At 42.0% G+C, this 144,179-nt stretch overlaps 1 protein-coding gene across 1 annotated transcript; it reads right to left on the bottom strand.

The window, feature by feature from the left end:
- Positions 1-38,658: 38,658 nt before the first annotated feature.
- Positions 38,659-112,683, bottom strand: FAM53A (family with sequence similarity 53 member A). The gene is made up of 5 exons (XM_037386786.1): positions 112,592-112,683; positions 90,232-90,479; positions 83,392-83,446; positions 77,881-78,683; positions 38,659-39,840 (listed from the first exon to the last, which is right to left on the bottom strand). Exons 2-5 carry the CDS (start codon positions 90,379-90,381, stop codon positions 39,517-39,519), a joined length of 1,332 nt encoding a protein of 443 aa, XP_037242683.1. The 5' UTR covers positions 90,382-90,479; positions 112,592-112,683; the 3' UTR covers positions 38,659-39,516.
- Positions 112,684-144,179: the final 31,496 nt, after the last annotated feature.

Below are 144,179 nucleotides of genomic sequence, written 5' to 3'. Positions count from 1 at the left end.
CTATGCTTGTAGCACCTCCCTATGCGTATCAGAGTTAAGCTGTATCTATGAATAGTCCTTTTGAACAGTATTTTACAGAACTCTATGTGCACTTAAAGTTAAGAATGTCTCTAAATAACTTTGCTAGCTGGAAGCTTGAAACAAAAATTTGGCACAATTTGCTTAAAGTTGAGGAGTAGGTCTCTACAATAAATAGAGAAAACTTCTGTTACAGTCCAGCTCATGGCTAGGAGTTCATTTTCCTTTTGATCCTTTTGGGTTGATGTAGGAATTCACTGCACATCTTAGATCCAAGTGAATATCAATTCCTTCAGTATTCCCTAATTAAGGGAAAATCCTGTAAAAAAAACCCCAAACAATGATGACAGGCTCTTTGAGGGCTTCTTTTTCATGTTTCCTACCTGAGCAGACATCAGTACAGACCTGCACCAGAATTACTGAGTGCAAACAAACTTGCACATGAAGCACTGTCCAAGTTTCCTTTCACAGATATTGGTGAGACTTTCCCTGGTATTTTCTTTCCAGCAGCACAAACTCTAGATATCAGAACTACTCACTTTTTTCAGGTATTAAAGTAGGTTGAAGAAAAAAAATATTACTATCTTGACCTTTAAAAAATACATTTTAAAAAAACCCAACACTTTAGATTTGAAAAACAGAAGGAGACCATCTCTATACTTAGTTACTATAAAGAATTTAACGTAGCAGTGCTTATTCATTTTTAAAAATTCATCTGAATTTTGCAAGGGAAAATCTCAGGGTACTCATTTAATATCTTTAATTCTAAAAGAAACTGATCAAAACCTGCTCCAAATTATTTTATATTTGGACCTGACACTTCGGGTTAGTCCATTGCAAATCTGTAAAATTCAGATCTATCCCAAAACTGGTCCATAGCTGGAGGGATCAAAGCCAAATTCAATACCATTTCCAGGTCGCTCAGTGCTATGCAAGTTCAGCTTTTTGGAAATTCTTCACTTCTTCTCGAATTATTACCACTACCAAGTATCTGTTTCAAGGTACATTCTATCACAGGGAAAGTGAGAGGAAGAGTCCCTTTTTCACAGAGGTTTTATGGATATACCACATTGCTGGCCTTCTTGCCAAAGATGTGTATATTGATTTCCTATGAGGAATGGCATGCTGTTAGTAGATGGGATCACTGACATGAGCGACTCACTCCCTTGCAAACTGTTGTCTTCCTTGTCTCCCTTTTGCAAAAAGCTCTCCTCTTATTGATAAAACTCTGTAGGCAAATGGGCATTTCTTCTCTTGTTTTATCCTCAGTTCACCTGCCTGGACTTGAGCTTGCCCAAGTGCTGCTGAAAGGCATAGGATAACATCATCACATTTTTGCATGGAGAAAGAAGATGCCATGAGGACATACAATGGAAGGTCCCTTAGCCAAAGCTATCCAAAGGTCTGGACCAACTATTTAAAGGATTTATTTTATCTACATTCTCCTTGCAGGACAGCTGAAGGTAACTGGGACTGTTGACATTCTCAAACTCCCTGCTGTGAGAAATGGGCACATCCCCAGTGCTCAGCTCAGCCAACTTGCCCTGCAGGCACCTCCGTCCCTGCCCCTGACTCCATGGATCCTCCGGCTGCCCTCATCCTCCTCCTCTTCCCCTCTTTGGCACTGCTCTGAAACCCCCACGGGTCATACAGTGGGCAATGAGATTAAGACCAGGATTTGTAAAGATGATGCCTTTTCAGACAGCTTAATAGGCCAGATGCTCAGCTGAGGATCAGGCCATCTGTCCACTCAAGCCCCACCTGTACCAAACAGGTTATTGCTAGCAGAACTGTTAAGAGAAAGAGGGAGACAATTCGGGACCGCAAACCCAAAACCCAGCTACATGGGGACATAGAAGGACATCCTGACACTAAGCACATGGAAGAGAAAATGAGAGATGATGCTAATGGCTGATACAGGCACTAGTAAGATGGAGGCAATCCCATCTGCATGCACAGCAAAGGGCTTCTTTGCTCTTTCAGCAGATATAAAGGAGCCCAAGAGTCAGCAAAAAATGTAATTATACTAACTTTAAAATCCTTTGCACTGCCGGAGTAATGTGAACTGAGCCCCCCTATAAATGAGTCAGGCCCAGTCTCCAAAGCCAGCTGCTCCTTTAGTGCAGTGATCTGTCTCTATACTTGCTGATAAGCAGACTATGCCCCGTGACTTATAATAAAAGGGAAAGATGGTCCCTGAACAAATCCAGAGAAGATGTATTGATTTGCAAATAGTTTAAAAGAATATTCAAGGGTCATGAGCTGACCCTTTTTCAGCTCTGACATTTTATATCAGGGAGGATCCTATTGAGATGGGAATTCATATCCTAGACATTGTTTTGTCTTGTTTCATAAATAAGTTGAATAGCTTAATTGATTGACACCCACTGCACTTTCCCAGCTTCCTCAGGCTCAAAAGTACACTGCTGTTTTCTGCCATAAATAATATGAACTTTCAATCAGCCGCCAGGCACAAAAAGGAATGAAAATTCTTCATACAATAGCTGCAATCTGGCATACGAGGCACTGCAGGTCTAAAAAGGAGAGCAGTATTTGATATCCCCAGGTATTCATTTTCTTCCTGTGGCAGCAATAGCATTTTCCTACCCAAATGGCCTAAACCCTAAAGAAGAAACACCCAGGGGCTCCTGCAGGGAGGAAAACCAGTTTGCCACAGCATTTATATGTGTCCAGGAGTTGGGAAACTGGTTTACAACCCTGTGAACACAGCATGGGGAAGGACAGGCTGGACCAACAAATCCAGTCCCTTAGAGGTGCCGGTAGAAGCATCTGTTCATCCCTCCTGGACTCTGATCCAACTCCATCTACATCCGAGTGATATTATTTGCCCCTAAGCTCCCCATTTATCCCCCAGTCTCACTCCTCTGATGGCTACAAACCTCCTCGTAATTTCCAGTCTATGCTTATTTGTGATTAATTGAGATCAATCTGTTCTCATAACAGGTTTACTCTTTTACTTAAATAGCTCTTTTTTCCCTGGATATTTAGCCCTTAATGGATTTAGTGTTCATTTCTGCTTCTCAGCCCTGGTTTCACTAAGGGAAACAAGTAAGCCATAGATTTGAATCTCTTCTTTTTAAGACAATTTAACAGGCTTGTCAGCAATTCTAGTGACTTTTGGTGAGCTTTTGGGTAAGCTCATAGCCCACACTTTAAAAAAATGGGTGAAAAAATTAGTTTGAGAGGGTTGAGGACTTCCTTTTGAGGAAGAAAGGCTTGGATCTAAGCACTTACCTTTACTTGTTCAGGTTGGAAAACATTAGCTTCTAACTTCCCTGCACTTAATTTCCTCACCTATAAAACAGAAAAGACAATACAGACCTCAAAGGGGAGTAATTAAGGTTTCTAAAATGCTCCAAGATCTTCAAGTGAAAGGTTGAATTCTAAATGCGAAGCTCTTTAGTCTGTTGTTCTTTACTTGGTACCTCTTAAGGACTGCAAACCCTGGAGAGATCGTACTGAGGCAGGCTAAAGCCAAGGAAAGGCTTCTCCATTGATTACAGTGGGAAACTTTTATGTAAAAAATTACATAAAGGGTAACAGTTATCTGTTGCTAATACAGAGCAATAAAAACCGGGAGAGAAAGCATGCTGACTGAAACTATTGCAAGACCGATTGCTAAGATGAGTAGTTTCTCTTTAGAAGCAGCAGCAAAGAGTTAAATCTATTTTTCTTGGTTTGCTTCAGAAGAAAACTCTCCAAGGATGACCACCATATGCATCCTCATCTGTAATTAATAAATGTTTGGAAGGACACTTTCCCACTCAACATATGAAATTATAGATGATCCCTTAATTCCCCAGACATTTGCAAGCCTTGTCTTGTCAGAATTGAATTTACTACAGCTGATTACCCTGAGAATGCACTGACCTTCTTAGCTCCTGCTGTGGTCTTTATTTTTTCCATGGCAGATAATATGGGGACCAGAAACTGGGGACTTGGTAGTAGGGATTATGTGATACTAATGAGACAAAGCTTATTGTTGATGTTAACTGTTATTACCACTAAAAAAAGTGCACAACTCCAGACAGATGGACTTCACTTTGTTATACCAGGAGGGAGCGAATGCATTTTGACAGTAGCAGCATCTATTTAAAATCTGGATCACATCTGGTGCCTCTCTAAAGCAGACCATATCTGATCAATCAGAATTATGGCTCTTCAGTCTCCAGACGAGTTAGAAGAAATTCATTATCTGTTTTGAAGCCTGCTTCTCTTTCATCTATTAAAAAAATGAAATAAGATTCATTGTCACTGGATCCATTTAGCTACTGAAAGAAAAAAAAAAAAAAGGACAGTAATTAAACTAACTAGCAGGCTCCACATCTGAAGACATGATTAATTCTTTGAAACACTGCGCATGTAGGTACTTGGCTCACACTAGGCTTCAGTCAACAGTTTCTTAGCTAATGAAATAGATAGCCTAGGACTTATCTTCATTTCTGGTTATTTCATAAACTCTTGGAAACACTCACATGAATTTCTTCAGACTCTGTCAGAGGTCAATATTTGTTTTTCAGACACATTTAGCCCCTGTGCTGGGCATGGTGCTTGGGAGCTACCACCTTGCGGACAGCAATGTCCCCATGGGGCCTCCTACTCCTGAGGATGTCCCTGTTCTCCCATGTATCCCCTTCTGGACCAGCAGGTTTGAGAGCTGAAAGTTGACACTGTAATGCTGGGAATTCTTCTATGTGAGGTTTACTGAACCCAAAAAGATGGTGAGAGCCTGGGCTTATGAGTACTTAAAAGCAGAATGCAAAAGGATGTGTCCTGTTCTGGATCACTTGAATTTCTTAATATGATTATTCTGTTTACAGAGTTTTCTCTTGCCTTTGTTGATGAGCACAGAAGTCATATCAGCTATGACTTAGTCTCTTAAGTTCTTGTCACTGTTTCCATCTTTACCATGTGCTTCCTTTGAGGTCTGCAAGAACACAGTTCAGAAAGAAGCTTTCTGAAAGCAATCAATTTTTTTAATTTCCCTGATTCACAACTCTTAAAAGAAAACTTATAAGGCATTTTATGAGTTATAACTAAAGCTGGTGAGAGAACAAAATGGTATTTTGGGGATGGGGAAACACAGAATTTAGATTCAGAACTATATCCTTTGAAGAACAATTTAAAATGCTCATAAATATTTGTGAAATATTTCTCAAAATTCATTGTCAAATTGCCATTTTTTATTTGTGCTAATAAAACCCAGAGAAAACATATACTTTCATGATGGGGGTGGCGGCAGTGACCGTAACCTTCCAGAGGAGCATCAGGTGTGCAAAGGAGACCAAAGCTGGCATTAATTTCTTCTGTACAAGTGATGGCTCAGAAGCAAATGATTTTGACTGATAATGGATCATGTTCATATGGGTAAAGTACAAAATGAGGTTATAATAGGTGCCTGCCCCAAAATGCTAAACCATGCTCAAAATTAGGTGGGGCAGCTTCAAAGACATTATCTACCATGGGTTCAGGAACATCATAGGAAACTTGATTCTGGATGACATATATCAAAATCTCCTGCTAGCAGTACTAACTTCTCTGGAATTTCTACAAATAATGGATGACAATTTTCTAAAGAAGAAGTAAAAGTTAATGGCAGCTAAGGTGGAAGTGATTATGTTTGATTGCTGTCTAAGCCAGTTAAAAACACATGGTATTTCAAGACAGACAGTTTCACAAAGCTGAAAAAAAAAAAAAGTCCTTTCTTACAAGCCAGCTGTAAGAAAGGACTGAGGACTAAGTGTAATGCCTGCAATGAATAGTTTAAAATTATTTAGCTAGATGTAAAAAGAGCCACGTAACAACAAAAAAACCAAACCAAAACTGTAAGAAAGCATGGTTCAAAAAACAATCTAGGATAGAAAAGGATGCAAAATGAGCAATAATAAAGATGAATGGATGGACGTTTAGAAGACAGATGTTGTAAACACTGAAAATACATACTGAAGCTATATAAAATTAATAAGGAAGAAAAGGGATGCAAGGAAATACATATGGCTGAAGAAAAAGACAGTAAGAAGCACATGTTGAGTCCACTGGGACCAAAAATAAACCTACCAATACTATAAGCCCATGAGTAGTAAGAGCATTGGAATAGCCAGTAATAATGCAGAACGTCAGAAATGTTTAACAAATACATCCATTCCTTGTCCAGGAGAAAACCATTGTGTTCATATCATAAGGAAAGGATTAATATTTTCCACTTTAGCCATAATCAAAACTGAGGTAAAACACCCACTACTGAAGTAACTTTTTAATAATAGTACAACCAGATACCTTGCACCAGGATTACTAAAAGAGCAGGTTAGGAAGCAACTCTGAACGCTGATTTTAGTAACTCAGGTCCAGAAGTGGTAGAAACTTGAAAGAAAGCAAAATTATGGCAATGTTTGGATACAGTAAAGGAAATGATCAAATAAGTATAAGTCTGTCAAGCCTGACACTTAACTGAAGTAGTAATAACAGAAAATTTGACACATGATTTAACTGCTAAAGAATTCAAGAAGGTACTCTAATAACATTTTGAAAGAATTTATGGAAAACAGAGCTAAAAGTTGCTAATATAATCACTGTGAAAGACAGAGACAAATAGGACCTGTTGCTTTCACTTGTTCTAATCTCCAGAAAAGATGCAAAATATCCCCTTTATCCCCTAGGTAAGAAATACTTGGGGGTTAGGAAAATGTGACACAAAATTCAGACTTGCATTCCTTGAAAAAGCATCTGTTACCAAACTTAGAAGGATGGAGGAGATCCTAATCAGGGCTGGTACAATTTGATATATTTTTTTTTATTGAAAATAACCAGCTGTGATCTGTAAATTTTTTAGTCATGGTGATGCAGTAATAATTTTTTGTTAGTATCATAATTTAGCAATCATATAAAGCTTTGAAGCAGTGTGATCCAGAATAGTTGCAGAAGCCCAAAGCTGATATGCGATGCACTTGTCCCCTCTATTTTTACATACACTTCAGTAATCAACCTCCAATATAAAGAAATAAAGTATTTGTGAAAGAAGTAGAAAAGAAACAGTCAACATATCTAATTTCTACCCAAGTCAGAAACACACATGAAGCATGGTCTCTGCAAATAACTGAGATACTCTTTTTTAAAATCTGTCATTCGTCTGCTGAAATAAGGCACATCAAATTCCTTGAGGTGAAGAGACAAATTCCCTTTTTGTCCTGAACTTTCTGAAATAGTCCCAGCACATGCTCACCACTCCCAGATGGAACATGCAACAGCAGGTTACTGAGTTCAGGGAATGACTGGTGTTCATGTTGCCAGTTTCTTTATGCAGTTATTTCTGCATTTTCAAATGGCCCTTTTACCATATGGAGACGAAACTCCCTCTCAATCTCCAAATCATCACACCTGCTTTAAAATTTTCTGTGATTTGAGGGGTGGGACTGAAATTCCAGATTAGGACACAGGAGCATAGCAAGGTGTCCAAATTCCCGCTGCAGTCAGTGGAAACGTAGTCAATGCAGTCAGTCAGATTTGGAGAACTATTTGTCTGAAGGAGACACTCACTTTGATTAGCAGATTAAATCCCACACAAACCGCTTTAACATCTCATTTTTCAAAGAAATGTATCCGATGTTCTGCAGCAGGAAAACAGATCTTTCTTTTCCAAAGAAATATTTCATTATACGTTTCTCTCTGTAAAAAAAATTCTCCGCAGGACCATGCAGAAGGCATTGCTTACTGCTTTAAAGCAAATGTTCTTTCAAAGACTCCATTGTTCCTCAGCTTTTTGGAAACTTCTCTGCTTCACAGCTCTGTCCTCTTAATGCATGACGTCTGAAGGGTCCCCAGAAGCTACCCCCAGATTTTTGCAAACACCATGCCTGTTTTCCAGAATGAGTACAAACCAAAGCCTTGCAATGATTTGTCTCTGCTTTTTGTTCTTTTTGAAAATGTATTCTTCTTCACTTCTGGATGTGCCTGTTGACTCTTTCGAAGGAAGGAAAATGACAGCATTCTCCCAAATGCTGTGTATGCCCTTCCAGCTCCAGCTGGGAAAAAAACACTGTATCAGAGCCAGGCCTGCAGGGGATGCAAATTCCTTGTACCAAGATTGTCCTCACCAGACAGCCAAGCTAGAGCCATCTCAGTCTTGCAGCAGAGACCTAAGGAATGACAAGCAATTTTGCTCAGGTCACACTAAACTGTAACCTTCGGTGTGAACTCCCCTGCTTGCAGGAACAGAGTGGGAGGTGCGTGGCATGGGAACACCTAAGGTATGAAGACACATTTGCATCACATCTCTGATAATGAAGATATGCTGCCAAGCGACTGTTTATAGGTACCCAGTTATCACATCATGATTTGCAATATTCCAGAATATAATACAAAAAAAGACCCCAAAGTGAGACAACACTCTGCAACACCACCTCTGATGATAGAAACATATTTTCCACACCTGCAGACTTCACACCCAAACTAATGTCTGTTTAATAAACACTAGGGAGAGAACAAAATACTGACTCTGGAGTTTCATCAACAATTAGAGAAAACCTGTTAGTGTGTCAACAATCAGCTATTTCTGCTTGATGACCGTCACGCATGCTGGATGAGATGTGTTTCTCAATTGTTCTAATTCGGGACAAGGGCATGATACAGGTGTATACTAATTTCAGAAAGCAATCAGATAGCCTGACTTATGGATTGTATTAAAAGGAATCTCATGGTGGAACTCAGACACAAAATTATCTTGTTTGTACATATGGTATAAGCACATTTTCATCCCACTTTGAGTTTGGATTTTAAAGCTAATTACATTTAGTTAGACAAGATGAGGAGATTTTTAAGTGCGTTGACAGTCTTTCTGCCTTGCAAGTTATGCCAATTGCTAATTATTAGCACTTTATAATCTTCTGATCTTCACCCCTGACATCTTTCTTTGAAGCATTTTAATTCAGATTCTTCAGGTATTCTTCAGATCCCTACGTAATCTTCCCATTTGAACATCATTCACTCACCTTCCACACATGCCAAGAGTTACATTCCTTGTTGACTGACTTAGCAATACAGCTTTGCAAGATCCTAAGATGCTTGTCATCACAATGTTTGATAATGCAAATACTCCCTGGAAGAATAAAGAAAGTACTTGGGTTTTTTTCTCACCAAAATATCGTATTCTAATTTTTTTCAAAAAAACCTTACTAAACCCCAAATTTAAACAGGTTTTATGGCTTTTATAAAAAGGAAACAAAACTCAAATATATTAAAGAAAGACACTGAGCTGGACCAAGAGCGCAACAAAGCATTATAGTCCTAATTCCTAAACCCAAGTAAAAATTCATGATCTTGGCAGGAGTCAAGCTGAATTTCAGTAACCTGAGAACTTTAATAAACATGGTCCAAGCCCTTCAACGGTTAAATCAGCCTAAAAAAGAGAAGCCCCTTCCCTGGGGTCCTCACTGGAGCACCGTCTGCCACCAGTGGAGGACATGTCCTGCTCAGTCCCAGCACTACTGGGAGGTGCTCTCCCTTTCAAAGCCAGCCAAATCCATTTGCGTCACACATACTGCCTGCCCAGGACCATCCCTTTTCTGTGCCTGTGCCCATTTGGCAAGCCCCCCAGCCCTTCCCCCAGTCCATGCTCCTATCACCTCAGTCTGCACACACACAGATTGCAGCCTGAGCACCATTTTGGCACTTCAAATACACAACACCTGTTTTGAAGGTTAACAGATAGTGACAAGTATAACCACAGTCTCTGCTGAGGTTTTAGCCTGCCAGTCAGCCAATTACGCTATTATTTTCAATAGTTTTTTCTCCCCACACATATACCCCTTCACTTTGCAAGGCAGCTCCATAGGCAGCTGCAACATGCTCCATTTTGGAAAGACGGTTGGCTTTTCTGTCTCCTTCCTGGTGGCCAACAGCTCTCAATGCTATTCCTTGCCATGCCAAGGCACTGGACCGTGATGCCGCTCCTTGACAGGTGCATGGCACAAGGATGTTCCAGTAGCTTTGTCCACCTTATGTTCATCAGTGCCACCACACAAGTTGAGCTTACCTCTGGAGCTCCATCCCCACGTTTCACCTCTCTCTGAAGTCCATGGCCAAGAAGAGTCATGAGCTGCCTCGGTCATGGGTGCACACTGCAGGACTGGGATTGGAGCTGGGGTCACTACCAGGGCAGGAGGGGGAGGCTCATACATCCTTGTCTAAATGTTCCCACGACCAGGAAGTTCCTCCTAATCTCAGTGCAGTGCAGGGGGCTCTCCTTTGTCAATGACTGTACTTTGACAGACGTCTTCTCCCCAGGCAGCCCGGGCTAGTCTCTTCTGCAGTGAGGAGGATAGAGAAAAGGGCCTTAAGATGTGAGTGTAGCAACACCCCCAGCTCCCCCCAAGCCCTACAATACACAATCTACTGGCATTCAGGCCTACAGCCTCAGCAGGGACACTGTGCCTGGCCACTGCAGTGTGTAGAAAAACACAGGCCTAAACATTCGTACTTTCAGCATTAGGCTTCCAAAAACTTCTGCCTAGAAGCTTCTCTAGATTTTTCAGTACACTATTTTGATTTTATCTTAGTACAGAAAGTAGAGACCAAGCTTTCTCTTTCCATTGCTGGAAAAGGGTCCAAAGATATCTGCAGCACTAAGAGCATTCAAAGTCCATCTCTATTACAGATCCTGCTGACCTAAGCTGAACAGCATGGACGCTGAGAGAGGGTTCTTTCTTCAGGGTACATAACACACTCTGCAATTGAATTCTGAGGACAGAAAACAAACGTTGAGCCTGGTGGATGTAATCTGGGCAGGGGGGAAAAGCTAGGTTGTTGCTTCATGAAACAGGAGCACTCAACTTTTTGAAAAGACTTCCCCCCCCACCCCAATTAAGCTGAAAAAAAAAGGCAGCTGTAAATACTCATTTAAGGGGTCATTAACTCTGCTGCCCAAAATAAAGCAAACATAGCAGCATTGTAAAGAGCTGTGATGAGCTGTCAGAGTCTGCAGCACTCCTCCCCAGTCAAATCCATTGCTCATTTCCACTGGAGCCAGCATGCGATTTCTGTAGGGCTACACAAAGTGTATAGCCCTGTCCCTGTTCCAGTGATGGGGGACGCCAACCATGTTAAGCAGGTTCACAGCACCAGAAAGCAGTGACAGAGACAGTGCTGGCATCTTTGTGGTGGAAAGTCAGAGGCTCAAGATGCAACAGGAAGACATAACATCGTTGGTGTTTATGATGTGTCAGAATAAGAAAATGCACAGGGCTATTTCCTTTGGGGTGGGAAGGATGGATAGAGCATAAGGTTTTCCTCCCTGCTGGCTTCCCAACTGCCTAGCAGGACCTGTAAATGAGCATGGCACTCTCCTAGTTTGAGGGAAAAAAATATCTTTTCCCCTATAACTTTCTGGCAAAATATTGGTTTGGGGGAATCCACAATTTCCTTACAGAGTGCAAGCTGATGGCAGCACAGTTTCCAGTGGGCTCCCGTACTTGTTCTGAGTTAACAAAGTTCACAGACCTGTGAGGAGGAGGTAGTCAGGGGGGACCGGGGGTTGCCAGATGCCAAAATCTTATGCCAATGTCCCCTGTGACCTAAAGATGTACTAGGGCAGCTTGAATGCATCATATCCCAGAAGAAAAATTGTGGGGCTTGGCATGGGGGGGTTGAGCCTAGAAGTGGTGTTGAGATGATGAACAGCTGGCAATAACAAGCCCAGATATCACATGCCCCTTGCAGGGAGAAGGCTGGGAGAGAGCAAGGAAAGAAGAAAGACTGGACCAGCTCCTGTGCATCACAAAGTGGTACCTGGAGGTACTGGCTTCATGAGATGGAAGATCAGCCGAAGATGTATATCCCACCTTGACCATAGAGTGGGAGAAGGGTCACAGCACATACCCAAGAATGCAGGTGATGGTGGTCTGACAAAGAGGTTCACACCAATTCATGGTCCACCTACTCCTGGTGTGGGAGTGTGGGACTGAGACCCCTCCACATGCTGGAGCACTTTCACATAAAAGCTGTTGTGGATGCTGAGAAACCAGAATGGCTCAGCAAAACAGTCCACGGAAGGGAACAGGTTATTTAAAATTTGTTTGCCCAGGCTATACACCAGCAATGTTGTTTGGAGGCCAACAAACCTACTGAGGGAGCAGTATGAGATGAGGATTTAGATGCCAAGTTCTCAAGAGGCTTTTCCAAACACAACACTGCTGCTAAATTTAAACAAAATCTGTTCCTGTCCATTCTGCATGCCATCCTCTTCTCTGTCACAGAAGGCAACCTGAACCTGATACACCCTCCAGACATGTATTTATTTATTTATTTGCTGCCTGATCACCTGGTGACCACTCATCCCTCTAGAACATCCCATGGCATCAGGGACAGCTGGGGTGCCAAGGGCAACCAGCCACCACTGTATGGGAAAGGACAGAAAAATGCAATAAAGCTGCTGATGTGGTGCACCCAGAGTCCCCAGGAAGCATAAGGATCTGCATGTTGTCCAGCTCTCCTGTAACACAGAGCAACGTACCTTCACTAAAAATAAGGGTTGCATTTGAACCAAAGCTGTTCCTAAAGGGAGGCTGACTTCACAAATTCAATTTTTTTCTGAAAGCAGATCACCTTGGCAAATGCTTTTCCTTTCTCTGAGAGAGGGGAGGTGGAGGAAACGCCTGCTCAGAGCTCTTGTGTCCTCAGCTGCACGACAGGTCAGTAAAGAGCAATGAAACACCCCATCAACCGAGCCTGTGCTGTTAAATTCAAACCAGCAATGCCACACGACTTTTACCCATATCATATAATCAAATAAAACTGAAATTTCCATTCCTTTTCAACTGCAGTAATGCTGTTGGAATGACGTGTAGGGTAACACCGGGAAAGTTACTGCTGTAAAGTAAGCACCTGGGGTTTAGTTTGCATACCACATGGATTGGGGGTTATTATCCATTTAACATATTTCTTTTGTCATATATTAGAAGCAGAGCTTTTGAGCAACAATATATTTGCATACTACTTGTAACCAACACTGTTAGTTAAAACATTCTGTGGTATATTGCTAACAGGATACCAGAAAAGCCTGAACCAGGAACACCACCATTACCAAAAAAACAGAGGGCATGTCCTCAGGAGAAGGAAAAGACAAAACACCTATATTCCACACTGGCATCCAAAAGTTTCCCATTCATCAAAGCCAAAATATTGTCATGATCACAGCATTTTTGAATTAAATCCAAGATAGGTGGGTGGGAAAATGCCAGGAGCACTTATTTTTTTTCAAAAATTTCTGAAAGGAAATAATAATTTATAAACCCTTTCTCACTGGGAAATAAAAAAAAAAAACAAACAAACAAAACAATTAGAAAAGGAAAAAAAAAAAGAAAAAGGAAAAAACCCACAACAGCCAATTCTAGCTACGTATGACCCTGCCAAACAGTTTTTGTAATTACTACCCCAGGAAAGACCTGGGCTATAACTTGGGTTTCCCAGTGTTTAATTAATTAAAGCAATACATAACAATAGTAAAGAATTTGTTGGTTTTGCCATGGCCTGACCTGGAAACTGTGGCCAAACTACCAGGACTTTCTTGTGTCTGGTCCTGTGTTGCTGGGTTTTGTTGATTTTTTTTTTTTAAGTAACCCCATACAGACTGCATGTGCTCTCTAAACAAAGCCAAGGTTGTGAGCACCCAATGTCACAGAGCACAATCCCCCTGATGTGCCTAACAGCTCCCAAACACACATCTGTCCCACTCCTTCCCCCATGGATTACTCCATCCCAGGACTCATCCGTTTTAGCTGGTTACATTTTAAAATACAGAAGAGAGGAAATGTCATTCCTCATTTGTTTTCTTTAGTGTCTAGTTAGCCTCATAAACAACAAGGGGGGTGGGGTGGGGGTGGTAGGGGAGGGATTTTAAAAAAACTCCTCCTGCATGGTATTTGAGATTTGAAAATGGGAAGGTGAGATAGATTCTTTGGCACTACACAGGCAAGTGGGCAGAGTAATTGCTCTGATAGCTGGACCCAACCTTCTGCATTTCTGCTTAGCAGGTTAATGCTGAACCACTCTTTGCGAACCTGCAAATGATCTACAAAAGCTACACAAGGCACATGACTGAAGCTTTTACTCAGGAATAATCTGGAAGAAGGCTCAGATTTCTGATTCAATATCTGGTTTTGCCACAGAGGTTAAATGATTTCTGTCATATAGACATGGAGACAGCTCTGCTTATGATAACTTATCAACAGGGTAGCAGAGAGAGGCAAATGCATTATTAGCCTCTCAGTCCCTGTGTAAGAAAATGTGGATAGATTTCTGGGTGGTTGCTCAAGCCCAGACACCAGCTTGACCACATGTGTTTGGGGCACTAGATAAATAAAGCCACCTACATCACTTACAAATAACAGACAACAGTGAGCAACAGGGAGAACCTCCTCGAGCCTTCAGGAGAAGGTCATAGCTGAGCTAAGTGCAGAGACCGGTTCCCTGACATGTGGCTGAGAGCACACCAAATCACTGTGTCATTCCCCATCACCAGGAAAGCTCGGTCCATCTCTGGTGACCACAGCACACAAGCTGACCCCAGGACAGAAGGCAATGGAGGGAGAGAATCCTCTTTCTTGACTCATCCATACATAGCACTTCGTGTCTTGAGCACCACAGAGCAACAGTGTGGGAGACACCAGCCTTGTACTGAGGCAGAGCATCTTCCTCAGTCCTCAGCCATGACTCTGCAGCTGGCCATGCCAGGCCTGCCCATCGCCATCCACCACAAGGACATCATGTATGTGTTCATTTTAAATCTAGAGAGGTGATCCACTCCTCTGCGACTGTGCAGATAACTGACGCTTAGCCAATTAGATTGATCTGAGTGTCCTAAATGGGATGTAGTCAGCATTTAAGTAGATCATTGACAAAAATAGAAAATCAGAAGAGCCTGGGAGCTATTTTGGTCTAGCCTTTGACTGTAAATGGTGTGGCTGATAGCTGAGACCATTGGCTCCATTACAAGTAAAAGCCCCATTTAGAGTAAACAGATGAACTGAGTCAAAGAGACCAGCTTCTTTTTTTACATTTTGGTAAGTTTTTTTTCCTATGAGAAATACCCTTAACACGATCTACATTGCCTTATCCCAAGGTCCCTTACAAGGGAAACAATTAACCTCTACTGTCCCAAAATACCTTCTCTCTTTCATGTGTATCCCATTATTGCTGTACACAAATGTTTTCAGATGATGCCTTTTGATTCATAACACTGATATTCATATATGAAAATGCAGCCCATATCTTCTAGCAATATCAGAGGACTTCGTTTCCAGTAGATAAGACTGCTGCGCTAAACCATATTTTGGAATGCAATATCCAGCCTTTGATCTCTGACTGGCTTAATATTTGCCTCCCACTATAGCATTTGAGTAATGTTAATGGTCTTTTTTTTTTCCAACCAACACCTGTGAGAGGGAGGGAAGTAGTATTATCACTGTTTTATAGAGGATCACTGTTAGCAGAAACAAATTAAGGTCAAGGTTATCTGAAACATTATCAGAAATAGTTCTTCTGGGTCCTACTGAAGGTATTGGAAAAGGTAAGAAAGTTGGTCAAAATTGTTCTTGGAAGCTAAACTTCCCCTGACAGTAGAAGAATGCTTAATCTAGAAAAAAAACACACCATCACAAATCCCAGTGGGTGAAAGCTGAAATAAAGCACTGAAATAGAAAGTATTTTTCTCAGCTGTGAGGATAACCTTACCATGATCTCCCAAAAGTGGGGTCCTTCAGTCCTTCACTCAAGAGTAGATGCCTTTTTCAAGCTCATTTGGAAGCTATGAGCTTGATGCAAAATGATATCTTATGGTCTGAATCATGCAGGAGGTCAAACTGAAAGATCATCATAAGTCCTTCCAGCGTTAAAGTCTATGACAGATTAGTGTCTTTCATATGGATAGTTCTTGCTCTGAGCAGATGCTGAGTTATTTCAGCATTTAAGTGTTTTGCTGCTGGCTTTGATAGGATTCACTGCTCTTACCCTGCTGCCTTCCAGCTTTTTATCTTCAAGAGAATGCCCTGCTGGTAAGGGCTGACACGAGCTTTGTTTTCCAGTAACCATTTTATTATAATAAGCACTGGATCCAAAAAAGGACTGACAACCCAAGATAAGAGAGTGGCAGAGTATCAATTTACAGCTTCTTTCTCAAGACAGGCACATCCCAGAAACACCAACTGTACACATGGAGGAAATGTTTGAAAAACACTTCCTGTGCTGTTTTGTTCACATTGCTCCAACATGCCAAGGATTCTCAAGTATACCAGCCTGAAAAATTTCCAAACAATACCTGGGATGCCAGAATTGTGCTTTAGTGGATGACATCTCCTAATATGTCACCTTGGACTGAGGTCCCATGAGGAAAAACCTGCTATTAAAGTCCAGCCTAATTGCAAAATCATGGAATAATTTAGATTGGAAAGAGACCTCTGGAGATCACTACTCTAACCCCTGCTCAAAATAGGGTCACTGTCAGAGCTGTCTGCTCTAGTTTTGAGTATCTTCAAGGATGGAGAGTCCCCAGACTCAAACTACTGGCAGAAAAGCAATAAATAATGGAACCAAACTTTTCCTGCTAGCAGTAGAGGCTAGAGCAAGTGACAGAAATAAAGGGTAGCGGAAGAGGTTCCCAAGTTGTAGGCCAGGAGGCTCAGACCTGAAGTTTTGGGACTTGTAACTGGAGAGGGGGTAGAAACTCTACCCTTGGAAGTTTTCAAGAGGTGGCCAGACAAAGGCTGAGGTGGCCTGACTTCCCATCAGCAACAGCCCTGCTTTGAACAGGAGGTTGGACTAGATACCTCTGGAAGTCCCTTTCAACCAGCGTGTCTATGAATCTGTAAGCAAATAGGTCCATGGTTCAATCAATCAATGGAAGCCAACACAGCTTTTGTAAACTCATACCTCAAAAATCTCTTAGCTATTTCTGAAGGATTGACAGACATCAGAGTCAGAGTAGTTTGGTTGATTCGCTGCACTTGGGTTTCAAAAAACACTGACACCTGGTAAAGGCTCTAGAGAAATTATTGTCATGGGTTATCATAAACTCATATCAGATAAAAACATGGGAAGTTTAAAGTAAGCATAAATAATGATATGTATGCACGCATACATGCGTGTGTGTACATATGTGCATATATTTTTGTATATATGCACATTCTCATGTATGTAATAAAAGAGTTCCTGGGAAGTCTCCCAACACCTTGTAACTTGTGCTGGAATTTCAGCTGTTTAGTGTACAGTGATCTGGAAAGAGGAAGAGCGATGACATGACCAATGATCAAGTGCTAAAAGTTATCCAGCATTTTCAGATCTAAGCCTGAACGTAAGTGTGGGACGATCTCATGACACTGAGTAACCAGGCAATGAAACCACAGTTAAAAAGTCAGTGTCAATAAGCACAGATTAATGTAAGGGGGAGAAATCATACTAGCCATACAAAGGAAAAGGACTGAAGTAATTGTGAATAATTGTCTGAAAATTCCAGGTCAGTAGCTTTGAAAAAGAGAGTGAGAGTATTTATCAGAAAAGGGCAGAGAACAAAATAAAAAGTCCATTGCTATTGCACACGCTCAAATATTGGCAACTTTGGACAGCCCTGGTCAGTATTTCTCAATAGCAGAACCACAAAAGGTAACGTGGAAGGCAATGCTGATCTGAGACCTGGAGTGGCATTTTTATGCCAAGTGACTGCATCAACTCTTCAGCTTGAAAAGAGCTGATGGAGGGGTGGGTCCCTAGATGCAATGACACCAGAAACAGGCTGCTCCATCTGTAGGTTTAATTTCCCCCAGCCTTGGCTTAGCTTCCTTGCAAAAAGCACAACTATACACAATTCATACCAGTGCACCCAGATGTTACCCATAATGTGTGCAGAGGACAGGCCAATTAGCAGCCTGAGGCCATTTAGGTATTTCATTCTGGGATGGCCAGATTACATATATGTGACAAGGTCTACAGAAACCCCTCATTTCAGTCTGCAGAGGTAGACTAAGAGAAGGAAGGAAAGCAAGCAAGAGACAGACCTCTGACTCACAGGTGCTCGGGTGCGATAAGAATAAATGAGAAACGGTTCAAAACACGCTGCATCTTTCACACCCACAAGCCTCATGATGGGACTGTAACAACCATGTAGTTTTGAGTGGCGTCAGGAACAGCAGGGATTCCAGTTCAATGCTGCTACTATTTACTTAAAAATAGTATCAGTGGGTGGAAACGCCTATTTCCAGTTTTGTAAGGGAATAAATCACTCTAGAAGTCTCCGCTCCCTCCAGAAATATCAGTGTCAGGGGACATGACACATTCAACAGCCTGGAGGACAAGGTCTGGGCACCAAGAGCAGTGGTCAGGACACTGTATTGCATGGGCCAAACTGGGGCTGGTGCACAAAATGTAACTGTCCTTTTACTGTTCCCAAGTAATGAGCCCAGTGAAAGAAAAGCAGTCTGCCCCCTTAGATCGAAAAGAGCTTTCTCCAGGTCTGGGCCACACGTTGCCATAAGAGGCAGGGACCTGAACTGCCAGACATTTTGTGACAGCTGAACATATTTGCATTTGGTGGGTAGTCCTTTCTAGAAAAGCTTTCCTACCAATTGCTAAATACTCTGGAAGATTTATGACGTAGGACATTAAGAACTAAGATGCTAAAACGGTCAAGTTAGTAGCTCCTACCCATACTCAAGCTCAGCTTTCCCGACACTATATACAGTCCCTTGAGCTCTTGGTACAGTGAGCATCATCCAAATCCATTTGGGCTCCTCCTCCTGGTATAATCAATGTGTAAGTCACAGACCGGAGCTTCTTGGCAGTAGTATTTTGACTTAAGCATCTTACAGAACACTAAGAGACCATTACAGAGTCCTGCAAAACCAGGCAATGCTACTTTTGAGTTTCAGTTTTGCCTGACAGGTTTCACGAACCTAAACTCAACCCCACAAAGCTTTGCAAACAGAGAGTGTGACAGGAAAGTTGGCCAGCACCCAAGCCCATCCTGACAGGGGAAACTGGCTCAGCTGTTTCTGAAAACACCTACTCAGTTCACCCATGCACTGAGCAGTTTTACAAGTTAGTCATTAACCACCTCACCCCCACTGAGGCACACACAATGTATAATAACCTCATGATGTGGGTCTCCACACTCAAGTGCTTTGCAGATGTATAATGGATCCAAACTCTCACACACCCCTTTGGGGTCTTGAGGAGGAGTGGAAGGAAGGAGTCTTGGAAGGAAACTCCCATGATGGTTTCAATGGTACTCTGGTTGCCAAAAAGGTGTCGGGATCCTCTGTGGGTGCAGCCCCAAGTGATGAAGGTGAGTTACAGAAAGTCAGCTGAGGCATTACGGAACTTGAAAACAGCTGCTAGAAGCTGCATTGTGCAGTACTGCTCACTGGCAGGAGCTTACCCAGTATGTGAGAAACGAGAGTTCCTCCTCCACCTGGAAAAGACTCAAATCACCAGGTTGATTGGAATGTGACTTAAATACAGGGGTACTGGCACTGCTGGATCAAGGCATGTCCTGTTGAAGTTGGCCTGACAGGTAGCCACACAGGAAAGACTTATGGGGCTAGAAAGATGCCTGGTAGAGAGGAATGAGACCTGGTAATTCAGGCATTCAGCAGAGACCTGGCTCCTATTTCTTGCTCCAGTTGGGTATTCTTTATCACTAGATCATGCCTCCTGTCTCCAGGACAAACTCTGCATCGCACTACTCATTTCCTCATCTGTTCGTATTTTCAGTGGCCTGTTAAGTCTCAAAGAAGGGCCAGGAATAGAACACACAGAAGAGGACCAGCCTCTTTTATTTGATTTTGAAGAGATCTACTCAGAGAGAGCTGCTTTCTCCATGAAGCCCCTGGCCCACTGCCCCCTCAGAGCAAGACAAGCCTTGTCAGCACAAGGGATGATTTTCCGACTGCCTTCTGGCACTCAGGGATGCTGCCAGCAAGCATGGAGGTAGGGCTATAGTGAAAAGCTGGAAGGAAAATTTGATAAATAAAAGGTTTCCCTCCCCTTCACAACAGTGACATTACGGAAGGAAACAAAACAAAAAGTGACACAGGGCTGAGATAACGCCCTGCACACTGTCTAACCCTCTGGTAGGGTTCCCTCTGCTCTTCCAGGATGGAAAGCCTGGGAAAGAGAGGATGCCTCAGCTGCAGAGCCCAAGGTCCTTGTCCCTTGTTTAGGACCCTTCACCCCTAATTAATTCCTGATAAACTTGCCATGGGGTTTAAACATGAGCATCGTGGTAGCACCCCTGTACCCTGAAGCCCTCTTCCAGGCAGTGGCTGTGGTTGCATCTGGTTTCCTCCCTTACACACAGTAATTTTGCCAAGTGCATCAGCTGCAATCAGGGAGCGGGTCCGGTAGGCGGCATTTCCTCAGCTGGGAAGAGGGACTGGCCATGGCTGTGCCGCAAGGTGCCTCAGGCCTTGCTGAAGGCCACAGGCCTCACTGCCTGCTGCAGGCCTCACCGAGGGCTGCAGGCCTCGCTGTGTGCCACAGGCCTCACTGAGGATTGCAGGCCTCAGTGGGGACTGCCACACGCTCTGGAAGGAAGTAAGTTTTACTTCCATCTGGCAGCTCTCAGTGTAACTAATCAAATGATGCCTTATCAGTTTTAAGACAAAAGGGGAAGGGAAGAACAAAAGATCAGAGCAGGACTGATCTCTGTCTTGTCGGACTCCCCAGGGCTCTTTCCTGTTTATGAAAAGTTTGCTGAGGGCTACAGAGGAGCCTCAAGTACAACCTCTGCTCCAGACAGCCTCGAGCACTCAAGAGGAGGAAATGACTCCAGACTTGGCAAAGTGAGGCCCGTCTTTGCCTGCATGTCCTGCTACTCACTGGAAAGTAGAAAGCAAAACGTCTCAGAGGAGGTATGTGGAGCACCGCTTTTTGTCACGACCCTCAAAGTGAAGGCAAATGCACACTGAAAATGTGTCACTGAGAAGGATGCAGGTAACATCCTAGTCTGGTGGAGTTGGGAATGCCGTGGAGCCAACAGCATACCTGGGAATGAGGCTGTTTTGCCATGCGATCACACAGGGTCTCTCATGAACTGACTCAATGGGAACAAAGTTCTCATACTTCAAGGTTGCTGAGTTTGCTTGTTGTGCTCATGTGTGAGCACTTTTAGCCTACAGACCTCAAGTGTTCTGCCAAATAGTTATGGGAAGACTTTCCCCTGTCCAAATTGCGTTTGCAAGCAGGTAGCATTTGCTGTGGCATTCGCAGAGCTCTTGCTCCTGCAGTAAAGGCATGTGTGTAGGGTTCTGGGTTTAGATGTTTTTTTAATAGAAGCCAAACCTTGGTTTGCAAACACAAGAGCTACTCTGCCCTCAAAACTGGCAAATCTGCTCATGATGGCTTGGCTTATGAGCACAAGTGCAGACTTTGGAACATGCACAGGGATCTGGCGGCTCTGCAAGGAGGTCCACACGTTAAGCAAACCACTTGCCAGTGATGTCTCCCCACCCTCCCCTCCAGGCCTGGCACAGTGAAGCCCTTTGGGGAATGTAGTCCCCCCTCTCATTCAGCACAGAGGATGCCAGCCCAACCAGCCATCAAGATCCACATCCTTGCCTGGCCAGCCACATTGCCCCATGCAAGCCACGAGGCTCAAGTAATACTCACCCCCTCAGGCTGGATTGTAGGCCCCCATGAAGTAAGGGGCCACAGCACCACCTTCCAGCAAGGAACCCCTCTTGGGGCAGCTCTGCCATCTCCTATGACTGTAAATCCACACACTGGGCAAAGCCAGTGGGGAAACAGCCCCAACTCTCATCAGTGCCCTAGTGAAGACCTATCTGGGCTGCCCACCTGGAAGGTAAAAGCCAAGAGCCTCTGGAGAGGAGAGGACCTGGCTACCAAACCTTAACATCCTTCCTCCCGCTCTCAGGGTATGGGAAGAAATCTGAGAGAAGGTACAAAGCTGCTCCTTCTCTGCAGGGGCAGCTCAGGATTTGATCCACGAATGACGCTGCAAAGGACAATGAACTTGTGCACCAGCGTTCTTGACAGGAATCTTATGGTGATGAATCTATCAAATATCAAATAGCTTGGGTGGGGAGGAAAAGGTAAAAAAAAATACTTTGCTGAAAGGGAACAGAAATAGGCCATGGCACAGATCTCAACTCCCTGCTTACCGGCAAAGCTGCTGCTGCATGAGCTTGGAGAGTTGAGACCCTGAGGACTAGCCTGTGCCTCACTCCCACAGCTTCAGCAACAACTGACACCTATGAGAGAAGCAAAGGCTTTTCCCCAGGCGAAGCTGAAGGACCCTTATGCTGCCCAGGACCCTTCGCTTCAAAATGACCAGCTAAAACATGCTCATTGCCGTGTCCGCAAAAGGCCCTTCTGAGGCCCCTAGTGTAAAAGGTGAACCCACAAAACACCTCCGTGGTACAACAAGGAGTGCATAGGCGAGCAAGTACAGTTCAAAGGCACTCTGTTGACCAGCGACACAATGTTCTCCTCCTGACTGCCAGCCATGCAATTGCAGTCTGTGGTCTGAAACTCCCTCCCAGGTCCATCAGCAGCACGTGGTCTCAGTGCAGTGCCCCTTGGGCTGTAGCTGTGGCTCAGGGAGGCTGTGGTCCTCCAGCACCCTGCCATGTCTGCTGGCACAGGGATACCCTGGCTGTCGGGAAAGAAAGGAGGCAGCTCAGCTTTCCAATTCCCAGATGAGTCTCCAAGGCAGGCAGTAAACAACCCACAGCAAACAGCAAATGGAACCAGAGAGACAGTAGAGCAACAGAGCCATTTTCAGATGTCTGGAATATTTCGCAAGCCAGGGATGATTTAAGTGGACTTGGCCCCAGGTTTGCATGTAGGCAAGGCCTTTGTTGGCCAAAACCTAGCATATCCTACAAAGCTAAGAGAAGGAATCAGAGGAGATCCTGCAGGGTGCAGGTGTTGTGTGCCCTAAGCATCCTGCAGAGGTAGGAGCCCACCCTTGCTGGCACCACTGGTACACAAAGGTGCTAATCAAAATGGGACAGAGTTATAGTTGCAGTGCATGAAAAACATCCTTACCCTACTCTGCTTTTCAGGCTATTTAATTCCTCATGTAATTTAACCTCTTCCCCAGCCCTGGGAGTCCAGGGGTTGTTGCCTTGCAGGGTTCTTCCCTCCCACATCCCCCCCATCATCAGGTCCCGCTCTGGCCAGAGGAGCAGCCTCCAGAGCAGCTGTGTGCAGCAGGGGACCTCCTGGTCCCCACACAGGCAGCGAGACTCTCCTGCCACAGCTGGACTCATGCCACCCAGCTCCAGGGAGGTGAGACTCTCAGCCACAGAAGGGCGGTTGTTCTCCAAGGCAAAGTCCCACTGAGGGCAGGTCAGTGCCAAGGGACACTCTTGAGCTGGGATGACACGTCCCACATGGGCAGTGGCCTTCACCCCTGCCAATACACTACAGGTGGCCACAGCAACTGCAAGCTGTCCTGAAACTGGAGCCTTTACATCTAGTTAGATAACAGATATGGTCCATTAGTTTGGCACGCAGACAGGCCGCTGTGCCAAAAAGCCCATCTCTACTCAAAAGGGACACTATTAACAGTAACTCAAGAGGATGCAACAGAAGAAAATAAACAACAGTTGAGGCAGTTGGTGTAATTGGCCAGCAGACGAAAATAAATTTATGCCAGCTTGTGAATACGGCTGCTGAGCATGATTCAGTGAGTAAATCGTGTGGCACAGAACACAAGGCAGGCAGGAATAAAATTAAGTAAGAGACAAAGGCCAGGCTGCCTCTTGGAAAATATCACCCCTCCAACCACCCAGTTTTTCCCATTTCTGACTGTTTGACTCACATGTGTCCCCTGACATCATTAATGTATGGGTTTCCTAGCCATCCATAATGTTTTTCAGGAGGGACATATGCCTGTGCCACTGCTAAAACAAATACCCAAACCCTGCAAACCTCAAGAAGAATTAAAAAAAAAGAAAACGTTCAGCAGAAAATCCCAACCATTTCAAGTGCTCTTTGAGCACCATACATGAATAACAAAGAGTGAGCCTGCCATTTATTCCTTTGCGGATCACTTTAAAGATCCACTTTTGTTCTGTGCTTTTTAGAGCGGCTAGAGTCCAATGGACAAAAATTCCATTCCCAGGAGCACACAAGAAAGAACCGGGAGCCCTGGGCTGCACATTTCACCTTTACTTTTTTGATTCTATACTATAAATGTTCGGCATGGTCTTAATACACTGAGCCAGTGTTTTCCTTTATGCAGTGGGGCTGACAGCTTGGAAACTGGGATTCTGCAAGCAGGAAAGGAAGATGGAAGCTACAGATGATGTGAATCACCTATAGAAAAAGAGACCTTAGCCAGGGTGGGTGGGACCCTACCAAACATGAACCACAACCTCTGCTTTGCAGATGCTGCTTCTGGATCTTAGAGGCAGCAGAGAGAATATCTCAACTTTTTGCTTCCTGATGTGGACGCTCGTAAGGCAATTTAGACACCTGCTCATCTCTGGTTTAGCTGCAAACCACTTGCTTTTATCAGCTCACTCTATGAAACACCGACCTACTTTTTTTGGCCAGGAAGATGCAGTTCTTGCTCACACAAACATGGTTTCAAAGGCAGTGGAGCCCTGATACTCATGTCCTCTCCCACCCTCACAGAGACTTCCCAGCTTGTTGCCAGCTCAAGACAATCCTTTGCAGAGATCTGGGGGTCTCCCTTGCTACAGAGAAAACACTGAACAAGCAACAGCTGGTTTTCTTGCCTTTTTCCTCAGACCACTGGGCTGCTTGTTTCCCCTCTCAAATCCTGATTTATTCACTCATTTTTTTTCAAAACAGTCAACTAAATCACAGTGAAAAGCAATGAGGACACTATAAACTCTGCAGAAGATGTTACCACAGCTATCCTACAATTCCCTCTGTCTTTGCTTTGACTACCTTGTTCTCCTGAGCCATATAGGAAGATACTGCCTTTCAGCAAAATATAGACATGAAAAGTCTCGAGGGCTATGCCTCAGATAACAAAGACACTAGCATTTCCTTGTCAATTATAACTCTAAGAACTAGAAGTTTTCCTTTATTTAGTTATAGAATAAATATTTGGGCCAGATTTTCAAAGATTAGTTCAAATCCCATTTAGCTACAGCAAATAAATGGCCTGGTTTTTCCTCAGAACTTAGAAGCTCTTTGAAAAATCAGGTCATGAAAGTGACAGCGGGAGCTGCTGAAGACAGAGACCTTCTACCAAACCTTGCCCCAAACAGCTTCCTGTGCTGACAGAGTCACTCCTCTTTACTCCTCCCCGGAGCTTGGAAAGTAACCTCACAGTGGTAGCATCAGACAGCTGGAGGAGGTAGGGGCTACTGAAGTTAGTGTTGTTAGCTATAGCTGGCATAATTAAGCAGATACATTTTCATGCTCTGGTAGGATGCACAGATTCACTGAGACTGAGGCCAGGAGGATCCACAGCAGGCATTTAGCCTGGCCTCGTATGTCCAGTACAGAAACCATTTCCTTCTCTGAATATGACAAATGCATCCTTAGTGTGACCACAAAGCCTCCAAAACATAAGGCATTTTAGGGTAAGGTTAACTAATTAACAATAAATTTTGTTTCATGCACATTTGAAACCACAACGTACCTTTAGGAAAGCTGTTTGTGGGCATGTGTGGTTGTGCGCAGACACGTGTCTGTGTCACCTGATGCTGAGGAGACTGTAATGCATATCTTTGTACCTGCAAAACCAGTGATCCAAAGTCCTCCAGCTGCCTTGCAAATATCAATTGGCAACTCACATCCTGGGGACATGGGTAAATATCAACTCCCCTGTTTTACAGACAGGTCAACTGTTGCATAACCTCAGTTGATGTCATTCAGAAACTAAAACCAAAAGGTCATTTTCTCTTTTAAGGACTATATCCCTTTCCCTGCATTGTGTAACATTATTTCATGTCATGAAACCATTTTTCCCAGTATTTTACATTTGTGTCTATCCTAAATTCTGCTGACTTCCACGCTTGTCTGTTCTGCAACCAGAGATAAGTGTTCTGCTTATTTATTGGAGATCTCCCTACAGGCTTTCATCACATGTTGGAGTCTCCAGCAACTCCGATCCCTACGGAGCACCACCAAGCTCCATGCGCAGGTACTGGAATGGACTGTTTGGACCCAAACCTTGAGCAGATGTCACTGGGTCAAGCTGTGAACCACACACTCAAATGTCTAATGACTGTCCAGACACATGTGAAACCCAGAAATCTTACATCAAGCCAGAGTGGAAGGCCTGTCTGCCAAAGTAACAACTGGCAAATCTAAGCCATTGCTTGAGGTCGTTTTCAGCATTTGGTACACAACTTCCCCCTTTATTTGGAGAAATGCCATTGATCAGAGGATTTTTAATTCCCCAGACCTCCCTGGGGTGGTGGGTGTATTAAACCACACCTCCTAAAGGAGAGAAAAGGTGTGATGTCAGGACAGACTGTTACTGTAGTGACACAAACGTACAGGCACATATCTCAGCTGTGGAGCAATTTCAGCTCTTATTGTTGGGACCTTCTGCTACTGCTTCATTATTAAAGCATGCAGTGCCAGCCAGCCTTAGAATAATGTTGTTTGCAGCAGGTGTAGCTCCAGGTTTTGTATCTCCAAGTTCATATTTTTTGTTTGCTTTTCTCTTGTTGGCCAAAACTCTAGTAGAGCTCTGCTCGGGGTGACAACACCAAGTTACAAAGGCTGGGTAGATAAGGAGCAGGAAATTAGTTTCTCTAATGTATATAAATTCAGCATCAAGATATCAGGGTCAAGCAGAAAATGAGATTTCTTTCCCCATCTTTTTTTTTTTTTTTTTTTACAGGATGAAACAAGAGTGCTATCCTTGTCACAACCGCAACGCAGCTGGTGACAAGTGGTGCTATAAGCTGTTACTTAACTCTCCTCCTGTCACTTCTCCAGTGTCCCACAGAGGATGTCCCAGGCAAAAGAGCTACCTTTGACAAGACTATGGCAAAACATGTAGCCCAGGAAGATCACCATGGGAGCAGCCAGAATCCAGTTTTGGCACCAGGTCTAGGAGAGCCATGGTCTGCCATAATCCAGCCACCCACCTCCTTCCTTGCCTTGTTCCTCTTGGACCTGGGACAAGGCAGACCTCACGTTGCCTCTGCCCCCACATTGCACAAGATATCCTTTAAACTAACTAGTTAAGATACCCTGCAATCTTTACAAACTCATCTTCTCAGTGTTCATTGTAGAAGTTCCATGTTCATCCCACCACAGTGGTGAGGCATGCATTTTGACCTATATCTACCAATGCAATAGCTATGCTGGTGCTTGAGGCTAAAATAACATCTTCTGGGCAAGTTACCTTAAGCTTCAAACTGACTCCTCTTCCATGAGGACAACATGATGTGTTTGTCCCAGATCTTCCTCCTAACCCAGTGATGTCAGAGGACTTGCCTTAGGAACCATCACAGTTCAGCACAAGTTGGAAAGATGAAGCATTAATACCACTTACCAAAGGTGCCCTCCCTGCCCAGCAGCAGTTGAAATCATGCAGAACCTTCAAGGTTCGCCAAAGGACCATTTTACTCTTCGACCTGCCCTTAAACTTTTTTCTTTCTCTCTTTGTAGCATAGAAGGGGAAACACTAGCCTAGCTGATGGAAAACTTTGTTTCATGGAGTAAAAGCTGGCAATGCTGAGGAGAAACATAAGCTTGAGAAGGAACCATGCTCAAACGAGTGCCCTATTGTGAGATAAGTTTTTCTTTGAGTGACGAATCAACATAATAATCCATCTGTAACACTAGATGCGTCTGCCTGTACTACAGCAAAGGACCATCTGCCCATCTGCATATATGTTCAAAATGCTGCTGGGACAACCATGATGATCTCCTAATGAAAGGTACTCAGCAATTAGTACTTAAGTGAAATCGTGCCCGGGTGGTTCTAAGCCCTCATTTGTCCTTCCCACTCCAATGCAACAAGTGTCTGTAAGTTTTTCTCTTTGTTTTTATTCCAGCAATTTCTTTTTAAAGCTGTTGGGGAGGGTTGAACGTGCTCCGATTCCTGCAACAGCAGGAGCCAAGTCAAGTTGTAATCAACATATGTCCGGTGTAAGCTGTACGGACGTGAATTAGAGGGGCAAACTGCTCATCGTTTCCAAAATACCCACCTGCTCAGGGGCCAGGCTGCAGCAAAGCCATCCACTACGTGGCTCCATCTGTCTGATAAACAGGCTGCAGATTTGCTGAAAGCCGAATCATTTTGCCTCTGTTTACTTCCTTTCTTTCCCTCTCTTCTCCCTCCCTCTTCTAATTGGAGCTTGTTTAAAAGGTGCAGACACCCACAAAAACAACGCAGCACAATGAGACCAGCGCTGACATTCGTTAAACCGCTTCAACTGAAATCTGTGCCTGGCTGGGACTGAGCAGGCATAAAGGAGACAGACCTTGTCAGTCTCCAGCCAGAGCGGGAAAATCAAAAAGAAATTAACCAGGCCACAAAAGCATGCAGAAAATCCATTTGGGACGCATTGTATTACAGTTATAGAATGTAGCTGCAACCAAGATGCAAAGGGTGCTTCAGCACGGGTCCTGCTCAGAAAACCAGGCGAAGGGACATGCCTGATGTTAAAAGCCCTGAGGACCAGCTCTCCAGCACCATGCAGCAGAGGACAAATGCAGGAGGGAGACCACAGCATCCTTGTGTCCACCCCCAGCTCCACCACAGGCTCTCTCATCACTTTTAAGGTACAGTCCCACTGATTAGATCAAGCACAGGACTTGAGCACAGACCCCAGAGCATACAAGAAAGTAGTGGAAATTGCATGTATTGGTATTGTAGTGTCTAAGCAGGTATAATCAGGAAAGCACAGCTTCTCGGAGGAAGTCTTCCCTTGCTGTCCACAGCCCAGAATCATCCTGGTAGTCCCATTGTTGATAAAATAAGGATATTTCTATCCTTGCTGCAAAAAATTATGGCCAGGTGGTTGAATTGCTCCCAGCCTAGAAAGCACAGACTGCTGCATGAAGTGCCTAGGCTAGGACATATTAGGGTCATGAATCTACTTCATCTAATCACTTCACCTCATTAGGGAAATGCTGGATTTCTCCACTAATCAGTCCTCCCATTTCACTTACAAAAGAAAGAAAAAAATGTGAGAACTAATTGTGATTCTAAATCCATTTTACTAAAAACATTCAACAACCTACCAGACAGTAAAGACATCCTGGAAAGGCACATTATTTTCCCAGTAGCCTGGACTATCTCCATAGGAATCAGTTACATTTTTAGAAGGACTACTTGCAAAATGCATTTAAATTAGACAGTAAAAGCTATTTGCAAGAATTAACATCAATAGAAGCATCGATTTTCTGGTGAGAGAATGAGACATGGAGAATGAGTCAGGTTTCAAACACCTGACAAGTCAAAAAGGGTCTTTCTCGGGAAAACATCTCCTCCCTGCAGATGACAATGAAATTTTTCTTCATGCTTTGAAACCACCCCATTGGTTTCTCCCCAGCCAGGCATAGAGAGGATCTGAAAGATGCATCAGGTTACTTAAGCATTTAGGACAGGAAAACTATGGAAGAATAATGTTCAACACCTGAAAGCGTTGCTACATGCAGACAGTACTGCTGCCAAGTACAGTAAAATCTTCTGTGGGTTGCTCCACTCAAACCTGGTTCAGCATCTTGAAGGGTAGCTCTCTTCCATTCATTTTATCCATGATCTGCTGTCTTCCTTTGGCTTTGAAAATCCACCTATGAACCCACCCATCCAAGACAACCTTCCTGCCCCAAAAACATCTCACCATGACGACCAGCTTTCTGCCAGCCCTCAATGAACCCCCGCTGCCTGTCAGTGCCTCCTGATTCCCCCTGCTCTGAACAAGGCAGTTAAACATTCAAGAGCCCAACAATTTCATGACTAGTTGCAGTTCAAAGCCTGCAGGGGTGGATTTCAACACTGCCTGCAGCCCCAGCCCCTGAAACAGTGCTCAGCCTTCAGCCAGATGAATTGCCAATCATATTTTTCCAGCCCCGCTCCCAGCACTGCCCAGAAGGAGGATGCAGGGAATCCATGTGGCATGGCCAGGCTACACAGAGGGCAGAGCATCCCTGCATCCCATCCTTCAGCCACCCACAGCCCTAAGTACTGGGGTTTTGATGGCACTAGAGACACATGGTGTGCTTTCCAGGAACAGCTTTTACAGGCGTCATGTGTTTTGCAACCACACAGGTGTGATGGCAAGGTGAGAGGTGCCGGTGCAGTGCATCCACCCACAGCACGCAGCTCTGGGGAGCTTTTGCCATTGGCTTCAAAGGGGAGCGCTCCTGGGCACCAGTGCATGTTAGGCAAAGGGTAAGAAACTCAGCTGGTATCTCCACAGCAACTGACAGGGAACCAGCAAGCCCACAGCAGGGCCAGAGCTCAGCAGATGGGTTTAAAGGGAGACCAGCATGATCTGGGTGCGGTGCTGCTCTTGCAGGCACCTGTGCCAGCATGCAGCGCTCTTGCACAGTCTCCTGCCACAGCACCATATGCTCCTCCATGCTCCCTGATTTCATGGGGGTCACTCCTGCTGCCCTCTTGCCTCTCAGCCCTGCGTGGCTGAGAAAGCTCTAGGAACAGGTAAGGAGGAGGGAAGGCGCAGATGTCCTTCACAAAAGGTCTACAGGGCATCCCAACCCTGTTTCAGCCTAGCCCATGGTCATCAGTCCCTGCCCCAGGGATGCTGTAGGATGCCAGACTGCAGCTCTGCCACAGCCCTTCCCATCACAGGCACTGTGGAGCCATGGCAGACACGCAGACTGATGTCCCAGCCCCATGGAGATGCCCAGTTCCCAGGGCTGCCCCACTCCCTGGCTGGGGCGCCCAGTCCTCGCTCCCAGACATGCATCTCCAGATCTGAGACCCCATTTCATAGCCCAGCAGCGGGATGCAGCAGCCCCATGCTGGAAACCCCTACGCCTCCCATAGGAGCTGGGCCGAAGCCAGCCAGCATTGGCTGCATCACAACCCACCCAGTTCTCACCCAAAGTGCGAACCTGGAGCTTTCCACCCCCTTGCAGAACAAATCTGACACCCGGGCAATAAGGACGGGCGGGTCCACCACCCCACAGACCCCAGTACATTGTTGGAGAGATGAAAATGAGGGCAACAACACTGGGCTAGCCAGCCCGCTGTGGCAGAGCCAGGCTGCTTGTTGAAAGATCACCCTTTTTTATACCTCTGTGACCAGTTTCAGACAAAAACCTTCATCACTGCACCAAAGAGATGGGGGTATAGGGGAGGAGGAGCAGGGCCATGGGCAGGGGGAGTTACCCAGACTGCTTTACAAAGGCCATTTGCGCAGACCTTGGGGTTCCGAATTCCCCCACTCGCTCCTTAAACAACTTGGAGCTTTCGTGCATGCCTCATTGTGGGGCTGAAGGTAAAGTTTCAGCTGGCGAAAGGCAAACCCCATCCCGAAGCATCACTGGTGCACTCAACGGCCCAGCTAACGAGCAAGCCCATGTTACAAAGCCCAGCTTACAGCTTCGGCTGGTGGCCCAGCTGCCTTCCTGTGCCTCCCCTTCATTTGCATAACTATCCATAAGGGGAGCAGGGCAGCCCTGCAGCCGAACAGCTGGCCATTCGCAAAATGGATTATATCACCCTTTTGTCCCCACGTCTGGCTTGCGCCACTTGCATATTCAAGCTTTTCCCCCCCACCCAGGCATCTCCTGTGCTGGGGAGCCGCAGCAGCACTTGAGATACTCCCAGCTCAGCCCTTTTCCACCAATTCAGTTTGTTCGGGTATACAAATTGCCAGGTGAAGAAAATGAAAGCAGATAACTGGGGCAGAGCCCTTAGTTCGAGGGAGGTTGAAAGGAGGATGTGGAAATGAGGTTGAGGTTAGATGTTACCATTTGCAAGTGGATTTAGGAACAGGTGTAACTTTGAATAGCAGAGTGTGTGAAATTGCAGCATTAGACAAATTAACTAGCAAAAAACTCCCAAACGTTTAGGAGTTACTCTTTTCTTGTCTGAGAGCTCTAGGGTCACTCCTCCCATTCTAAGCTGCTCTTACTATGCAAGATACACACATCTTCAGGAGTTCAAGATCTAGATAGCTTTGTGTATGCACAAACAAGACTCACAGCCCCAGTCCTTTCCCGGTTATGGGCTAAAATCATACTCTTTTCCTGAAAAGCAATAGTTTTAGGAAACTTTTCTTGGTGAGAACTCAAGAGACTGGTACCTAAAGACTATCCCAGCCATTCCCACTAGCTGTGACTAAAGTAGACTGATAGAAATGCCTTCCCTTAGCAGGAATATGTGTTTCAGACAATAAAAAAAAAAAAAGGGGGGGGGGGGGGGAAGCGTGCCAGGGTAGGACAACTTGCATTTGCTACAGTTCTGACATTGTGCCACAAGCCTTTTGGTTTAAATAATAATCTCCCATACGGTATTTTTTTTCTGTTCAAATTTTCCTCTTTGCTGTTTTTCTCATTTTCTCATTGGCCCTATATAGACTCCAATATAACGACATCTGAAAGCAGAACGCTTACATTAGACTAGTCAGACACACTCACCTTGCCCTACATGAGAAGAGCCTCAAGATCAGGTCACCCAACATTTTCCATCACAAGATCCTGATTTTAGACTTGTTTCCAATGACTTAAAGATGTTCAGGCTGAAATTCTTCCATGTCAGGTATTTGCTTTGGGTTGATTCCTTCCATTTGTTAAAAAAAAAAAAAAAGCTAAATTGGTTCAACATTCTTCATACAAAGATAAGGGAGAAAAAAATCTATGCTTTGCTCAATTAAAAACCAAACAAACCACCAACTACCTAGCTAAGGAGCCTCAGCATCTACAGGGACTTTGTCAGGGTTACCATGATCATCACAAAGCTAGTGTCACAAACCAGTGTTTGTGATTCCTATAAAACTTCATCCAATTTTGACCTTGCTTTAGGGTCTAGAAAAACACACCAGTTTGTAAAGTCTTATTCAACCTTTGAGACTTGAGCATCTCAGCTCTTTAGAGAGTCCCAGCTCCCTGCTGCTGCCCAGGTAGCCCACACACCATCCAAACCCTTCCAACAAACCAGCTCTGGACATGATTTTCCAGAGAGGAGGATGGATGTAACTGAGCAGTGGGGAGAGAACAGCTTGATGGGGATGGGGAGGCATTAGGGATACTAATGGGTCGGAGGGGGAAAACAGAACTAAATCATCTTCTAATAGCCAGACTTAAAAAGTCCAGAGTAAAAGCCACGCTCCCCAGGCATGGACGTTGCTTTCTTGGTAAGTAAAAAGCTATGAAGACATCTGCAAAACACACATCTCATTTCCCCTCTGATGGATCCACATTATCAGACAATAAACAAAGTAGTAGGCTGTTAGCTTGCATAGTGAATGACTTCATTGTGGGTCTTAAAATCATGACAATGCTGATGACCAAATCTGGAGAATTAGAATATTTTCCTATCTTTTTCAGTGGAGAAGCTGTCACACATTTTCAAAACTGCGTGTTAGGGGGCGATGGAAATAGCTAAGTCCCTCAGAATTAGGGAACAGCAGATGTAAGGTGGCCCACAGACTCATAATTTGCTCTTGTGCACCTTTCTGCATTATGCAAGATTCTTCATTCATGTAATAGCATCCTCCATCTTCCACGGGAACACATCTCATTCAGTGCACGGGAAGAGCTGTTGGGAGGATAAAGCAGGGTCACACAGCAAAATCAGGTCGTTGTATGCTAGACTGACGCATCACTAGCTGCAAAAAAGCAAAAGCTGTGTGCAGACAGTACAGGGACATCCTCCGTCTCTTTTTTGCGAGATCTCCCTCTTCCTCTGCATGAGAATTGCAAGAGAATGGAGTATCTGCTTCCCTGAGATGTGAGCAGCCCCGTATTCTGTTAAGTAATCCCACTGCTGCCACACACATCTCAAGTAAGGGCCACAGCACTGACCTTTCCCTTGCTGTAGCTACCAAGCCACGAGGCACAGCCCTGACACTTCCAGAAACCCATTCAGACAGTGTCTCAAACCCTCACCTGACACAGAGTAGCTGTAAGATATAGCAAAGAAGAGCAAAGAAAAAAAAAAAAAAAAAAAAAAAGAGAAGGCAGCTGGGGCAGTTGAACATCACCCCAGTCCATAGCTGAGTGCTCTGGGAATAATGTTCTCACTCTACGCTGCTGCAGGAAGGAGTTCAGCCAAGTCTGTTTTGAAAAGTGGGACACAAATTTTAAGTACTCAACAGAATAGCCCTCACTTTCAATTCACATCATCACTCACATCAGACAAGCTTACCTGAATCAGGACACCACAACTCTTTGTCCAAACTGAGACATCATAAAAAATTTAATCTTATGGTTTGGGTTTTAAAGAGTTTAAGAAGTGAAATACTTCTCTAAGGAAGTTTTAAACTCGTCTCCCCAGAGTTGTGCAATACTTCCCCGTCTCAAACCACTTGTGGCATAGATCTCAGAGTCATTTTACAACAGCAAAACCCCATAAAAGCAGTACTGCTGGATGGGGCCAAGAAGCTGCAGATAGTGAAAGCACCCTCATTCTCCCCTAGTAAACACCAGCTTTCAGTATACCAACGACTATTGTGCTGACCAGATGGTGGTGGGAGCAGTAACTTGGATGATGTTAATTACACACGAACTCCAAAACAACTGATGTCAAAACTCACTTTGAAAACACACCAGAATGGGCTGCTGAGCATATGGCAGCAACGCTCCTCTAGAACTGCATTTTGTGTGCATTAAACAAGGTGTAAGCTCCACCAAGGGGTCCAAGGACAAGCAGGCGTAGCAGCAGGGTCCCAGATCCAGGCTATTTGATGCTTGTCCCTTTACAATGCTGAGCAAAAGGTACAGAGACATGGTGGAAGTGGCAGCCCACAGGTCCCGGACCAGGTCCTTTGCAGGGTGAGCACATGCAACACGTGCCACAAATGCAGCCAGCTCGCCTCTTTTAAAGACAAGGCCTTGAAGGAAACATCCCAGGTGACCTGCTGAGCAGCAGTGGATGATTTCTAATGAGAGGATGAGTCCTGCTGTGAAAGCTTACTATGCAAGCACACAGATCTATACTCCAGTACTTTTAAAAATCAACACCGTATAGTTTGCAAAATAAATACAGTGAACAGATGGAGGAAAATTATTCCGACACCTGCCAACCACCACCAAGGACTTTCCAACAAATCCATGTGTTTTCAGAGGTTCTGCCGAGGCTAGCTTTACACCAACAGGTAATCAGCATCTTTACCTGCAATTTGAAAGTAAACGTAAATTCACTAGGCACCATCTCACCAGAACGGATGGATGTGGATACAGATAAATACGTACTTACGCCTTTCAGAAAGGTGACTTAGCCCAGGCTTAAACGTAGGGGCCTATATTGTAGCAAGTGTGGACTCTGAATAGGATCGATAGATTACAGGTTGAACCACGCACTGGGAGCTCCTTGCTCTGCTCCAAAGTGCTTTCCCTGCCAGATTATATTCCACACTCCTTCCTCCAGCAGTTACTTACCTTGTAACTTTTAGGCTTGCTTGGAGACCCAAGTCGCACAGACCCAAAGGAAAATAGGACGGGAAAGGACTGTGCAAAGTCAGCCAGCCTTTTCCCCTGCCCCAAAGCAAGCCGAAATGTAGCTATTGCTCCCGACAGATGCTTGCTCTTAACAGACTTCCATTTGTGGACAAGCTACTACCATCTCCCCGCACATCTGTTCAGTGATTTCCTATCCTTACTTTTTTACATTTGACCTTAGAAGAAACTATCACTTCTCCTAACCGCAATTTAAGCCAAGTCTGCCACAGGATTTCAGACTCAGTTCTTTCAGTGGATCCTCACCAAGTGCATTTTCCCACATTTTCAAGATTTCAGTCATACCGCTCCCCACTGCACACTCTGGTCCAAACTGCAGCATCTCAAGCCGCATGCTTACGGGTGCTCCTGTGCCGCACAGGATCATACTGAGTCTCACCAAACACATCACCCTTTGTGAACCTTAGCCTGAAGTTTGCTCTTCTACCACCAGGCAGGACAAACTACCAGATTCCTTAGCTGAAATAATACTAACTAGCTGGCACCTCTGAATTTGCGCAGTTGTTTAACCCAATCTAAATTTAGCGCTTTGCTGAAAAGGATCTTGTCTTTCCTCACCATCTCCTCTGTGTCACAACCATTTCTACAAGTTCCCAAGACTAATTTGAATTCTAATGCTATCTTATCTTTCACATCTGTCCAGCTTCCTGTTGACTGCAAATTTAATGTGCATACTACTTCTTGCTAATAAAAGTGAAAGAAGTGACCTAGAGCAACTCCCACAACCCCGTGCAACAGTCTTCCATTCTGACACTGTGTGCAAGACGGAAGGAAACCACTCCCAGAGCAGAGCTGCTTACAGCCTAGCTCAGCCCACTTCCAAATACAATTCAATCTCTGAAACCATGCTTTCCCTTTTTGCAAACCACATTCTGTATTTGCCCAACAGCCACGATGGATTTTATCCTATAATCAAATGCAACAAAAGAGCCAAATTAATCAAGATTTCTTTCAGAGTAGGACTTCAGATCTTGTAGGGGATGCAAAGCCAAAGCCTGCCCCAGCTGAAGTTAAGTTTTAACCAGTAATTTCTTTTACTTTTGGTTCTCATAAGGGGATTACATTAGCATCTGTAGACAAAGTACACAGATTCCTTTCAGCAGATTTCTTCATTTGCCAGTGTTACTGCACAGCTGTTCAACTAATTCTCCTGTCACCCACTAGTAAGAGTCTAAAGTAGATAATTACAACTTCCTACTTTCATGAAACTTGCTCTTCAGTATCTAAACCGACTCCTTTCTGTTTCCACAAAAGGGCTATTTAGAGTTTTTAATAGCTGGCTAACCAGGAGACCAAGTCCTGTGTTACCGTAACCAAATGTATCTGTACCTTCAGTCAGGAAACCCCTCCTACCCTAAGCATCTGGGTGGGAACATGACTGACTATGACTGAAAACAGCACACCTACAAAGGGTAAGCGGAGAACCTAAATACCTTTAAGGCTACAGAAGTCAATTCACTGAGATCACAGCTAGGCTATTTCAGAGCTAGGACAAATATCACCTGGTCTTCTACTCTTGCCTTTGCTCTACCCTCATCTTTTCAACAGCTTCAGTTCTTGGTTGCGCTCCCCCCCGAACAAAACACATGTTACCTCAGAGGGCATGAATAAAAGGAGGTATCTTCTTTTAGGAGGAGCTTGCCTTCCTTGGGGGAAGAAGAGCCACATTAGCCATCTCATTCCATGCCACTACACTTTTAACTAGAGTGCTGTCAAATAGGTAAATTAGCTTCTAAGTGATCCCAGTTGTACTATTGGCCTTTGCTACAATCCAGCATTAAAGCTGATTCAATTTTACTTACCTCTACTGCTCAATTAAGAAGAATATACAAAGAGAAGTGGGGAGTTCTGTAACTAGTAATTGCAGCCCAGGAGGGAGCTGGGTTATTCCATTACCCACAATGACTGATCACCACACTATAATGCATTTCCCCATCTACTCACAAGGGGAACTGGCTGTACCTCACTACTTCTTGAATTAACTGTTTCTTGAAGGAGCAGCAAGAATAGCAATCCTCATAAGATTATTTCAAAAAGCTTGGTGGATGTGTATGCCACCATCTGTACGCTCCACGCTACACCTGAGCAAGTACCTGTGAGGTGAGATGCACACTGTTAGCAGGAGCTTCTAAAGGACCTGAAGTCTTTGCTCCAACAGCAAATCCTTTATTTACTAATCTAGAAAAAGGAGAATAATTTTTGTCAGTGAGCAGCTTTGCTTTCTCCTACACAGTATATACTAACATATCAAGAATGCAGCAAGTCTTTGCAGTGTTCTTGCACCTTACTACACACCTATACCAGTATTAGTGTCACAGATCATTGCCACTCATAGTTGTATATGCAGCAGGAGTCACAAAAGCAAGAAAATAAAAGTTTAGAGCTTCTTACTGGCTACCCAAACTTTTAAGGTTATGTATAGATACTGAGTTATGTAAGCTGGTTCAGTAATTAAAGGCCAATTCTCTTTATGATCAAAGGCTGACCCTAATCACAAGGCTGGAGCCTGTGTCATACCTTGCCACAGCCTTTGTCATATGCCTCAAGATACTTATTTCCTATTTTAATCACATTCCATTAGTTGACTTAATATGTTACTGTATTTTGGTTTTATGGCACAAGCTACAGTAGGAGTTGGCTCATTTAAGACTAACCCGATGCACTGAAATGCCATAAACTAAGCTTCCCCATTTCTATTCAATTTAAAACCACTTGGAGATTAATTTCCCCCTTACTCAGGAAAATCCTTATTGTAGCAGAACTAACAAAATAATTATGTGTTGCAATAGTCTGCAATGAATACAGTTTTACATTTCAGATGACTACATCATATGTAATCACTGAGACAGACTTTTGGGATCCGACACGAGTTATTCCCCAGCTCCTGAGACTAACTTGATGTCACTTTTAGATGACCAGAAATCTGCCCTTGCCCTCCACACCATTCTGCAAGTACCCTATTACAGAATCTGCTACAGAAGACAATTTCCACTAGTAAAATTCATAAGCAGACAAAAGTGCAAAGCAAAATGTCATTTTATTTAATTCAAGGACTATTTTCCTTCTAGTATTGCTGAAGGGATGACCTCCTGGGGAACTGATCATTACGAAGTCCCTGTCTAAAAGTTCAAGTGCTCTTGTACATTCTTCTGAACCACAGAAAACATAATGACCAAGTAGGTGGGCAGCTACTTGCAGTTTTATCCCACCTAGATTAGCATTGCTTCAGGCTAGAAAACAATTCAAGTAGTAAAATAATGGAAAATGTTAACCTTTAAGGTCACTACCATATTTTGATCAAAAAGTCCTGAATGTATGAAAAGAACATTTGTACATGTTATGAAGGTTTTTTAACCAGACACTGTTGAAGATGGCAGTTAAGTATTTTGGACCAGTTGTCAACCAGGTATTTAAGAGTACTATCTGAAGGTTTATTACCAATTTCATTATGCAATTCACTTTTCACATTAAGCTCTTTAACAAAAGCAACATATACCCGCACCAGAATCACTGTAGACAGATTTAGTTTTATAGAATGCCCTTCTGAAAATTCATTTCAAAATAGAGATGCTTTTTCTCCAGAACTGTAAAAGCCATAAAAATGCAAAATATCTGTTAGGAAATTTTTAATCAAAATTATTCCTTAATGTTCAAAATAACATTTAACCTCCTACTTTTTTGTTGTCATCCACATATTGATCAATAGACTAAACAGGTAACAATGGTTCACGTTTTTCCCCCACCTGAAACATTTCTTCTAACACAGGCCCAACATAGGCAATACAGAGATTCAGGGACATGGATTATGCATGGCAAAGGTAATCCTCTATCATTTTAATTTAGAACAACTCTTATTCTAGCACACAACTTTGAGTCTCAGTTGTTTTCAATCTGCTCTAGGTCCAAGTCCCCACAGTCTAGAGGAAAGATGCCTTCTTCGGTGCTCTCACAATCACTTGTGTCCTCATCGCTTTCACATACTGCAGCTGCTTTCTTATAATCCCTTGTTTTGATGCTACCTTGGCATGACCCATGATGCCTTACTTCATCCAGCTGTTCTTTCATTGGACTGGAACCGGGGGTGATGATGTTCATAAGATCATTTGAGTCACATGGGGATGACACAATTGTCTTCATTTGTGTGTCATCATCATCATCTTCATAGTCAAGGGAGCAAAGACTTTTGGAATTTTTTAAAGTCTGCAATTAAAAAAGAGAAACATGAGTACATTAACCATGACTGTACAGGAGGAGCAGAATAAATTCCTTAAATTCTTGAATGGATTGAGAGTACGTACTCAAAATCAGAGTGCCTCATGTTTAGAGTAATCCTGGAAACAACAAGGGGCACAGAAAAAGGAAGAATGCTATTTACTTCCTACACAATCTAGTTTTGCACAGGTATTTTGCCTATGTAGATCCCCACTAGTGAGAAAAACTACCAGTCCCCTTTTTTATGTAGAAAGATCCAAACCCCTAGCTTTACTTAACTATGTGAGAAGCTACAGATGTCCAGTTTGATGTATTGGCTTTCGCAAATCCAGAGCATAACATTTGGTAACATCAGCATTTAGGTCAGACAGCTGCACTGCAGCCTAGTCAACAATTAATTTCTCAAAGTTCCCAAGCGTGCAGACAATGAGCCCTTCGGCATCACCTCAGCAAGAAGCTGCAACTGGCACATTCAGGTAACATCAGAACAGGAGAAAACCAAGCTTCTACCGGAAGCATCTTGCTCCAAAGTCAGCTTAGTTTGCCTTACATTTGAGTACTGTTTGAACAAGGGCTCAGAAGTTTGAGCAATTCTGTTTAAATGAGAAGTGTATTAAAAACAGGGGCACTCACCTTTATTTAGACCAAGGAGAAAGAAAAGAAAACCTCAGTAAATGTGCTACCTCTGTTCCCCAGATAAAGGAATGAAATGCCTTGGCTGCTCATGTAAAGGATCCTTGACTAGAATCCAGAAACAGCATTTAAGAAAGAACAGAACTATACAGACAGTTGAACTTTGATTATAACAAGTAAGAAACTTCTAAATTCTACGTCTCACAAGCACACAGCGAGAGGAGGGTGAAATAGTCAGGGTTCCTCTCAGAGGTGGTAAGAGCCAGAAGAATAAAGTCGTGCTAGCTTTCAGTATCTTACGTACATCCACAGGGAACTTTCACACCCATTTTCAGCTTCCTCTCCCAGTCTGTAATTTCTTAAGTATTCCATATTTGTTGATTCGGAGGAAACAGGAACACCGTAACATTCCCAGTTATGCTCTATTCCAGAGGCTTCACCACTGCACATCAGCAGCCACATGAGCAGCTCACTAGTATCTTTGGGTGTTTTTTAAACCAAACTTCACAAATTCAGAAAAAATTTGAATTAGACAGCCTTACTTTTATGCAACTGGATGAAGGAGAGGAGAGTGTGGAAACCTCACTGACATGAAGTGATCTGCCTGACCCCTTAGGGTGTTATATATGGAACATCTTGCAGACAAACCCACTGCCACATACAGTTCCTTGGATATCCCTACATCCAATCTGCAGAGGAAGTTGGAGGGAAAGCTTGGGTAAAGGTAAAAAGCAAAAGACTCTAGTTCTGGAGTTCAGCTGCAGCACAGCAAGGCTGAGGAGCAAACAGCAGTACTGCTATGAGATGGTGGCTGACCATTGTCATCTCTTCACAGGTTAGACACTGCAGCAGCATCCCCCAAGCCTGCACCACACAAAGACACTCAGTGCAACACTCTTCACTACTGGTCGGAAGTTTGTTATACCTGTACTACACACAGCCCTTCTCTTGTTCAACTTTCGTATCTTATGTTTTATATTATATGATTAATTAACAAGTTATAGGTTTCAAGCCAGACAGATCTATAAGAGATAATCTAGTTTGCCTGGACAGACACGAACAAGAATGGATTTATGTAACGCCAAGACCTGCATCACAGGATCAGCCTTCGGGGGGGCGCAGGGGGGGGCGCGGGGGGGGGGCATGTGTGTGTGGCAGGGAAAGACTGTTGACCATAGTTCTGCAGGAGGGATTCACCAAAGCCTTTGTTAGATATTGTTAAAACCCACATCCAATTTTGCTTGGGACTAGCACCAACAAAACCGATAACCTTGCATGAACAAGTAGACTTCTACTTCTGAAATTCACTCCCCCATGAAAACAGTTTTGGTATAAAATACATTCCTGTTTTCAAAACATTTCTGTACAGCTCACCACTTATTCAAGTACAAACATTTGAGCTCTCTTTTATGACTAAGAGGTGTGAATTTCTCTTATATTTACTTAAAAGCAAAACAGTATACTTTTGAAGTGTTAAAGGATATTTTAATCCCAATTCTATCTCATAGCTTTGAAAAAGAACACACTTCCCATTGTGTATCTCCATATAGGGGGCAATATTTTCAGTTCTTTAAATCTTACAGTAAGTTCTGGGAAGAAAAGGGATCAAATAAAGGAAAGCTTTGAAAGTTCTGCTTTTAGTGTTTTAGAAAGGAATTCCTGAGTTTCCCTTCAAAATATCTTTTATTCAATTTACTGCTAGAAATTAATCCAACCACACAGCTGTCTTTCTAGAAGGTTTGTGTACATAAATGGAAAATTGCCTGTTAGCTGTACTGTGCTGAAACCACTTGAATGGGAACTTTTAGCTGGTTTCAACACAACAGCAAGTGCATTCAACTGGTTCTTTGTTCACCCACTTGTCACAACCTCACCAAACTAAAAATAGGTGGATTTATTATCTCACAGCACAATCCCACTTCTTTCACAAAGCAAAAGGTAGAAATTGCAATGCATTCAAGCCCTCTGAACTGCAGCTTTACATGTTACACTGGTACAGTACCACACCTTTCAAGCACAATTGTGCTCAGTGGGGAGCCTGCGAGTACTTGCTCAATGGTCCTCATTTTATAAAGGATGCTGGACTAAACAAGACAAAAGAGTCCACAGTTGGCAATGGATAGAACTCAATCAGCTAAAAGTATTCTTTTGTGCGATGAAAAAAAGAAAAAAGAAACTCAGAGTTTTAAAAGAAATGAGGCGATAAAATGTCTGAATATTAAGAAAAAAACCCACAACTTTGTACCGAAAACAATGGTGGGGAAGGAAATAAAAGAAATCTCTCTAGACCCTCACCATACAAAGCAAACAAGAAAGGGCCAGAGTAGCTTGAAAGGAAGCTAATGTCTGTACTCTTTACTAAACCTCTAGTTCAGAAACCCATAATACATCACTTTCCAAATATAAAAAGCAATAAAAAGGTTGTTTTTGTTTTAGCAACAAAACTAGAGCATTTGCTACAGTAGTCAAGGGGAAAATAAGTCATTTATGTGCATGAAAACCTAGTGTAAAATAGGAGCAGCAGTTCTCATGCTTCTTCCCCATGCCCCCATCACACACCAAGTCCACCCATTTTCTCCCTCAGTTTTGAATGGGGGTGGAAGATACAGCTGCTCTGAAGAGGTGCAGCTGCAGCAGCTGGCACAAAGCAAGGAACAGAGGAAGCCTGAAACCACCAGAAGCCCTAAGTTCATCCTACTGCTTCTCAGCACTACTCATCACAACATGATGAGCTGCCCCGTGAAGCCATAGGTTTAGGAAGAGAGGGAAATCAGACTAATTAGACTAGTTATCTGGCTTGCTTTCTGTCCCATCCTGAGACTTTTGCCTATGACTGCACAACACAGGAGATTCTCCTTTAAGAGGTACTGTTGACTGTGAAGGTCTCTACCAGTGATATGAAAGCTGTGGGTGATGCAGTGGTCCTCATGAGGAGGAGATCCTGCAACTTCCTGGAACATCAGCAACCAGTCTAAGCATAAAACACTGAAGAGGCAGCCTGAGCGCGGAGCAACACACAGCTTTTCCCATCGCTTCCCTGTACCTAGGCAGTCAATGGAGACAGGGAAGAAGCAAGTTAGAGGCACTGCATTTCTCCCTTTTAAGGGCTTCACAGGTCCTTATTTCACTTCCTGGACTTAATGTTTCTTATGGTTTGGTTCAAAACCAAATGCCTCTACTGATGGTATCTTACACCACAGTTAAGTTTTAGATCAGAAGCACCAAGTACAGCATGATGAATTCTTATCTCAGACGCTAACCAGTCCCCAAAGAGGTTACAGTTTAGCTTCAGCAATAAAGTCCATCCATGGTACAAATCCATTACATTGAAGGAACTTTATTTAATGAAGCTAAGAGGGAGACCTAAGGAAGGACTTTAAGTTGTAAGAATGAACTGTCACAAAAGGCTGGTCCTAAGGAGCTCAGTGAATCACATTTGAAAACTGCCTTCTGAACATGCCAACACATGACTGACAGATAATGAGAACAGTGTCCCTCCCTATAAACTGAATTTTCACTTCACACATCTGATTACTTCCATTAATACCACTACCTGTGACAGTTCAAGTTAGAGACATGTACAGTGTTTATTATAAATCATTACAAGTATCAGCTGGTTGTACAGATTTAAAAACATCCCATGCCTCATCCCTGTGTCGTCTACTACACGTAAGTGAAAAACAGTAAGAAAAATGCCATGCTTATATAACAAACTATTAGCCTATCTGTGGAGTAAAGCTCTTGACAACTGGATTGACTTTTCTGTCTTGAAATGCACTGAGCATTTTGTGAACACTTCCACATTCACAGATACCCTTAGCTTTAAGAAGCTTGCAGTTGAGAGGAAACAGGAGGAAAACAAGTGTTCTTCATAGTGTTACATGCTTGAAGCTTGCTAATACACTCTTAAAAGTTAAAAAACAAAGTTAACTGGGAAAGAATTTCTCCCTGCTCAAATGAGAAATCAAAGGTGTAGAAACACATTAAGTTTTGTAATTCAAGTGTCTAAAAAAAATACTTCAGGTCAAAAACCATTTCAGATTTTTAAACTATACATCTGAAATAAATCAAAAGCCTTTTTTTTCTTGCATTGAGCTACAAGCCAAGTAGTTACAAAAACATTTCTGTTTATGTATTTCGTGGAAACAATCAAATCCCTAGAAAATTCCTGACACCTTCATGGGCAAAATCTAATCTCTGATCAAACTCACTCTGGGAATAAAAAATGCTGTTTACTTTTCACAGCTCTGCAGTTATCCCTCATTTTCCTGGAAATTCGACATGTATTTTTATATTCAAAAAGGCAACGTTCATTTCATCATCTATAACTAGGAAGTAGAAAAAACATGGAATACTGGACATGAATGAGAAAGAACAAAGAACCTCTACTATTTTGCCATTTAATTAGACTCTTAATTGTAATAACCATTCCTTACATCAGAGATTAAATTACTGCTGCAATTCTTGTAGTCAAATAAGGTAAAGCCAAAAACCTAGTTAAAAATCTATCCAAGCTGACATGCAGCGATATGGCTATGACTTGAAATGAAAGTTGTTCAGTGCTTTGTCTCTGCTGTATCTTCAAAGGTTATTTTAATTTTTTAGATGTAGGTGCCCAGGAAGAGAAGTAAACCGACATCAGCTCATTTCACATCAGATGCTAAACAGCATCATGAAGTAACAGGCTTTCATCTTGCACTAGCCAGACTGTTCTAGATTTAAGCATGCAGTTTTCTGGTGTAGTCTGCCATGAAAGTTGATCTATTTATTGACCTAGATTTTTTACACTTACATTCTAATTTGTGCCACAGTATCCTTATAAGTTTTGATTATGAGAACCTGTGATTTAATATGGCTTATTTAGTGCTATTAGTTAGAAAATACTATGGTTTAATGAAATAGAAGTATTCAAGTGAAATGCTGAATCTATCTAATTATACTCACATACGCAAGAATGCAAGGCTCTTCATCACACGAGATAACTGACAGAAGCCACTGGAATAGTTAAAGCATATAAATGAGAAAAACAAAATGCACAAAGACTGGGGGGGTGCTGGGGGTTCAGTTCTCTGCCTGAGCACCACTGCAGTCCACACACACTGGTCACCCACACCGGTGGGGAGATTTTGGTAACTCATGCACTGCAGTCTTCAGACCTTCAATAGCCTACTTGTTTTAGCTAGGAAACTTCACAAGATTCAATTAAAATGGATCCAATTAAAATGATCCTTATCACACCAAGTTCCAAACAGCCACATGTGGAGTCCCAGGCATGGCAGATCCCAAATACAGCAGGGATTATTACTACCACCACAGATTAAGTTCAACCTGAACACCTGCTTCCCCCTGCCCCAAATTCAGACATAAAAATTAATCATAATAGGCACTCCACATACGAAATTAAATTTCCACACAAGCTAAATACCCTCTCTACATCTTGGCCTTGTAGTGGTTTGCAAAGATCTAAAACAACTGAGAAGAAAACCCACAGGCCCCCTCAGCACAATTATCTCACTTCATGTGCTTAGCCTGCACATGCTCAATTAAGTTCCAACATTATGTAACAGAAGAAACTAAGGAATTTAAGCAAATTAAAGAAAAGTTTGTCAGTCTAAAAGGTGTTCAAACTGAATTCAAGCAGACAAAACACTACTGCCGTTTTTCATTCCTTCCTTCCTAAATTACTTTTTGGTCAGATAAGGGCAGTTTAGTGCAGGAAACACAGATGCTGGGGCTTAGCAGCTTCTACAAGTCCAGGCCCATTCATCACAGGAATTAACTTTTTTCTTTGTTTTTAAAGACAAAATGGAAGCTAAGTGAGTTAACACAGTACTCCATGTAATACAGTGAAGAATATGCTTCACCACCAATACTAACATAAAGAGGGTGAACATACATGGCAATTTTCCCCTTATATAAAACCCAGGCCAACATCAAACTGCATTTTTAAAAGTTTACAGTATGGAATTTTAATTAAGATGTTGGCATCTTACATTTTCTAATTCAGTAGATCTGTGAACTACAACCTTTTACTTTTCCTGTTTGAGTATAAATCATGCAAGCTTTTTATTATAAGAATGTGGAATTATATTCTACAAACACCAGGCCTACCTATTTCACCTGCATGTAATTAAGTAGGAAAAGTTTCAGCTATTCTTAGTACCAGCCCAGCAAGCATAAATACCTACAGATGCTATGAATTATTCCATTAACTACAAAAGAGGCTCACACAGTAGATTTAACTGTTCTGAACTGGCTGATAATCAATATCATGTCAAACAAAGTGGAACATAATGACATTTGCTTTGTTCAGCTGAATAATACAGTACAAGACTTTGGCCAGGGAGAAAGAAGATTAAGCCAAACAAGACAACTAATAGATACAGCTGCAGTGTTTGTCTGAAATGCACTGATGCATTAGAACAGAGGTTTCCTCAAAGGGAGAGCAGCACCACAGGAAAGACTCAAAAGGGCACAGAGATAGCAGGAAGAGTGGCCTGGAAGATGGGTTCTAGCTCTGCTATTGCTTAGGCAGCAGCTGCAGTTTGGGGTTTCTTGCAGGACCGAAGCAATTGCTCTGCCTTAAGGGAAAAAAATATCTTTGCACGTCATCTAGTTATTTTCCTACACCCTGCTTGACCCTAAGCACATCTTTAATATGGATAGTGGATTTATCCACCTTATGGATGAACTGAAGAGCTGGACAGTATGGAACTGGGCATTTACTGTGCTTGAAATGCACAAGCTCAAGAGCTTCAGTCTGGCAAATTCACATCAGCCAACTACACTGACAGTGTGATGAACAAACAGCTGCACCATTTGTGTTCATACAGGGGTGATGAACACACCTGGTTTTGCAGTAGAAGGGCACAGAGGAAAACAATGTAAGCATGTGCTCCCTCCCAACAGAAATGATTCATGTTTTGCCAGAGTTGTTCCACCTTCCCCAATTCAAGACCTTCTTTTTACTTTTCCTTTCAGGAAAGAAACACAGGCTCCAGAAACAAGAAACAAAGTGCATATTACCATCTTCACCAATAACACAAATATTTTACTGAGATTTAATTTAAATAGTATCTAATTCATACAGATTTTAGAAAGATGCATCTAGTTTTCTGCATTTTACACCGGGAAATATGGAAACACACATCATTAACATGAGCCACACATCCCTTCATAGGCATACACTAACATGTTTCAGCTGCAGAACAAGAAACTGTTTAACAAGACATTATTGCTTGCAGTATCATCTCAGCATTCAGGATCCAAAATGAAAGACCACCCTGGGTAGCCAAAGCCTTCTAATGCGTTATTCCTCTGACAGAGGAATTAACAGACTTGCACACTACAATCAGCTCTGAAAAAACAAACAAAAAAGTTACCTCCAAACCTAGGAGTTTTACTAGGTTTCTAACTAGATGCATTCAGACAAGAAGAGGAAAAAGCTGTAGCTGTGCTTCCACAAAAGTCCTAATAATCAGTCACATTTTGAAGTTTACTTTACCATGCCAAACTGTTCTCAAGTAACAGGGTTTAAGTTGACCGACTATGCACCAGAGCAACACAGGACAGAATCTGACCCTTATGCCTTCAAAACATGACCATATTGGCTTCATTTCCTGCCACTTACGTGTCATCTATTTTTATAGGGAGCTTCTATTCCTGAGCAGCTTAGCCAGGGTCTTATTCCTTCATGACTTTGCTATGAGCTGCAAACAATTACTTTCACAACTGAATCACATATGCACTGACTTTTGCAGAGTACACCCATGTACCAACTTCTCTTAAAAATCTAGCATGTTCAGTTTTTAATCCTCATGGCAAATACGTTGAAATGATGGGTCAAATTTATAAGAAATTAGAGAAGTAAACTCCAAATCCTGATTCTAAGGCTGCCCTCATTAGTTACTGACAGATGTCAACCTCACCTATGTTATTGGGTTATGCTGGCACTCCATCATAACTAACATTTTAAGGGATTCTATAATTGGGCCATAAAGTTTACCTCTGCCAGGGAAGGGGGCTGGGAGAGTAAGGGAAACACTACCTCAGCTTGGGAACAGCTCCCCCTTCTTCAGACCAATTTTCCACTACAGAAATACTTGTCCAAAACAAAGCCATAAGATCTTGTTATACAAGTGCACCCAGGCACGCATGGGTATATACACACGCAGACAAAGCACAAGTGCTGTTATCAATCTTTTGCTCAACTCAATACAAAAATCACAACAATAAGTTCTTGTGGGAGCATTAACTCAAACTGTAGGTGGACTCTTGCCCCTAATTACTTCCAGAGACATATGAAGTTGAACACAACACATTTGTTTAGAAAGAACAGAATTAGCACTATTCACCTTCAATGATACATGTAATGCATTTTTCTAGCTTAGGATCTGATTTTGGACCATTCTGAACATTTCTGAAGCTGTCGCTCAGGAAATGGCAAGCCTGCTACATACTTTTAATACTGAGTCAACTTGTGCTAAAGCTTCTGTGTGATAAACACAATTTGGACAAGTTTGTTTATTGGTCAAAATACCAAAGCTGACAATGCTTCAGCAGTTGATGCTCAATATGCTTTAAAAAAGTTAAGTCAGGAAACAACTGACTTATGTGGCCCTCTATCCTTCACATGCACTGAAAAAACAACAATGCATGTTTTAAAATACATCATAGATTTATATAGCAGAAGAGAAGCAAAGCATACACAACTTCTGTGTAAGACAGGATCAACATTCAAAATCCCAAAGCATTATGGTAACACTACAACTGGACCATACAGTTAAGCTAACTTCAGTTTTCTTCTCTCTTGTAATATTTCATAATAAAATCAGTTTGCAACATTCAGATGGCTATATGTTCAAGTAGTACACATTGTTTTCAAGACTCAAGTTTGTTTATACTACCACAGCTTGCAAGCTTCCTAGCATACTATAAAAGCCTTTTAAGTTTTAGTCACATAGTTACTACTATAATGAAAACTGAAGTCAGGAAAGCTGTCAGAAGTCTCATTTATTTAAAATTCAGTTTCTGGTAATACTCAATTTTTATTGCAGAAGCACGTATCAGCAGCAGCACATAAAGAACTGAGTACTGTCAAGCTATTTAATTTTCTACAGCTAACCTTAAAACTAAACCATCACCTCCCAGATCACTTACGCAGAAAATATCTGCTTATGACTGTACTCTGTTAAAAGTCACACCTAACAACTTTTAAAAACTCCACACAAACTTCTCTTCAGTTTGTATATACTTGAAAAAAAGCATATAAACAAGTCTGTATTTCCCATCCTAATGGAAGAACAAATTGACATCAGTAATTGATGTAGATAAATTCAAATCAGTTCATTTTCACATGTTTGGAGACATCTGTTTTGCTTTTATCACAGCTATGTACCAGTATATACATGCAGCAGGAACTGATCTATGCAGTGCAAGACTAACAAAAGACAAAGTGACAGTTAAACTTAAGACTTTTCAAAGTGATTTTAATAAACCTCTCTGCAGAGAAAAGCCTCAGGTGAATCAATTTGGTTTAGGTCTCTTTCAGAAGATGATGCATCAAGTCAGGAAGTGACTGTCAAAAAGCAAGGGAAGTTTCACATGAGAATTTTCAGAGTATACAAGGCCAAAGCCTAGTTTCAGAATTAAAGTAGTCCTTCCGTTCTGGTACCACAAAGACACACCAACCTATTAATTTGATCAATATATTACAAGAATACCGAATATTTAAAGAACCTCCTCACCCAAAAATCAACCAAAGTTAAACTTAAGAGGTAGAACTAATTTTCTAATAAAGTTAAAAAATACATTGGTATTTTTTTTTTTTTTGCCAAGAGATCTGGAAGAAGTTCCCATCTCAATGATGAAACACTACTCAACTTTTCTGCTAGCCACAATCTCTTGCAATTCAGAGCAAAGACAAAAAAAACAAACTGATCCCCTGCCACCTGCCAAAACCCAGATGGTAAAACCTGAGAAAAGTACTTTCACCTCTCTTTAAACCCTCTGGCACAGCTTATGCACATTAACTCTAAGTACCCTAAATATAACACTGAACCATAGCTCTTAAATCAATATTTTATTGTATTCTGAACAACATCACCAATAATTTTAGCATAATCCAATTTTATGACAGGCTAAGTAATTAAAAATGAAAATATCCACAGCTGGCTGAAACCTGGTTTGTGGGTTAATAGATGCCCCTTTTCTCATAATGTCAAATGCAGCTGGTCTGGTACTCATTAGCTCTTTCAACATCACATACTTACTTGTACATACAGGAACTTGCCAGAAAGGAAAAGCAAAACTGCAATAAATATTAAGCTGCCGCCTCCTCCTATTAGCACATTGCTTGCACAAAAGTACTATAAACATAGAAAATGAGATTCAGGTATGACAAAGCAGCAGTTCTGAACAGCTCCAAGAAGCTCCAGCTATTTGCAAGACATTTGTTACAGAATGCCATTTATAAAGGGGGGGGACACAACTCTACCCTTAATATTTCCTTCCCTTCACTATCCTCAAGGCTTATACTCCCTCACTGTCAAAGCACAGGGAACTTCCAGCACTAGGGCTCACTTCATTAAATGCCATTTCAGGCCTAATTTCATTGTGACCCACTCTGCTGATGCAAAGAAAGCAAAATGCCAGATGCTCTCTGCGCCTGATCTCTGTAGAGTTTCATTCACTAGTCCAAAAAAACTTCCAGGCATCCATTCAAAACAGTACCACCAGCCTGGTCTATCCCGTCACAGGACAAAATGCTGGCTTGTCTTCAGCTCACATTTGATGCTTGCCTGTCATCTCCTAGCCCAGCCTACTCCTATCTCCTTTCGTTCTTCCCAAGCCTCCTGGAATTTGAACTTTAAATGGATGCCGTCCATGGCAACAATAGATAAAAAAGGAGCCTTTGATTGTTCATGCATTGCAGAAAAGAAAGATTCATCCTGGCTGCGACCTAGCAGGAACTCATCAAGCACAGCTCTCCTTCCACTGCAATGGGATGGCCTTACCCTGTAGCTACTCATTCAAGCTCCCTGCATCTATGTTTCAATTCAAAGAGGATGAATTCTTCATGTTTCCCCTGTTAAGGAATTAAATGTTGGTCCTATGAATGAAGGGCAACACCAACTTGGAAAGCTGCCAGAAAGTTCTGTAACACTCAGCAGTTTAGAGTTAATTCAATACTTATTGATATCTAGCAGGATTTATAACTGCATTATTTGTAAGGCAAAAAAAATCAGACCCATATTTAGACCTTAGTAATGAACTATTTTTAGCACCATCTGTTTTTCTAGTTTGTTCCCTTGCTTCGGCAAGAGCATAGTTCTACACAGTTCCCTCTTCCTTGCCCATTTAAAAGAATTCACAGAGCCTAAACCAAAGCACATGTAAAGTTCACACCAAATATTTACCATCCTGCAGTCTTCCTAATCATGGTCTGGAAATCAAATTGCTAAGGACAGTCTTGGGCTGATGCAACAGTAAACGTTGTTGTCTTCAGTTACAGAATCGAGGAGATTTTTTTTTAATGCAGGGGCAAAGCATTTCACACAAAACAGGTTACTATCTGGAAAGAAACAACTTGATCATTAATTGCATTAAGCCATCTGAAAAGTGTTCATACTCCTGGCAGTGCTTTTCTGAGAAACAGTTGCCAAATTTCACCATCATTAATATGCACAGGTATTTTGTCACAAGCACATTCTGTCAGGCTAGGCTGCTGTTAGAGGGGGAGACAAATCACAAGCAGCTGCTGCCAGCACCTTGCTTCTGCAAGATGAGGGGTTTCAAGCTGCAGCTGCCACCCAGTCAGAAGCTCCCCAAACCTTAAATTACCTCTTCAAGCTTACATTTATATTCTGGTTTTGGTATGGGATATAATACTGGTAGCCCCTGCTGCAAGACAAGATGGAGAGTGAAGGGTTGCCAGTTCCTTGAATTGAGGGAAGCAAGGCTTTGGGTACTTGCATACTGATTAAGTTCAACATATTCATCTTGTCCTCCTGACTCACAGAAGTTTCCTTTTTACCCAAAATAGTAGCACAGGTATTTGAAATCTGTACTGTTATTTGTGTCAGATTAAGAAATCTTGCTTTAGAGCAAGGCAGCAAAATATGAGCTCATGGAGCTATTACTCTTTGCAAAGGGCAGCAGCAGTAAGGGTTGCAAGCTGGTTTACTAGGGCTTGGAGTGCAAAGTCAAGAATTCCTGAGAAGTAGAAGACATGCAGCAAAAAACAAGAATAAATCGCACAGTGTCACATATAGGTCAAAATTAATTCTACAAGCATGCAAAGACAGACAGACATACAGCCATTACAATGGGCTCCAGCCAGGTCTTGAGGACTGTGAAACTTTCAATCAATATTATTGATTAATAATGTTCACTTGGCACTGGCATTATGTGACAATAAGTTTAGAGTGTGAAGGGAATACAACAGCGCTGTCCAACTAGCAGCCCTTGGGATACTTCTTTCCACTTAACTGCTTTGTTTTTTTTCCACTGGAGAACATAGGGCACAGCACTTCCAACAGCAAGTACAACAAGCTGCCAGGTAGATGGAAGGGTACTTGGTAGTGTGATACAGTGAGGCCATTCCCAGGATGCTGAAGCCTGCTCCTGGTGAAGAGCATCTCCATACACCCAGCAGCAACCACTGCACCCTATCTGCCAGGCAAAGCTCAGTGGCTGCTACCAACCAATGTGCCGAGTGGTCTATCCCTCTCAAGGGGAAAAAGCAGCTCCAAATCTGTACTACTTTGACAGGACACAGTTCAAAGGACAGTCTGCCTCAACCGAGAGAAGTTCAATAAAGCTGTTCAAAGGAAAGAATCAAAGTCTGTGGTACTTTCAGTGGCCATATAAAGCATGTGGACAAAAGCCAACATATACTGTAACTGTCGCAGTAAATTTAAGAGCTATTGCCAAGTATGTTTAAGAGTAAAAACTAAGCTTTCAACTTGCAGTTCAATTCCCTAAGGCTGTTGCATAACCTGCAAATACATTACAACATGAGAACAAATTAATACTGGTGATTAACCAGGAATGTCATCGACAAATCTGGAAGTCTTCAAAATGCAGCTTGCTGCAAGCACTGTACTAAAGCATCTAACTTGCATGTGGGCAAGGACGCTCACTCGTTTGCACTCAGTCTTACACATGCACTTTTACACAGATTCAAGAATGTGTAATCTACCTTACTTGTCTTACAAAGTTCACACCTTATTACCTAGCACATATGCATATTTAGATTATGCATTATGACAGGACTATAGGGACACATGAATTAGAAAGCAATTGGAGAAGATGATGGCAAAAAGAGCCAGGATGAGGCTTGTTAGGATCTGCCCATCCACCCTTCCCTTACACACCAGATGGCCATAGAAACACAACAGTTTTCTGTCCTTAAACATCAGTGATCACAAAGAAAGGACTTCTGATTAACTCTCAAGTCCATACCCATTTGAGAGATGGCTGGATGCCAGTGAAGGGAACTGTAGCAAGTCAGAAGAATCTGTACAAACTCCATTTATATCCTAAGCCGTGTGATTTCTCCCCTCCACCCCAGTGCCTGAAAGGGGGGGTCTAAGCAATTTTTATGTACAACCCCAACACTAAAAACCTTTCCTCAGCCAGTATTCTTACATAGCATGCCTATGTTAAAGTGATCTACATCTGGTTCTAGCTGTATGAAATCATATACTGGCAAAAATCTGATACCATTAGGAGACTGGCAATTTACGTAGCTAATAGTATGTAAGTGAAGTCTGAGTTTACCTTCAACCCATGATTTTAAAAATAATACTCCAAAAGAATCAAGGTAGTTTTCACTAAAAGTGTGATTTCAGGAAAGGGTCATGCAACAAATTTTTGAACCTCATAACCTTGTAACTGCTACTTAGCATTTTGAACAGTTTTACTTCAGTCCTGATGACAATCACCATTCAGCAACATGCTCCCATGTCAAGGCCTCCAAAAGCAGAGCACAGGGGAAAAGGTACTAAAAAGCCTTTATATATGTGTGTGTAAAATATATACATATGCTCTTTAAACAGCCACAAACAAATTGCTGTCTCCTGAAGCTAGTTACAATAAACACATCAATAAATTAAGTGACCTTGTAGGCTAGGAAGTTGTTCAGCATTAACTCCTCCTAGTATGGAGTGGTATGGCCCTTGATAAAATGCTTCTGCTAGCAACATGGCACATACAGCAACTGTAGAAAACGCTAAATTACTACAAATAGTCAAGCAAAGTTGTGTATCTTCACAAGAACATGCTGGCTTATGTCTACTACAAGCATTTGGTGACCTTTTGAACAAGTTTATTATACTTAAGCTAGAATGTGGGATTCAAGCTCTTTAGCAGTTAAGATTTCAGAAGTGGATGCATATTCCAGGTATTGCAAGTATGCATTTACACTGTGGATTTCTACTCCCCTTAAACAGTCCAGAATATGACATTCTTACTAGATCGAAGTGTACCCTAAAGCTTAACCAAATTAGTTTTGAAATCAGACTGTATCACTACAAGACAACAAAAACATTACACTTGACATCTAGGTACTGGTTGACTTGAGTTTATCTTAAAACAACTGAATTCTTTCTGCTGCCCACTTCCTGCAGAGCTCAAATATCATAGTGCAGGGGTAAGCTAACCTGAGTTTGGAAGGTGGGGTTTTTTTCAGGGATAGGCTAGCAACCAAATAGTTTGGATCTCAATTAAGAACTCCATAGCTCATCAAAAGATAGGGATCAGTTAAGTTCTTTCCAGTATACTCAAGCCACTTAAAGATCATTAATAGCTACTTAACTACCAAGGGTCTATGCTTTCTGCAGTTACAAGTAGCTTGGGCTCAGTAACAGAGACAACAGAAGAGTCTTACTTCTTCACACTGTTTTTTGAACTCTCCAGGAGATACCCCCTCTCAGAGAGGGGACAGCAGAAGGAATTCAGTTATTTTAGAATATGAATAGCAGAAGATAGTGTATTTCAACATAAGTGTATATAATTCTTTAGTTATAAATCTGAGGTGAGTCTAGAGGTCAAACACTCCACTGCAAAGTTAAGTATTTTTGTATCATTATGTCCCATTAATTCATTTCTACTCACCTGATTTAGTACACAAGTACAAAGTACTTAAATTTAAGAAGCTTAAGGGTCATTTACCAACCCAACCACACACTTGCATGCCCTGAAAACATACCTTCCTGTGCCAGCTACATGAGCTTTACAAAATTAAAAAGCAAGGTTTTTATTCTGGGACATGCAATTTTAATAAGCCTTGGTAATTGAACTTGAAATGATTTCTGGTTCTATAGTAACACTCACACAAGTTACAAGGGCTACATACCCTATCCAAATAATATTTTTAAGTGCTTAACACAGTGACTGCTATGCATTGAGCACTTAGTGGTATACAACCACTTTGAAACATTGAAGACCATACTTTGATTCAGGTAAGTATCCTTAAAACAAGTATAGTGAATAACATTCAAAAAACACCTGCTTAGGCAAGCTATTACACAAAAGTAAACTATAAGAGCTGAAAGGAGAGAAGGCAAAAAAACATCCCCACACGCTAAGTTTACATTTTAAGGATTTAGAGCACATCAGGAGTCTCAGCCTCCAGATCAATTCTATTATTGAAGAATTTCCAGTGAGGCTCTGTGTTGACTATGCTTCAAGCACATCTGACTTCTGCCACTCGAAGCACACGCTATAGCAGTTATAAGTAACCTTGAAACACTACAAAATAGGACATGACAGTTAAGCCACAAGGCACCTGTCACATGCATTTTAAGATCTCATTTAAGATCTTTCATACTACTTGTACATCGTAATACTACTTCATATCTTTTTTTTAACCTACTATTTCAATCTCTTATAACGTGTACCTTTAAAAAAGGACAAGTTTTAACACACTACCTGAAATCAAGTTGCTCAGCAAGTTCAAAAGAACTTTACTCCTGCTAAACAATTTACACCACAGTATTCTTGTTTGATTACTGCAAATATCACAAAGCTCTCCTTGACTAATGCTTGTTAACAGTAAGAAGCAGAAGACAGCCAAAGTGCATACTGATCAATGTAAAACAACTGAAAGCCGAGACACTTAAAATATAACTAGACAAATTAAAAAAAAAAAGTAGCTTCATACAGTATGAACAAGCCAGCTTGAAGAAAACCTGCAATCTGCAAAAACCTCTCCCCAAAGGACAATATCTTCGCACAGCTAAAATTGCTTGACCCCGGTTTTAAAGGCTCTGAAATTCTGTGTTCACACAAAACATGTGTGTATTTGGTAGCCCAAGCAATCATGTATGGGGTTTGAGTTGTGACCAACTACTGTACCTCTTGCACGAGAAAAGGGACTGTGTAGGCTACATGCCCTCTGGTTTTACTATTCAGGCTAGGCTGAAGCAAGGCAGTTTCTTAAGCAGGTCAAAAGCCAGACAAAGTTTTTTAATAAGTGGCCTCCTGCCACATACATACTTCCTGGGTAAGGACAAGGTGGGAGAAGAGACTCACATCCATGACTCACAGAAGATACTAGTGGCTTCAGTGAAGTGTGAGAGCATCCAAAAGGACACACACAGAGCCAAGCCTCTGTACTGATGCAGACCCAATTATCAGCGATATGTACCATTCCTCCTTCCCCTTACAATATGTATGGCATGTTCTTTTCCTACTGCACTGAATCCTGTGCAAAAAGCATCATGTCCTTTGCAAAATGAAATAAAAAAGCTAATTTTTTACTGATAGACAGTTACACAAAAATTCTGCGTGTAAAATTTTAAACACTGATATTTCCAATCAAGGCAAACTACATAACAACACCTGGAATGCTGGGGTACAGCAAATACTGAAAGAAATTAAGCAATTTTCAACAGGCCTCCAAAGTGTAACTCAACATTTTCTCCTATTACATCATGAAAAAAAGCAGACCCACCCCTTTGTGCTAGAGATACTTCACATTCAAACATTTTACTGATGTGAGTAAGAGGCTCCTTTTTTGCACCCCTCTGAGATACTAAGACAAGCTCCTTCATTTTTTTTTTTTTTTTTTTTTTAGAGGAACACAGACAAGACTATGGGTTTGCACCTACAGAGGAAGAATTGGGAAAAGGCACTAGAAGGGTGTCTATATTCAGCTATTCCACAATAGTCACTGTGTCCTTCAAAACTCACACCCTTCCTCACAGAATTGTGCTATATAGGCAAGACTCAACTCAGTTGTATATACACAGGACCTTGCTACAATTTGTCCACTTAAAACAATACGTTGTCAAACTGAAGCTATGATTAGGGGAAAAAACATTTCTAAAGACCAAGCTTCCTTTGTTGATACTGCAAAATAATTTGCATGAAAGAATGTTAGAGCTGTTTTCAAGTTAAAACAAGAGGGTGTTTCCCTACGACAGGAGAAAGATGTTTGATAAGTCTAAAGATTAACTTGTCAAATCATCTTGTATATCGTGCATTAAGGAAAATTCAATTAAACAAGTTCAGATTAGTTCGCTGGCTTTCATGCAGCTGGAAGCAATGGTCCTAGGTTAGAGAAAGACAAATCTGTTCAAGAAGCTGCAGAAGTGTGAAATAAATTGATCCTCTCTCCTTTTTGAGTTTCTGAAGTATTTTGCATTTTTGTTTCCCCTACCATCCTTCTTTATAATACCCAGAAGAAAGGATTTTGGATCAAAAAAGTAAACGACCTGTCAAGATTTGCTCCAAAACATTTTAACTGCATTTAAAAAAATATTCACTGAAATTGCATTTTAGTTTTAGATCAGTTTATCAGTTTTTATATATAAGTTTGAGCACTTTAGCACTTAGGTATTTGGTCAAAGTTTACAAGCTTGCCACATTAATAATGAAGTTAGAAGCACACAGAACCCCAGCGTTGGCTGCTTAGTATGCTGTTGGAGCAAGCAGAAACAGTCCATCTTAAAAACTGAGGATGTCTGCTGTTTTCTCAAAGCTATATGAAGGCAGTTAAACTGGAAGCACTAGTAAGCAGACATCCAGATTAATGGAACAGTCATTTCAAAGAGCACCAAATGAGCCAAGTTCCAAGTTATTTTTACTTATTGCAAGTTCAAAAATCTTAAAAAAGGCTGCTAGGGGATGAAGTGTGTCATACCAGTACGGCAACTTAAAAAAACCCACTAATGGAAAGCTACCTAGGTTCATCTTTCATACAGGGTGCTACAGCTGAGACTCCAAAGAGCTTGGCCTAAGACAAGCTCTTCACATTTTTGCAGTTTTACTGTTTAAAGTCAAAGTACACATTTAGTCACTACAGGTTTATCAAAAATACACTGTCAGCAAGATACATCTTTTGACCTAGCAAAATTAAGCTTAATACAGAGACAAATATCTACTCCTTATCCTGCATATATCCTATATGACTCTTACTAGAAATTAGATTTCATCTTGGACTACATTCCACTGCACTTCAGAGTTAAAAACTTCTGTTCAGGAGCTGCATTTCTTCTGCATCACTTCATTATTACAATAGACCTAATCTCCATGGTACCATCTTATTTGCTAGTTAATGCAAATATTTATTTGATCTATTTAATTGCTTATTTAAACTAGACAGGTGATGCCTGATCAAAGTATTTTCCTGGAAGTCAGATACACAACACAGCAGATGTGTTCACATGGCAAAGTAACCTCAAAATCTATGGTGTGAGCTCCAACACTGGGAACAGTGCAGGGAAACTATAACCATGACAACAGCTAGTCACCTAGAAAAAAGCTGCAACATCTCCTGGTACCAAAACAACAGGAGTCCTAACTTCACCCTGTGTTACCCAAATACAAGCATTTTTCACCCCAAACTGATACTTTCAATCTCTGATGAGCAAGTTTGTAACCAGTTTTCTGCTACATGTACATAAAAATGAATTAATTGGAATTATGCAAGAACTAAGAAAAACAAGACTCCAGGACCTGAAGAAAAGCATGTTAGAATAACTAATTTTCTGGTCTCTGCTTGCACAGAAAGGTGGACAACCCCTAACATCTAGACAGAAAGAAGCTAGCAAGACTTAGAAGAACTTCAGTCTCCTTTACTCCTCTTCATTTTCTTTTATATAGACTTGCCTGAAATGACCATATTGACTCGTGTCATAAAGAACTTCATGAAAATTTAATCCTTTGCTTCAAAACACACAGTAAAAACCTCATTCATCTGACTATTTGACTTCTGGAATCTATGTGGGGATTTCCCAGTAGCACTCAAAATCCTAACCAACAGACTGCATATTAGCATTGTGTGTCCTTTCTACCGCTCTCCCCCTTCCACCACACCAAAGGGCGGCACAAACTTTATAGGCCTTCTTGATATTGCCTACTCCCAGATAATTCTTCTAAAATACTGAAAAGATTCCCCTAGGTTTTTGGAAACTTAAGCCTTTCTGGTTTTGAAGTTGGAAGCTCCCCTCCACAAATACACAAAAGTCTTCACCCTTGTAATTTCAGCAACAAAACCTCAATTTTTATCAGGACTGCAGCTGCAGCTGCTGTAAGCCAATTTTAGTCTTTCACCAAAAATCCACAGCAGTAATTTATACTTGAAGTAGTCTTACAGACAAAAGTTTCAAGGAAGTTATTTTTTCTGATATGTTTATATACCGCACTGAATTCAAAAGGTCTTCCTGAACATCAAAACCCCCACAAAAAGATGAGTCTTCTGCACTAATCCAGCTAAAATCTAGGACCTCCTTATGCTCTTTCTGTGTGTACTGATTTCACAGGAAGTTTCTTGGGTGGAGACTTGAAAAAGTTTTTTAAAAGCCTCTGAACTGTATCTGAATTATGAGTACTAATTCTGTTTTCTTGCACATGCCCATTTCTGCTATCCAAAGAAACAGACCTAAGCCAGAATATAGCTCCAGAAAAAAGCCTCAGCTCTGGCACATCTTCAACCCCTTAGAACTGAAGGGATCACACCCTCCTCTCGGCACAGTAATTAATTGTAACTCTTAACATTCTACTTACCCTCGTTGATACAGTCAAAGCAGGTTAAAACACTTTTCCATACACAAGATAGGCAAGGCTGCTAAACAACCAGACTTTAGTCCAAGGGGGCCCATAACAACAGCATGACACAACTAGCCTCAGAAGCTACGCCTTATCCCAAAAGGAAAAAGGTTAGTTCTCCAAAACCATACTATGACAACAGTGCTTGGCGTACATCAAGATATAGTCTGTATTAAAAACCCTTACAGCAACAAACTTGATCTGCCTACAAAAAATAAACTAAGCATTGAAGCTCAGCTGCTTACTCTACAAAAGTATGTAGAAAAACAAGTCCAGAGGAGAATATTTTTCTCTTAAATGTTTACCTCAATGCCCATCCAGTGGTCATTATGATCAGATGGTTTTAGAAGAACTATGGCTTTTCTAGTTTTATGTACTTAACAGCACTGGCATGTTTACCTCCAATGAGACACAAACCTGCTCTCAACTCTTACGCCATCTACCTCAAACAGCTAAAAGATTATACGTTAATTTTGCCAGACATAGTGCAGCAATAGCAAGAACCTCATATAGAAGTGAGACCTAATCAACATACAAAACAACTGCACAAAGAAGTGGCCATCTACAGATGATGCATCTGAGGACTGGTTAAGAAGGGGAGAAAAAAGCCCAAAAGAGTACATTGTACTAATGCACTTCGCTAGTTAACATTGAGTGGCATCAACCACATAAGGGAAGGCTGGAATATTCAGGAACTTGATTGAAATGATATCATAGGCACATTTATAGAAAAGCACAAGGTCACACTATCAAACTGCATCATGAGGAATTCATCAGTTGGAAGGGTCAGAGCAGGACATGAAAAACAAGTGACTGCAGTCACCAACACAATACAGCCGTAAAAGGAGACAGAACAAAGCAAAAGCAGACCCAAAGCAGGAAAAAATTACAGCATTTCAAGACAGGAGGTGGAGGTAGGAAAGATTCACAGAAATGTTACTTCAGAAGAGCCTGTTTTACTTAGCACAGAGAAAAGGATAATCAGCAATAACTGTTCTCTAAATGTATGTACTGTAGAGGGATCAATTGGTAATGAAGAGCTAAAGAACCAGCTCCAGAGAACACACTCACATAAGGACAAGTGATATAATCAGCCATGACTAAGTTTAAGATCCCTCTTGCAACCTCGTATTAGAAAACTGGCACAAAGAATAAGTCAACTGTGTTGGGAATGAACACTAAAATCCAGTTTCACTTAAACTCATATTAGTCGTATTTTGATGTTTCTACAGAATTTAAGCCTAACCAAGACAGTTGCAAAAGAGAAACTGGTAGGGTGGGGAGTGTTACACAAGAACAAGCTTATAATAAACCTCTGAATCTAAGTAGATCACACACAAAAACCCCACACTTTGAACACAAGTTGGTAAGTGAAGGGTGAAAGCAGCCTAGTACAAAATAAAATGTATTCCGAGAGCTCTACCTTAACTACAGTAAAGTAACAAGGAACCAACATTTAAACAGCCTTTGTGACAGACTAGCACTCCTACGCAAGATTTCTTTTTAGAAAAAAGTGAACAGAAACATTTATAAAAAGGAAGCTGTCCCAAGCTCTGTTGAACTGTATGGAGTACAGAAAGAGAAAACTAATAGATTAACTAGAAACTAGTGCATTTAGTCGATCCATGTAGCTTCCTAAAGGAAACAAAATGTGCACTAAACCCAGAAAATAAAAGGGGAAAAGAGGCATCACTAGTAGTCATTCACGCATACTCAACTCTGAGAAACACTCCAGAATATCTTGCTTACTAGTTTTCAGGCTTCTAGCACCTAAAATTTAAGTTTGAGAAGCAAGAATCCAGACACTACAGTCTAATATAAAAAACTTCACACCACCTGAAGCACTTGAGTATCAGTAATTCATTTACCTTAGTTGTTAGGGAATGGAGTATCACCCTATGCCTTACTCTATGTACACACAGCCTTTTCAGATAGAGGAGGGATAAAAACCAAAACAAATCAAAGTAGGCATGAATCACATTAAAGAATTTAAATATGACTGATCTGAAATGAATATGTAGAAGGGGAAGAATGCCTTAATGCAGAGGGAGTTAACAAGAACATAGTTCGCTAACAGTTCAGTTGAGGTTTGTTCTTACAGATTAGAGGTTATTACAAATATGACTGTTCACTAAAAATGTATTTCAACATCCTGCCATTCCTCTTCATTTCCTTCTCTGTAATGCTCAGTTTTACAGTTTCCAAGTACAAACCTGTTACTTTACTGCTGTAACTAAAAACCACTAGTATGCATTACAAACTACATTACCACCACAAAACTGGACTTAACCCCTGCTCTGATTGGATATAGATCAAATGATCCCCCACCACTGGAGGCACAATATGAAGTTTCTTTCGTAATAAGGGAAGGTCTTCACCACAACAGAAGAAAAAAACATGTATGACAGCAGCTAAAGCAGCCAAGGAGCACTGTTTGCAGTCTTTCCCATAAGATATCAAAGCAAAAAAGGTCTTTTCAAAATAAACAGAGCAGAAATTCAAAGTGTCCCAAACCTGTCACTTGTTATGCTCTGCAAGACAATATGTTGTAGCACTAGTTTGAATCTCTTTCCTATTTAGGTCACAGTTCCTGCTACTCCCACAAGTTACTGTGGCACTCTGACTGGGACAGAGAAACACCCCACATTGCCACTCAGTTGCAGTATATTGATTTTTGCATCGTGTGACTGGCAACTGCTTTCATCACTACTCAGGAGAACAAGAATCTGAACTGAAGTTATTTCACAGGTGCATGAGGAACTCCCAAGGTAGAAGGTATAGCATGTATCAGTAGACTCACACCTGAAGGAGAAACACCATTTATGCTTAAGACACTCAAAACCAAAGGCCATCTCAAGAACATCAGTCCTACAAATCGTGCTGCTCAGGAAAATAATAATTGGAATACAGGCATTAAGAACTACTCATAGCCAAAGAGCATAAACTAGCAAGGCTGCAAAGGACATTCGTTCCTTCCCCCCTCAGATGCCAGCACCCCCTCCTGAAGTACAAAAGTATGCTTTTTATAACCCAGAGCTTTAAGACATTAACTTCCAGATGTCAAACTGCTGACAGTGGGAAATAATAAAAAAAAAAGACACCCCTAAATTGTGTTTGGGAACAGAATTTTGGGGAAGTTTTTACCCTTTTGCTACTTCATCTGGTTGCTGACTGTGCCATACATCCTACTTTTACAACTTACATCATGGCTCCCTAAAGGTCTTTGTATTTTTCAGAATATGTGCTAAGACAGAAAAAGCCAGAACCATGTTAAGTGGATTACCATTTAATATGGTAATGTTAGAGGTTCAGAACCACAATTATTGTGGAAATAGGTTCACTGAAAAAAACAAGTACAAGCCATAACAAGTGCTGTTTCAATAAGTGATGATCACATTTGAGCCAATTTGGATACTGGAAGGATGACCCTTCTGTTACAACAGTACTGTCCGGGAGGGAATTGTGGGTGGGATTATAGTTGGACTCTATGTTAAATGTCTTTTCCAACCTAAACAGTTCTGCAGTGTTGAGGGAGTTCACATCGCTGCACAGATGCTTGACACTGAGGCCTGGCCCTCAAATATGCTATGGCTACAGTTAAGCCATCCAGCAAGTGTGAAGGTCACTAGATACCAAGCCTAACTGGTCAGGCAACGTTTCAATAATTCACATAAGGCAGTGTCTACAGTAGTCCAAGACCAGCTCAGTGCATTTCTACAGGAACTGCAGATACTACCCATCTGTTGGTCATGCCACCCCACAGAAAAGGATCAGAGAACTCAAATCTACCAGATCTTTCTGGTAGAAAGTATAGGGTATTTCTTACTCCTACAATAAAAATAGAGCAGGATTTAGCAATGCTCAAAACCAGAAGGCACAGCTGGTTTTCTAGACTGTTATTCTCTACAAGGGAATCTAAACAGGATTTTGACACCAGACCAAAGAACTCAAAAAATCCCTAAACAAAAAGCAGCAAAGGCAGAGCAGAAAAGACAACTCAAAGCAAAGCCAAAAGGGACTTAGAACAGTAATACACAAGAAGCAGAACCTGAAGAGTGGCAAGCTGTCTCAACTACTTAATTCAGCACACAACCTGGTCTCACACAGTAATATAAAAAGAATTACTCCTGCTTCCAGCATTCAGTTCTGTTGTCCTCCCTCCAAAAAGAGAGCTTAGAGCAGCAAATAGTCCACAACTTCCTTATAAAACATAAGCACATGCAGGCACACACAGATCCAGCAATGGGGAAAGAAGCTGGCAACACTCTGGGGGGAAAAAACTTTTTAGACCATGTGGAAATAGTCAGGAGACATCATGCTGGCTTGCCTATTTCCAATAAACAGACATGTAATTTGTAAGGATGCTTAACTGCCATTTGACAAAAATGTTGATTCCCAGTAGAACAATTAAATACTTTAGGTTTGTACCATGTAAGATTCATCCTAGAAGAAAAAGGCTTACGTGCCTACAGAAAGGCTCCTTTCTCAAGGCCTGTTACCGAAGGAGCTTTTCAAGTTCCATTACCTATGTTATTAAATTATTTTTTTTTTTAGAACACAGCTGGGCAGAATATCATCCAAATTCAACAGTAAGAGGCAGAGACTTGAGGCTCTCCAAACCATCAGACTAACCCCTTCAGGCAACAATGTTCAAGGTAAGAGAAACAGTAATCTGTCTCTGAAAAATAACTAGGGTAAGTGGTCTGCTGTGGTTAGAAAACCCCACAAGGCCACTTCTTGACAAACTTCAACCTGTACAACTCTGGTTTGGAACAGAGTTACCAGTTCTGTTTCAGTACAAAAAACTTAAATCTGTTCCTGACTGCAAGATCATTTACGGTGCAGAATTGGAAAAAATATTCCCCTCTAATATTACTCAACCTAAAAAGCTACTTCTAACAAATGAAGGACTTAATTAGCAATTAGAGCTATAAGTAAAGGAGCTTCACCCTCCTAATGAAGGGGAGAATTACACAGGACCTGGATTACTTAAGCTCTGATGTCCCTGAATTGCAGACCCTAGAGAGACACCAATTCCATCCCCACTCTCCTATTTTTTTTTGGCTGTCTAGGTAAATTCATCTTATTTGTGACAGGAAGAGGTAAAAGCATCAGATTCAAGACATGCATTGTCTCCAGCAACTTGGCAAACTGCAAATTCATCTTCAGGTATTTGTACTGACACCACAATAAAACCAGTTAACTGGGCCTGTTCATTAGAACAGGATTGCGGGGGTGGGGCTGGATAAAGAAAAAGTTAAAATTCAAGCTTGGTAGAAGCTGAAGGTCTCAGCACACAGTACCTGCTGGTCCTGGCTGAAGGATCTGTCATTGATTTCAACACTTGGTCCTCCAAGTCTGAAACTATACAAGCCTCAGCTGTGCCCCAGAGCTCTTAGGAAAAGCTTTCCTGCTCTAAGACACCTATTTTGAAAGGCCTTACTTCTCAAAATATCCATTCCTTGGAGAAGTTACCAAAATTAACAGCTTTGGTGTCAAAGGATCTTCACCAGTAACATAAGACTATAGAGGAATTTTACTAGTTTTATACCAGCCGCAGAGCTACACATGAACAACATCAGATGCACTGAAATAGCATGGATTCGTTCAGAAGACCACTCATGTCCAGCAGAGCCATTAAGTGCTATGGGCAAGACTCTCCTATTTAATAGACAATGTGAGCTCTGATGATTAAGCTCCCCAGAGGCTACTCAAATGAAGCCCAATACTGCCAGCTAGAAACTTCCAGCATGCTGAAGTGATTATTTGTAATACTTCTAAACTAAGGTAAAGCTATATAAAGTTAATTATCTCAAAAATAATTAGGTGACCTTAACTCTACTTCAAGTTTAAAATAATCTTTAATATATCAAGGATATTTCTCCTGCTCATTCGAAATAAAAACAAAGTTAGTGTTACATGCATGCCAATACAGGCAAAATATATCACTCTCCTCCCAAACTATAACAATGATTAAAGTGTAATCTATTAAAAAATAATCTTTACTACCCTAGAGTAACTTCACAAGGACTAAGTGAACAAAAAACCCAGCAGGTAACCCTGTGAGAGCAATTCACATTGGTTTTGTACCACAATATAAAGAGTTGGCATTTAAAGGCTTCATGTATTAGATTTAATTATGAACTGGGTGGAAAATCTTTCTTTAAGCCATCCCACTTAAAGGCAAAATACCTGTCAGATACTAAAGCTTAGCAGGAGCAGGACACATATCTGTTACACATTAGCCAACCCACAAATCTGTTACAGCTTCCTCACATGGAAAGTTCTTCAGGACTGTCATATTCTGAAGCTTGGCAGTCAGAAGATGACTCACTTGCTTTAAGACAAAACATTATTACCAAAATATACCCTTGCTTCATACAGACATTGTAATCACCATTGTATTTGAAAGAGGAAAACAAGGAAAAGGAATTCACCTTCCCTTCCTGAGTCGTCCTCATACAAAACTCAAACCACAGGGGTGGCAAGGGAAGGGGAGTGAGGAAGGGGAAAAACAAATGAAGTGGTTTCTATAACCAAAACCTCCGTAATTTCAAAGCAGACTAAAGGACTGCATAACACTAACATGCTACAGGATGATCACAGCTTCAGAGAAGATAATGCATTATCACCAATGCCTTGCACACTGGCATTTGCTTAAGAATATCATTAAAATACCAACATAAGAATTAAAGTATTTGGAGAACCCAAGCTAAAATTACACAAGATTGGAAGTGAAAAAGAATGAAGTGTTTTACAGTTAGCACATCTTCACCTACCTAAAAAAAAAAGGAAAAAATTAAGGTGAGTGATGAATAAGGAACTGTAATATAGAACAAGGAAAGTAAATTTAAAATTTTTCCTGTACAACTTTTTGGAAAAAAATTAGTTCGAGTTCCCAATAAGCACCTTCTTAAACAGGGCAGGGGGGAGTCTCAATCTCAATTACATCCCAGATTCAAAGAAAATTTGGAGGAACTTGACAAGAAGTAGTTTCAGCATCTCATTTTGTCTTTGATTAAAGTTCAGGTAGTTATACAGTTGAATACAGCTGGAAAAAAGGGCATCCTTAATGTTCAAGAAATTTATATAGTAAACCAATTGCTATCAGAGATGCTTGTACTTTAAAAGAAGTTATTTTTCATAAAGGAAAAGAAATACTGAAAGCCTCAAAAAACAGGCATTCTTGCCAGTTTAATTTGTTGGACTCAACATGTATCACCAAGCAAACAGGATCTAAACTCATCAACCCACTCTGCTGCTAAAGTCTCCCACACCTTGCTTTTGCAATAACCGCACTCTTAAGTTAGCATTGTTCTGCCAGGAAACCCCTACAACTTACACTGTCAACTCCATGTATTGCAAGCATAAAGGTTCACATAAGGCTGTTCAAAAGGGAAGTTAATTGCACAGGGCAGTATCTCTGATAATTAAATCCACAGCACTTTTTCCCCATTTGGAACAGAGTTACATGTTACTTAAAAGCACTCAGTTAAAGCCCACAAGTTCTACATGAAAAGCTCAGACAAGCCAGTTCAGTAGCTACACACTGTAGCACCATCCGGTATCCTAAACTTCGTGAGATTCACTGTCAAATTAACTTACAACCTGACCTGCCTTTTTCACAGCCAAATTTTGGGTAGGCTCGCACAATGTTTACTTCCCTCTGAAAGAATGGTATAATCTAATATCAGTACCTTACTTCATTTTAGGAATGTAGACTCTTCTCACTTCCACAAGAATTCATCACAGCACACCAAAGAGCTAAAACCATGTTTAGCCTCTGCACCTCCCCATCAACAGTAAAAGCTCCCGACATTTGCTGCCCAACCCCTCCTATAAAGTCAGCCATGGCACAAAGATTGTCTTTAGGCTGCTATACACATTTTGCTGAAAGACTCAGGTCTTTGTACAAGAGTAATTCTGATTTTACCTGGTACAACGTCTAAACTTACAATACCCAGATTTAAAAAAAATCTCAAAATTTTCAAGCACCTCCTATTAAAAACCATCTGGAAAGGGCTGGAGATAACCTTGCTTATCCAAAACAAACATCAGTTTTCAAACATTACAGTGTTAGTAAGAACTATGTAGTTAGATAAGCCTTTTAACTGATGTTAACAAAGTCACTCCTGAAATAGAAAAATTTAGAGACTTCCTACATTACTTTCACACAACAGATGTCCAGTTCATCTATTTAGGTTTAGAAGGATGGAAGAGTCATACAACGATGCCTGAAATGACAAAATCCAAACTCTTAACTGATTGTCAGATAGTAACAGAGATTTTTAACAAGGGTAAAAAGCTGTCTTCATACTTATGTGAACTACTTCTGCCATAAATGCATACTCCATAAAAGTTCAGTGTCTCTCTGAAAATACTATTGCTGTCTAAGCAAGTTCCTGCTCAAGCAATGGACACAGCAAGAGACAAACACTAGATGTTACACATGATTAAGAAGTTCAGAAGAATGCTAACAAGTCCAGGTAATATCTAAGCTACATGAATTCAAATACAGGAACAAATTCCTAGCTCAACAGGCCCAACATATCGTACCCCAAGCAGAAGCACAGAGCTAGCAGAGGGAATAGCTTGCCTTCCTCAAGTCAGAAATCAGCACTGGCTTTTCCGAGTCAAGTTACTGCTGATGCCCCTTGGAGGATCTTGTTTGAGAAGAAAAACACAATTTGAACTAGACATCTCCCTGTATAACCTCCCCACACACACACGCATTGATGTATAACAGCATAGAATAAAATTATGTTGGTTTGCTTTTTTTGTTGTTTTAAAAAAAAATATAGTTGGAGTTTAAGTCCACTTACTAATGCACACCACTGCAGATCACAGGAATACAGGCTTTTTGTTCTGATGCAATACAGGTTAAAGGAATTTTTTTCTTTTTTAGGTTTTGAAAACAGCAGTTGATTTTTTTTAACAAGAACTTCAACACAAGCATTTTCACAAAGAGTAAACAGATGACTGAGAAGGTTCATCACTTTCACAAGGTATTAATTTTTTCATTAACCTATTTTACTGGAGTACTTTGAAGAGCTTTAAATAATTAAGAGACATAACTTAAAGGAATAGTCTAAATGTTTGACTGGAAATGGAGATCTAGCTGAACACTTTAGCTTGTCTACTCAAGTCCCTATGGCTTCTTGCAGAACTTTCTGAGGACTTGACTATTATTTCTTATAGCAAAAACTACTGCTTGTGTAATTTCTGTAACTCATGGGAAAAAATATTCCACACAAAATCACTATCATTCCTAACATTTTCATAACACAGAAAGGAATAACCGAATACAGACTCCCAGTCCCTAGACTCCATATTTGGTATCTACTATTCCTCCTCCCACTCCTACAAAGCTGGTTTCAAATACAGACTATGCATACGTTTTCATTAACGAGAGAACCAGGAAGCTTAATTTAAAGTTTTATTTCCAGAAAATACTATCATGACAGTAGGAGAGATCCAAAAATACACGCCACTATCTTAAGTGAGTCTGAATGAGTTTTACAGCTTAAGCAAAACTGCCCTTGTTTCCCACAAAAGGCTCCTTATCTCCTAAGGATACTATATACTTTGAGGCATTTAGAAGGCTACAGTAGACCAAATAATGGAAAAATATATACTGTGGGAAGTAATCGTGCATCAGAGAATTAGATAAGATTACTTAAAACATCTTTCCTCACACATTATTTCCACAGTTCGTTTTTACAGATTGATAGTAAGTCAAATGTAAGTAGTCACTCACACAAACATCAACTCAAACTGCTGTACGTTAGTTTTCATTTCATTTGAGGGTATGGGAGGCACTCACTCACACTACATAATAGATGCATACTGCTCAGCTTTGAATATGCCAATTTAATATACAATCCAAGTCAAAATACTTGGAAGTTTACCAGACATCTGTTAGCCAGGGACAGATGCAAAGTTCACGAATGTGCTGCTTCACCAATGCCAGTGGTGTTGGGACTGTCACTGGTCATCACTGATGTCTGTGCAAAAAGTCTCTCCCTTTTGTAAATACTACAGGAGAGTAGGAACCTCAAGAAACTGTTCCAAACTTCAACATACCTCTTGCTCTCCAAAAAGAGGTTCTTCCTGATCTTCGCAATCCTCGAGCTTCTAAAAATGAGTAAGTATAATAGCCTGACTAACATCTAGCAGACTGGCATTTCATTATTCAAAATTCTGCAAGCATAGAAGTAGTTTATTTTCACTCTGCTGAAGCTTACAAAACCTACAAGTATCTTATTGTATCCACTTCCACCATTCGGACATTTGTCCTCCAAATTATAAGGTTGCCCTTAAAGGAAAAAAACACTTTAGAAATACTGAAGTCTTTTGCTTCTTGTATGTAGGGGTACATTGCACAGGCAAACAGCAGAAACATTTTCCCTGAGATCCATTGCTGCCTATTTCTTCTCAGTTATAAGTTTATTTCTAGAATTACACAAAGTGGATTTAAATCACTGAGTTACTTAGCCAGACAATTTTGATACCTAGCTCCCTTCCTCTGAACAAGACCATTGGCCACTGAGCTTAAATTACTTTGTGGCTTTTCAAATACAAGTCATGTTACCTTTTGCTTTCTTTGTTTACAATGACTCACAAAAATCAGTACCATGGGAAGAAAAAAAAACCCACCATACAGCAAGGCCCCAGAACTGTTTTTCAAAGCAAAGGTAGGCTAGGATTAGCTCTATTTTTCAAATATGAAGTTAAAAGGCTCCCCTAGGAATAAGTTTTAAATTTTCAAACATGAACCAAAGTTCTGTCCCTGGCTCAATTGCTTCATTCATGGCTAGATTGGTTTTTTCGTCCTTAATCTTACAGAAAGGGAAATTACTAGTAAACTAATGTTTCATATTTACATTTCCCACTATTTTATTGATCCCAATCAACTCCAGTCCAATCCTTCACTACATATATAGCTCAACTGTATTGTATTTTCCACTAACCATATTCCAAAAGCCAAAGGCATCAAGGGCACCCTGAAGCAGAAGAAATCCCTATACAGTGCAAGGACATTTACCAGTCATTTTAACTGAGAAGCAGCAGTCTATGCACATCAATGCATCACTGAACTGCAGTGTTATCCACAGGTAGAAAAAAACCCAGACCTATATTCTGACCAAGAGATACTGCAATACATCTTCTTGCAAGAGTACCACAAGAGCTTAAGTGATTAAGACTTGCAAATGTATTAAGTATCTTCCTGAAGTCGCACTACACAACTGTAGCGTGGCAGGCAGAGAACAGCCTTCACTGACTTAACCGTATCCACAAACTGAAAATATATCTACCCCAAATAACCTGCTTGTTCCCCTTTTGAGAAGGGGCTGTAAGAGACAAGCTCTACATAAGTATCTCAAACTATTTAAAGCGACATCCTTACTATGTAGAGAACACAGTTTGAATGAACTTCATAAGCCAGTATTTATCCTACTTTAGCCAGTCCAGACTTGACTCACAGTTTACTCTGCTAGCATTGTAAGGGACTCTTAATATCACATCTTTATCTTGCACATGCTATAACAGCAGCCTGGGAGAAAGCCTAATGCAAGTGAGCAGCTACTTCACTACACTACTCATATGATACTGTCTTTTCTATGTCCATACTAGAGTTCTACTTACAGCACTGACACTGCTTGTACAGCTTGGGAACATTAATCCATTTTGTTGCAGCATAATCAAAGTGAACATGTCTACTGTAACTATGCCTAACAAGGCATACCTGGAAACTTTCCAGACAACGATTCAAAAATCATCAAGGAAAATGTTTCAGACCTTATTTTGCTTAAACTTTGTGAGACTACAGCATGGCTAATTCATTTACCTGTCTGCATACTGACCATTACAGTGACCTCAAAGAGCATCAAAACAAAATGAATGCCTAGTGGTTCTCAAATAGCAACCACAAGTTTTGTTACTCTGGTTTAGGTACTTGAATAAGATAATTAGTATCCCATCTCACCCTTGTATTTATTCACATTGGCTTCTGCAAACTGGCCCACACAGCAAAATCAGAGTAAGCAGGTGCACAGATTCCACAGAAAAGATCAGGAGCTACTAAAAGTCTCTGTAGGAAAAGCAGCAGTCATCTGACCTAAGTTCAGTCACAGCACCCCGATCTGTTCTGCCCTTCATAAAATACCACCTCATCACACCCTTCAGGGAAATTATCCACTCCCACCGTTCATCACTACTGCATGTACAATTTCAAGCTGCTGTCAAAATCACCATCAACTAGTCCCTCTGTGCACCCTCATACCCAAGTAATACTTGTCTTGCTACTTTGGCCAGAGTTGACAAGTCTTTATGACTCAGACGCTGCCTTTTGTGAGAAGCCTTCCTTGCTATACAGATCCACAAAGCTACTACATCGCTGTGACCTGAAATAAAGTCAATAATCATAAAGCAGAGACAATTAAAGATCAATTTGCTTTAAGGATCAAAGCTATCCAAGTGTTTTGCTGATTCAAGACCTTACACTCCAAGAAAGCAAGTATTCAGGTGTTTGGAAAAGGTGACTATGAATGTTTGCAAAAATTAAAATTGTTGTGGAATATTCTGAAGATCCAAGAAAAAGGGTTAAAAAAACCAGTTATCAACAGAACATAGATCTAATGGGAGCTGTCAAAGTTCCAACCACTGATGCACACTTTGAAGCCCCCAAGATGCACACTGGCATAAGCCAGGCCATCATGCTAGAGGAAGTATCACATTGCACATCCATTGTTCCTGTATGCCTCAAAGCAGCTGTTCTCCAGCAGGCAGGGCGCCAGGCTAGAGAGTTTCCCCTGACCTGCTGTGGCACTTGGGATCTCTCTCAGTACTAGGAAAATCCACTGGTGTAAAATCCACACAACTTTAAAGCATTTCTAAGGTGGCAGAAGCACCCTGTGCTAGGAAATCACAACTTCAGTCCCCGAGTATCTTCACTGTTTAGAGACCCTTAAAACTCTTCATTGTGTTGTCTTATCTAGTGTAATATTAACACATGAGATGCCATGGCACTGAATAGTTAAAACTACTCCTTGCTTGGATAAAGCCAGCTATTTTGTATTAACTATTTAAACAGACCAAAGACCACTTCAGAGAACATGTTAAAGTTTGGGGCTTTTATAAGATTATTTTTTTTTTGCAACCCCACAACCACAGCCATTGTGAGGGGAGTAGCAAAGAATGTTAAACACCAGAAAGACTTCAAACTACAGTGTGGCATTTGATCTGAAACAGAATTAAATATCACTGTCACAATAAAACCCGCTTATACACTGAAAGACATGTGCAACCTCCTGACTGTTCTTGTCACACCTCAGGATTGACTGACATAATTCATGAAGCAGAACATCTGAAAGCCTACAGTTTCCTCTTCAGTAAAGAAACATTTCTATCCTGCTAGTGCATGCAGTTACCAGTCTAAATGCCACCTTTACTTTTCTGCAGCAGCTCTGTGATAAGAGTTTATTAGCTGCAGAAGAACACAAGTCCAAAGAGGCTCTTTGCCATGTACAGTCATCTTGAAATGGCAGGGTGATCAGATGACTGCTGCAGTCAAGGAAGACTGACACTCCTCACCAGAGCCAGCTTCATATTTGGGGGATTGCGAACAAATACTAAGTAGGCATAGATACTGTGTTCTGCTGTTCCATAACTCATACAGCTATTCTTGCATACATAGCTGAGCAGGGAAAGTAATTTTGAATCCTTAGGGGCTGAAAACAGCTATCATATTTTGTTACCTTTTCCTACAGTCTTATCCACTTGTTTTTACAGCTGTCTTCATGTTCTGTAAGTTCTGAAGTTTCACAAGTTTGTATTTTCAGCTTCAAGTCCAGAAAAAGATGCTTCTGAATTTAGCACTATGAGAGCACTAAACACTGGTGTACAGCAGTCCGCCTGATCATTTCAATCTATTTCTATATACGTGAATTACTCATTTTACTGAATATTAACGTAATGTTCTCAGTAAGAATTGAAGATCTGGCACATTCTTTTCCAAGAGGGCATGAAGTCTAAGACAGGAAGTACAGTGAAGTAAAGTGTGAAGGTCTATGGAAGAAGAAAAACAAATCCAAGTAAACAAAAAAAACAGTTTATGGTGTTAAGAGCTGCCCAATTTCTTTCCTTCTTTAATATTTTAACTTGTGCCTTATTTAAGAGGCAACAGTGGAAGGAGCAAGCGATAAGCAAGTAGAGAAACTAAGGATAGAATGTAAGGCTTGATTAATAATCTGAATTTACTCACCTATGAACTCTAAGCATAAAAAGCAACAACAACAGGAACTTTGCTTTTCTAGCACTTATATTTAGCAAATCAGCAGGGACCGAAGCAGCAATCACCAAGTACATTTTCCAGAACTCAGACAGCAAAAAAAACAGTTCACTAATGCAAAAAACACAACCCCAAAACCAAACCAAAAATCACTTTTCATACCCTTCTTCCTGTGAAGCTTCACCCAACCACAGCTATTCAAGATTTTAATTCAGATACAACAGCACTTGCTTCAGGTTAAAGTAAATAAACCTTTTAGTTCTGATAAATAGACCTGGGAGAATTCCTAGCTGAGAAACCTTGAGCAGCTTCAGCAGGTGTTTCAGTGCTAGCCTCCGAGGGCTTCAGTGCATTGGCAGAAATGGCTGCAGACCCAAAACTCCCCTCTTCACACAGCTGTGGCTCCACTATTAATATATACCACCCCAATAAGCAGAATAAACTCTCCCTCTGCAGCACCTTCAGTTCTATTATAACATGGGTCAAATATGACTTAAGATCTCCACAAGCAATACTAATAATCTAATTACTGACCTGGTTTTGAGCACTATTTGACAAGTTCGGCTTCTTCAGAAAATTTGAAGACATCAAAATATTTGCACTACAGTTTAGAACAAAAAATCCTTAAAAGCATTTGTTTTCAACATAGGTCTTTCATAAACTGACTTTGAAGTGCATTTGGAATTGCAGAAAAAGCATTTCTGGAAACAATAAGGAGCCATCAAAATACAGGAAAGAGGCCTTACTGGACTTCTCCTTAATGTAGTCCTGATCTTCACTGAGCTATATGCAGATATTGGACACATCCACATCTCCTTGTATGACACTTCAAAACAAGTCTTCTGTAGTATTAGCTTATAATGTTTCATACAGCAGTATTTTGTTTTAAGTTGAGAGAAAAACGTTTAAGACCACAATGTAAGTTTCAAAGCATATATATCTGCCAGGATTTGGGGCATGGGGAAAAGGTGAGCTATGAAAAAACGCAAGATTTCTGACAATGTAATGGGTAAGCAAGCTGTCATTCTAAAAACCCAACATTTCTTGAAAACTTTATTTTTACTTCAAATGTTTTCAGTACTTAGTTTTTAAACAGATGTTTTCATTAAAGTTTAGCATGTTTGGAAACTGATGTACTTTCAAACTCTACTTTGTGCCTTTGATTAAATACACAGTAGTATCTTTATAGCAAGACTCTACTGAAACAGCTGGGAAAAAACCTATCAGGCCTTGACACTCTAGAATGAACTTTGTTGCATAAACTACTCTGCTTATGACATCATTTCCAAATAGGTCTTGCAGGATAAAGCGATCATAACTGGCTGAATATTAGTCACACGTACTCTTCAGCAGCAAAACTAAATAGCCGAAAAAACATCCTGCAGATGGGGACTATATCTTGTTTTCTCCGTACACACTATTACATGCATTATTTAGAAGATATAACATCTGAGCAACCAAAACTATTCTGCAAGTCTGAAATACCGCATCTCACCTCTAGAGCTTGAAGGCAGCAAACAGCAAGACCAGCCAAAAACCAAGCAGGTTTACATTTTTGCATTCAGTTTAAATACAGAAACCTGCATTAGACCACACAGGCAGTTGAAAGAAAAATCCACTAATATTTTTGGAGTAGCTTAGCAAACTAATCTCAGCTGTGATTAACACAGAAACTGGTAAAGATCTGATTAGCTAACTAGTAAACTTGCTTCTCAATCAAAACTCAGAATAGCATTTAGTCATCCCTAGAACAGAACTGGTTACCGACCTTGCCAATAAGCAAACAGATCATTCTGTAATTACCTGACCCACAGCTTCATCAAAAGCGCCATATTTTTAAAGAAAATCCTTTAAGCTAAGTTGTCTCAAAAGTATAAAAGAAGGACAGATGCCATCATGCAGACTTGTAGCCTAGTAAAGTGGACATAATTTAGTTAACTCTGTGAATACCCCACAGTAAACAGTTCAGTTCCAGTATCTTACTAGTATTTTTCCTACACATTTTTATGTAAAGTCTACTAATACCAAAGTACAACAGACATGACATTTTAGCCAGCACCCTATCCTATTCAGCTTTTCTTTGGCACAGTGCATGAAATGCAGGGACACTGGTGCAGAACTATTCCCCTCCCTTATATTTTTGTTGCTACTTCTGCAAACTGCCTCCTCCCCATTACTCTTAAAAGATCTACTCACATAAACCTCCTGAGTCTGGTACCTACTGAAAGGTTATATTCTCATAAGCAGAAAGTGTTCTCTGACCATAACATATCACTCAAATTTTACATCTACAGAAATAAACTAAATGAGCACCTTCAGTTTTAAACTGTAGCAGTTGCCTCTGTGAACACAGAAGCTTTAAAAAAGCGAGCTGTGCACATGCATTTGCATTACATGCAGAGTATAGGCATGACATTTACTAGTTCTTAAATCTGCACCATTACTCACACGAGGAGGGAAGTAGAATTCTGAATAACTGGAGTAAAACACCACTCCACTCAGCTACAGCATCTGCAGTCGCTGTATTGGAACACCTATTTCTGACTGCTTATTAGCAGCTTCTTTAATTCATTTATATAGAGGTTTGATTGTTGTTCTTTTGCTTTACAGAAACACTCAAACTGTAAGGGGATGTTTAACCAAACAGATTTGCACCAAGACAACTTAGAAATCATTGCATGCTGTTTTCTAGGAACACAGTGGCATGACTTCTGCTACCCTGTCCACCTCCCTTCCACATGGCTTCCTTGCATTTTAAAGTCTAGCCATTTTTTCTCTGGCCTCTGCCTCAAGCATCTTTTCATAGCTGTTTGTAACGCTGTATCAAGTAGACTGGACTTCAAGAATTGGGCTTTAGGAGCAGAAAGTTGCTATAGTGTATAGCACTAGCAAGTATAAGAAGCCTGCTATACTGCTGAAGGCAAGAGATACGTATCTGTGTGTCTCAGTACAAGAACACAAGCAAATCTGTAACAACTACAAATCAGTTTATCTAGGAATAGCCTTTCTGCAAGAGCTCCCTTCATACACTAAGGAAAGTAAAATCTCACCCGTGTCATTTTAAAAAAGTCTAATGATGGTCTGTTCCATCGTACATCCTCCTCCCGTCTGCGCTTTAGCCGGCTTTTCTTTTCATTCAGAACACAAGGCTGAGAGCGGCATCTCAACAAGCCCTGACGCCGGCTGAGCTCAGGTGTGGAGGTGGGAGTGCTGTTAGCTGAAGGCAAGAGATTTCCCGTCTCAGTGATGTGCTCTTGTGAGAGGGAGAGGCGGCGCCTTGGGTTAAAGTCACAAGGGCCTCCAGAATTCCAGCGGGTACTCGAGCTTGTGCTGCCCTCACTACTGTCCACAAACCCGCTGCTAGCAGAGGAAGGTCTGGGTACTGGTGACGTGTTGAAGCTGGTGATAGTGAAGACATTATTTAGCGACAGTATGTTTTGGGGCAGACTGATACTTGTGCTTCTCTGTAAGGTTGCACTTCCATGACTGTTACAGCGTTGCAAGGTAGCACTACCACCACTATTACACCGTCTCTTTGACACAGGAGTCCAAACCTTTGAATTGCCAGGCTTCCACGGTGATCGACAGCGAGCCAGCTCATCCGGCTCAGAGAGGGACCGACAATGGCGTTTTGTTGGTGGTGCCAAGGGCTGACCCGAGTTTTCGTTAAGGTTTAACTCACTTATCCATCCTGACACCATAGATGTACTGGAAGATTCCTGCTGCCACTGCAGACTACCATTACTGGCAGTGTTGGTGCTGAATGGGCACACTGGGAAAGGGTAAGCTGAATTCCTTGTTGTGTCAGTCTGGATTGGGTAACCCCCATTTAAAGCTTTCCAAGGACTCTCTTCTGAAAACAAAAGAAAGATACAAGTGAAAGATGCAAAGAAGAGACCTTCTTTTAAACCCAGTTGAATTTAAAACAACAAATCAAATTCAAGCATAGAAGGATGAGCCATAAATACCCAGCTCTTCAAGATTTCACACTACAATTACATATTCATTTTTTAAAAAGGTAGTAAATTCCAAAAACATGGAGATCAAAGTATTTCATGAGCCATTCCAGCATATATGTACCTTGTTAATGCTGTACATAATCCCATATACTCAAAGATTACAGCATTGTGTTTCTTAGCAAGGGACAGGGACAGCTTCCTAGGCATGGCCCATCACAGAATTAAAACCTGTAACAGTGAACAACCTAAGGTACAGCCAAAATGGATTAACAATGTGAAAACCTAGCAGGGAATTTATTTTTTTTTTTAATAAGACAGCAGGATAATCTCTTCTTAAGACTGCTGTCCTTCATTTGGCTGTTATGCTTTCCTATTAAGAATACCTTACTAAAGAAAAAATTTCAAGACATGGGTGTTCACATTCTGTGCTGTGAAAGAATTAAAATTAGAAACAGTATAAAGTTAAATCAGACTGCAGATTGTTTCCCTTTTTTTGCTCATATTAAAAGTACAAGGGAAAAAATAATCTTAATTCAATACATAAAGTGAGTATCCTTTAAGAACCACCTGCAAGTTTTACTGTGAATACAGACACAACCCATAGTGCACAACTTCTCATCTGAAGTGGTAATGCCACATTAGAAGCAGTCTGCCAGCGAAGCCTCTCACTCTTTTGTAAAGCATTTCTTTGAGAACATTCTGCACATTTTACAGCTGTTCCTCCACATTATACAATGAAGTATAAGAATAACTACAGCAGACTTGGGATTTGCAAATTGAAAAGCAGCAAAACTGTTGGCCAGTTAACAGTGCTTCATGCTTGGTTAGAAAATTTGCTAATTTAAACCAATTAGCCAAGTAAGTTTCACTTATCCCAGCTTTAAAAAAAAGAATATTTAAAATACCAAGCTTTAATCTGACACCTATTTTAAGTCTGTAGATACAGCCTAAAAATCAAATACTAGTGCTTTCTTATAGTTGACTGTCTAAACTAAGTTTTAGAGTAATCAACAAATAGAAGATTTGCTGAGTAGCTTTAAAAGTTGCAAACCAAAATAGTTGTACATATTCCATGCCCAAAGTATGTCATGGATTATCCTGTTTATTTGGATCTTAAAGAACACTATTGTCTCAAAATCACTTAACTGTGCAGACAGCTGGCCTATTCAAACAACATGTTTTATTAGAATTCCTCTGTCCTTCCTCCTCCATTCTTTCAGATGGGTACAACCACATACTGTGCTTTGCCTTAAGCACGTAAGCTCTTCAAGGCAGGGACCATAATTCAATGCAAATAAAATAGCCAACACAATGGGATCCAGATAAAGTTTGAAACTGAGCATCTAATGCAGGACAATTCGCTAGCTTGGACTGGCCCGATTTTTAGAAATCTTTAGGAAGCTTTCTCCCACGCTGGGAGGTTGGTTTAAGGTTTACTGTAAAAAAAGTTAGAAGTTGCGTATGTGTTTAATTGTTTACACATCAGAACCACAGAAACATTTAGGTTGGAAAAGACCTTCAAGATCATCCAGTCCAACCATTAACCCAGCACTGCCAAGCCCACCACTACACCCTGTCCCTAAGCTCCACATTTACACAGCTTTTTAATACCCCCAGGGATGGCGATTCCCTCACCTCCCTGGGCAGCCTGTTCCAATGCTTGGCTACCCTTGCAGTGAAGAAATATTTCCCAATATCTAATCTAGCCCTCCCCTAGCAGAACCTGAGGCTGTTTCTTCTCATGGTATTGCTTCTTGCTTGGGAGAAGAGACCAACCCCATCTGGCTATAAGCTCTGTTCAGACCCTTGCAGAACCACCAGGTCATCCCCCCCACCGCCCCCGGGCCTGGTGCCCCAGCCCCTGCCCGGCTCTGGACACGCTCCAGCCCCTCAGTGTCTGTCTGGCCGTGAGGGGCCCAACGCTGAGCCCAGGCCCCGCGGGGCGGCCCCACCAGTGCCCAGGGCAGGGGGACGGGCGCTGCCCCGGCCCTGCCGGCCACACCGTTTCGGACACCGGCCGGGACGCTGCTGGCCTCCTGGGCCACCTGGGCACGCTGGGGGCTCATGCCCAGCCGCTGCCGCCCAGCCCCCCCGGGCCCTGTCCCGCCGGGCAGTTCCCAGCCCCCTGCCCCCAGCCCGCAGCTGCCGGGGGCTGGTGTGACCCAGGGGCAGGGCCCGGCGCTCAGCCCTGGGGACCCCCACACCACCAGCCCCGGCCCCTCGGCCCGGCCTGCCCGGAGCCCCCCGCAGAGCCCCCTGCCCCCGGCACAGCCACGCTCCCCCCGGCTTGGTGCCATCTGCAAACTGGCCGCGGGTGCACTCGATCCCCTCGCCCACATCATCCATAAAGGCATGAGACAGGACTGGCCCCGGTGCTGGGCCCTGGGGACACCCCTGTGACTGGACACCAGCGGGAGGTAACTCCATTCCCCACCGCGCTTTGGGCTCAGCCACCCGGCCAGCTCCTAACCCAGCACAGAGCGCGGCACCCAAGCCGTGAGCAGCCAGTTTTTCCACGAGATGCTGTGGGAAACTGTGGCAAACAGTGTCAAAGCCTTCCTTAAGGTCCAGGCAGACACCATCCACAGCCTCTCCCTCACCCACCAAGCAGGTCACCTTGTTGTAGAAGATCAGGTTCATCAGGCAGGACGTGCCTTTCATGAACCCGTGCTGGCTGGGCCTGATCCCCTGGCTGTCCTGCATGTGCCACACGATGGCACTCAGGCTGACCTGCTCCGTAACCTTCCCTGGCACCAAGGTCAGGCTGACAGGCCTGTAGTTCCCCTGATCCTCCTTCCTGCCCTTCTTGTGAATGTGTCACCCTGGCTGAGCTCCCGTCTGCTGGGACCTCCCCGGTGAGCCAGGGCTGCTGGTAAGTGATGGGCAGAGGCTCGGTGAGCCCTTCTGCCAGCTCCCTCAGCACCCCGGGGGATCCCGCCTGGCCCCACAGGCCTGTGTGTGTCACAGCGGTGCAGTGGCTCACCGACCATTTCCCCTGGGATTATGGGGGCCTCATCCTGCTCCCTGTCCCTGTCTTCCAGCTCAGGGGGCTGGTACCCGGAGAATGACTGGTCTGACTATTAACGGCTGAGGCTAAGGTGGCACAGAGTACCTCAGCCTTTTCCTCAGCCTTTGTCACTATGTTTCCCCCCACAACCAATAAAGCATGGAGAGTCTCCTTAGCTCTCCTTTTGTTTCTAATGTCTTTATAGAAAGATTTTTTATTGTTTTCTACAACAGTAGCTGGATTAAGTTCTAGCTGGGCTTTGGCCCTTCTAGTTTTCTCCCTGCATAACCTCACAACGTCCTTGTAGTCCTCCAGAGTCACCTGCCCCTTCTTCCAAAGCTCATAAACTCCTTTTCTTCCTGCGTTCCAGCCAAAGCTCTCTGTTCAGCCAGGATGGTCTTCCCCACTGGCTGGCCTCTCGGCACATGGGGACAGAGTGCCCCTGTGCCTTTAAGATGTCCTTCTTGAAGAATGTCCAGCCTTCCTGGACTCCTTTGCCCTTCAGGACTGCCTCCCAAGGGACTCTGTCAACCAGCTCCTGAACCAGATGAAATCTCCCCCTGGAAGTCCAAGGCAACAATTCCGCTGACACCAGTCCTTGCTTCTCCGAGAATCAAAAATTCTCATCATTTCATGATCACTGTGCCCAAAAATGCCTCCACCCACCACGTCACCCACCAGCCCTTCTCTGTTCACAAACAGGTCCAGCGGGCACCTTCCCTAGCTGGCTCCCTCACCAGCTGTGCCAGGAAGGTCTCCTCCACACACTCCAGGAACCTCCTAGCCCGTTTCCTCTCTGCTGGATTGTATTTCCAGCAGACAGCTGGTAAGTTGAAGTCCCCCATGAGAACGAGGGCTAGTGATTGTGAGGCTTCTCCCAGCTGCATATAGACTTTTTCATCTGCCTCTTCATCCTGGTTGGGTGGAGGCTCGAAGAGGCTCCCACTATGATACCTGTCTTGTTGGTAACAGTATTTAAGATAAAAATACCATTTCTCTTTGAAACCTTACAACAACCAGGATTCACATTTTATGGGGCATCCCACTCAGCAAATAAAAATCCTCCATGCTTACAGACACAACAGAACATGCAAAATTTCAAGTCCATCCCTTAATAAAGCAGTACAAAGTTTACATCTAAGTGGCATTTCCATTTTTGCTAGATAGAGTTTACTCTTATTCTAAGACAACCAAGGTGGAAAAAACAAGTAACACTTGTATGAAGGCACTGGCAACTTAGGGTTTGCATCATGCTGAATATTCCATGTGGCAAGACATGTAAGAAGGTATGTAAAGATTTCTGCTAGCTGAGGAACCTGAAGAGATGTGTAGCATCAAAACCAGCATTGCTGTGCTTCTGTACACCATAGCAGATATTGAACCAAAAAAATGTGTTACAAGAGCTTTTACTATGCAAAGCAGATCACAAGTACAGAACTAACAACCAGCTATTCCCAGTATTGTTCAAAGACCAGCTTAAACCAGCAGGCTCTACAACAGCATGCTCCATCCCCCTCACCTTATTTACAAAAGAAAGGCTGCTTGCTATACCAATTACCTCAGTAAAACACAGCTAAGGTTTCTGAAGAACTTACCATTGATTTCGAAAGGGAACAAGCTGCCACTTTTGTTCAGCTTCTCAGATGAGTACTGAAATCAATCAGAAAAAAAGTTTCAACTGTGTGAAAGAGTCAGCATACACTTCCAGAAAACGGCATGCAGTTTTCAGTTTCCCTATTTGTACATTTAACAACATCTTTAAAAGGATGAGGTTTGCTGGGTATCTTCCAGAAATTCCTGAAGAGCTGATCTTCATAAATAAAACTGCTGGCATCTAGCTATTTGTAATATTTTCTATTTTAATGCTAAGTTTCAAACTGTTTCAAGAATTACAATATTAGCCAATGTGAATAAGCTGCAAAATTAAGAGCGATAATTCACCCTTAACAAAAAAGCTTTGATCCAGTTCTCATTTCAGTGGGGAGGAAATTACCATCTGACAATTGGGTTTCCATTTTCAATCTTAAGGCTAAAAAGCGTAACACCTCATCTTAAACTGACAGGACTAGCTTTATCTAAACTAAGCGTAGAAGCTCTTCAGGGTCACCACCACAAGCATTGTCCCAGTCAGGCTTTACTAGTAGTATACATCATCTTAGAATTAGTGTTGCCAAGTATCTTAAAACTTGAAAGTACAAGAGTCATTTAAAACATCTCTCCTAACCAAATACCATCTTTTGCAAACTAACAAGCTTTGGAAACCATGGTTTATTGGTGACTGTTCACCACTTGGAAACAATATAGAAGCCATACTTAAAACAATGTTTGGCTGTAAAGAGCCTCAGATTTCATGATTAAACTTCATCAGTAGCATCTGCACAGTAAGACACATTTACATGTAGAATGTTTTTCTGTCTACTTAACTAATTTAACTAGCAAATATTACTACAGAGGCATTCTTAAAGGGTCTAGATTTCTCAGAAACGATTAGAGCTTGTTATCCTGCCATCTATAATGGAGTTATAAATAAATGGCTTAAGGCTCCATCAGAGCCCAAGGGTCATCATCCTGAGGTGGTGATGGGGGAAATAGAGAGGAAGACCGCTTTAAAGAGAGCAACACGCTCTATGTGAAGATTGTTTTTTGTGTAGTGCCAAAGAAGATGGCATTGTACATGCACTTCCTTTCCAGATACAAAGTCGATTTTTAAACATCCTTGGGCTACAAAGTTGGGGGTTTTTTTTGCTGTAAGGCAGCACACAAACTGCTAGTGACAACTTTATATGTTTGAGCCCCACACAAGTTACAAATGCTGAACTGTGGCAATATTCCCTTGGTATTATTGTTTAGAGGTAGGAAATAATGAAACAAAGGACAGCACAGCAATCTGATTTTTTATCTTAATTTATCAACATCTGCATACAAGACAAGCCATTTGCTTTTATAAATGCATCTACAGATGCAAATGTAAACTTTTTAAAGAAGGCTACTTGAGGTTCTGCTGTTTAAGTCTGAATCTGTCAGATTTACAGTTAATTAGCCCTATCCGAATCATGTGAAGTCTGCTACTTGACAGCAGGAGCCCCAGTCACTTTTAACAGTTTGATTTTAGCTGCAGTTGCCAGTTACATAGCATACACATTTAAAAAGCTAGTATCAACCATTTACCCTAAACAGCTACTAAGGTGTCATATAGAACACAAGAGCACATTAACAGTACTAATTACATTTCAGGTGTCTCTGAAGGGGAAACAAATTAAAAAACTTAAGGTTCTGCAGAAAATTCCTCCCTCTCCAGTTTTCCCAAATAAAAGGCAGTATCAACCTATTCAACTATCAGCAGTTACGGAAAACATGTGTTTGGAACAGAATTCTGTACCAAAAAGTCTTAAAAGCCAATGTATCTTGAACTACATGGAAAATGGCAATAAGAATTGTAACATAATTAGCAATGTTTAAAAGACTACTGACTATTTACAAGATCTTTGCTGCTTAGAACAGAACCTCAAGGACAACCCCATGTAGCAAAATAGATTGATATCTACTTTTTACAATTCATTTAAAGCTAAATGCACCTTTAACAAGATTCTCTTCATGAATGCCTGAGTTCTTTACCTGCACTTTGACCACCTTAAAAAGCCTCATCCATCGGGTAGAGTCTAAACTACTCTATCTCTGACAGTTGCAAAGCACTGAAAGCATTTTTCAAGGAAAGAATGGAAAAAGTGGGATGACATACACACAGACTATCCGTACTACGGAGAGCATTTGCAGTGTTCTAATACAGACAGCAACCCTGTCCTTACAGCTATTCGTGAGCTCACTTCTATGACAAGGCAGACATTACTACCCCTACAACTTGTTAAGTAATCGTTTACACAGAACTCTTGTAAGTTACAGAAAAAGTACTAATTCTCTATAGAGATTGAGACCAAAATCCCTCACTAAGAATGTCACCTCACATGCAAAAGAGTAAGCTGCAATTTTTTCAGTAAAAGCTCAATGCAGCGAAATAAGGGCTGACTAAGAAAACAATAAGCAAAAAATCTCCATTATATGTACTTGGTTTTCTGTACATATAAAAAATACTTGGGAACACTATCTGGCAGTATATTTTAATGATGTCTGGAAGTACAAACTTGAGTAGACTATCAGGCTGTAAATTTTTCATAGGAACGAGGCTCTAAACAGCACATGGCAGAAGTCCCACTAGATCATGACAGGTCACTGAACCAGTTTATCACCCCTCCTGGGCTGGCCATGCTCTGCCCTCCCACATTCATTCCCTTTGTGCTATGATGTACCTGAAGCTTCCTGAATTAAGAGGGTTTTTTTATAATTATGCTCAAGAAGAGATTGCAATTGTTAAGAACCTTGACAGGGAAGTCTGCCAACCTCTGCATGAAGAAAAAAAATTTCCTTAGAATAAGGTCAAATTTTTCAATAAGGTAATTTTCCTGAAGAGAAAACTCAGGAGGTTATGCACATCATCTTCCAACTGCTCCTTTTTGAACAGGTATCAAAAAGCCACCGAGATCCGATGCCTCTTGAGCACTTTCCAGGAAAAGGCACATTTCAAGACAGATATACACAAAACAATGAGTCTACTAGTTTCACTTAAGGTTGTAATCACTTCATGCAAGAAAGCAGATCTATTTTGAAATGCTTGTTCAAAAGCAGAACCTCTTTTGTGCATTTGGAGAGGCTATGCTCAAGAGGAAAGGAATTGCATGGTATGACATTTAGGACAGCAATGCCATTTTCCATTGGTTTACCAGGTCTTAGCAGCTGTTCTTTCAGTAAAATATTCACTTACAGCAACACCTAGTCTTTAACTGACTAAACAAAAGAGGCATGCAAGTGAGACTGACAATTACAATTTACGTAAGTGTTCTTTGCTAGTGAAAACCTAACTCTAACAAAAATACTTCTGGCTATTCTTCTACATACACCCCAAGCCATTACATTAATAACTTCACAGCTTGTACTCTCCTCCTCATTCCCTGAATGACTCCTTGTTCTTCATAATTTTAAAATTAATTTCTTTAATTCCAAGGCATTATCCCCAGTTTCCAAGTATATTTGGGTTCCTCCAATTTATCAGCATTCTTACCAAACCACAGGAAAGCCAGTATTTATTATTCCAGTACTAATTTAACTACCACACAGGTGTGACTTTCACAGTTCAAGCAGGCCATGCCACACCTCTATCTCTCTTACCAAATATCCTCCAAATACGACCAAATAGGAAGTCGTGATGAGAAGGATTTGACCTTTTCTTGGAATGCAAAGACATGATGAAGTCACATCTTAGACTCGGCCCTCAAGGATTTCAGCTAGTGGCTTTCCATCCAAGGAAGTCACTTCAATTCTGTCTTTCAACACAAGTCAGCTTCACAAAAATTAAAAGTGATGACCAACATGTACAGAAGGGGTTTATAGTACAGCTTTTTTCTTCCACAAATGCTTGTCTGGAGACGCTCACATTTCCTTCTCAACACCACACTTCGAAGGCACGCAGCTCACACTGTTACTTCACAAACCAACACTAGCTTCTACACAAATACAAAAAAAGTGCAAGCTTAGTCCAAACATAAAAACTCCTCAAGACTCTTAAGGTTCAAGGGATCTATGTTCAAGAAGAGAGACCAATTATTTGAATTATTCATGCTGTCAACTCATGAAAGCCGTAATATGCTCACAGAACATCTCACTGTTGTTAAGCAGAGTCAACCAACCAGGGACATTGTTCTACCTTGTGAGCTTCAGTGCCCACTTGAGACAAAAGCCTAGGACAACCTTCTTGCTTCTACAGCAGGAAACCCAATCATTTGTTTGTTTCTGAAGGCATGTGCAGCATAAGATTGTACAATGTAACTGAGAATGCACAGGCCAAATGAATTACACTCACTTGGAAAATTAATATGCCATTTAACAGAGCACTAAAAAGCTACAGCTAATATTCTACAATATACTCAGGCAACAGGTAAAGGTACTGGGTGGTCACAATACAGCTTACACAATTGAAAAAGCATCCTATGCCTGTTGTCTTCATGCCCAGCTTGGCTAGCTGGAAGGTTAATAGCTTTCAACACCATTCTTGCTTTCTTTTGTAACCCTCATTTATGAGCAGCATTACAGAATAGCTTTTTCCCCAGCTATTTTATCTGCTTGTACCAAGAGGAGCACTTGTGTGGATGGACTGTGAAAGGTACTGTGAAACTGGTAAGGTTTAACGTAACTTGGGCAAGAAAGGTTAGTCTTAATCCTCGATCAGTGCACAATATGATTCACCACATGGTCTCACAGGATTTTGTGCCAGCACAAGTAATGAAAGGTTCTGGCAAGACCATTTCAGAATTCTTCTAATAGCAAGAATGATTTAGAGTAAACTACAGCATGAACCTGAACCTCTTCCCAAAAAGTCTAAACATGCCATAGAGCAGATTCAAGACCCTCACTACCAGCTGTCTTTACTAGGGGAAAAAAAGTGTACTTTTTCATCTTAGATTCATGTTTTAGTCAAGGAGCCATCATTTGCTCCCATGAATTCTTTTTGGCAGTAAAAAAAAAAAAACAGTTGCACATTTATTCACACCTCACTGATTTCCACACTTTTTCAAGTGGCCACTGTGTGCCACTAGAACCTGTTCCTGGCCTTAGAACCCACCTTCTACAAAAACTAAAGCATTTACAAAATCAATTACTTGATAGAACAGAGGAAAGGAGCAGAAGGGTGAGAACAAAACCACTGATGAGACATTTTCCACTGCACTCATCCTTTTGTGTGCTTTATTGTATGTACAAGTAAGGACAGAAATAAAAAGCAACCAACCTACAAGACATGACAGCGTGCCAACACAGTCCTGTATAGACTCCACACAGCATAAAATAAGAGCAGAGAAGGATGTGTTACATGTTTCTGGTCCGAAACCTACAGTGACTATCAGTAAAAGGACAGCTAATTTTTCAAATTTATGCAAACTTCAATGCCTCAAAAACTAGTAGTCACAAGATGTCACTGCAAGTTCAAAGGAGGCAAGCAATGCTGCTGATTACAGGTCATTGTTGTCTCGCACTTTGGCTCAGTTTAGTTACAAATGAGTTTGCCAGTTCAAGAATGCAGAAGATTCTCCTAGAAACTGCATAGCCCAAGTGCTTCACCAAGCTAGCCAAAATAAGCATAAGCACTGAGTAAACACTTTATTTTGAGAGTTAACATCATTCCAAGAGCTTTTATCTGCCTTTCAAAAACGGCATGTATTTTACTTGAAGATACTAAAACCAAATAGGTTATTAGAACTCTAAATGGACCTGTTACAGTTTTAAAAATAAAACCATTTGATGTCTACTATTAGAAATCTTACTGGACAAAGTATTGGACAACGGGTCAAGCACTTCACACATGAGAATTGCAGGTACTTGTGCAGAAACTCCACTACAATCAGGATGTGCTTCACCTAGTTTGGGCTTGTAAAATAAATAAGGAAGCAGTTCAGCTATTTCAGTACAAGTCATAATAGAGGCAGAATCTTATTGTTAAAGTAACTAAACATGCTTCAGTTTCAATGCTAGCATTATTGTAATTTTAAATATAACTCGAGTTGAAAAATACTTGGACATTTAGTCTTTTTTTTGTGTCCCTTTGGCACCCTGAAGTTTGACCTATAGAAGGGTGCCGTTACAATTAAAGTCAGTGAAATGACGCTAGTGTATTACAAGAATAATATGGTCCCAGGGCTCTCAGGTGGGCACCCCAAACTGACAGGACACTATTTTGCATTACTCACTCTGGACCAGCTAATAGCTCTTTTCAGAATTTAAATGCAAAAAGAACAGACTCCGTGTCCAAATAGCATGCCTGATCCACAAATATTACAAAACTTTTCAGAGCACCAGACATCTGACACACTGACAAAAGCAAAGATCTACTAGCACCAGTCTGGTTGTCAGTAACTTGACTTTCAGTTCAACTGTATTTACTTGATGACATGTTTTCCTTCTGCCAGGTGCTGGGAGTTACCTACACAGTGGTCACTGATTTTTGTAAGTAAATACTGTTGTCAGATATTGAGCACTTGGCCATATGAAGTGAAGAAAACTTCATGACATACCAGTACTTGTGTTTTTCATTAGGGGAAAAAGGAATCCTGAGGAGGTTTTGATAATTCAGGCTTTTTGCTATTTATTCAAAAATGAAACTAAGGTTAACAAGATTACTAAAATAAGAAAGCATTACACCAACAAGGGCCATACACCGAAGTTTCTTCCCCTGACCCCCCCATATAGCTCTCATGCAACCCTGCAAACCAGTCCTAACTTAAAGAGTTGAATTCTGGCTGATCTACATCCTTGAATTTGTTACGTAGTTTTGAGTTACTTCTAATCTACTTTGCATTTCACATTTATTACACATTATTTTGACAGATCCTTACCAGATTAATATTGTACGTTTTACATGTCAGATCATCCAAGCTCTGGTTCTGCAGCTTTTCTGTTATTAGTGTTACCATGGTAGTTGTTCCTTTTCCACTGCTCACACAGAAGTGTTGGAGGCTCTTTCGGTCTCTTGTTTCAATACTCATGAGCCATTTCTGTTTTGGTTTAAAGTCTTGAGATTTATGCTTCCATCTTATTGCCAAAGTTTATTTCCAACTGCTGTCAGTGTATCATGTCTGATTTTCTGTAAAATTGGGGCAGAAAAAAGAAAAAGTCAGAAAAAATCTGTTTACCTCAATTACTGTTTTAATAACAGGACTCACGTTTGGATCATTTATTTATGCAAGAATATCACTCTTTGACCAATGCCATCGCCTGGAATTTCAGATGACATGTCTATCCATGAAAGAGTACTCCTATTGCAGTTGTAATCAATGAAATCTCAAAAGGGAGGTGATACTCATTCATAGTAAAGATCAGGATATTATTTGGTTGTTTTGTAGTATTAAACTGGTTCTACCTAGGATTTTTATCCAAGGCAGAAGGAAAGACTTCAGCTTTCCCTCATTTAACTACTCAAGTCTTAGCCAGGTACACCAGAACAGCATACAAAACATGCAGATACCTACCAAACTTTTCTGTACATTTAACACATTCTACCATATTGTTTCATTGCTAAACCTTTCTTAAGGAGGGTGGAGCAGCAGGTAGCTCATATGCTATACCCACTTTCCAAGCTCTCAGCTATTTCTAATATATTCCCTGTGGGTTTTATTTTTAAGAAGTTACGTAATTGCTACCTGTCAGCAAACACCAGCTCTTAAACTTGTAAGCAGGACAGATTACCATACATGTAAAAGCATCACTGACAAAAGCTTAGATATCTTTATTCTGTGAGCAGTCATCTAAATCAAAAGCACCAGGTTCACCAGCTGCCTCTTTCAATCCTAATGATCTTCTACATTATTTCTTTCCCTCTCTCTCTTCCCTCAACATCAGTAACCTTAAACTGCTACAATATAATTCCTCACAGTCTTCCATCAGTCTTTATTAGCTGGTTATTTCTACCACAGCAAATGGACCTCTGTACTTCCCTGAACTCCACCCCATTCTTCCAGTTCATGAAGAAACAGAACAAAACCACAGGACTTCAGCTTCTTCATTTTCCTTCTTCTATCATCACACCTTTCAGGCTCACCACAATCCTCAAATTCACTTCCAGTTTTCAAAACTAAGGCTACATTAATATTAATAGTAATTTCTTCATAGTACCTTCAACAAACTCCCCATAATTTTGCCTTACTGTCTTAATAAACATCTTTCCTCAAGTCATGCTGAGGATCCATTAGTGACATTAACCATTCCTGCTTATGCTTTAAGTTGGTCAGGGGTACTCAGTGACTGCTTAAGGAATTAAAAAAAAAAAAAACAGGAAAGATCTATGCACAAATTTTTGTATTTTAACAAAGCAGCATGACTCTTGAGGAAAGAACAACTATGCTGCTAGGACCAGAAGTTTAAAACCTAGCAAACAGAAGTCTACGGTAAAAATACAATAGCAGAATTATAAATGGAAATTTCCATAAAATATTGCCTCTTTTCCACACTGCTTCTTACCAGCTGTTTAAATACCCAGTAGTAGTAAGCAAAAAGCAGCCACTTGAGTCCATGACCCAAGTTAAACCTGTTTCAAACTAAGATTATTAATAGTATTAATGGTATGTTAGATTATCTTTTAAACCTGTTGCCTTTGAGTACATCCTCAAATATGATTTTCATCTGCTAACCATACACTATTTCACCTTCACAGGAATCTGTTAGGTAACAGCCTCCCTTAGCCTCAGAGCTGTTCCACAATCACAATTTCTACTCATCTTTTGCCCTTAATCTCACATCTACTTTTATTTACTATAAGACAGGGTGCTTACAAGTGCTCTTCAACCACAAATAATGGTCTGTTTTTACTGAACATGCCCCGTCTTTCAGGAAAGCACCCAACTTGAAATATTTACCACATTTTGTTCTGAAATCACACCAACTCAAATATCAAAACCACTCAAGTTGAAACACTCATTGGTAAAAGTTGCAAATACCCTTTTCAATGTAAGCAGCATCTGCCAAAGCAAAAGTGGAGTTCATGAAATGCTATGCACATTTAAGGACAAGTGTGTGAACAGAGCAATATTTAGAACAGCACAACCACACATCATAATGTCCCTTTTAAACCTGGTAAAGTTTAAACTAGATCTAGAAATCCAGAAGAGAAGTAAAAAGAAAGGCTGATTGATGGTCAGGAATTGTCCACATACAGACTGAAAACATACCAAAGCTGAGAAGCTTAGTAACTGGCACAAAGACTTTCAGATTCATTTTAAGGATTAATACTTCCACAACTAAGAGGCTACTACTAAGAACCAACTGAAAAGTTCAGCAGGTGTTTAATTAGCTTTTCTGTTTGGAAGGGCCATATAAGAATTTGTGCATGTTCTTCCTCAAGGAAAAAAGCAAATCCCGTAAAACCACCAAAGATGGGGGAGAAACAAGGTCTTGTTCTGTAATCAGTTCACCATAATGTAGTTAGATTCTTAGTTTTTAATCTTCCAATGTTTCACTGACATCGTAAATTAGCATAATACCAGCCAGACTAAGGAAAGAATAGATGGAAGAATATTAGTTTTTAGTTAATGAACCAATAGTTTCAGTTGCATGAAAAGATAAAGGGGAGGCAAAAGAAATCACAGAAGCATGGCACTATCAGAGTCAAGCTGAATTGTACAGTTATCCACATTCTTAAATCCTACCAGCTACTGAAAGTAATACTGGAGAGTTGCAACCATTCAGGCTCTTTCTGACAGTGTGAAACTCAGTCAGTTCTGAAACACCAGCAAAGTGGAGATTCCAAGAAGGGTCTCTCATTTTAGCAACTCACACTTACCAACAATATTTTAAAATTAAACACACTCCACTGAGAAAGATTTTTTTAAAAAGTGTATATATCAAGGGTTACATGGGACAGCGGTGAAAAAGCAGTGTTACCCAGACAAGCCTTCATATATCAACTACTACTCCCCCATCAGCAAATTCCATTTCTCAGTACCAAGTACCAACCCTAGGAGCACAAGTTTTAGTTCGGATCAGAAGCATGCTTTTAAAGTCAGTTCCCTCAGCCTCCTTTAACTGCTTCATCTCACATTATGGATCATCAGTCTCATCCAGAAGTAACCCACGCTGAAACAAAGCCAGAAGGCACACTACAGCCACCTCCAGGCATTCAGCACGCTGCGCTAGACCAACACTGGTCCAAAGTGAGTCAACTAGGTTTTCCATGCTGTGGACATCAGTACACTGCAAATCCAGTCCTGTTGGGCAGTCCTTCTTGCCAATGATGACTTAACGAATGTTTAAGTGGACAAACTGTTGTCATAGAAGCATAGAATCATTTAGACTGGAAAATACCTTTAAGATCATCAAGTCCAACTATTAACCTAGCACTGCCAAGCCCACTACTACAGCATGTCCCTAAGTACCACATCTACACATCCAGGGACAGTGATTCCACCACCTCCCAGGTAGCCTGTTCCAATGCTTGGCTACCCTTGCAGTGAAGAAATGTTTCCCCAATATCCAATCTAAACCTCCCCTGGCAGAACTTGAGGCCGTTTCCTTTTGCCCTGTCACTTGTTATCTTGGAGAAGAGACCAATCCCCACCTGCCTACAACCTCTTTTCAGGTAGCTGTAGAGAGCAATAAGGTCCCCCTTGAGTCTCCTTTTTCTCCAGGCTAAACAACTTCGGTTCCCTCAGCTGCTCCTCACAGGACTTGTTCTCCAGATCCTTACCCAACTTCACTGCCTATCTCTGGACGTGCTCCAGCACTTCAAGGTCCCTCTCTTGTAGCAAGGCTCCCAAAACTGAACCCAGTATTTGAGATGCAGCCATATTGCCATCGCACTCCTACCAATTCCAGGTTGCAGTTTGACATACCTCAGCTGCCATCATAACTGCCAACACATTTTATTCTCTGGCTATTTGTTGCCCACAGCAGTATACCAGCAAGTGATTTTGCTACTACACAGAGAATCAAGTGTAACATCAAGGAATGTTTATAGTTGGATAAAACCAGAGCTCTTCCTTTTTTGTTTCCTGGGAAAGGCTGTTTTCCAGCTGGATCAGTTCCCCAGTTTGGGACACAAATGCTTGTGTGGGCACACTGTGGGATGGTAATGCTGCTTATTAGGTACCTGTCTGACTGCAGTGTCAGGAAAACAAAAAAAGAAAAAGCCACATGAGAGCCAGTTGACATCAGCATTTCCTACACTGAGCCAGGTAGATTCTACTATAATTAGGAATTATATGTCACCTTCCAAAGCATGGTTTGAACATTATTTGCTCCTTTTTCCAATTCTTATTTCCTCTGACTAGTCAAACTCACCAGCTTGCAGTGATCTGAAATTGCCCCTGCAGCCTCAGCACCTTAATTCAAAGTCGCCAAAGTCCTGGTTCATTCTAGTTGAGCTATTTATACTCTACCAGGAATTGCCTCCCTCATCTTTGCTAATTAATATTGGCTGTTAGGAGGTAAGACATTCCCAAGAGCCACTCTAGCTTCACTACGCTGTTGTAATTTTAAAACTGCATTAGTATGTATTTGCAAACCTTACAAGCTTTTGGCCCTCAATGCCTCCTAGAAAGAAGTTCCTTACACTACAGAAAACTCCTCATGGTATTTTCATGTTTTAGGCTTTTTGTTTGCTTCAAGACATGCATTTAATTTAAACACAGAGATAGCAAGCTGTTTTATTTTATGGACTTTTCCCATCATATTCTCTTTCCAGCACCGGTTAAAAGCTGCTAACTTGTTTTTCAGTTTCTCCTTATCATGCCCTTTATGCTCATCAGGCCAAATCCCTCTCAAACTGCTCAGAACTTCATACTAACTGGATTTTCAGTAAGAGGAACCATTTGACCATCCTTGTTAGGGCAACATGGATCCTGCTGAATTTGCATTTCTTCAGCTGCCCCACAGCACAGATCTCAGCACAATGAAGTTCTGCCTGCCTTTGCAAGTACGTGCCCTGCTTTCTACATAACCTGTAAGCATACCCCAAACATACACACCTCTGCTGTCACAAGTCTCTACAGGATGCAGCTGAGCCAGGCATGCAAGTTCAAACACTAAGATCCTCTAAGTCTGAGGCAATAACAATGGCCCTTGGTGCTCCAAGTTGGATGAAGTCCTACAAGATTATGGCCATCCTTCCTATAGCACACCATCTTTTATGGAGCCTGATTAGCTAGAGAGTGAGAAAGTTGAACCATCCAAGATAAACATGTGTAACAGAAGAAGTTAGACAGTTCCTGTCCTGGGAGAGACTTAGTCTTACTAGGATCTCCCTAAGGCTGGGGGGTAGAGGTGAGAGGTGGAGGGAAGAGAAGCTATTTTTATTGCTGAAAGGTAGACTAATGAAAAGGAGTAAGACAAACAATATTAAAAAAAAATCAAACTCCAAACACAAGCCAAAGCTAACATTCCTCACAGTTGGAGAATGAGCTGCGATGGAATCAGTATTACCATTATCTCCGATTTAAAGTTCTGTTCTATGACATTCCGAAGTTTGAGGGAAAGTAAAGGTTTACAGTACTACTAAAGAGGCAATTTTATTTCATTAAAAGTTTAGCCACGAGTAGTAATGACTTGTAAAATTTCTGCCAAAATTAAGGGTGGAGGTAGAAGAAAGTAAATGCTCATGTCACAAATTCTGTATCTTCTCAGTGACATCACTGGGGTCTTTTTTGCGAAGATTACTAAAAATATGGATTACCCACCCCCCAGTCAATTAAAGGATGTCAGAGGCTCATCCAATTTGACAACCTACTTTCAAAGAGATGAAGAGTCCTGATGAGGAACATAAAGCCAATTCAAAAATCTCTTCTTGGCTCTAAGAAAGTAAGGCAGCCAGACTCATTTCCAACCCACTCCTCCTCCTCTGCATCCTGCAGGACAAAATGTTCCAGCAACAGCTCATCTCACTGGGAAAATTTACATTTGTTTGAAACTTCTGAATTTCTCCTGTCTCTGGAAGCTCCATCTTGGATGAAGAAGAAAAGATAACGAGATTTTAGACTATTTCCCCATAACAAAAAATGTAGGTGTTTCTTGACGATCACAATTCCATTTTTTCTGTCTACGGGATTAAAAATTACCCAGTGAGAACAAAAAAGGTCATTCCCTCTTTTCTGTTCCTTTACATTATGTCCTACTCTTTCCTCCGAGTGCTACATGGAACCCTTATTACCAACAATCCCATAAAGACATACTTAGCCAGATCCCAGCAGAAGAAAAGGATTAGCTAGAGTCAAAATTCCAATTCGGATAAGTAGGTCCTTTAAAATATTATCTCTGCTTCAGCAAGCCAAAGCAGCTAATCACCCCAGCAGTACTAACTCCAGATCTAGATGATTTTGTTACTAGACTCTAGATGAGAAATGTCTGATTTTTTTGTCTCTTTGCACTTTCTGCAGCATCCAAGATGCATTTCAAAATTGACCCATTATACAAAACCGATCAAGTCTAACAAAGCATGGTCTGTCCTATCCTACTTATGCTTGAAGCAAGACCATGGTGGAAGACCAGTGTTTTAGAAACTGCTAAATATTTCACACCATCTGAAAAAACCTACATAACGTCTAGTTTCTTGCAATGCAAAATTCCAGCTTCCAAACAGAAAGAAAACATTCTACTCCTAAAACTACACATTTACCACAGCACTAAGAAGTTCACAGGGAGGCTAAGCATTCCTTGTAACATAAGTATATTAATAACTTTTAGCCCAGAAAGGATCTCACTAGCAGGCATTTAAAGAGAATTATTTGGACTCTACCCTTTTCAGAACTAATCTCCAACTTTCCAAAATTTCACATCAAGTCTAAAAAGTTTTAATTAAAAGTTTCCTGCAGCTATAGAATTATCCATCAGTGCTTTGGGGGACAGGTACTAGAGGGGGGGACACCTCAGTTTCCAGCATCTCATACTATAGGGATCCTCTCTTAATGCACAATTAACTATCACTCCTTTATTTTGTGAGGTTCTCTACAAAAAAATTAAAAACAGTGCATTAGAACAACAGTTTCTGACCAAACGGGACAAAAAGTGTAGAGTTTATAATCCTAGTTTGTATTCTGTGGAAGTCATTTCACAACCATCTAGCAAATCCTGTTTAAATAGTAGTTCCTCTCCCTGCAGAGTTCAGATGTGACAAATTAAGGTAAGGCTCAACAACACTCACTACACATGCTAGAACTCAAAACAAAGCCAAAGAAGTTAGTTCCAGCATTTGCAATTCAGAGTTTCTTTTAAAGACTAAAGAGATATTCCTTGAGCTACAGCATCTCTTAGCTTTCTCCATGCGGTCTTCATTTCATAAGCCAGTTTTAATCCAGGCTTGAACACCTCATAATACTGAAGCTTCCTTATAATAAAGTTTGCCACAACTCCAGCACAAAACTGCCAAAGGGGACAAGAAAAATATGCTAGAAGGCACCCTTTATATTAACTGATGGCCACTGGAGTCAAGTTTCTCAGCTATTCCACAGGCTCAGGAAGCACAAGCAGCATCAAGAGCTCACAGCTGTCTGCTGAAGACCATACCTCACTTAATGTGCAAGTCAGGACTGTATTTCACTATGCTAAGGTCAAAAAACTAGGATTTAATTTGTTACTGCCTCCAGAGATACACAAGAATAAATAGTAGGTCCACTTGCCTCAAATGCCCAAAATCACTACAGAGCTCAGCATTTCACTGTTTTGACCCTTAAGCATGATTGTTCTAATACCAACTGGTCACAGACAGCTGTGACAAAATATAAACCATTACTAAAATAAGGCGGCACCCTACACACTCATTTCCACACCATCTCCCACACTTCAGATGTGAGAGCTCCTATAAGAAGGAAGCAAAGCCTCAACCATCATACACAGCATTTGGACACTGTTTTATTTAAAATACAGTATGTTTCAGCAAATCCCTTGAACTCAAAGGGAACAAGTAGTACTCAAGAGTTTTCCGATTGAAAAAACAGACCTTGTTCAAAGAGTGAGAGATGGAGAAAACCTACGGCAGATGCATCAGAAGTAAACTAAAGAGAATATCCTGGCTTAAGATGGTGATTTCCAGTTTGCAAAACTCACAGCCAGATTATGTGCTGGAAAGAGGTTAAAGGTAATTCTTTGGTGTACAAATTTCTCATTCTTCAGATGCAGAATTCATTCAGCTTGGCTGAGAAGCACATACCAAATAAAAACCTAAAATTGTTTAATAAAATTTGCATTAGAAATGGAAGATTTTACTCTGTTATACAATGAATGTTATCTGCAATAAATATACTACTCTGTATTTCTCAAGTTACTATTAGCTCGTTAGGCTTTATTTTTAAATAAAGAGGAAAGTCCCCTTCCAGAAAGGCAAAGGAAGGGTTGAGACAGGAGATGTTAAGCCTTTGTCACAGTTTATAAAGTATATTTCTCAAAGCAACAGAAGTGGTGGAGAAGCAAGCTCAAGAGACTTTTCCAGATTATACCTAATTAAAGCAGGGAATGTATCACCATAGAAAACTAGGGCTAAGAACTCAACCCAGCCAGAGGTTAAAGTATTTATTATTGAAAGCTGGTATCAGTAATAAGTCTCTCAGTCTCCCAGGTTTAAACCTGTCTTTCAGACTTGAAGACTTCACATTCACATCCCAGACTAGTCATCCTGCATCTTTTAAAGTATCTTTGTCAGACAGGAGGGCAGATGAGCTGTGCCTTGTGCCTGATCCTGTACAAAGACGCTTCAGAAAGATGCTTTTCCAAGATGCTTTTGTTACTCAGATTCTCTTTCCTAAAATAATCTACCACTACCTAATGACAGGCAAGTATTTCACTAATTTTGCGGAAGGATATTTACATCTCTACTATGTTTGGAGTTCCATTTGAATAAGCCATCAGCATTGGTCTGTGACCAGTCACCTCCCTGCAACATGTGATTTGGACTGTTTTCCTTCTCGGCATTGCTGCAGAAAGCACAAGACAACATCGACATCGCACAGTGCTGAGGATCAGGAAGTCTGGTCTACTGAGGCTTTTAGACATGAATGCCAAGCCCTTTGCTTACTATTGCAACTTTCAGTCTATGATATTACTGGAAGCTCGGAGCTCAGGTCCTACACAAATTATTTCCACCTCCACGTGTTGTGTATAAATATTTATTTAAAACCAATGGATGTATTTATTTAGTATACAAAGCCTCCAGCAAGATAAAAAAAAAAATCGGACTCATAAGTAATAATTTATACAGAAAAAAAATCAGTGTTTGAAGAAATACACATACCACCAGCCTAAGTCTTCAGCACTCCCAACCAAAGCAAGTGATCCAGATTTTAAGACCCACAAGATTTTATTTTATTCTAAGGCTTGCAGGGGGGAACCCAAACAAAACACAGCCACATAGATGAGGACCAACTGGTCCTACTACTGATATTTGCTTCATTCCACCAGCTAGATAATAAAAGCCTAGGACAAAATAAAGATAAGCAGTAGCACCTTTCTGCATGATCATAGTGTTTGCCCTTAAAAATGAAAAAGGTTGAAGAGGCATGTACACATTTTAAAAATACTCAGGCCTGAAAAACACATAGCACTGACCTTTAATTTGTATGGCAGTGACAATGATGATTACTCCACACACATCCTGCTCCCCCATGACAGATTGAAACAGTATCAGTACTGAAGCACTAGTCTATTACCAAACCTCTAGGACTTGGAGCGGAGGGATTATACAAATTTCCTCCATACATCATGGTCCCAAAGCAGACACTGCTAATAAACCTCCTATTTGCCTTCAGGTTCATTCTGAAGAGTTTCAGACATCTGGTTGGCTTGTTTAAAAGAAAAAGCCCAACTAGTAAGTTTGTTTTTATGATCCCAAGTGTGAAATGTTCTTGGTGAAGGCCTCAGGCCACGTGAGAAACTTGTGTTAAGATGCTACTTCATGGCATTTCAGGTATCTAATGAGCTACATAATCTGCACACAGCGCAGTCTCTCTAACATTAGCTTGCGTACAACTATGGAAGTTAAAAACAACGAACCTATGCTAGTCCAAGTAGTTTTCAATAAATAGTACAGCTAGTGAACTGCAGATACTGCTAAATATAGAACTCAAGTGCTTAGCAGCATTCTGTATGTATCTATATATCTCAATGCTTACAGTAACATGAAGCACTTCTTGAGCCTTACTGTCCTAATTCTCTGTACTATGAATAATATTTCCCTCTCAAAGTACTATGCCCAATTTATGGTGTAAGAACAGTTTCAGTCTTTGTCTCAAAATTGTAACTCTAGAATATCATTGTGCCACTGTACTGAATGAGCATATGTAGGTGCGTATCCTTATTTTAGGAGTTTATGACAAACACACTGTTTACATATTTTCATACAAAACCCAGAAGTCTAAAAAAGAGAAGTTACAGGAAGAGCTACACAAGAGTACAGTTCTGTGTAGGTTGCATACAGTAGTTAAAGCTTTCTGCTACATTATCTATCTTGAACGAGCACAGAAATGCATTGAACAGATAGGAGATATGGTGTGTAACAGCCAGCCAAGTTCCTGCTCATGGCCCAAACTTGGTCTCTATCATGGCTGACCATCTGTAATTTGTTACTCAAGAGACTTGAATTTGTCTGGCAGGAGACACCACCTCAGGAGGCAACACACTTAAAGACCTCAAGTTTTACAACACCCATCTAAGAACGTGATCCATCAGAAAAAAAAAGCTTAAATACCTCACAGCTTTCAAGTAGCAAGAATTTTCTTTAACAGAAAGTGGTCTCAGGTATCGCACTACAATACTAAATTGAATGTCAGTTTGGACAATTTGTTGTGGCTGTTCCTTACTTTGCTAAGTTACAGTTCGTACTGACTTGGTTATTCATCACATTCCAACTTCTGTTCTGCACATCCCATGACTTTTTGAACGGTAATGTCTCTGAGGAGATGTGCACTTCATAGAGCAGTACGCTCTAGTAAATGTGAGCCCTCAGTAACAGTCTACGATGCTCCAAGTATGAGCAGACCACAAATTAAAGTCCATTAAAATAATGGAATGAAATACGAAGACAAAAGCAGTATATATATCAGTATCATGTGTGCTTTCAGCACTCAATTCAGATATTAATTCAAGTGTCACCAGGGACATCCCTCTTGCCAGACTTAAGGCACTTCAATAAAAATTAGTTCAGTTGAGCTATGCAGCTCTTACCAGTTCAGCAGACCATTCCAAAAGCAAGATAACTACTTTGTCTATGCATTCAGCCTCCCACAGCACACTGAACAGCTGGATGCAGGAAATGCTGTGCTAGAGGTCAAGACACAAACCAAGAGGTACACAACTGCAGTAGGTATTTGGAAAAAAGCATTTGTAATAATTACATGAAGTAAAAGAAATCTCAAGAGACAAAGTTACACCACGTAAGAGATGATGACTCTCTTAAGTCAGAGAAAAAAACCCCAGTGATCTCTAACTACATCAGTGTGATTTTTTTTCTTTAATACTGAAATAAAAACCTTCTGCCTGATGGAAAAGCTCAGTATTTTCACTGTGTGGTACCTCAACACTATCAGATGTTTAATGAATGACTCATTAATTCTACGAGCAAGTTCTGCGGAAAGACTCATTTGCCAAAGCAGATTCCTAGAAGTCATTAAGACTCCAAATCATGCAGTTTACTCACACAGTACGGGCTAACAGAACCTGTAATTCAAAACCATGCCCCTGTATGGGAAGCCAATGGGCAGAAGGTGCCAATCAGTACACAAGTATTATGGACCACACTTCAGTTACTACAGGGCAGAGTAACTCCATTTTATTTCAACCCAAAAACGCCAGCTGAAAAATGAATGTTGAAAAAAAGAGAAGAGCCTCTAGTTTTAATCTTCACCGACTGGGACAGAAATTTAGCAGCTTTAAATGATGGCAGGTAAGTCACTTGACTAGCAAGTCAAGCACGTAACATCTGCAAACAGTGCAAGAAAGGACAGGACCATGACTGTTCAGCAGGGAAATCTGTGTCCTCCCACTTGGGCAATTAACTTTACAGATTACTGCATTCTGACAAAATCAGTTTCTAGTAACCAAGTTGAAGGACAAAACAGTAAAGACTATCAGATAAGGTCAACAGTAAAAGAGATGCAAGCATGTCCTCTCAGGTTTTCTTCACCTGAAGACACTTCATATTTCAAATGATCTTCCAATACTGATAAAGTATGTTTTAGATAAAGCACACTTTTTGAAACAAGCTGCTGAAATTACATCTGTGTTTCTGGCATCTTCACTCATGCAAAGTTTAAGCATACTATAGTCTGCATAAAGCAGTAACATCTTTTCTGCTGAAGATCTGAAACAAACCACTGCATTAGGGGAAGTCACTGCCACAGCACCTGGACCCAAGTAGTACTGAAGTGATAAACACTTTTGACAGCTGCATCCTTTTCTGCAGGTGCAAGAGGCATTTACTTCATTTCAGTTTGGCTCAGCTTTACAATTAAACAACTAGTTTAGAATTTAGAAATCGGTTTGGTTTTATTTGATCCTCCCAGAGAAGGGAAGGTCCCACTGAACCAGTTTCAACATTTAAGACTGTATATTTAACAGGACTGAACTTTAGAGTTTCAAGGATACATGGCGTTTTGCAACTGATTATATTACCAAAATTTGAGCACCACACACTACAGAAAAACCTTCCACAACCAAGTATAAACCACCTTGAGAGAGCCTTTCTTAACACAGTTCCCCCTGTACCACCCTCAGTTGCAGTTTCCATAGCCAAGCTTGCCTAGCAGCATCGCTGACAGCAGGATGCATTTAACAAGCCTAAAAAAGCATCCTAACAAAAAACCATATCCCTGTTTCTATGGCCTATTATAAGCTTGGAACAGTTAATTCAGCCAAAGGTCTAGAAGCTAAGCAAGTAAATCCCACCCTGAATATCTAACCTGAGGGCAGGAACTGGGATATGCCTTGGTTTACAAGTAGTGAATGTACAAACACTGCACTCAAGCACAGCATCCATCCCCCTTTACCCACACCCCCAATCCACACCAGGCACCACGTCCTTCACAGATAATGTGGGGGATACTTCTCAGTTATAATATTACACAGCAAAAATTGAAGTTTTGGGATAACAGCATGAAGCTCTTAACAGCTTGAAGAGGAGATGTAGTGATCTTAAGAAAAGGCATTATGCAAACAGACATTAAAAAGCCCTTTTACTTTTTCATAACATTAAAAATAAGCAACTATACTTCATCTTGTGCATCAGAATTCAAACAAGTATTAACATTCTAAAGTACATTCAAGATACATTTCACAATCCACATCGCCTTTAGCTTCTCAAACACCAGGAGATGCTGCTTTACTCTTCTGGCAACATACTGTGGGTTAAAAGCAATCACTCAAGTCATCTCAGCTAACAAACATTCAACATCCTCAAAGACAGATTATCAGACTTTCTAAACCTCTGCTCAATTTAAGACTACAGTGTGATTTCAAAGGATAGCTGCCAGTCTCCCTGAAGCACACAGTGGAAAGAATGGTTAGAAAATTAATTATGCCAGCTTGCAGGCAACGGCATCAAAACTTTAACTACACTCAAATATATCTATGCGATGAGAATAAACTGTTACATATGCAGGCACCACAAGCAGGGCAATGATTAGAGCAAGACTAAAGAAATTACTGGAAGGTGGAAATGCAAAGTAGTTTGAAAGTTTACAGGGAGAGATGCTGGAGAAACAACAAAGACAAGTATTTACAGAGCCACAAACAATCCCAGTAGAGACAGGGCTCAGAAATCAATTTCTATGAAGTGCAAGATTCATTATGAATCAAATTCAGCAGGCAAGATACTACAAGAGCTAAGATTTCAAAGAGAAAGTTGCACTCATGTCAACAAATACTTCCAAATAAAAATCCAAGAAAGGTACCCTAAAGAAAAGTTAGCTCCAAGTAGCAGGGCTTAGTCTTCGCCACCTAGCTTGCAATGCAAGAGAAGTTTCATTTCACAAACAGAGAGCTTAAAACAACCCTAACCACCGATTACTTCAGAGTCACTCTACAACACCTGGAACTACCTGCAAGGTACCAGAATTAGGGTGTTAAGTGATATATTTGAGTACAGCCAGGAACAGACCATGCTTTTTTAAAAAAAGTTCAGACATCAGTTTCTGAAGCTAGGCCTGCCTTCGTTCCACATTATCTTCAGAAAAAAGGTCTCCAATTGCCCACATCCCAGCAGAATCCTAGAGAAGAATGGGGAAGCTTTTGTGAGCACTAAAAGGCAAAAGGTGGTGAGCAGCACCCACCAGGTTCACTTTGACATCAGAGTAACAGGGTTTAGGGACAGAAGAGAACCTACTGAGGTCATATACCTAGATTTAAAGACTTCTGCTACTGGAAGGTAAGCAAAGGCTGTACAATGAATGCAATACTATGAATAACCATACCTAGAGAGCAGTTATCAATGGTGCATGGGAGAGCACACCAAACACCTCAGTTCACAGATTTCTTTGTTTCCCATCATCTGCTCCCAGCAAAGTAGGCTTGTTTGAAGTAGGAGAAAGGCAAGAAGAACTGCACCACAGCACTAAAATCCTGCTTAACTCCGACATACTGGAAAAACTGTTCTGTGAGAAGCAGGATACAATTCAGGTTTGAAAGGTATGCTCAGGCAGGATTAACCGAGCAAACCAGAGGGCAGTTCTTCAGAAGAAAGCTGTAGGCTAGGCTGGATCAACAAACTGACCTTGAAACAAGTGTTAAGCTGTTGTAAGAACGTCAAATGTATGGGGATGCATAAACAGGAATACCAGCTCCAGGGCATATGAAACAGTCTTTTTACTCCATTCAGCACAGGAAAGCCTCAGCTGTAGTACAAAGTTGGGCTTTAAGCACCACACTCAAAGACCAATGTGAACCAATTTGAGAGAACAAGAATGATTAGAGCTGAAAACACATGACCTCTGGGGAAGGATTGAATACCCTATTTTATTTAGGCCACAAGTATCACAAGGCTCCAGGGTGGAGGGCAAAACACAACGAAACAGGAACATGACAAAGAACAGCTCAAATATTTTTAAAAGATTACTTATTATTACTAAACAGCCTGAAGTTGCACCAGGGGAGGTTTAGAAGAAGATTTTTTTCCTAATATCCAATCACTGACAGGGTGGTCAAGCATTGCAACAGGCTTGTCCAGGGAGGTGGTAGTCAAAATCCCTGGAAGCATTCAAATAACATGTTGATGTGGTGTTCAGGGACATGGTTTAGCCCTGGACTTGGCAGTCCTGGTTTAACAGTTGGACCTGATGATCTTCAGGGTCTTTTCCAGCCTAAATGATTTTATGATTATTACAGCAGAAAGTGTCCCTCACATGTAGGGAATTGGGCAATCAGCTTGACCTGCAGTCAGGAGCATGTCTAATACCATATTCAGAATAAGTTTCAATGCTGAGAATAGGAAAGCACTGGACTGAATAGAAAGTAGAGCTGCTCAAGCTTCTTGTACGAATCACATTAGATGTGCAATACCGCTACAGGGCAAGGGCCTCTTACAACCAGCCTACACCTCTTTCAGCCCTCTTAAAAGGCTACCTCAATTTCAAGCCACTGTAATATCTTTGCTTAACCTCCTACACTGTACTTTTTAGTTTCAGTGAGCTAGAAGTTACTTCTCTGATTTTTCAAATTAAAAAACTTCAGGATTTACATGTTCCAAGTTATTTTACCACACAACAAAAAAAAGTCACACCTGCCTCATACTTTCTTCACACAAAATAACTCAACTCCAATTATCTCCCATGGCAGTATGCAAATTTCAGCAATGTTGCAGAATCCTGTCGTATCTTTCTCCTGACCAACAGAAAGCAGAAGCTGATTACTTCAGAAAGACAAGCGTGCTTAGCCTTCTAACAGCCTAGGACAGCGATGTAATAGCTTTCATTGATGTAGTGTCACAAAGCACCATCACGCAAACATATGCGCACAACTCTTACTGCAACTATCGCCTTAGGCTTGGTTAGGACTTCCTGAGGATGGGAAGTGCTGCAGGCAAACCAAATACTCCAAAATAAAAACTAAGATATGCAGGATTTTACAGATGGGGAGCTGAAGCAGACAGCATTAGCTACAGCCAGTCAGAGGAAGTCTGCACATGAGAAGTTACATGTTTACATTTAAATAGCAAAATCTAAAGTCACTAAACCAGGAAAGAATTAACTTTTAAGAACTCAAGCACAAATAGGACACCTAAGCAACATACAACAAACCCAAAATACTATCCTTAATCCATTCTCTGTGGTGGTTTTGGTACTATAAGTATTTATCCAGGTACTTGTCTGCTTTGTTTAAATGCCATCCTTCTGATTTGTGAAACATGAAAGTAAGAGAGCAGCAACAGTCCATCTTACCCTCCAGGAATTCAGCAGCTTCAAAATATTGAATGTTGAACCAGACAGGACTGCTCAGAATGTAGTGCCATGGAAGATGAGGTAAGCAAGCATGCACATAGCCAAGCTCAAGTGGACTACTGTGATACAAAAAACACCTGCAACCTGTGTGGCCATCTACATGTTGACCAAGAAATATATGCTGAGTAGCAAGAGACAGAACCCCACAGATCTAGACCCATCAGGCCTCAAGCATGTTTCCACAACTCTATTGATTCGTAATCTACATGACATCTGAGGCTCCAACTTTTTAACCTTTCTCATATTCTGTATACTACTTTTGGACTGTGGAAGTTGATAAAGCAACAGGGTTTGACAAGATCCAAATGACATACAGCTTTTATCACTTGCATCATCCCTTAAATATGACAAATTTTCATTCTTCTAAAACCAAAAGAGGTCAAATCAACAAAAATCTTGAAGTAAGACAGAAAAGTACATCTTTCATTGGGAAAACAGGGGGAGTTAAAGGAAGCATTACCTTTAGAACACGAATCTTTCCTATAAATAAACTTTGGAGGGTAGAATAAAGAATAGTGGATACTATGTAATGTTTGAAACTGTATGAAACTGATGAATAGTTTACTAGTACAAAATCTAATGCCACCATTAAGAAGGTGAACCACAATACTAGTACAAAATCTAATGCCACCATTAAGAAGGTGAACCACAATACTAGTACAAAATCTAATGCCACCATTAAGAAGGTGAACCACAATACATGTGCACAGCACTGAAGGAAAGATTTAGTGCCACTAACAATGCAAACTGCACTGAGCAAAAATTAAACATGCTGCAATAATAATTTGAACTGCCCAATTAGGTTAAAAAACACATTTACCCTACAGATTAAAAAACCTCCCAAACCCCTCAAAGGCATTAATGCTGTTCACAATGTTATTTCAGATGCAAATTAGAGACCTAAAGTTAATATAACACAACAGAAGTTCCTATTATTCTCATTCACAGCTCAAGGGGAGGCGACAGTAGAAGAGAAGCCACAGCCTCCTTGTATGAGGTCTTACTAGGACAGTAAAGGTTTTTCTTTATTTTTGAAGTCAATCCACCTTAACCTCAGGGTAAAAACTGCCAAATCATAAATGTGGCATTTCATAAACCCAGAAAAATTCAGTGCATTAACAAATAACCAACAAGCCAGCTGCCAAGAATGGTTGGATGAGAGGAGTGTTAAGGATAAGCAAGTATTCTTCAGGAAAAAAAGAGAATTCAGATCATGTCTTGCAGCATCGCAGATCTGTCTAAAACACAAAAGTGAAGGTACAGACAGTGCTGCTACAGTTATTTCTTCAACTATTTTCTCTACCAGCTGGGTTCCAATTTTAAAACTCAGCAAATGCAGAAACAGTTTTCTTCCATCTCAGATGCCTTTCCCACAATGACATGTAGGTCTTAGTATACCAAGTAGGTTTTGCAAATTACACTTCTAATGACAGCTCTAGGTAAAATATTGTTTAACACTCTCAGCTCTATCTGTACAGCCACTTACACACGCTAAGGAGCAACTGCCATTGCTGGTACCGTATGTCCAAAACTCTAGGCCTGCAATTTGGTATCTCATTGACAGTATTCTTCCCTGTACTTTACTAGCATTTTCACAGGAACTTAAACCAATGTTGTCATACTAAATTCAGAGCAATAATGCTAACATTAGGTAATCAGATCTTGATCTTACTGTTAACACCCAACAAGCAAAACATAGGTGATGGCCTGCGTTTCACTAAACTATGATCAAGCTCCAACAGCAAAAAGCCAATTATATTAGTTTTGGTTTTGTAACTCAGGAAGCTTCTCAATTTAAAATTTCGTATTTTCTAGAGCATGATATTCAACTGCTTACTTAAAAAATAGTGCTGTCAGTAAACCAAGAGCCATAACCCAGATAATTTTAGTAACAACCCTGCCTACTTCCTCCCCTCAACCTAAAAATTAGCAGAAACATGGCCTTCAGAAGTTATTTGTGCCCACTACAAAACATCAGAAATTAGCCAAGGAGTTTCTTAACACCTTGTTAATGATTTTTCCCAAAAATAGAAAAGCCAAACAGCAGAAAATGTAGAAATGGTAAATTACCTTGATTTCAGGTTTTTCAATACTAAACAATACTGCAATAACCAGTTGGGTCATCAGTGAAAAATTTATAAAACTGCCTAGAAAGGAGTTTAAAACATGCCCACATCACCGCCCGCCAGTCCCTGTCCTCCCCCTCCTTTTTTTTATTTTTACAGACCTCCTATTGAGGGGGAAAGAGAACCCTTACAGAAAATAATTTTCTGAAAACATGACTGTTTCAATCCCCCTAGCACAGTGCTTACGGTTAGAAGATAGCAACAAAGCACAGACTTTTTATACAGACTATTTCATCACTGGATTGTAATACAACACTGCTAAAATCTTGTCAAGCACACAAACTTCATGACATAGTAAAAAACACATTGCCAACAAATGGCTACCTCTCAGGTATACACAGTCAATAGATTAAATCAACTTACCTACCAAAAAAGCATCACCCACTATGCTGAGTTCAAGCAGCTGTTTTCCTAACCATGAATTCCTTCCCTAGAATTAATCAACAGGGCTGCCTTCTGCTCAATTAAACCTCCCTTCAGGAGTGCCCATAAAGCCCTTCACAGGTTTCTGTGTGTAGTTTCAGCCCTCCAGTAAGCTTACGTTCCTTACAGTATCCAGAATAAAAGTTACAGCTACTTCCGCAATGGACAGGAATCTCTTACACATTCTACCATAACATACTGCAAAATTTAAGTTTACATGTAGATTGTACAAGATTAAAGACAAGGTCCTACGAACATTTACTTTCAAGATCATTCTTCACATAAATACCAAATCTCAAGAACAGTAATCTAAAAATAGTCCACGATGATTTTTTTTTTTATAAAAATAAAAATGAAAGTTTTAAGCAAGCAAAGTTTTCTGTGAAAAGAAAGCACAAAACTTGTGAGCTCAAAGGGGAGAGGGAAGTTCAGGCAAAGTTTCTGTTTATATTATGACCAAGAAATGACACAAAAAGAAATGTAAATCCTAAACATCTAGTGGAAAATATTAGTATTAACAAGACTTCTTACTAGTATTTAAGAAAACTCAAACCAGAAAGGACAAATTCTTAGAACAAAACCCAAAACCAGCATCAAAAAAGTGCAGGAGCAAGGAAAGAATTGTTTGGAAAGTTTTAAGTACACCATGTTTCTAAAGGGAATAATCTATCAAACCACAGGAGGTGACTAGAACTGCCATCATCACTGCTAACACAAAGGAATGTAGATTGGTGGGAGGCAACAGAGGAAGGGGGAGAAAGAACAGGGAAAGGAAAAGGAGAAGGAACTAAAAGAAGGAGCTACAGTAATGGCTACCAGACTTTCAAGGAATTCCTATAGGAAGGAATAAATCTTTCATGATTTGTTTTAGTGTCTTTTTAAATAAGGCAAACCATGCAACAAACTGCAGTTATCTCAGTAACATTAAGCTTTCAGTTTATCTGCCCCCTATATTTTCATAAATACACTTTTATGCCTTTACCAAACTTTCAAAGCTTAACACAATGGTTGCAAATGCAAACAGCATTCCTTCTTCCAGCCTCCTTATTCTTCTGAATCATAGTACCCTGCAGAAAAACAGCTTTTCAAGAGGAAGTAGGGACGTTTAACTACACCAAATTTAAAATATCCCTTTACAATTATTTAATCAACTTTAATTCTCAAGTTGAAGAGACAATAACCACGGGTTACACACTGGTCGGTAAAGGCTGCTAGAGGACAGCCAGATTACCACAGCATGGAACATCCTGAAAGGATATCATTAGGGGGATGATCTTGCAAATCAGTATTTTGAGTTTATGTCCAATAGGCAGCATGTGCTCCCATATGATGAGGGGTAGCATACTGTAACTGACAAAAAAAATAGGGATGATTAAACATAACAGACTTAGTAATATGAGTAGTATTTCCCAGAAATTCAAAAGTGAGCCAGTAGTAAAGCCATTTTCTAGTTAGGAGTTCCACTAGCTTATGTGGAACTACTTGAAATGTACATTTTAGGTCCTTACACATACTGATCTCCTGCCTCTGAGTGCAGTTCTACAGGCTTTCTCAGAAGCACAATAATTATAAAGGCAGAAGCTCTTTGGGCTTGATAATGTACGTTGCATGTCCAATAAAACCAGATCAAGCCACATGCTTCATCAGGAAAGTTTCTGCTATTCAGCAAACATCATACTCCAGACTTCATAAGCCTGACTTGAAGCAAACAGACTATTCACAATTAAAACACATCCAGGAACACTTCAGTGCCACAAGATACACAAACTTACTGGTTCTTGCCAAAAATGGCTTTGACAAAAATATTTTCTAGCAGTCAGGCATATGAATGGGAGGCAATGTAACAGTAAAGGCTGTAATAACTGTTCTCAGGAGCTAATTTTAATGTAAGCACAGTGAACCAGAAAATAGATTTGACCAGCTGGCTCAATTCATCCCGAGGCCTAGAACTCAGCATGCACATGAAGAGCCACTGGTTTATCTGGTCTGAATCACCACTCTCAACCCTCCAAACCTGAACGTTAGGGTACTACCCCCAAGCACTCTTTCTGTAACCCGTTTTCTGGACGGTTATGACAGACATCTCCTTCACCTAAAGAGAAAAACGCCATAACTTCCAGCTCCGTGCCAGAGAAGTTGAAATAACCACGGCTAAACCGGCGGGTCCCCCAGGCCGGCCAGGCTCTCCGCTCGCCTCGCGGCTCCTACAGCGGCCTCCCGAGAGCATCCAGAACGTGCGGCACGCGTTCCCTCCGGGCACACGGTTCTGCTCGCCCTCACGCTGTCCAGGCGACGTTTAATAAGCCAAATAATCAGAACAAAGCCACGGTCCTGCCCTTAGAAAAGCCGGGTTCACACAAAGGGCCTATTCACTCGCCGATCCCGGACTTTTGAACCCAACTGGTCGTTACACTCAGGAGGCACAGATTAGAAACCAACTTTCCTATCGCTGAGGGAGGGGAAGGGAGAAAAAGATGACGGCTTTCACCCCGGAACCGCGGCGGCGGGCGGCTACCGTGGAAAAACGCGCCCCTGCGCCGAGATAACCCTACTCTGGGGCAAGCGGGGGGACTCGCCTCCGAGGTACGACCCTGCAGGCATGTGTCCCGCCGGGCAGCGGCACAAAGGGACGCGGAGCCCGGGCACCGGCCCTTCCCCTCCCGCCGCCAGGGCCCTGGCCCTAGTTGCCAGGGGTCTCCGCTCCGCCGGCCCAGGGCCCATCCGGGCGGCGGCACCGGCTGACGCTACCAAGTTGGGCTTTGGGGTGTTCTGTCTCTGCCAGGGCCGCGGGCAGCCGCCGTTCCACTTCCAAAGGCGGCCTGCCGTTCCGGGCAGGGGAAGCGGCAGCCAACGCTCACCTCCGCCGGCGGAGCGCGGGCCCCGGTCCCGACACCGTCGCAAATATAACCCCTACCGATACGATCTATCGATATAACGGGAGAGGCGAGCAGCCCGCAGCTCTGCGGCACCGGGACGCCGCTGCCGCGGGGAAGGGCCGCCCCAGGGTGACACCTCCACGCCGCAGGGTCCCCCCCGCGCCGCGGCAGAGCTCGCTCCCCCGCCCGCCGAGAGCTGTCCGGTCCGCCCCGCCACCCGGGCTCCGGCAAGCGGTGCGGGCCTGGCCGCCTCCCCTCCGCCCGGCGCTGCCGCCGGAACTGCTGTTACCTGCCGGCTGCGCTCGCCCTCCGCCGCCGGGCGCTGCCCGCCCCACCCCCTCCCCTCGGCCTCCCCCACCGCAGCGCCGGTACCTGCGCGCGGCCGTCCGGGCCGCCTCCCCTGCGCGTATGGACCGGGCTCCCCAACAGCAATGGAACAAAACACAGCCGGCTCCGCCCCCGCCCGGCACCCGCCCGCTCCCATTGGCTGAACCGCCAGCCCGCCGAACTTTGACCCGCTCTGCCATAGGGCGGCGGGGCGAGCCGGCCCGGCCCACAAGGGGCGGGGGGCGGGCCCGTTCCCGCAGGGACGCACAGCTGCGGCGCCGCCTGGGACGGGGAGGCCGTGCCGACTACAGCCCCCAGCAGGCCTTGCGGCGGCACAGCGCCCTGCTTTCATTGGCTATCCAGGTACCGGGGGGGGGAGCGGCGCCCGTGGCCCGCGGGGCCATGACGTCATCGCGTCCCCGGATGGAGCCGCAGGACGGACGCGGTGCGCGGCTGGCGCAGCCGGCGGGACTCGGCTGGCCGGGCTGCGCATGCGCGGGGGCGCCCCGGGGTGGGGCGGGAGCAGCGGCGGCGCTTCCCTCAGGGCGCTGGGGCTGCGGCCTGGCCCGTGGGGGCCGCTCCTCCTCGGGACCGGGGCCCGGGCGTGCCAGCCGGTGCTGTCCTGCTGGGTTTGGGTCTTGTCGGTCTGTGGGCGACATCTGCCACGGCCAGGCCTGGCCCAGCTGGTTGCACCCGCTTGGCAACGCTGGCAGGGCCCCTTCTCGGAAAGGCAGGGATGTGGGGGCTTGGGCCTGTGGCAGTCCCTGAGAGAGCAGGAACAGCACCCGGGGCTTCTTCCAGAAACCCTGGCCGTGGCTTGCCCTCACCAGCTCCCGCTGCTTACGTTACTTTTCCCCCATAGCTGGTTCTTCCAGCTTCCTCCGCGGACGTGCTGCCCTGCGCCCTGTAACGGTGTGCTTACACTGCCCTCTGCTTGCCTGCTCCGTGCTTCCCTCAGCTGGCTGGCGGCTTCCAGACTGACCTGCTGGAAATACCTCAGCTTCATCGCCCGCAGGGGTCCCGTGTGGTCCCGAACTGATGCTGTCTTCTGTCTTGCTAAATGGAGGGCAGAAAAAGCCCCAACATCTGCTTCTCACTCTGCAAGAAATGTTCCTATGGGAGTTTTTCAGAAGCAGTTATGAGTCAGCCGTAGTGAGGAAGTGGGATGTGTTTGGACAACAATTACGCTGTATGCTTGTCAAGGCAGAGCCTGCTTTATGTGGGTGCATAATCCTTAAGATCATGAGAAAGCAAACCCTGATTTACTGTTGCCTACAGGCCTAACATTACTGAGGTACAGATATTTTTTATTAATGATAACTATTAGCAAGCTCTTCTCATCCCTTAACAAGCATCTGTCGTTTCTGTGTTCTGCAACCTTGTTCTTCAGCGTTTGCACATGGAGTTCTATTTCACTCCCTCACCTTTCCTTTGACCTAGAAGTTTTTCAGCTGGCTTTACCTTATTATCCTGCAAGATTTTGCTCAATTACAAGCCGATGCTGCAATAGCTACCTGAGTTAACGTTGCAATGCAGAGTCCCAACCAAAACCCTGTTCCTGGGAAATCCTTACTTTGGTTTGCTTACTTTCTAAGCTTTCAAGCTTTAACCTTAAGAGACGGATAACTTAAACACAATTTTACTTCAAACAGCATTACTGGGTTTTGTTGCTTGGTCTTTTATCACTGTCCTCTCATCTTTTGCGTGTTGTACAACCCAAATAGTACCCAGTTTTCTGAAAAAGTTTGCGTGTTCGTTTTATTTTGATAAACCTTAGGCTGACTTTTTTTTTCCTGTAGTTTTCCAAGATACCTTTCCCAAATTATAAAATAAATATTTAAATTAGTTCACTGTAGGATCAACACCTACCTCTCTTCAGAAAGATCTTGCAAGCGATTAAAGGTACACAGAGAAAAGTTCACAGCTTTCTCCCGTAGCTCAGTCCTGCCTGGCTCTTGAAATACTTTCTGGTTGTGCTCATTTTGCTCCTGGCCTTATTGTGAATTCTAGTACATGGGAAATCGTAGTTCATCTGCTTTCATGGTCCTGCCCATATATTTGGCAGGGATTTGGCTCCATCCTGTAATCAGTTTTGTACACAGAATTCCCCATTGAAAACAAGTTATCCCTGAAGCATTTTATTGCTAAATCCTTATCCAAACTTAGAATTAACAATTTAGCTTTCAAAAAAATGAAGTCATAATATAATTTTGTCTTTCACAACCATTATATCTAACTATTCCACTGGAGTTTAGCAGCTCAGGCGTGAGATTTTGATGTAAAGCTGGTTTTCCCTCACTTAGAAGTTCAACCATTTTCATAGTTTTGAAACATTAATGTCCCTCTTGGTTAGGCTACAATACTTTCTTCCAGCCTCCTGCAGTATTTCTAGTGCAAGTAAAGGTAAAACCAGAAAGAACTTTGTGTTTCTGAAACTGAATTGTTTCTTGGTTGCGACTATTTACTTACAGCCATCGCTGTAGCGAAGGGGGAGGCATGTGGAAGGAGCTACGGCCACCTCCCCCAACAGTCAGAGCTTCTGTGCTCAACTTCCATAGGCTGGCTGTTTCCACCTAGGGTAAACACTTAAATTATCTTATGGATTAGATAACTCTTAAATCTTCTTTCTCTTCTTATGTAATGCTCCCCGATAATTTCTGCCCAGATTTCTTTTGTCACTTGCCATTCTTTTCTCCAACTTCATCAGATTTTTTCCATTGTGACAGTGGCTGATACTCTCTTCTTTTGGGGTGCCTTTGCCTGTCTGTAGTCCAAAAACAGGTAGGAAGCTGAGCCCTAAACTAGTGATGTTACAGAGGTGGTACTTCCTATGATCAGCTGGTTGCATCCCGAACTTACTACATGGGCAAATCATACAACGGTCAACAAACACTAAGGGACTGGGGTGGGAGACAGGGGTGAGTGATCATATCTGAGACAGGGCAGGTGGTAGCTTTAATCAATGTCATTCAGTATTCAACTAGTCATCTTTTATTTTATACCCAAGAGTAAAGCTCTGGCAGGGATCCAGTTTATAATTCAGATCTTCGTAAACACAGACCTACATTTTCCTCATGACAAGGTTCAGTAGTAGTTGTCTAGCACTTTAAATATCTGATTACAAACATGCTACCACATGTTAAAGTGGTCGGTGACTGTTCACTCAACTGTGTGTCTCCGGGAAGGGCCATCTGTTTCGAGCAAAACAGCAAGACCTGAATATAGACAGGTTTCTGAATTGGGGAAAAAAAAAAAACCAAAACAACAAAACAAAACAAAAAAACCCAACGAACCTGAAGAGAGACACAAGGCTGTCTTTACAATAAAGCACAGGATGAAATAGGTGCAATCAGAATGAACCTCAGGAGAAAGCTTTCACTTGGGGAACTGATGCATGGCATGATTGCTCTAAGATACCTTTTGGGGGATTTTATGTGCCTAAACTACTGGACTAAGCACACACAAGACTTCGCTGCATATACAGGTGATATGTTCAGTTTGGTCCATCTTGACCCCTATTTTGCAAAAAGAAATAGCAGTTGCTCTTAAATCCCATCTCGACACCTATGTCCTAGATCCAATTATTCAAGAAAGGAAATGTTTCCCCCTTCGTAGTCAGAACAGGGTAGATAGGCATGAGTGACGCGCTGGCTTTACCTCTCACGCAAAAATAAAGATAGACCTTTACACTATGTGTGTGTTACTACTAAGCTGCTGCCAATCTAGGCAAATTACCACCTAAGATCAAGAAGGGAAACGGAGGACATTACACAACTCGGTTCTTTTTTTGTTACTTTTCATACTGTTTTTTTTCTGTTACATTTTCATACTGTTTGTAGATAAGGAGCCCGGCAGTTATTTGATGCTGTTAAAGAAATGAAGTGCAAAAATAGTTCAGACAGTCTGTAATGTGCACAGCTGCTCATAAGGTTCAGATGAGCGCTTCCAACTCTATTTCAAATGGGCGGAAAGGTATTTTGCTGTGTACACTGATCACTTTTTACTTAGAACAGCATTAGTAAGCCAAAAGTTGGTGTATTTCCTACGCACCCTGGTACTCTTGTAATGTTACAGAAGCAAGACAAGTGAGTTGGGATAGCAAGTCTCAGTATTTCTCTTCTTGTAGCAATCACTGTTAGTCTTTCATCTGTTTCCCCATAAAATACGTATGATGGAAAAGGGGCCTCTGTTTTAAAAGACAAATTTATGAAGGCCTGTCAGAAAGATATAAAATCTTGTACTGATCCTGTTTCCCTCAGGGTCACTTTGCACTTGCCCTTGGGAGCAAGGGGGCAATGTGGATTCCGTCTCCCATCCCAGGCAGTCCCCATGCAAGGAGGTGAAGAAAGAAACTGGACTGACTTTGGAGTCTGCCATAGAGCGGGTACAGGAGACACTGCTCTAGGTATTGAGGGGTCCTGTGATACCCTGCATATTTTTGTTTGAGCATGGCTGAGCCTCATCAAAAATGCTTTTCACACTTCTCCATTCTCTCTGTTCAGCAGTTTCACAGCTGAGCATACAGGTTCTGGGCATAAGAGGAAGTTCTGCCACTAATTTTGTGTATCAGTTGGTGGTTTTAATGTAAACCTTGTTCAGGCTGCTCAAACAGATAAATTTTAAGTTTTTTGTATAATGTCCTTTTCCTTATGATCAAGGGCTTGTTATAAATGAGATAAAGCCATAAGTGTGCTAAATAAATAAGCTGGAATGGAGAAGCAAAGCAGTGTTCAGCATCAAAATCTGTAACAAGTAGAGGGCTGACATCCTGGGATATTAGAGTCAGGGGGTCTCTCGTATACCACTACAAGTTGGCTAGACATTATTTTCTTTGTGAGCTCTTAAAAGGATTTTGAAAATGTTGAGTTAATCATGACCAGATCAGGTTTTATTGGATTTCATGGAAGGGTGTCTCTATCCTATGCCCCCTGTACACAGCTGACTTTTCCTACACCCAGCCTTTCACCTCCATTACCTGCTATTCCAGCTACACAGTTGCCTGCTTCTTCTTAAACTGAGCCATCTGGCCAGGATATACTTCATTTTTCAGGGTATGACTTAGCCACAGGGTTTCAAAAAGGGCAAATCAAGCTCCAAGTGCTGAGCCAATACAGCATTGTTCTCCTTTTCACTGTGGTCCCCTAGGAACAGCCCCACTCATGAGAACTCTGAATTGCTAAGAGTTCAGCCAAAGCATCTTCTGCCTACTCAAGTTTCTAGCCTTTCCTACATACGTTTCCAAGTGCCTTGTTCTTTTTGCAATATACAGTACTTCCCTCCTAGACCTTCCCTACACTTCCCTCCTTACCAAACATCTTACTCACTTCCTAAGCGAGCCTTTTCTCAGCCCAGAACGTTTCCCTAGCTTGTCTCTCCTTGGAAAAAGCCAGGGACAGTGAAGGTGCATCAGTTACCTGCATCCTGGTACAGCCATGAGGGCTGCTTGAGTTCTGTGGTTTGCATTTTTTCTGCCACGGCTGGGCTTACAGAGCTCCTCTAGTGGTTTCCAATGCAAGGCATAGGGAAGACAGATCACTAACAAATAAATTTGATTAACAAGCACTGTTACTTAAAGCATGCTCTGCACAACATCTCACACTTGTTATGTTTCACCATCCTTAATATAGAATTTCTGTATAAGCCATTTCATCTGCTTCTCATTTTTTATGAGTTGAGGGTTTTTTGGGTTTTTGGCTGGGTTTGGTTTGGGTTTTTGTTTTAAGGAGTTAGTAGTTAGCACTGTTCTGGTACTTTTCTGTTATTACCTCTCCAGAAATCTGAGGGAACAAGAAACTAATTTTTCTGTGGAAACACGATGGATAAATACTTTCTTTGAGTAAGAATTGTTGATACCTGCATAAATATTTTTTTCTTTTATTCTACCTCGAAATTTGCTGAGAAGTGGTGGAAGATGTGCATTGGGCAGTGGCACTGTATCAGGCCTTAATACCTTTTACTGGTTTCCAGAAAAAGGTCTTTCAAACATGAAACTTTACTGGAAAACAAAGTGGTTGCAAACCAGTAATATCTGTATTTCACTGAATTTCATTCCTAAATTGTCTGTGGTTAGATAAAGAAGGAACTATTTTAGGCGTCAAATCAAAACAGGTATTTAAGAATGAATTTTCATTTGCCTTTCAGCTGAGCAAAGTGATATATACCCAAGATTTTAAAGATTAATTCTTCACATAGATTTGTGCATAATAATTGTCAGGTATATTCAAGTATTGAAAGGTTTTCTTTTACATCTTATATTTCTAGATAATTCCTCCTGCAGAAGGCAATTCAAATACCATGTTTCTACTCATGCTCCCAGACCTGCCTCCTCTGCTCAAACTAAAATTGCAGCCTGTCTCTCATAAATCCTGTCCCAGATAAGTAACTGACAGGTTGAACCCATTGTGACTCAAATAGAACTTTCTCTCACTTTTCTCCTTGACTAATACAATCTCATCTCATTCATATCCATTCAAGCTGCTGTTGCAATGGTTGTCTAGCCACATCCTTTAGACAGGCTAGCTTTCTCCTTCTAACTCTGCACTGGCTTTATTTTTGTTGTATGAACCACATGCTCCCCATCTTTCCATTCAAAGCCCTTCACAGCCTATTCTACCTCTATGTACCTTTCACTAAAGCAATAGCAGCTTCTGCCTCTTGAGCCCCCCAGATGCTATGAACTGCACCATAAGATCACTTCTACTTCCCTCAGGCCTTTAACTTCAGCAAAGATGCTCGTATATTAAATCCAGAAGTTTCAATTAAATTAAAGCATTTTAATTCTCAGGAGACTAACTTGTGTTTCACAAGCAGAAAACACAAATGATCACCATTGCCTGAGGCTTTTATGATGGCCGAAATGATTCAGGAGGTCAAACAAGCTGTTGGCTGTAGAGGAAGAGGATAGAAAAAGACAAATGAACCTTCATGTCCCTGCTCCCCTGACTGGGAAGGAAACGGCAAGAGACATCCATCAGTCCTATAGAAAGAAGGGTTTCCTCATCACTTCAAAGCACTCGCTTAAACTGTTCTGTGTTTTGAGTTATGAGACATCCAAGATGTCTCTGAAGAAGAAAGGCGATAATATTTGAGCTAGTAAATTTAAAAAACCCTCTGTTTTAATGAAACCTGGTGTCTTTTGGATGTGTTTCAAGGCAGACTAAGATGCAAGTCCTGACTGAATATTCCTGCAGTTGGGGTAGGAGAAAGCCTCACAAGTTTGGGGTTTTTTTCTGTGTTCTTTGTTGCCTTAAGACTGTAGGAGCTGGTTAAGTGGCTTTTTCTTCAGTGGGAACGCTTGTAGGGTGTCTTCTATTCAGTTGGATAATTCCATAAATTGTGTACAACCTCCAAAAGGCCTCTAAACCTTTACCAAATCCAGTTGAAGCTGCCCAACGGGTTTTAAATGTATTACATCATATACAGATATGCATGGACAGGCACAAATGACATGCTTTGGTGGCTATGTGTTGGGAAAAGGAAAGCGGGCAGCAATAATTTCTCCCTCATCTTCAATACTATTGGCTAAAGACAGGCAATTTGATTATAGCCATTATTTTAATACTGAACTGAGATTGTTACAAGTACGTTGAAGGCCGTGCCCAAAGCCTTACTCCCATAAAGGAGGAAGTGAGCATAAAGGAGGAAGATTGTGATACAGGTACTGGGTTCAGGAAGAACCAGTGAGGCCCTCCAGCCCCAAACCTAGCACCCACAGAGGCTCCACGGCTTCTTCTTGAAGCTAATGAAGCATCTCATGGTTTAATTTAAATCAATGGTAAGCACAGTGCATTGCTAAGCAGCAACGCATATTTACAAACACAATTAAAAAATGTGATTTCAAATTGCAATGTATCTAACACAATAAGGGCCACCAGAATCCATAACAAAGATCAGCTGTGGAACCTCTGTCTTCTTACTAGACTACCAATGGACACCTCTTGGCTTTCTCCTGTGCCAGTCTTCAGGCTTTGGAGAAACTGCCTCTAAGTATCTACAAAGTTATATCATCATCTCTTCTCATGTCCCATTGCAAGCTCTGACTTTACTCCGAGATCTACAGAAGCTTGACAAAGCCTGCCAGTGGTGTGCTGAAGACGCTGCTAACCAGGCTGATCACCACACAGTTACTCTTTTCCCCTTAACTTTGGTGGCAGCCTGCTTCTTTCCTCTTGCCTCATCCTTTCTTTGACAGTTCTTCAGGAGGACTGTACACTTAATCTGTGTTGGTGCACTGCCTGGCATAACAGGGACCTAGACCATCACTAGACCTCCTAGGTACTTTGGTAGATAAATAATAATGGTATTCTGCAAGCAAGAAATTGCTTTAAGAGTTCGGGGTCAGGGGGGAGGGTGTTTTCTGTGAACGAAAAATTGTAGCTTGCCCCCACAAAAATCAGTTAAAATATTCCACACGTGGATGTGTAGATGCCAGATGCAGAGAGGCCACTGTAAACAGCTAGAATTTCCCTCTCCCCCCGTCAGCTATCATCAAATATGTTTTTTGAAGAAAAAGTGCAATCTTTGAGTATATGTTTGCTGTCTCAGTTCTTTTTTAATGTTCTAAAGCCAGCACGTACTTGATTTATAACAAGCATCTCCAACTTTGTCATTCTAATTTTTTTTACAAATGGTGCATTTTTAAACTCATTACATAGATATGTATGTCTGTATGGTAAAGCCTTATGTGAAAAAAATAAAAGCAAATGTCACAACATCAATGCAAAGCTCTGCCTGTTTTTTTCCTGGTTACCAACCCCTGTACAAATTAAAAGCACATTAGCTACTTTGAAAATAAATCTGACTGCAGTTTAACCTCTTCTCTTTGGAGTTTTAGTTTGAAGATAGCGGTGGCATTCCACTGGCTAAGCTACTTGAGTGAATTTCCTGATTTTGCTTGGTTGCTTAATTTCCTGTTGGGCTCACATTTTGCCTAATTCAAGACAAAAAGACCCCTATAAATGGGACGAATGATTGAAATTGCAGAGCTGGACATAGTAATTTTATTGCAGTTTAGCATGTGTCTCTCTGAACAGAGGTAGAATTTCTGAGACATATGCAGAACTCTAACAATGTCTTTAATTCAGCATTTTCTCCCCTGATTGAATTACCCATCTGTTTATCCAAATATCTGTTATCAAAGGTCTTCTCCTTGTGTTGAGGTATTAATGTGTGTCCATGACAAGTTGCCCCCTGTTATGACATCACTCTTGTCTCTAAAGCAAGACAAAATATAAAACAATAGGAAGTGCTATGATCTGTTATTCATAAAAACTCTCTAGCAGTACTTCAGAGTGCATTTAAAGCAGATCTCCTTCTCTGCATCATTTTTCCAGTAAGAGGCTTTACATTCAACTTTCAAATACTCGGGATTGTGAATGGGACTAAATAATGCTTTAGCAAAAGCCTATAAATAATGGTTACGTAATACACACAATTTAAGTCTCTAACCTGATTGTTCCACACCTTTCCTTTATATATAGCCTATCATACTGTACAAAATTATTAGGCTATAAAAGCTTGAAGTAAAACTGTTGGCTTTTTTCTGATGTTCCTGCTGCCGTGAAGAATACTACCTATGTGGGTTTATTTATCCGTTAAATCAGCAGAAGACTTTATGAATTAAAAGATGCACTTTGCAGTTCTATCTGAACACCGTCAGCCTGGGCTCAGCCTGATCTTTTCTGGGAAGGATTTCCAGGGCAGCTCCGTCTGAAAGTGCTAAACTAAAGTCATGACAACACCCTGTTATAAAGTCAGTTTCTGTAATATCTGTTATGCAAGTACCTTTTCTGTCAGGAACTTCCTGGTGGAATGGGTACCAAATTACTAATATAGGTGAACTGAACACCTGTATTTGTTAAACTGGAACGTTGGCTTGGCTTTGGATGCTTGGGCCTGAGCCTGAAAGGGCTGTTGTGAACCACATTTCCAGCAGCCTTTATTTGCTTCGGACATGACAGACAGATCCTGCAGGAAATGAAAATGCTGTGTCTTCTTTCCTGAAAAATATTATTAATATTCTTAAACATTACTCTCATATGCATCTTTTTTTCAGATGGTCTGTTAGTGGCAGGGATCTTGCTATGTTGTACAACCGGTTAAAGGCCTAGAACATCATCGCTGTTTACAGTTATTTTTAACAGGAACTGATATCAAAGATCAAGTTAATGGAAGACAGAACAATGAAAGATGAGAGCCAGTCCTCTGTTAGGAGGGACTATATTCTGCCCTTGCAGAGCTTTATGTGATAAGTATTTTTCCACCTCTGACAACTATAAGCCAGATCCTGCGATCTTCATACTGACCAGCTTCATATTTAAAGCTACATCCATAAGACTGCATTTAATTTGGACACATTTTTAAGCCACTGCCCTTTCACTGCTTGAAAAATCCATTTTACTTAGCAAGAGCTATATAACACTGCCTCTAAAAATACTGTGCCTAGGCATCCTTATGGCCGTGAACCAAGTGTACTAGATTTTTCATGATTATGGACTTGATCTAAAGGTTGCATCATCTTCTGGGCTCTTGGAAATAGAAGAATGCAGGATGAGACAGGGAAAATAATTTTTCAGAAGAGCCACGCGCACATGGATCCAGCAGTCTCTAGAAACTTTACTAACTAGGTAGCTCTGACAGTGGGCTTCAGACTTCCATCTGTATAGCAGCAAGTTTAAAAATGTGTATGTAACATAAACATGGCCAACATACTATGACTGATTTGGGTGGTTCTATTTTTATGCTATTTTATTTTTAAGCTAGCTAGGAGCAGCCATGGTTTAAATTAAACCTGTCACTTCCACATAATTGAAGAGGGATTTACAGAAGATGCAGACACTTTTCATGCCAAATGCTGTGCACATACAGAATGAGAACCAACAATTACAATTAATTTCTGAGCCCTTATTCCATCCCCAGGAAGCAGCAATGTGCCTCCATATCACCACAAAATGCATAGGGGAAGGGGTTTTATAGGGGTTTTATGCATTTTTTTCAATACTGTCAGGACCTGGAAGTTGTGAACTGCCTCAGATTTCTTTTGCATGCATTTGTGCAGGCTGGCAAGAAGGCAAGACTATCTAGCAAAGTCTACAGGCTGGGACAGCAAAGAGTACAGCAGCATTTGAGAGCTTTAACTAAAACTTAGAGCAGACAAAAGCAGCAAGTGTTGCATTCCACCTGTTATCTCCGGGAGTCAGCAGCACTGCCTTCCCCCCCCAGCCTCCCTGCGAGCCCTGGCAGCGCTGAGATAACGTTCAAGATCTGCTCAGGACAGGTTATCGATAAAGTTAGAAAAATGAGTACCTTGAGGGAGCGAGGCTAGACTTTTGTTTGGTTTGATTTATGGGCCAAAGTCCAGCCTGGTACAATGGCAGTCCAGCCGTCAGTGGTTTTTGTCACCCAGCTTTTTAGAGGATGTCATTTTGCTATGGCAGGACATGAAAGGGGGTCTGAAGAACACTTTGCAGGGATGGTGGCCCTACTGTGTTTCCGGTTACAATTAACAACACATTCTCACCAACCTTCTCTGATTCTGCTTGTTCACAGGCCTGGGGCAACCAGAATATCTTTCTTTTGTCCCACACTGCTTCATCACCATGGCAGCAAATGGGCAAATGTTATAAATTTTTTTTTCTTTTTTTCTCAAGTAGACCGGTAAGTTTTCAAGACCACACACACGCAGAGTGCAGGTAGCTCAAACTTGGGGATTAGCATGTTAAAACCATGGGTTTAACCAATTACTTGGGCTGTGGCCCAGCTCCATGCCAATGTCCACTGGAAAACATCCTCACAAAGTCACACAAGCACATCGGTGACTACAGAAGAATGTGGGCAACGCCCAGTGGCAGCCTGTGGCTGTTGTCACCTGCAATTAAAGCGAGGTTGAGGTCCTCCCCAGGACCACTTTGAGCTCATCCTAATTGTGCCCGTGGTGGAAACAAAGGTCAGTTCTTGTGCAGGGGCTTACCAAGTTGAACTTGCACTCCCCAGAGGACATTGTAGCCCAGAGCTCTTAGGCACACTGCAGTCACTAATCACTGTGGCCTGGGAAGCAAAGTCGCCTTTAATAAATGTGGGCCACAAATGGAGGGGCAAAAGCAGCAACATCAGTACCTCATGGGAACGGAGGGAGGGGTTTCACCTCTGCCTTTGTGCAAGTTGAAACCCTTGCATTGCCGAGAACCCCACTGGGCAATACGCTGCCATGCAGCAGCAATTACAGCATCGGGGATATAGGCCAACATGGACTTCTAATTTCTGGTTTGGAGCCTGGGAAGAGATCCTTGCCAGCTGCAGCTGCTGGAAGGTACAGTGTCTTGGCATGGTCATTAAACTGATGGATCATCTGGCATCGGTCCCAAGGAAGCCTGAAGGTTCTCATCTGCAGCTTCTGGATGCAGAAGCTAGCCAGAAGGTCTTGAGTCTTTCCCCAACCTGTGGTTCGTTAAGCACCCTACAACATCTGTATCACCTGGGTATTTCATGGGAAAGTTTTCTTTTTGTTGGCTACGTGTTGCTGCTTGCGCATGTTTTTTTCCCCTGTATCTAGACCATCTATTCTTTTCAAGTGACAGATACTAAAAGTAGTAAGCTGTAAAAACATGTACCACCAGAGTTACAAAGAAAATCTCTTGGGAGATGGTAAAACAAACCCAGTCCCAAACACCCTCCCCTTGCCCATGCTGCCAAACCACCTCCTTTTCTACCTCCCTGCCAACAACTCAATTCTTCCACAATACCTACAGGGAGGGAGGTGGTAGCAGATTAAAAAGCCAGGTTCCTCCCTCCCGGAGGTTTCCCAGCACGTATTTCCAGCTGGGGAACACGCGGGAAGGGGAGAGGAAAGGCTGGCTCTGCCCTGCGTAAGGCCAAGCAAGTTTTCAGCTGTATAAAATATATTAAATTCCAATCTCGCTGGAGCCAGTGTTGAAAGATTTCAGCAAGGCCAATACTTGACCTTTAGCAGACAATAGCCGCGGCCCTAATTGGCAACTACTCATTGTGCCTTCTCGTGTGTTGTGAACAGGCGGGTTTCATGCTCATTCCCCTGTAGGCTCAGGTCTGGGGCTGCGAGCGGGAAGCGGCGAAGGTTTGGTGATTCCCGATTGTTCTATAATGCCACCTGCTGACTCGAGGGCGACAGTAGCCAGTGTATCAAAAGTCCTTTCACAGAGCCCTGCTTTTAACTTTAGTGCTATTTATATTAATGGGATCATTCAATGCGTTTCACTCATGTTCTGATTTAGAGTCCAAGGACAGACCCGAGTTACAAATCCTAAGTGAACACCGTAAGATATATTGGAGACTAACTATACTGGCTTATTGTGCTTCAGTTGGGTTGCAACTACAAAATATAATGAGGAGGTGATTGAAAAGGTCTTGATACTCAAAATACTAAAATGTCGTCTTTATAATGCACCACGCTTTTTCACAACTGATGCAAGCTACAAGCAATTGTGTGCCAGTGCTACAATGCATCTTCACTAAGTGACCAAGATGATAAGAGGCAGGGAAACATAAGTGGCTACTTTACTTCCAAGGGAGGCCCAGATCTTACTCCCTCCACAAGCAGGGATTTCATCATCCGTAGCAATTCATGCAAAGATCTGTAGAATAGTAAAGAGGCCCCCATCCAGAAAAAGGCTCCAAATCATCTACTTTGTGAAGCCTGGGAAAATTCAAACACAGATCTGGAGTGAATGCCATGCCACTAATTTAATCTTTCAACAAACTGAAAAATCATGACCCTTTTAGCTAACAAAATTCTCACTTCCCAGACTCATCCCATTGCGCCAGCGGGTCCTTGTTCTTCACCACTTCCCTGTCTTGACCAAAATCCTGGGTTTACCCCCATCTCTGGCTGAACCCATTTAATGAAGCATCATCTCCCTTGTGGGGCATCCATGCTCCCAGCACACCTCAGCTATTCCTGCTGCTCTGCCCATGCTCTGCTGGTCCCCTCGTGCCCTCTCAGGTGCTCTTTCCCTTAGCTCCGGTTCTGCTTCTACTCCTGGCACCAGCCTTATCTGCCAGCTCCGTAAATAACAGTTCATTCAGGTCTCTACCAGCGCCCACAGCAAGGCTTTGCGTCTTGCTTATGAGTTCCGGGTTGATGCTCAGGGTACATTTTTCAGAGGGCTTCTGACACGGGCAGCTTAATGCTCTCCAGCACAGCAGAGACAGGCACTGCAAAAGCCTTTGCACCACTCTCCTCCTTCTGGCACCTTAATGGGGTCTAATTTTTGAGCTGGCCTCCCACGCACTTCATAAAAGACACACATTCAAGCAGGCTTTGTGCCCGGAATGCAATTATGCATCCAACTGTCCGATCTGTGTGGCCAAATCCTCGTGTTCCCGGGGGTTCTCAGGTGCAGGTTCACACTGGTTCATCAGGTTTCCATAGGGGGGAGGAAATGTAATTTAGCTCTTTCAGTCTTAGTCATTGAAAATAAAAGGGGGGTAAGTGAAGCTTGTCTTAGGCTATAGGAACGGCAAACAAACCAGGCATGATTCTTTATCTTGAAGTGAAATTTGCAAGAGAACAAGGCATTATAATTGATGCAGATTTAAAGATATAAGGTGAGGCTATTCTGTATTTAGGATTAAATGACAAACCTTATCTCACTTTTCCCATCCCCTCCCTTTTTCTTCCCTTGCACAGCAGAATGCTTAACAATAATTTCTTCAGACCCGGTCCTCAGAACTGCCATTCCTCACATCTCCAGCAATTTTTAGGGCAGCTGGAGGTACCCACCCCCACCCCAATCAGACCTCTCTTTCAGCATAAGATGACCACAGAAATGTCTAATATCTGAGATGAGCAGTTTCGCCACATGCTCGGGGTCAGTCTGTGCCACTAACAAAAATGCTGCATGTGATGAAAACAACCCAAAGCCACAACACAGAAAATAACTGCTGCATCAGCCCACATGAACATGTGGAGGGACATAAAGTCTGCCTGACTGATGTAAAGACACACAAATATACTGAAGATATATCAGGTATGTTTAATTCCAGAGCTGAATCAAACTCAAGCTCTGGACTATTAACTGTGCACCCTGCTAAACTGGCCAATCCCTGTTGTTGTATAGCTGCAGCGTGTGCCCATAAGGACCTTCCCAGAGAACGCCTGGCATGGCCTGGGGGATAGCAGGCATTCCTAAAAGGCAGTATGGAGAGTCCAGAGCCATCTCTGGCTCCCTCCATGCTCTTCCAGCATCATTTCAGCAGGTTTTGCATCCTCAAGGATGTCTGGCACCTCCTCATGCTGCATGCCAGGGCTCACCAAACATAGACACCCTCAGTTTCATACTGTGAAAACACCATCTTGATGGGATACAGCACAGCCATTTCATTGCTTTGGACACTTTGAACCTCAAAGTATGATGTCTTAGTCCTACAAGGCCCCCCACACGGGCCCAGAGAAGACCACTGCACCACAGACATACCACATGTAGCCAGGCTGTGACACTTTCCTTTGGGCCAGAAAACAACATCTGCTCCTATTTCATACAGCAACATTGATGTCACCAAGGAAAGGAACATTTCCACCTCCTAGGACCTACCAGAGGGCAAAGTCTTACATGATAAACTCTGTTACGATTTAACACTGACTCTGAAACACTGAAAAACACAGTGGAAGGCTTGATATCTTCTGTTTATTGAGGCAGTGAGAGCAGGGAAGTTAAAAGACAACATCTGACTGATGCCAGAAAAATAGGCTAGGATGAATGGAAAAGTGATAGAAAAATTATTTTATAATGGTGTTACTAAATGACAGAGAGCCATTGGTATGCTAATGCATTGCATACTTACTATGCAAGGGAGGATCTTTGTCCATTCAGAGATGGATCCATCTAGGGATGGATCGTAACCTTTATCTCTCTCTAGTCACACCAGCTTCCTTTGCACGTAGTTGGGCATTGCACTGATTTTGCCCCTCAGCTGTCGCTAAGCAAGGAAAGATAAGGCACGAAAAGGAATAAAAGCTGCAAAACCACTCAGACTTCAATGCAAAGCGAGGTACCACAGCACCTATAGGTCTTCACATTTTAATTTGCATTTTCCAACTGTAGCGAAGGACCTTGAAAATGAGATACCATCTGACTGAAGACAACACTGTCCGCTGAAGTATTTTAGACTGTACAGAGAGGCAGATGACCCTTTGATGAATTAGCTAAGGTTTGAAAGAGGTGCACAAAGAGGGAAACAATGCATTGGGGAACAAATGGAAGCTAAGCATACTTGGCATCCTGAGCTCTAGATTTGGTTGCTTTTTATTTGCTTGTAACTGAGAATTGCTGAAATTGTTGCAGAACTGTTGAAAGTGCTCCGGAATTGTTCTGTTGTATATAATAAAAAGACTACTTCAATAACTGAGTGGGTCAACCTTACCAGGTGTGCATACTCTTAAGAGCAAGAAGAACCCAAGTCAGTTTGGGATAACAAGATTTAAAACAAGGTATCTAAGAGAAGTGCTTATTTTTAGTCAGTGCCTTTGGTGAAGAACAGTTCCTATTGCACAAAAGCAGGAGGAGGTGGGAGTGAAAGGCAGTCAGACAACCAGGAAAGAGCATTTCAGGAGTGCACGGAAGCGTTCATTAGATTAGCATTTCTCTGCAGCCACCTCTGGCTCCATCCTTAATATTGCTAGTTTCGTGCAGGAAAAAAAGGATGTGGCCTTCAGAAGCTGACCTGCAGGAACTGGGGTGAGAGGGGAGCAGTGAGGATGTTGAGCAGCAGTTTTGCCCTAGCAGGTCTGATAGTGACAGAGGGAAGGGACATGTGGAAGGCACTGCGTGCTCCTGAGATACGATGGCATGGCTGTTCGCTGCTGGAGCCACCAGGCTGGACAGCAGTGACAGGGTGGGCTCCTTGGTCTTTTCCTGGATATTTATAAATCACAGTTCTCTCTCCAGAGAATAGGAAGTTTCTGGTAAAAGGGGAACCGCCACCATTTTCCCAGTTTATAAAAGGCTGGCAGCCTCTGCAAGGATGTCCAGAACCTGCACCCAGTATCACACTGTTTCTCCAGCTTGCAGTTTTCCAAAAGACTGTCACCTTCCTCCTTGCCCTGCTCTCTATGTCTGTTGGAAGCCCATTCAGTCTCATTTTTCTACCCTCACAAATATCCCTGCTGCCCTGCCCTTTTGTTTTACCCAGAAATATCATTAAAAGATCTTTTCTCTACTCTTCTATGAAATACTGCCAAATAAACCAAATAAACCAGCTGCAGCAACCTCACTGATGGAAGCTATGAAACACCAGGCCTGGGAGTCCAAAGAGTTATAGCCCAGTTACTCCATATTGGAGCAGAGCAGATGTCCCACACAGTTGTACGTTGTTACAGCAGTAGGAATCTAACTCAATTGCCATGTTCTCGTGCCCTTTCCCGAAGCAGCCAGCCCTAAGGATCAAACTGGCTCTGAGTAGCTGGGCTTTTTGTCCAAGGCACTTCGCCTCCTCACCAACCAGACTGAAATCACTAAGATTTACTGGAAGCAGGCAAAAATAACAGGTCCCAGCTGTGTGAGGTGGTGTGTGATCCCTGCTGCAAATAATGAGAGGTGAGTGTTTTTGATATTTTAGAGTGGCCGTGAAGACCTCAATCATCTGGGCTGGACTTAACCTAGAGATTCATAGGTGAAGTGTTGAACCCTCACTCAATGTTCCCTTTAATCTCTTGATCTAGCAGATGTTTATTCTATGTATAACCCTGCAAGAAGCCAAAAAGTAAATAACAGACTGTAAAGATTTGTAAAAAAATGTAAGTAAACTTACATTTTTAAATTCTGGTACACTTCTGTATAGCTGTTTAGTATTAATTGCCAATCTGTGTGATACATAACTATGGACATTTGCTTCAGTGGGCAGATCTCTTCTGAGCAAACCAGAAGGTTCTAGGTTTAATAAGGAGCTAGTAGTGTTTAATTCTGGGTTTTTTTTCATCAGTTATGTATTAATTATGTTTTCAATGCTTGAAATGAGAGTGAGAGAGAACATGCGAAAAACTTGTTCTGGGTGTTTACTCTGAAGACCCTGAAGTCTGAAAACACTTAGAACTAACAGCTGCAGAAGTTCTGCCCAGTCTTTTTGCTGCTAAGATTATCAGTGCAAATTAAAGCAATGCTGACATTTTCATTCCAGTTTGGAAATGAAGGCTGGATGAGAAATCACATTAGATACCAAAACTAGCTACCTACTCTTTGCAGCAAACACTGCTTGGGTTATTTTTCAGAGAAAAGGGTAAGCACCAGTAAGGGACAGCGTGCTTACTTGTCTGGTTTGCACACTGGTAATCTTCCCAACTCAACTCCAGATGTTAAGTCTGGCTGGCTGGAGGGAGGAAGGGAAGATATGCAGAAGAAAATGCACCAGATATCCAAGATTAGAAGTTACGCAGTCTCAGGCATTCATAAAAGAGAGGAGCTTGCCAGCTTTTCCACATTTGGGATGGAAGTTTGAAAGTGGAAAACAGCTGCTGTTGTCCTGTGCTACCTCCCTAGCCACGTAAGTTGTGCCGCTGGCCGACCACAGCCAGAGATGGAGAAGGATCCTCAACAAGGAAACCCAGCTAGCTGCTGGAGTTAGAGGTGACACTGGACAATCTCATCATCTCAGCTAGGAGACACGTCACTGTCACAGACTACCAGACTACAGCTGACCCGTCCGTGATAATAACAGCTGGCTCCTGTTACACCCACATCCTTCACCTGGGGCAAAGGGCAAGTAACATAGTTAGAAACTTTGGGAAACAGCCTTGAAAACAGCAGCCAGCAGTGATGGCTGAGGCATCACTGTGATCTGCACTGCGGAGAGCACACAAGGCTTGCCCAAGAGATCGAAAGGAGAGCAGCTTATAAGGCTGGAGAAGGTAAGTGTGTGAGATAGGACCTCCTGTCTGTGGACCCACCAGATAGTCGGTTCAGTTGCCACAGACATTGCCATGTCTTGGCATGGATGCTGACTTGCAGACTGAAGAGCTGTGCTGTATTTGTCTCCTGGACTACCCCTAAACAGCTGCAAGCATTAGGTGCTTCAGAACAAGAGGAGAGAAACCAAGGAGGATCAGTGTAACCACCACAGATGTTTGTTCATTTACAAACATGAGATTTATATCTCCTTTAAATTAAGGATATGAGCCACTGAGAGCAGCAAAATGAGACAATATTAACCTCCCCAGAGTGTTCATAACCAGCCTTGCTTGATTTCTTTTTTTTTAAGAGGAGTTTCAATTGCAGTACTGGCTAGAGCTCAAGAGACCTCTAAAAAAAACATCCTCATATCCTGATATTATTTAACAGGGCTATGGACAACTGATGCTTCATCTTCGGTTTCTTCAACTATCTTTAAAAGGAATGTTACGTGAAATGCTTCCCAGATTATTGGATTAATGAAAACAGATCTGTCAGGAAGAGTCATTATAAATGCCCCACTGTAGCCTAAACAGCAAGGAAAAAAACCCAGTGCTCCAGCCACCTCAGAACCATGTTGTTTACACCTGGAAGAGAAAAAAACCAACCTTGGTCTGTGGTGCAAACTAAAATTCTTTTTTATTGATATTGTGGTATTAAAAAGAAGCATCTGTATTAGTTAGATATTTACTGCCTAAGACAGGAGGTCATTTCTGTCTTACAAGAGCAACAAGGGAAGCAGTCCCTGCCATGCCTCTAACTGCCCGCGTGACATCAGGCAAGTTGTTTTTCTTCTGTGCTTCAGCTTCCCCATCTGTAATCAGGGCTGATGTGAACCGCCTTCTTGGGAAGCACCGGTATGTAAACCCATGTATGACTGTCACGTGCATTTTCTCCGTACAGTAAGAGTTTCCTGAATCACTTCATGTGACTGATTAGATTTTACATTTCCCCAAACGCTTTCAAAAGGAACGTGAGCCTTTGTCCAGCTGTAGTCCCATATCCCAGCTCATTTCACAGGCAACTCAGGCTGTTACTGTCTGCTGCCCTGGGATGCTGAAAACTTGCACCACACACTGCACTTTGATGTGGCATTGGCACAAGGAGGATGCTCCCCTCCAGCAATGCACAGAGTGAAACCGTGCAGTGAAATGCTGAGTCCAGGCAGGGTCAGGATGGATTCCATGGCCCTTGTGCTGCCACCCCTGCCTCCTCTTCACTTTTCCTTTCCTGTAGCAATTACTGCTCATCAGCACAGATTAACAATTGCACAAGTAAACCCTTGGAACAAATGAATGCAGGGCTGAGGGCCAACCTTAGTCAGTGGAGCTTTGCCACTGACTTTAAACGGGATTGGGATTCAGCCCTGCAGCCTTCCCCTCTATTTCCTCTTTTCACCCATTGATGTGCTACACATGTGTAGCTTGCTGGCAGCTCCCCCAGCTTTGGGGTACAAAACAGGTACAAGCTCCACAAGTTGTGCCTGTAACCTCTTGGCATTCTTGTCCACGCGCTCCCTGGCCCTGTCTTTCTGCTAAGAGTTGTTCCAGCCACTTTACTGTTTCTTTTAAAAGCTTGAAAAATAAAGACAAAAATAGATCTCAGTTCATTCATACAGGTTTCTGTTGGGCTCTGAAGAATTTAAAGGTCCTCTCACCCCACCCCTTGTTTATCTGGTAGCCTCAGGCCTCATCTACATGAAAGAGTTGCACCCATTCAACTAGATGTTAATTTAAACCAATTCATTAAACTATTACAAACCCCAGAGCAAGTGGAGGGGTGGACACTCCTGCACCGTATTAAAACCAGACTCCTATCGGTTTGCTTTAATCTGGTGAGAAACTAAACCAAAGGAAGGAGCACCCATGGACAGGTTTGCTCTGGTTTTACTGAACATACGGAAAAGAGCGATGCAAATCACGCCAGGGAGTTCTCACTCAGCAGAGCTCTGCTGCTTGTTCGCCTGCAGGGACCAAGTTATGACTTGAAATGAACGCCTTCCACTCCAACCCAGCTGTCTCTGGTGAAAGACTTGACTTTCCTTTCTTGCAGAAGAGAAGCAATCTGTCTCCATCTTAATGCTTTAGAGAGGATTCTTCAAGGCATTCGGATAAACTCGTTTCAGCAGACAAGCTCCAGCAGATCTGGACATACTGCTGAAAGTGCTGCTGCTCCCCGCTGCTCGCTCCTGGCAGGCAGCTCAGCTGCCAGAAGGTGGGCAGGGGGGAACACACGTCCCAGGTGCTCAGCTCACAGCCCAGCACCTCCACACAAACTGCCATGGACAGGGTGGGGACGGAGCCTGCCGGCTTTGCAGGCTGGTTGGAAGGTTGGCACACAACCCTCGCTGGACATGTCGTGACCTCCCACACAACAAGAAGCAGATGAGCAGGAGCAGGAGCTCCTTGTCCCACCCCAGCAAAGTTCACCAGAGCTGATATGTCCGTGCCCTTGATCCTGGCCTCAAGCTCAGCCATTTGACAGGGATCTGGAACCACCAAAAAAAAATGGCCAGGAGCCTTCGATGTACACCCAGCACTGCAAGCCTCTCTCTTGCCCTGGAGTGCATCGTGGAGCCCTCGTACCTCTTGCCCAACCCAGGAGCTCTGTTTCAAGCCTTTACTTCACGGCCAGTGTCCCTGCAGGCAGTAATACAGTCATAACAGCGTTTCCATACCACAGGTCATGGGGGCTAAATAAGAAGCCAGGTAGAGTACAGATCACCTAAAAAAACCTGTGATGTCAGTTGGAGCCAAAAAAAAAGGAAAGAAGTGCAAGGAACACCAAGCCAAAGTCCCAAGCAAAGTCACTATTCAATGAAAACAGTGCCAAAAAGGAAAGAGGGAAGGGACGGGACTGGAGCATTTCTGCTTCACAGCTCTGCCCTCTTTGCAGCGATTGGGAAGGACTAAGTCACCTGCTGTCAATATCTGATGGGGATTATGGGGACCATGAAGCCAGACTGCTCTCACAGGTGCCTAGTGGGAGGACGAGAGTCAATAGATCCAAGCTGCATCAATGAAATTCCAGTGGGTATTAAGAAAAAATATTCTATGATGAGAGTAGTTAAACACGGAGCCAGAGAAATGGTGGTGTCTCCAGGTGTGGAGATACTCAACACTAAATCAGACAATACCCTGGCTGGCCTGATCTGACGTTGGAGCTACCTGTCTTCTGAGTGGGGAGGAGGTTTGGCTTGATCGTTTTCTTAAGTCCCTGCCAACCTAAACTATTCTGTTTTATTTAAGGAAAACAAGACAGAAATTTCTTATTTGAAGCCAGCTTCCCCCATGTTCCAAAGACCAGGGCTGTCACACAGCTAGAAAGTTCACCTGGCTATTCACCAGGTGTTCAGTCTTCCTGAAGAGAAAAGGTAAAAAGAAAATCAAGATACCCAGGTGTCTTCCAAATGGTGCCATTCGCTGCAGTACAATTCCACAGAGTAAGTAACACAGAAGATTTTCCATCAGGAAGGCGCAAGTGGGAAAGTGGAAATCTACAGTGAAAGCTTCTCGGCAGCCACCCGCCTGCTGGGCGGGCCACACTGAGACCTCTTGGGCCAGGGGCCCCATCTAGGCTAGGGAAATTGCTAAATGTTTGCTGATATCGGTAATACCAGCCGGCTTTCCCCTGTGTTGGTAAGCACCGGGACTCCGGGTGTAGGTGGCTGCCGGCTGGTTCAAAGCTGTCTCAGTGGAAGACGCTCTGGGCAGCGCCACGCCACACTGCGCAGACCTCCAGCAGCAGCCACAACTCCTCCATTTCCACCGCTGCGAGTACTCAAGGCAGGAAGAGAAACAGAGTCACTGCTAATACGGGCAAAACCCCTAGGGCTGTGTAGAGGCAGTGTAAATGTAACAAAATTCTCATTATTTAAGAGGAAGAAGAGAAAAACGGAGGAATGGTTTTGCAAAAAGTATATAAATTTTACCAGTATTTGAATATTGGGGGGTTTGTTTGGGGTTTTTTTTATAGTTTTGGTTTTTTTTCAGGAAAAAAATTGATACTGTTGTTTACATGAATTTTTCATCATACTGGAGAAATCCTGGTGTTTTCTGCTAGATCTGTTTTTATATTACTGTGGTTCTTTTCATCCAGGGATCTGAAACTATCATGCCGAAGTTTTCATGGATTCAAAGACACGATTAAATACATTTTCAGAAGGAAGGCATGCCAAGGGCCATGAAACACAAAAGCATAATCTCTAACTCAGGAAGCCTTCCAGCCACAGATAGCTGGAAGCTAGGAGAGTGTGCCAGAGAAATCTCAGAATGTACGTCTGTCCTTACCTTCTTTACCAGCATCCAGCAAAGACAGGATACTGGCTACATGCTACCTTCATGTTCTTAACCAGCTCCTTACATCTTTGACCAGAGGAAGGTGATGAAGAATACTCCCTGGATTTCACTCATCCACTCACCCTTGCGACTGACTCTCGTGGTTTGTCCATACTGCAGTACCCTCAACTCACACAGACTGAGGGATCAGCCTCCCCCTTTCTCCACACCCCTCCCTCACGTTGACCCTTTGCTGTGTTGACTGAGATCCTTTCGAGATGCAAACACTTTTTTTACTCCCTGTGTGGTTTTCTGCCAGCTTAACGAGTTGATTCAACGTGTGCCAGAGCTGGCCCAAGGGAGAGGAAGGGAAGGCGCAGCTGGAAGCAGAAGGAAGAAGAGCAAGATTTTCCCTCGCCATGACAAGCTGTTAAATTTGCTTTTGACATAACAGAACTTCTGCCTTCAGGCACAGCTCCACCCGACCTAGAGATCTTTGGTGCATCTCCAGTGCACCTCAGCCTCCTGGCCCTTCTCCATTTTTGCACTGGCTCTGCCTTTTTGTGACCTTCATTGAGCTAAATCGACTGGCTGATCTACCAGTTATTTGGCTTACAAAGGGGTATGGCAGCTACTAGAGATGGTACAAAATAAGTAGCTGGACAATGTGGTTGGCTGGAGATGAAAGGAGAGGGGGAAGAGTAGGAGAAAATGAGGTCCTCCCTTACAGCAGCCATGAATTGTTATCTGATTATACATAACTTCATCTCTATCTGTCTTTTAAATATCTTCCCATTTACAAGGGGCAGGATCTTAGCATGACAGCCCCAAAGTCACTTGCCATTAACAAAGCAGCACCAGTCTTCACACCAAATTGCATCAGATCTTCCAGGCTTGAAAATTTCTCACACAAGCTGAAGAAAGGCCACATGTAATTCTTCCAGGCACAAGGTGCCATGCAAGACCTCATTTGGTCAGGATGAGGGAAGCTATCCTATAAAAGAGATGAGATGCACCAGGGAGGGGCTGGTGCATCACAAATGGGCATTAAATCACAGCAGCATTGACAACCTTAATACTCTTGAACTGCTACACTGGCAAGAACCTAAACCATGGCCCTTGAACTGCTACACTTGCAAGAGCCTAAACCAAGAAAAGAAGAAAAACATTTCCTTGTATAATATTTACTGCACAGAAACTGCAAGGGGCAAGGCACCAGCAGTAGGTTAATAAATAGGTTGCAGGCTCAACGTGCAAAGTCGTCTGTTCGGTGCATCTGTTAGATGAGTTAGTGGTCTCAGTACAACTCCCACATGATAAAGCGCTTACAGTGTTTTACAGTGTTCGATGCCCATGGTGGATTGAAGGATAAGTAATTGAAGTGCCACAAGAAAGAAGAGCACCTTTAGAAAAAGTTTTCTTAACAGTAAAGATACTGAAGTACTGGAAATGATCCCCTGGAGAAGTTTCAGAACCTCAGTGATACATCTGGAGTGAGGAAGAGGTCTAGCTGTGCAATGGGTGAAGCTGATCCTGCCTTGGGCAAGGACATCATCTTGAGGTCTCTTCCAGTCTTAAATGATGTTGGGCATTATCTAGACCTTGTTTCAGCCGTTGAATTTGACTCACCTCTCCACCCCACTCCACAAAACAGATGTGGTTGTAAATGATAGCCAGATGAGAAGGATCAGTAAAGAGCGTAAGAATGCAAGAACAACTTAACAGGTTGTAAATTCTGTTGGGTTGTGACTTATGTAAGCAATCTGCAAGTGGCTGTGACCTTCAGCACAACATGGTCCTTCGTGGTTGTGTAACGTGAACAGAAAACCCGTCTGCTCTGCTGTATTTCTTTAATGACACGGTATAGCTGCAAAGGATGGAGAAGCAAGCTCCCAGAGATCTCACAGAGCTTTCCAAAAGTCTTCTGGTAATTGCTGTAAGATGCTTCACAGGCACCCTCGTCTTGCCCCTAGCTGTTCGTGGAAGATGCTAAAGACAAGCACATTCTAATTGCAGATGCTAGAATTCAAACCTGACCACCTGCATGGGCCAGCCAGGTGCCTGGCGAAGGCCCTGTGTTCAGCAACTGTACTCAGCAAGTCCACAAGAAAAGAAGCCTGGCACAATTAGCACACCTCTGTGGCCGAGAATGAGCAACCAGAGGCAGAAAACCCCAGATAATATGGCTTTAATAACTTCTCTGTCACAGGCGGCATTTGTGGCCTCCCCAAACATCTAATCTGGGAGCCATTTCAAGTCAGTGGGAGATTTCCATTTACTGTAGCAGATCTTGTATCAGACAAGTTATCTATAAAGCATTTTGATATGAGTATCTTTCAGTCCTCAAAGCCTATTGAACTAGCTACCTGGTCAAGTTTGTACAAGTGCTGAAGTATTTTCTAGTATGAGGTCTAGGCATAGCTGAGGGGAGGGTGCCTAGAAGAGGAATCTTAATGAAATTATTTTTAGAAGTGTAACAGTGATCCTTCTATTGCCAGAGGAACATCATTATTTTTCATACCCCATTGGTCTGAAGGCCAGTCTCTGTTTGCTCAGAAAGTGTTGCAGAAAGTTGACAGAGGCTTTAAAAAAATTATACTGGAACAGGTAAGAGAGCTGTCACTAGGCTTGTCTTTTGTTTCGTTAAAGAGATCAGAACTCAGGCAGTGGTAAACTTTTGATGGCAGAGAGACACTTTTCTCCCTATTTGTACACACAAGAGACCTCTCAGTATTTTATGTCTGCTCCATTAAATATACTCACCCCAATACGAGAGTTTAAATCCCTGAACACAGGAGATAACATCTATTTCAATTGTATTTAACATATGGTGCAGTTATTGCATACTAGCAGATGTGAAATGAAGAAAATAAGTGACAATATAAACAGTTTCTTCCAGTCAGCCTACACGTGCTGACAGAAGAAACAAGAACCTGTATCTCATCTTGTTGGACAGCATGGGAATGATGAGGGGGGCAGCCAGAGCAGCTGCAAATAACTATGTCTGTTTCAAATTCAGAACAAATCATCTTCTTGCTGTAATTCCTGACAAATAATTTTCTTGTCCAACAATTTTTAGGTTGATCCCGTAGGACTGCTGGAATAATCATCCTGACACTGCAGATAACAGGATTGTGATCATAAATCTTAAGATTCAAGTACATTCACCATGGTTGAGTGACCACCAGCATTTTAAGAGAATGAGAATATTTTTCCCCTGAAAAGACGACAGCACGAAGGGCACATATGCAGAAAGTGAAGCCTCTGAATTATAGAACAATGCATCATTTTTATTTTCAATTTGCCATGCCCTCCTTATCATTTCACCCACATTCTGCCCACTAATCAAGGGAAGAAGGCTTGGCTGGTGCAACTGGTTCTGGACAGATCTATTTGTGGCTGTTGCTATTGCAGCAACAGCAAAAACGCCTTTTTTATAGAAGAATCCAGGCTCTGTCCCAGAATATGTGACTTATTCTGAGAACAATTATTTTTATCTACAGAGCGAAAAAACCTTTACTCCAGACTAGTCTTGTATGGAGCTATTCCAGTCATGTACATGTAAATGATGAAGGAAAGCATGCTGCTTCTCATTATTTGGCCCTGGTTGGTACAATTCTGCTTTTTCCCCATGGAAGAGGAGAAATCAGGTATTTAAGCAATATTAATATTACAGAACTACAGAGCTGTTGGTTTCTTTAGGCACAGTGCATTTTGCCTTGTGAAGCTGGTTTGTCTTCTGCAAGCGAAACAAGAAAAAGCACAAAATAGCACCGAGTTGTTTATCCATATAAAACACTCAGCTGATGAGATGCGCTAATCCACAGCCAAACCCTGATAATGGCCCAGCTGACTCGTATATAAGCCACCACCTTACTCCATGGGTTTTATATGTGAATGCACTGAAATCCTTGACAATACCTACAATATGAGTTAATTCTACAGTTAACCACAGTCCTACATTGCCACGGAGATCAAAAAAAAATACCACCTTCCAAAATGTGAGGAATGTGACATTAATAAAGGCATGCTACTCCCTGCCAGGCAATACACTAACCTAGCAGGCATGCTGCATTGTAACGCTTGCAAACTAGCAGCAACACAGGGCAAGCACATGAACCGATACTGCTGTGCAGAGGAGAAGGGACTGTAAGTCTGGATTTACTTTCTTCCCCAAGGACCTCTCCAGCAACCAGCGTCTTCTTGAACAGTCATCACATATTGCACATAATTCTCTTTTACTAGAAATACCTGGTAGGTCTTTTAATTTCTGTCCTAACGCTGCCAAGCGCTCTTGCCTTCTGCGCTTTGCATTCTCACATCACTGACTGTCGTGCTCAGGCCACATGAGATACCCTCTTTAAAAGAACACAAACAGCAACGGAGCTGAAAAACAGAAGAGGTGGAAGTAAATGACTCCACAAAACCCAGAAGAAGGATATATGCCGTACTGAAGCCTTAGCCCACGGGGTCTAACAAGGAGTCCCCTTTGCTTCCATTTTTCCTGCGCTGCAGGCAGCCTGGTAAAGCAAACGGATCTCTACAAACAAAGCACTGCTGCCTCACAGGATGCCCAAGCTTTTCTGGAAAAAGTTGGTTAAGTCAATGAGTAAACAGTTTTGTTCAGATTGCAACGAAAGTAACTTGGAATACAGTGAAAGCTTCTTACCTTCTTTCTTTGCAATTGCAAAGCTCATGTGACAGGACCCTTATACTCCTGCCGCATGGTTTATATATTCTGTGTGTGTGGGAGTGAGTGCTCGGGGATTTGGGAAGGGAGGGGGAAGGGGGAATAGTCCAAACAAAACATTTAAATGTAATTCCTTTGATGGTGCAGCTATGAGAGGGCAACTATCTGAGACTATTTTGCTGTGAAATTTCAGAGGCTGCATGGTTTTACTGTCCTTTATTAAATATCCTTCAGAAGCAGCATAGAAATCATTTTTCCACAGCCAGCCTCTCCTCAAGTCATCTCTCCTGTCTGCAGAGCAGACCTCTGTTCTACGTTCATCCACAACAATAACCCACGCTTCATTTTCCCCCTTTCTTGTGACCCCATCCACTTCCCACCTTCTCCCCCAAACACTGTATACAGGAAGTATTTCCTACTAGTGTGAGCAAAACAGTGAGAACGAGCCCTGTCTGCTTTGTGAGAAAACCGCAGCGTAGCCCCCAAATGAGAGATGAGTCAGGGTGTTATGCCTGGGGATCAGGCAACCTGCTTCCTGGTTCATTCCCAATCCTTTTACATGTGTGTACACTCCTTTACATTGTGCCTTAGGGGTGCATCACTTAATCCTGGGCTGCGCAGCGCAAGGAGCATGGAGCAGAGACGCCCCAGCTAAGGACAATTCAGCGGCATCAGGAACTGCGGTGGGGTATCTGGATAATGCAGCCGTACTGCCTCAGATCCGAGCACCTCTGTGCACGGCATTACGCTGACCTGCTCATCCAAGAGTGCAGATCACTGCTGACTTCAACTACATCACGCTTTCGCACAGAGGAGTTCTCTCCCTACCTGCTCCGTCAAATAGGGTGAAATACCTGCCCCATCAGATGGGAGCAACCGCGCCAAGTGGCGTTACAGGGGATGTTTTCAGAGCAAAAGGCACTGCAAGGCAGTTCTTTGCGCTCCAATGTTTGCTTCGGCGAACCTGCAACCCCTCGCACACCATCTATTCAACCCTTTCCCTTTAACGCTGGTTAAATCAATAGCTAAGGTGAAAATGCAAAAGCGCTCCAGCGCCAGGCTGGTGTCGGTGGGCTGCAGTTTCTCAGATCAATGACCACAGGCAAGGCGAGGAGTCAGCTACCTGCAGCGTTACGCTGTTTTATTGCAACGGAAACGGGGCGGGGGGAGGCAGGGAAGGTTTTGCAGTTCTCTTTTCAGTTTTACCCTCTATATTCAATAACATGCACAAAGGTGTTTCAAGCTGATGTGCAGAAATCACTCTTCTAGAATAAATACAACAGTTGAGCTTTTCCTGATGGGGCTAAAGCATTCAGAAACACAGCAAAGAAACGGCAAGACAGCGCAAAAGTACCTCCTCAACTGCTCACGCCTCTAACAAGCAGCAGTGTGACGTGCCTGACGTGATTACAGAGCAAAATTTAAATGCCCTCCCTCCTAAACCATCATTCTCATCTTCATCACCTGGCACCTGGCTAAGCTCCCCAGTACCTCTGCATACTCGGTATTGCATCATTACTATCAGGTCTGCGAAAACAAGAAACTTCTGTCACACTCCGAACTGCATCTAATAGCATCTAGAAAGGGGGAGGCGCGGGGAGGGAAAGTGTTACCTAGGAGCTTCAGGATTTTCTCCGATAGACTTGGTTCATTTTCTCTAAGCTTCTGTGTTTTCTTTTTTCCCCTTTCGCCCCACTTCTCTCAATGGTCTGGTGCCCTCAGCGAGTCCAGGAGCAGACACCAGCTGGCCCTAGCAAAGGCCACATCCCCCACTGCCTGTGTTGTTCTCTCCAGCTCGGCTATATGGATCCCTTAATTGCATGCATGTCTTTCAGGCTATTCTCCATGCATGAGCTGTCAGCAAAACCTTGCTGGAAACACTGGAATTTCACATTTTTCATGGAGATTTTCCATACCAAATGGGCAGTTTTACATTTTCCATGAAATTCCTAATGACTACAAAAAAAAATACAGCCAGTGTTTGGAAGGACTTGCTCAGCTTGCCTTCAGGCACCATTTGAGTGTTAAATGCATGTGTGTGAATTTACTTAGCATATCATTTCAGGGATAGGATTGGAATATTTTTTTTTGTTGCAGATGACAGGAGAGAAGCATGCATTCATCCATTCATTCATAAACTCAACTTGTGGCACTGCACACTGGGGAAGGGATCTTTCGCATCGTTTTTAAAACAGAGAGAGTGCAAAGCCCTGTCAACTGACAATATCCATCCAAGCTGTCATTGCCAATCACTTGAATGGACTGCAGCAGAGAGTATTTTCCACAATGAGATACCAATGGGGGTGACCATTAGGTCAGGAATCTTATTTTCTCAGCTCACCAACCCCTGCAAATAAATTCTCACCAAAAGGAGAGAAAAGCCTCATTGATTTGACAACCGATCACACACTGCAGTTGTCATTTTCCCAGCAGTTGCTAGCATATTTTTTGCCTGGTGTGCGAGATATGAATTTCCTGACTTAACCTATCAAACTCTTAAAGGGATCATCCCTTTTTCATCTGCATCCTTGGGAAACGTGGAACTCACAGCAGTAACACTCTGAAAGCAAAATACTGTTCTCAGCTTTAATATATTATTAGTTGATTTACAACGAAGTTCACACAGGGGGTCTACTGTGTTGTTAGTAGTCAGACATACTTATTTGACCCACAGGAATGTGTTTTTCCCCCCATCAATACCCATTTTAATTTGTAAAACACGTCTGTACAAAGTTCTTTTTTTATTTCTTCTTTATGAATGCATCAAAACCAAACCAAGAGAGGCTATGAAAGCAAGAAAAACTGCATTTGTCAATGAAAGCAGTCACATTTTTAGGTGTCTCTGTTTTGAGACACATACATTGAGTTTCCATAACTTTTTAAAATACTGTACTAATGTGGAAAAAAAAAAAAATTATGCTGAATTCCAGCAAAGGGCCTAAATTTTACCGGTGGTTCTAGTGAAGCAGATTGGTGCTGGAAGACTAAGGGTATCTTACTCCACATTACTCAAATCCACTTCGCCAAGATTTATAGCTTGAAAATTTATGTTAATTTGCTTAGGAGTTTTTTGGATGAAATATCTTAGCATAATCCAAAATTATTTACTTACTGATGTAAAAACATAGACTTCATGACATTTTTACAGGAAGGTTCTTCAGGAATATTTTCTGATCACAAGGAGAACCAGGTCCCCAAGTGAAGAACAGTTCAGAGCCTGCAGGGATGCGAGTCCTTGGTTTGCCCGCCTTCTCCACAGCAGGCGTAGCAAGGATCTGAATCCGAGTTCCCAGAGTGACAGCTTCACTTTTTTCATTAAAAAAAATAAATAAAAAATCCATACATAGAAATTTTTCACTTCATAAGAAGCTTGTCCCTACCCAGCTCTGGACAGTTCCTGAAGAACTCAGCACCTGCTTGAATACAACTACTTCAACCGGCCCAGATTATGATTTGCAAACCCTGTGATTCCACCCAGCCATCCTTTATTTAGTTCCCGATAATAAAACCGCATTAGGTCTCGCTTAATCTATGGCATGATTATTATTCAGATAAATAATGGTATCCACTAATACTGGAAGCACTGATGTCAATATTTCAGTAGATTTAAAAAAAATATTATTTATAAAATATTTTCATCTCAATAATTAATGTGTCTATGTTACTGTCGTGAGGAGAAACTGACCAAGTGCGAATGCATCTCTATAGGTATTCTAAAGAAGGGTCAGAATGCCATTACAAACAGATAAAGA

The sequence above is a fragment of the Falco rusticolus genome, chromosome 1, assembly GCF_015220075.1.
Source record: "Falco rusticolus isolate bFalRus1 chromosome 1, bFalRus1.pri, whole genome shotgun sequence".
Taxonomy (NCBI): domain Eukaryota; kingdom Metazoa; phylum Chordata; class Aves; order Falconiformes; family Falconidae; genus Falco; species Falco rusticolus.
This window is presented reverse-complemented; position numbering and strand designations above follow the sequence as displayed.

What these genes read in the sequence shown, in the direction of transcription:
- FAM53A (XM_037386786.1), bottom strand. Translation starts at nt 90,381, where the DNA reads ATGAGTATTGAAACAAGAGACCGAAAGAGCCTCCAACACTTCTGTGTG. An exon ending in AAACGTACAATATTAATCTG is followed by an intron (nt 83,447 to 90,231) that starts GTAAGGATCTGT and finishes GATTGATTTCAG; the next exon opens with TACTCATCTGAGAAGCTGAA. An exon ending in ACTTTTTTAAAATGACACGG is followed by an intron (nt 39,841 to 77,880) that starts GTGAGATTTTAC and finishes TTTTAATTGCAG; the next exon opens with ACTTTAAAAAATTCCAAAAG.